Here is a 144179-nt window from a genome sequence, read left to right as displayed (position 1 = left end):
GGCGTGATGTTGACTGTGCACAAGCAGCTTTAGAATGAGCAAAGTCAACAGGCTGGAGGAGAAACCATGGGAAAGGCTTGGCCTCTCACTAACCCATGTGGTTGCAGCAGTGGTTTTTAGCAATAGTGTTAACAAGGTGATCTTAGAGCCAATGAACTTTTAACGCTTCCATGGGATGACTCTGCAAGCCATCACTTGGAGCATTTGGTGCATTTGTGATGCTTTGGTGCAGTTGTGTTGGGACCAGCTCTTCCCACACTAGACATCTCCATCCGAGCAACTTTAGTATGTCTCGTGCCAGTACCAGAGCTATGACTATCTGGCTTAGTGTTCTTCTGAACCCCACAAGAATTGATGCATCAGAAAGCAGACATTTCACTTTCCTGACGATGAAACTAGAATGCCTCTACATATGGCATAGCACTTACTACCCACAGTCAATCAGGAGAGAAATGCTGGGGTAGCAAACCTCCTTCAGGGACTACCAAGTACTGAGTACTGAGCTGCTTCAGATGGCAAACACATCCTCCCTAGCACTTAGTTAGCTCCCTAGTAGACATTAGAGACCAAAGGTGCCTCAGTTTTCACCTGATGTCCCCAGTCTGATCTTGCACCAAGTAGATTGGTGATACCTGATCAACTTCCAAATTGCAGTGGTAGTTACAGCTTGAATGTACACCTTTGCTCTGAGTGCCAGTGTTAGGGTGCTGTGGTTGAAGAGCTTCTCCCAGCTATATGACAGTCCTATGCTGATCTCTCATTAACACTGGCAGATCCTGGTTCTTTGCACTGCTTGGAGAACCCAGTAGAGCAAAACACCTACCATTTGTATTGGTGTCTTTTCCTTCATTGTATGTCAGTGGATAGAACTGTATTATCTGTATCTCTAGATACCTGAAAACCTGCTTTTTATATTGATTAGTGGAAATCTTAGAAATCTGTGTTACAGATTCACGATATTGATGTCATGGGAATATAGGCTATAGAAGGACAAAACAGCCATGGAGCACACTACTAGTGTCCTGAATTACATCCTACATGGAGCTTTGATGGTATAGAGGCTACATAACTGGCATTTGGAGCAGGTATGGTGTTCAGCATGTATTTTAGGTGTGACAGGTCAGACTGTCAGCCTCTATCACAGTGCAATACTGAAAGACTAGATAATGCATGAGTCAGAATATGCATTGAGTCAGAGGAGAATAAGGTCCCGTGTTCTTGTACTTCAAAGCCAACAAGGGTTTTAACATTGAGCTTCAAACTTTCACTTCAATCCCCTGTGGTAGGATTTGTCTCACACAATTTTAGGAGCAGATCAGTTCTTTTACATCCATGAGTAATACAGTTTAAGACGCCCTGGAGCACCTATCTATCTATCTACAAGGGGCTCTACACACCTTCACAACACTGGGACATGAGATGGATTCTCTATGCCTTCTCAACAGGCATGAAACATCTATGTTTAGACAGTGAAATTGAATCCCAGCTTGCAAGAGATCTTAGCTCTGGCAAGGTCTACACAGCAAACAGAGAACAGAGAATGTCAGGTGAGACAAACTTTAAGACAATTGCAGTTCAGTGGAGTTGTACCTATGGAGAGGTCTCGTTTCATCTGAAATTACCTTGTTGACCCAAACCATGCACATGAGGTAAACATATGGAATTGTGCTTGCCTTTAGGAAGGCCCAGATCTTTCTTCTGCATCTTGAGGACAGTGGAGCTGCCTTGGGCTCCCTGGAATATCTCAGCTGGCACTGTGAATCTCCATGAGGGTAGCTTAGCTGAGATCTAGCTTTGTGTTGATTGTTTGCATTGGCCCTTAAGTGACAGGCACTGATCACTAATTATCTATGTCTGGAACGGAATCCTACTTCTTAATTTAGGTGAAATGAATCTTATCTGTGGAAATCAGTTGATAGGGTATAAGTTTAAGGAAATGATTCTTGAAATGATAACAGCATTTATTATTTAATTTTGAATATTATTTCAACATGTCTGCACGCACCTGACACAATGCTACACACATACTTCTTCATCACACATTTTAAGGCATTTTGCTTTTACCCTCTCTTTGATTTTTGCTGTTCTGTTCTCCTTTGTAAATTGTTGATAAATTTAGACTGTTTCCCAAAGAGGTGTACACATGTATGCAGCTGAGGTATGGTCAGACATCTCCTTACATTAATTGGGCATTTATTCAGAAATGCATACATTGCCCTACAGGAAGAACAATGTACATAAATAATCCAATAGAAAATAGCTGCTAAATTAAGTTCACAGTTTTATCATGCTTTGTAAACTCCAACTTATCCAATAAATGCTTGAGCCTCTTCCAGTTGCTTGCTGCAGCACAAATACTCTGAATTGTTCCATGTTAAAGATATAATTTGTTAAATAGTACTGATTGACTGCAAGGGTGAGGCACTGAGCAACAGCTTTGGAACAGGGCCTCATACAAAATTGTTTGAGGGATCCCAGATGATTGTAAAGTGCTTAGATACCATCATTGGCATAATAAAGACAATGACAAGGAAGTGGAGTTTATCTATGTCTAATTTGGTCAACACTGCATTCAACCACTTGTAAAGGACCAAAGGTGGGACATGACAGCACTTCTCAGATACCTGGCAGATGAATTAATTCATCTTTTTTATCTACTAGTGCATCACCACATACTGCAGCGATGAGCACAGTACAAACATATCGGTGATCTGGAAGAGGAGAGATTGACTGGGATGACCCTTTTGGATTTCTGGTGATGTGAGGATCAATCTCACTTCTTCTAAAGAAAAACAAGGAAAATAGGAAAAGACTTGGATGTCTCAGACCTTCATACAGAGAGGGAAGAGGAGATTGGAGGAGAGGGGAGAAAATGAGTGTACATCTCTGTGGGCTCTGACCAGACTTTGGCAATGACTCCAGATTTTGTCACATTTCTGTGGATTGGCAACCTTTCCAGGAAAATGGCATGCAACAGATGAAAGGCATCCTGAGGTTACTCAGACGTGATGCCCAGCAGAGCCACAGATACTCAAGCAGCAAACAGCATGGCTTACAGAAAAGGAACAAGAAGGTATCACAAACAAAACGGCCTTCTCCTTCCCCAGACCAGTTTTCTAATGAAACCACTAAGAGTGTGCTAGCCCTCTAGAAATGAGGGCAAGTAATTGCGACTTTACTCACAGGATTCAAGATCAAGTTTACCACATTTAACTCAGAAGAAAAGCCAATTATGATGGCTCCACTCACTGGAGATACTGCAATATGTAATCAAAATTTACTTTAAAAAAAAAAAGAAAGAAAAAAAGCAGTTTTTGATAAGCAGTTCTAGAAATCCAGGTCATCCTGGTCAATTTCATCAGAACCTTCTTTATTTTTAGAAGCCTGAACCTTATGTTTGTCTCCTTTCTGATCTGCACCTTCAGTATCTGGCTGTTCCTCATCTCCCAAAGGATCAATGCATGAAGATGCTTTGTCCTCTTCTTCTTCCTCACTATCAGGATACATCTTTGAAGGTTTGCTGCTCTCATCGCTTTGAGCCTCTCCACTGGGGTGCTCGCTTATGGAATTGTTATCTTGGCATTCCTCTTCACTTTCATCATCAGACCCCTTCTGGGACTGTTGTGAGAAGTTTCCCAGAGAAGAAGAACCAAAAATGGTAACTGCTTTCTTCAGAGTCTCTAGCCTTTTCCTGCTTCTTTTGCCTTTGGCCTTGGAGGCTCTTTCAGAAGACTTACTGTTGCCTTCCTGGTTTTTGTTTGCCAGGTCAGGGTCATCACTGGTGGGTTCCTCATCATTCTCTTCATATTTCTCACCACCTTCACTGTTGTTTTCTTCTTCATTTGAACATGCCTCATCTAACTCTACATTTCCATCTTCTGCTGCCTCATCCTCATCCTGCTTAGCTTCCTCACTTACTTCTACAGCATCTCCTTCAGGATTCTCATCTGCCTCTGAGCCATCAACATCTTTGCATTTGAATGTCTCCTCCTCCTCATCAGCTTCAATATCTTCATCCTCTGGCTCCTGTTTTTCTTCAGCTTCATCAGCAACTTCATTTTCAGCTTTGGATTCTACTTCAATTTCCTGCTCTTCATTTTGCTCTTCTTTTTCTTCTTCTTCCCCATTTGCTACTTCCTCCTCTTTCTTTGTTTCTTCTTCATCTTTTTCTCCTTCATTTTCCTCTTTTGCTTCTTCTCCTTCCTCTTTTGTGTTTTCTTCCTCTGCTTCCTCTTCATCCTCCTCCTTCTCTTTTACTCCTTCCTCAGCTTCTTCTGCTTCTTCTTCCTCCTCTCTTTCTACTTCCTCATCTTCTTTTGCTTCCTCATCCTTCTTTGTTGCTTTTTCCTCATCTTGCATTTCCTCGTCCTCTTTTGTTTCTTCTTCTTCCTCCTTCACATCTTCCTCTTCCTCATTTCCTTCTTCCTCTTCCTTGTTTACTTCTTCCTCTTTTGCTTCTTCCTCATCCTTCTCCATGTCTTCTTCCTCCTCCTTTGTTTCTTCCTCCTCCTCTTCCTCCTTTGCTTTTTCTGCCTCCTCTTCTCTCCCTTCTGTCTCCTCTTTTGTTTCTTCCTCTTCCTTCACTTCCCCTTCCTCCTCTTTTGTTTCTTCCTCCTCATTCACTTCCTCCTCCTCTTCCTTCACTTCTCCCTCCTCCTCTTTTGTTTCTTCCTCCTCATTCACTTCCTCCTCTTCTTCCTTCCCTTTCTCCTCCTCTTTCATTTCTTCTTCCTCCTCCTCCCCTTCCTCCTTCTCATCTTTTATTTCTTCTTCCTCCTCCTCTTCCTCCTCTTTTGTTTCTTCTTCTTCCTCCTTCCCTTCCTCCTCTTCCTCTTTCTCCTCCTCTTTTGTTTCTTGTTCCTCCTTTGTTTCTTCCTCTGCTTCCTCTTTTACTTCCTTATCGTCTTTCTCGTTTGTTTCTCCTTCAGCCTCCTCTTTTGTTTCTTCCTCTTCCTCTGCCTTCAATGTTATGTCTTTCACTTTTTCTTCCTCTTCTTCCTCCACTTCTTTTGTTTCTTCCTTTTCTTCTTTCTTGGTTTCTTCATCTGTAACCTCCTCCTCAATTGCACAGTTTTGACTCTCTAATATTGGTCCTTCTGCATCTTCTTTCGGCACTGAACCATCCATTTCATCTAATACTGACTTCTTTTCTTCATTTTCTTTCACTTCCTTTTGGCCTGACTGGAGGTCACTCTCATCATTCTCTTCATCTGGATTGGTGTTTTCTGCTGCTTCCTCCACATTACTGGGAGTTGCTTTGCTGTCCTGGGCTGCTTTTGAGACACAGGCTTCTTCATTTTCATCTTTCTTTCTCTTCAGGATCTGCTGTAAATCAAATGCTTTCACAACTGGGGCATTGGTAGCCATCACCGGGTTTTTTATGGGCTTGGAAGACATTTTTTTCCTCACACAAGTGTCACAAGGGCAGTATTCCTCCTCACTTGGTTGCTCACTGATACTTGCCTCAAAAGCTGTGCTAAATGCTGTATCATCATCTATATCTAAAGATAAATCTGATGTGTCCACAAGCCTACTGTGGGTTCCAGTGTTGTCACTGAAGAATGACTTTTTATGCATAGTCTGCAGCCGCCTTCTCCTCTGCTCAGTTTGGAGCGTTGACTCACGCTTGAGAGGTCCATCTGGAGGTCTTGGCATCTTGGTTCCTGCTCTGCTTTTGATCTTCTTCAGCTCCTTCTCTATGCTTCTTTGTATCCTTTTGCTCACTTCCTCCTTCAACTCCAAGATCATTTCGTCCATCTGCTGGTTGTTCTGCAGGTTCCACCTGACTTTTAACTCATTCATAGCATTGACATAGTGAGCCATGAATTCCTTCTCAATTTTCTTTAGTAGCCTCAGGACCCAGACTGGATCCGGATCCACTGAGTTTTGCTGGACAAGGGATGTGCCCACATTGGTGGCCATATCAACTTTGGGCTCTGGATCCTTTGTAGACCCTCTTTCAAGCTGCTCTTGAATGTCAGCTTTCAGTTCTGTCCCACAGTCAGCATCACTGACATTTGTCTCAATAGTAGTGGATAACTGCTCAGTTGCCTCTTCAAGATTTTCTTTTAGAAGTGCTTCATTTACAGCTTCATCTTCTTCTTGCTCTCCATTTTCAACTAATTTGCTATTTTCTGTGTTCTCATTTTCCTCCCCTTCCACCTGATCATTCTCACAGTTACTGCACTGATCCTGAATCAGAGATTCCTCTCTCGCAGAATTTGCTGTTTCCTCACCTTTTGATTTTGAGCAGGCTGTTGAAGGCCGGGATGAGCGCTCTTCCTGTTTACTCTGCTCCTCAGCCTCAGTCAGTTCAGTGGCAGTTTCTCCATCTTCCACTTGACCATCTGATTTGAATTCAACAGTTTTTTGTGCTAGTAAATTGCAGTCCTTGGAACCAGCAGCAATCTCTTCTCTTGAACCACCAGAACCACTGCTGACATCCACCCCAGAGGAGGACATTGGAGTGAAGTCACCATTTACAGATTTGGGGACTTTAAACCCAGAAGCTGACTTTTCCTGTCCACTTGCCTCTTGACCTGAGCTTGGACCACTTTTTTCAGCTGTTTGTCCAAACCACAGGGCTTGTAAAATATTTAACATTTCCATATATCTTGGTTTATTCAAACATTTTGATTTATCTGATGGATCTTCTGACTCTTCATCAAGAAGCTGCAGACTGGCAAGACAAGTAATCAGGACAGTGGCAGAATTACTCAGTTTTCTTCCCATTGTGGGAGACACTTCAGGCAAGCTGTTTGATCGGTCAAATTTTGCTTCATGTTTTGAACTGAGCAAGGCCTTCATAATTTGGACAGAAGTCTGGACAGATGTTGGCAGGTCTTTTTTGTTGTTATTTTGGCTAGACGTAACTGACTGACTGCATTCTGCTTGGTCAGCCTTGGCAGCTTCGGACAAGACTTCAGGGATTTGTTCCTGATTTGCGTACTCTTCAGCCTCTTCATTTACAGCAATGACTTCTACTGTCTCTTTCTCCACTTCATCCACTGTTTCATTTTCAGCTTCCTCAGCATTCTTCTTCTCAGCTTTTTCATCCTCTGGGATTTCCTCAGCATTTGTACAGCACGACATCTCAGTGGTTGCTTCTATACATTCCTCTTCTGCATTATCCTCCATTTCATATTTCATAAGCAGTGTTTCCGAAGGGATTTTACTTAGCCATTCTTGCACAACTTCTTCTGGAGATGTATTTGGTAAACTAGATGGCATTAAATTACTCCATTCCTCCTGCACTCCCGTGTCTTCTAACACCTCCTCCACTTTTCCTTCGCAAGAACCATTAAGCTTTGTATTTTTCTGGTCATTTGCCTCAGTTACAACTGATTTAGATCCAAAGGAAGTTGGTTTGGAGGAATCTACAACTTCTTTCTGCTGTCTTCCTGTAGTGAACACTGACTCAGTACCTATGCTGCTAATGGAGGAATTCTTCAAAATGGCTGACCGTGGTTTTCTGCTGCTTGGTTTCCCTTTTGGTGGGGCAGGGCAATGCTTGCTGCATATTGACATAGTCTCTGATGGTGATGCTCGACTGGAGTTTGACATCGCCACATGAAGATTTCTACTTTTAATCTGCCTTGATTTTGAAGACTGAGATATGTTTGATTGTGAACACCTACCATCACTTTCCTGGGATACCTGTGTCAACAAGTGTTTATCTTCCACTTCTGATTTTGAAGAGACTCTTGAACTGACACTTTCAGGATTCCCATTCCTAATCCCAGTCTCAGTTAAGTGGTCACCTTTTGAACACACACTCTCACTTATACTTCCATGTCTTGAAGAATGGACCTCTGAATTCATCTTGGAATGACCTTCTCCACCTTTTCTATTAGGGCTCGAAACGCTTGAGCAGAGAGATGATGGCTTGCTGTTTTCTTCTCTATGGCTTCCCCTCTTTGAGCCTTTTGAGGATGCACTGTAGCCTTTGGTGGTACTTTTTGAGCTTTTCTCCTCAGTAATAACAGCAATTGCCTCTGCTTCACTTGTAGATGAAATGTTTGACTGAAAAGATCCTGAGTTATGAGACATGGGGTCTCCAATAGATTTTTTCTTGATTTCACGTGAGCTTTTGGAGTAATTAGATGCTCTGCTGCATGATCTTAGATCATCTGCATGCAGGGAATTCTTCTTTTTATTCTGAGTGGATTCAAGTGAAGACACAGACATTTCAGACTGTGCATCCAAGTGAAGATGGCTGTGTTTGCTGTTTTTGGATACTCTGGAAGAGCAAGAGGCATTGCATGGAACAATCTCATCACTGTCACTTCTCCTGCTATTCCTGACACTAGCTAGGGACTGGGGTGTTCCTGGCGCAGAGCACTGCTCGCCTTCACTGCTCTCATCTTTATCTGATTGGTTGGGCTTTGTTTTTGTTGAAACAGAGCTGATTTCATTGATTTCATTTTCTTCTTCTTCAATCTCTTCAGCCTCTTTCTTAGGGCAAGACTCGCTGGAGAAGGAGGAGACTACTGCATTGTTTTCTGAGTGGTCATCGTGTTCACTCTTTGCTCTAGGTGTGCTACAGTTACTAGACCTGCTGTGCACACTGTTGGCAGGAGTGGAACACACAGTGTTATCTCCTTCATTTGCTTTCTGAAGGCTGGAGGAGGACACGGTCCTACCCACACTGCTTGTTTCCTCACATATATTCTTGCTCTGTCTGGACTGCACTGATGACCTTGATACGACGCTTCCAACTCTGCTGCTTTCAACCTCCTCTGCATCATCCTTTAAGCACTTGACAGAGGAAATTTCAAAACCATTTTCATCTTCCTTTTGTGAATTGGTTTTACTGGCCTCATAGTCTTCAGGGGCTTCTTGAGTATCCAGGTTATTTTCACAACTTGAATGTGACATTAATCCCAAGGAAGAAGGCCTCTGACTGTTACTCGTGCTCGTCCGGGTGTATTCTTGCTGATCTTCTCCATTGGAAGCACCTGTAGACAAATCACTTCTACAAGTACACTTTTTAATAGATCGATATGCCACCCTATTCTCTATAGTCTCTGAGTAGGATGAGGATTCTTGCACAATGTGCTCAGAGAATTCCTCACTGGATGTGGTGCGGAGACTATCCACAGAAGCCTTTTTTTTGTGGATTACTCTCCTCCTGGAAGATGTGCTCGAGCACGATGACCGTGTGTGCCATGTGCTCCGTACGCTGGGCTCTTCTCTTTGGGATGTGTGCATGGGGTTTTTCCAGATATCATAGTCCTGGTGTTTCTTGCCACAGCTATGACAGTGAGCCTCATCACACTCAGATTCCTCAAGTTTAGACATGTAAGAATCAATATCACATGGGTATAATGAATCATCTGCCTCTGAGCTGGCTTCTGGGTTCATTTTCTGTATGGGGTCTACTCCACTGTCCTCCTCTAGACCTGATTCTTCACAAGGCATCTGGTTCATCAAATTTGACTTTTTGATTTGGGTGGACCATTGCAAAGTCTCGTCATTCAGCAAGCGGAAGCGGACTTTCATTTCAACAGACAAGCTGCCATCCTTGTTCACATGCACTCGCTTCTCTATGTCGTCATTGACCAAGGAATGGACCAGGTCTCCAGGCTTTGGATGTGAACAATTGTTTGAGAAAGGTGCACCATTATCTGGTGAGGCAGCAAGACCATTTGGATATGACTTCTCCGATGATAAGGAAAATCTCATTGATCTGTTGCTTGATGCTGACCGTGGATGGATAATGCTTTTTTTGGCTTTCAATCCAAAGTTCACTGCAGTTTGAAAGAAGTCAAGAAAAGAAAGATGGAGATAGATGTTAACTATACGAGGCTGACAAAAAAATATATGGATCAAATCTTCAAATTAGCAAATATCGATAATCCATTCAAGATATGCCAGTTCACATTGTTTGAAAATTTAGCTTTGACTAAGTGATGACTGTAAACGTTGAGTTAAAATAGAGCAGAATGTTTTGTTTGGACAATCTATATTAAAAACTTCTGTACCTAAACTTCATTTTTTGAATCTAAATTAGAAGAAAAAGGACATATAGAGCAAGTTAGTATCAGAACTTGTCTATTTATCACAGAATTACACTACAAATACTCCTTGTGAATGTTTACATCCTTATTTGAGAGAGAGAACTTAAATGGAGAAGTGACTTTTTTCCTTTGCTAGTAGTGAAGTGTCAAGCATTTATTCTGAATTGTCTACTTTTCCATTCATATGCTTGTAAACACAGGTAGGGCCATGTAGATCAGAGCAGTGCTCAATACACACAGGGATGTGACACTGTGAATAATTACAGTATTTATTAAAATATGAAGAACAAATGGAAAAGAAAGTATAAATTGGTGGAGTTGGAAAGAGAAACAGAGTAATCATGGAAAGAAACAATAGTAGTAAGGAAATTTTAAGAATTTTAATCCAAACACCTTTATGACCCAATGCAGTGATCTGCACAGATTTCTTGAGGTGCTGGACCCTTCAGTACAAGCAGAGCATATTGCTGTCATGGTGTCTTGAAAAATATGTATCTATAGCATTTCTTATACATACATTGTCTTGTTGAGAGGTTACTTGTTTGTACATAAACAACTAAATGGCTCCATGGGCATGTAGATATGCAGCTGAATGGAAGGCATATTAGGAAGGCTCTGTGTCAAAGGGAACACACCAACCAAGACACATGAGATGTGAAATAGCTCCTATCTAACCATCTTCATGCATTTGAACTAGCATGTCTGTTCAATCTCTTGATGGACAAAGAGCTTCTGTTTATTCTCTTTGCTCTCTATATTTTTTTTTTCTATCTCAGAGTGTGAGTGTAGAAGTTGCAACAGCTAGTTGTCAACATGTAAGTGAATATTTCCTGGTTCCTATTGTTGGCAATGGAGAGAGGAACAGCCGCCTCAGAGCACACTTCATTTCATCCAAAACCAAATTCCTAATACAGATATTACCCTTTGGAAATGGGCAGCTCCTTCCCATTGGCTACTAAGGGTAGCTGGGGTGATTACCTGTGACCTCAGGCAATCCATGATGAGGTTTTGAATAACCTATAGCATACTACTCCTTTAACCTAACCTTTCTATAAAAGCATGTTTTATTTCCAAAGGTAGCTCCTTTAACTACAGGTAGCTCCATTGTTTGAAATGACTTTCACACCCTGAAAAGTTGTCTGTTATTTAGAAAAAGTATAACAGAGTCTGAGAAACTGAGTCTTCTGCAAACAAATACAGAGCATCCTCTGGTCCTGGTGCAGAAGTGCTAGCATTATACGAGCAACAGACAAGGAGACAGAAGATTCGTGGGAAATCTCAAGGGTTTGGGGAGTCTCAGAGGCAGACACAGGAAAGGAGGGAGTTCTGGAAGGAAAAGGAGACACAGAGATATGAAAGAGGAAGGGAAGTCAGCCAGACATGGGGAGCATGTAAAAGAAAGACTAGAGGGTGTAGGGAGGAAATCCTAGAAGGAAACCAGAGAAAAAGAAGGAGAGGATGGAAATGCCTGGGAGGCAGAGAGAGGGAAGTGCATTTTGCAAGTGAAGCAGCACACATGAAATCTGCACATTGGGGTAGTACAATAGGTGCCTATAATCTCCAAGTTGTAGGACACAGGCCTGGAGACGACTGTGCAACGTGCCCCAGAGTTTTTCTTACTTTCATTTTTTTCGTTGGCATTGTTGCCATTGGAACGGGGAGCCAGGTCAGGCAGCTTCTCCACAGAGTGTTTCCTCAAATTCTCCATCGATACAGGTTTAAACGGCTCACGGCCGACACACACCAGCACGTTGGGGCAGTGCAGCAAAGCCTGCATGCTGTCAATCTGGAAAGATAAGAGAAAGAGGATCGCCATTAGGTGACTGATGAGACCTATGTTTTTCCTCCTGGAGCTGCAGTCAGTTGGCTTTTAGATGTCCCTTAAAATAAACATGTTAACATTACGAAGAGTAGAGAACTTCAGGGTCTGTCAGAGGCTGCTGGAAGGCTCTCTTGCAGTTCTCTTCTATTGAAGAAAACTTCAAGATTGGATGTAAGGAAAACATTTTTTACAACAAAGGTAGTGAAGAACTGGCACAGGTTGCACAGAGAGGCGGTGGTTCCCCAACCCTGCAGACAGCCAAGGTCAGGCTGGATGGACTCTGAGCACTGATGGAGCTGTGGGTGTCCCTGCTCAGTGCAGGGAGTGGGACAGATGGCCTTTAAATTTAAACGATTGAACAATTCTAAAATTCTGTGGTTCTATGAAGAAGCTCTGTTATGCTTTAATCAGATTTCACAAAACAGGGAAGAGTTGGGAGAGATTGCATAATGGTGAGGATATCTCATTTATTGGAAAGTTTTACATCTTCTGGGAAAGAATTTAGCATGATACATATTCATTGAGAAAGACATTGGATCTGCTGACTTCTGAATTTCTCTTATAGAGGATTACATTCTGTAATTCCTCTAAATCCTGCACAGGACAGTAATTATGATCTGGTAGATGGTGTATTCCAGATTGATCATTAGTTTTCTTCCTTCCTCTGCTCAGGAAAGTATCTAAACTGATTTTCTTACTACTACCTCAAGCACTGTCTCAGTGATGGACAGTGTGGGACACTGTCTCTCAATGGGGATCATCCATGTGAAGGATTCCATTCCTCCATGAGAACCCAAGCTTACAGCCTGCATCATCATCTCCACTTAGTGACCTGTTGGTAGATTATGCACAGAGTCTTTCATGCCATCTGCAGTTGGTAACCAATAGCAGGGCTAGAAGTGGAAGAAAGCCACTTTTACTCAAGCACAACATTTGTTTAGGAAGTAAAGGAGCAGGACTTTTATTTTCACAGTCTGCTGATGAGCACTGGCTGAACAAAGCCTAAAACTCCTCGTCTCTCTTGCTTCTGCAGTCTGTTATTTGTAAGACTGGATTTGAGCTCCCAAGTAAATCACCTGATGGCTTTGAAGAGGATTGAGAGATCTTTCTCACTGTCTGAGAGGACTTCACAGTGGCCAACATTTGTCTGGGACCTTCACAGATGTGCTAGAATGCTCTTAGCTTCTCAGGCTGCTACAACAGGAGAGCATCTCTGGAGCATGTGAGTGCTTATTACTAAAAAGCAGCCATGCATTGGGCTATCAAGAGCTAGCACTGCTGGTGAGCTGAGCACCATTTCAGCCATGAGATGCATCCTGACCCAACTGTGTCACTCAATCATCAGCTCTTTAACCAGCAACTGAGGATGAAATAGAAAAATCTCACAGGCAGTGTGATGACACATGTGCCTGGCACAATGCAGCAAGAAGAAAAACCTCATCTTCTAAATTCCACATAGCAAAGGAATGCGGGATCAGCACCCATTAGATTTCAAGTCTGTGAAATGCTTCTGAGGCTTTCTGAGATTTGTTAAACTGTATGACCAGCTTTGAGAGGTACTGGGATACCAGTGCTGGATCTTGTGCTACTCAGAGAATGGATGCATGAGTACAGGGTGAAAAAACAAGGCACACAGAGTCACACTGACAATCCTATTAAACACATCAGATAGATTTCCTTACATTAAGGCACACGGCATTTATTTATTTGTCTGCTTATTTGTTTACTTACCATGAATATACTTATATCCCATCATCCTCCTGTTAATTTTTGTTTAGTGTTTGCACTATAACAACACTTGCAACATGAGTCCCATCCTGTTCAGTGCTCTGAAAACCTGTGGTAAGAGTGTCTCAGCTTTCTGATGTTGCATGAAGCACAACTGCGTGTAAAGCAACAAAACTGAGTCTGTATGGTTAGTATAGCAAGGCAGAAACACAAATCCCAGTCTATGTCTATTGCTTGCCATTTGTAAATAAACCCAATTGCTCTCTGCACATTTCTAAAGGAAACACTTCTTTAGCTCACATGGAAAGTGCATAGAAAGCCCATAATCTAATAAATGACAATATTTGGAGTATTTTAACTGCCTGTACATTTCATTCCCACTCTTTTCTGATTTATTCTGTTAGTGAGATCCTTCGGTGTGTATTAGTACAAGTAGGAAAAAGGAGGTGGGGAGGAAGAGGAAAATAAAAGAATGGACAGAAGGAAGAAAATCAGAAATGAAACCCCTTCTGACCTTGATTTTGAACAATCTGTCTGTAAAACCCCACCATAGGAAATATTTGTATGATTTTTGCCCAGGTCATTTCCTTCCCTGGTGCCGTGCTTCAGTCACACACATCACCACGGTGTTACGTGTGCAGAAAATGGATTGTGCCAATGACACCACTTCAGCAGTCAACAGAGCAGAGCCAGCTGAGTTACTGCATTTATATGCATGCATATGAATTCTCTTGTGTTGTGTGATTTCGAAGAAGGGCTCTGTCATGTAGCATTTCTGGCATCATCAGCTCTTTAGCAGTAGTCTTCCTATAAGGCAGATCTTCTGCCTGATATCTTGCAGGATTAATCTCTTTAAATTAACGATTGTATAAATTCACTTCTGTTTGGAAATCAGCATTTCACAATGTTTGTTGCTCCTCAGCTTTGCCTCTCTTGGAGGCATACATAAAAACAATTCTTAACATGAATGGTTCAGCTCCTGATCCTGTAAGCATGCCAAGGTCTGCTGTTGAGACTCATAATGCAGAATTTCTGGCTTTTCTGTAGACTGCATCTTACTGCTGGCATAAAAACTATGGGTTTTATTTTGCCATTCCAAAGAGGAGCAATCCTGTTCTGCTTGGACAAAACAGCCACCTGATCAAGAGCTATTATAACTCTCTGAAATTGTGTTTTCTGTGCATTTTCTGTCACTGATTTCCATGCTAGGAAAGGAGACAGGATGTCAAACAAAAAATTGGTGAAGTGGCATGAGAGATTGGAGTATAAGATTTGTCAGTAGCACCATGGCTAAAAGCAGATGCAGCAGCTTATTCTTATTTTGGAAGCATGTGATTCCAGAGAAAGAGATGGAATAATGGATCTGATTATTGAAATTATGGAAAAATAATCTGATGTTGAATCTCTGTTCAGGACGTGTATGAGGTGGGAATGGTCTTACCATTCCCAAGGATATACCAAGGATAGTATGAATGCCACCATGTGGCATCTTGTTGTCCAAGGATGAAACGTGCCTTCCTGAGCATGATCCTTGTCTAACTCTTAGGAACTCTGTTACTCTACAATCACCACTTCTGGACTCGGGCTTTGTACAGTAATAGAACAAGATAGGCCAAAAGTTATAGACCTGGGATGAAGAAGAGAAACTACCACTGCCGTAAGAATTAAAAGATTTTAAAGGGCTCATTGACTTCATTGCAACCAGTTAAAACACAGGACCCTAGAGTCTGCTGTTGTCTGACCTGTACTGGATTGGATAATTCATTTATACAGGAAATTCCACTTAAGCATAAGGAAAAAAATCATCATGAGAGTGATTAAACACTGGAACAGGTTGCTCAGGCATGCATAGTTGCCATCCTGTGAGATATTCAGCTGGACACGGTCCTGAGCAACCTGCTCTAGCTGTGGTTTGAATAGAGGAGTTGGACAAGATGACCTCCAGAGGTCTCATCTCACCTCAGCATTCCTGCGATTCTGTAATTTGTTGCAGGTTATGTTGTTGTTGCTGTCATGTAGGCGCCAACCTGATAAGCAGTATGGTGTCTTATCTGCTTTAGTAATCACAATTAGTGGAGAAAAAATAAATGCCAGCGAGGTAGGATGTGCTTCATTCTAAAAAAGTCACTTAATAAAACCTTAAATTGTTGATGTTTTCTTTTAATACAGAGGAGAAAGTGGGAGGTCAGACAATGACCCAATAAATTAAAATGGCAGCTACCGATTGGACTCCACAGATTTCTTCCAACATTCATCTTCTCTTTGCTCAGAGATGCTATTATCTTTTCTGAGCAGGAACCTGTAAGGAAATCCTACTGGCAAGCAGATTTCCCACTTCCTTTGGGCTGCCATAGCAAGATTCTTGAATACCCATGCCAGGATACTCTATTACGTGAAAACAGTATTGCATCTCAGTTCAACACAGTCTTTTAAAACAAAGACAGCCGACAGCAAACTTTCAAAATCTGGTCATCACCTGAAAGAAGTGTGATGGAGAAGAGAATGCTCTTCCCTCTAGTTTCGCCATGAACTTGGTGATAAGAGTCATTTTATACTGTTCAGATTTCTTGCATACTTGGTGGAGAGCAGTTAGTATTTCTGGAGGGTAGGTTGTTGGCCTCAGGAAAGCCACCTGATACAGGTGATATATTCCCCTCTAGGCATGCTTATCTCTAGAGAAAAAAATCAACTAGTTAAATGCAGTTATGTTAATGTAGAAGCCTAGAGCAGTTTGAGATGGTATCTCAAGGGTATCTCTATGACAAGATGGCAGAGAGGATTCAAGATAAATACGAGACCTGTGTCTCATCAGACTACCACCTGAAACCCAAGGATGCATCTAGTACATTTACATAGTGACAATTAGAGAACTGTCTTCACGTGCAAGCTTAATCCGTTACCATGGCATCTGCAAGCATACTCTGTGATAATGAAGAGTTAGGAATAAATTAGAAGAAAACAAAAGGCTTATAATGAAGTTCTTTGAGGGGTTAGGAAGGAGTTCCTTTGGATCGCTCTGTTCCAAGCCCTTCTGTGACTTCCCTCAATGTAGTTACCCTATCATATGACCTCAAGGTAAGGACTACTAACAGTTCAAGGCACTTGAAATGCAGATATAAACTGCTCTGAACAAAATTTAAAGGGAATGTCTAGCAGTTTTCTCTCAGTGGGCTGAAACTGACTCTCACTGAAGTTCCATTGTGTAACTCATAGGAATGAAATGATGTCTCCCAGTCCCACAGCAGGGCCAGATCCAAATCCCACTGGAATAAATCAAGACCTCTTTATTGACCTCTACATCAATCAAGAACAAAGTGAATTCTGGAGGTTGTGAGGGAAGTTCTGGGCCAGAAAGCAAAAATCTTGATGCTAATACTTATTTCTGTTGAATGATCTTTGCTCTGACCAGTCAACTTCTGGTCCAGAAACCACGGTGGTGTCCTAAAGATCAGGTATTGGGTTCAGGGCACATGAAAAAAATACAAAACCTTAGTTTGCTGCGCTTTAAACCTACATGCAAAGGATCTTCCAGGGAAGTTTTGGCAATGTTCATTGCTTTTGTTGAATTCTTTTAACTTCCGATGATATAACTGTGATTTTGCAAAGCAGTAGAAGTTTTGTTTTCTTCTTCATTATGCATAGCACAAGAAATTCATGTCACTGTGGGCTGTATCGATTGGTTCAAAACACCTAGGTGTTATTTAAAGAAATAAATTAATAGACATTAACTTCAACCTCATTGGGAAGGCAACTACTGTGTGAGGCAGAAATGTAGAGACATCATTTCTTCTGAACTACATCTCTTTCCTCAGTCTAGTTTTGATCCATTGGAGAATGAATTGTCTCCATAAATACACCAGGAACTGAACAGTAACAAAGGGGCTGTGATCTCAGCAAGCACCTCTAGGTGCTACTGCAACACAATTAATAATGCAACAGTCATCAATACTGAAAACAGAAGAACAAGCAAAATAGCTCTAATTTAAAGATTTCTCTGCGTAGAGAACATGCTGTCCTCTGCTTTATACCAGAGAAGAAAGAACTCATGGAAACTGTACTCATCTCAGAAGCTGAATAAAAATATCAGTTCCTGATGAAGGTAAACAGCAGGATGTACACTTTGCATTCCCTTTACTGGCGGCCAGCCAACCATAGGCATGTGAAGGAGTCAGGGAGAGAAAGTCCAAATGGGGAAATAATGCAAGATATGGATGAGATCACAAGTCCATAAGATGGTCAATTTTCCAAAGTACTGAGATGTGAGAGAGAAACAGGAAAAACTTGTAACAGGCATGATGAAGAAGAGGCTAACGGGCTGAGTTCATTGCTTCTCATGCTGACTCACTGCCCCATTTCCTTGAGTTCTTTCATCTGTTCCTTTTTGTTTTTCATTCAGATTTACAAGATAACCTTTCTGTTTTGTAGTCGTACTGTATGTAATGCAGGGCAATATAGGATCTGGGTTGGAGTTTAGTAGTAATAAATTTTATATTTTATTAATTTGAAGAACCCATTTTCTCTTCTCCAGTATTGCACTGGAGGAATGAGAGAGGTGCTTCTGGGGAGTGGTTTTTTAAAGCTATGCTAATCTGTTGGTCAGAATGTGAGTAATGGGGCGTTGCCACCCCATGCCCACATTCATATTAGCAAATTAGCGGAAGAAAGAAAGGTGGAAGGTACAGGAAAGTGCATTACTTGACCTCGCTTTCACTGACATCAGCATGGCCAACCCTCTGCACGCCCTGCTGCCATAGAACGCCCCATTTGCCAACTGGGAAAAGGCTGGTGGGCCTCTTGGACGTGGCAGGGTGTGTATCTGACGAGCAGCCAGAAGGCTCTCCTGTCACATGAGGAGAGAGGCAGAGCAAAAGCTAATATTGAATTCAAAATAGGGAACTGAAGCATAGAAATGTATCTAATCCTGTGCAAATGGTAGCATTCACCAGATTAGTCCAGAAAACACTACACATTAGCTCTTTCTTTTCCATGGCACATCAATACTGTGATCTCCTAGGGGCTATATGAAATCTAGAATCTCAAAATCCACATGCAGGAAACGGGAGAGATGCCAGTATCCTAGGCTCCTGCAGCAGCAGATGATCTTCTAAGCATATTATGCTACTACCTTTATTTGCTAATTATATCTGGAGAGTGTGGGCCTGTCCATTAGTTCAGATGCCAAAGAGATTCACTAATAGGAGATGATTGGTCATAGTAACACTTCTCAAAACGTCAGCCTACGAGAATTGCCCAGACATGGGCTGCAGGAAGACTTTCCCATGTGCTCTCTAGGTTTTACTTTTGACCATTGTGTAGAACTGCATGAAAAGTGACATCTTTGGGAGTTGTGATCTGGAAATCAGGCCATGAAGCGCTCAACCAGTCAGAGTAAAATATTTGAAATCTGGAGAAATAATGCACTTCTCTGCTTCCTCCCTCAACAAGGTAAAGACCATGTTTACCTGGCAGCTTGCTCCTGAGGACTCAAAGATGCATTTTGCCTGCATCTGGCACTTTGAGCAGGCATAAAGAAGATGCTCTGAGTTTGGTTCTGGAAATACCTTGGATGAACAAGTTCCTCAGCAGTCCAGGAGAAATACTGCAATCAGTTCGGTGGCCGTTGGAAATTGTTTGGGAATCAGAAGGAAAAAAAAATACCGCAAAGAATAAGGGAAAGGAAGAGGAAAGGAATGTTCTTGAGAAACAGGTGAAGAAAGGGGAAGAAAACTGATTTATGGTCTGGTTCATCTGGTAGGACAAGCTGCTAGGATCAGATGAAAAATGCTGTGGTTACTACCTCTGCAGAAGAAGAGAAAGCTGCTGATGAAGACTGTGAATGTCTTTCCTAGGACTTCCTTTGGGTTCTGGATGGAGTCATGAGATCTCCACATCAAACCAAAGTCACACACAAGCTTGTTATGGCCTTTCCCTTACCCAGCCACTCCATCAGCTCAAAACAAGGTCTGACACTGAAGAATTTACTTACCGTGAATCAGCCAGAGAAACAGATGAAATTTCTGTTAAGAGGGCAAACTTCAGCATACAAGAGACCAAATATTTCTTGAAAAGTTTCTCCTGCAGATATTTTCCACTTTCTGATATACTGATATACTGATATACTTACAGGACCATCAGTTTGCCACCTGCTTCTTTGACACCAGGTTCATTAAATAGCTACAACCAACATTTAAAACTAATAGGACAAACTTTACAAAGTGCCTGACCGCATGCTTTCCAAGGATAGGCTTAGCTTAAAAATTGACAAATGTTGAAAAATAATAAGCTTTTTGTTCTTATGATTAGCCTTTTTATGACTGATTCTGTGGGGATTCATGAGTTTGAGTTTTTCCCTGTGACCAGAAGTTCTCAAAGCTTTTTCTCTCTACATAAGAAATGTACACAGCTGGAAACTGAAGGAATAAGGGAGCACAATATAGATGTGCTCCAACTAGCTGTACAGAGAAACACTGGGACTGAGTATATAGACCTATTGCTTCTAGATCAAGCCCATAGAGTGCCCACAGAGCCCAGTATGGCACCACTCCATGGTCTTACCATCCTGAGCACTTCTTACATAAAGCATTTTTCTTCACTGAGCACTAAGAATACTGAGAATACTAAGAACTTCATTGAAAACTAAGAATACAGCCTATGATGGTCAATTTCTGGAGTAAAAAGGGCAAAAAAGAAAAAAAAAATCTAGCTGGAAACTTTGTTTTAATTGGACAGGAGTATTATTTTTATCCAGGCCAGACTATTAACCCCAGTTTGCTAAGCTTCTACTACAGATTTGAAATTGGCAGCACAGTAGAATTATCTTCCTGATATTAGGCAGATTTATCTCAGAAAAGATGCCCATCAAAAGAGAACTAGACCTTGCTGAGTTGAAGTAGAATCCTTTGGATTCTCTGCTCATAGTCCAAAGGAAGAAACAAATTAATGAAAACGTGAAAGACGTTCTGTTTTCTTTGTCAGATTTGCCAAAAACTGCTAAATCTGTATTTGGAAAACTAGATATATTTTAAAAAAACTGCTTTTCTTGCAAAAAATTATTTCCAGAATCAGTGATCTCTACTTAAATTGCTAAAAGAATATTCACAGTTTTTCCAGGAGAGGGTAGAATTCTGCTATTCTTTGCACTCTAGGTAAATAAATAAATAGAAGCATAATGCTAACAAATATTATTGCATGTACTCAACAGTAGTATCGGATTAAATTCAAAAGAATTAGAAAGTAATTACACTTTGCTACATTATTATTGAAAGAACAAAATCTCCTCAGGCTAAGGGAATCATTTGCATTTGGTAAGTGATAGATAAGAGAGCATTAGATTTGGTACATGTTAGATAAGAAAGAGGCTAGCACACGGAGTCCATTTAACTGCATCTTGTAAGGCAATGGGCCAAATGAATTCAGGGCATCTCAAAGGTTCATAAAACACACCTGGATACGTGTCTTCTTATGGATCAGGTTCATGGAAAGTTTTGATGAGGTTTACAGATCGCTTGTGTAAATCTCATTGGAGTGTTTGTGGTTTTGGCATGGAATCAGAGAATATTGAACCTGAAACCTGTGGTTTGTTTTCAGACCATGAGTCACCCACATGGTGGGTGGAAAATGGTACAGTTCACTTGATAACAATGGTTTGCACCAGATGAGGGTCTGAAATTGATTGCAATCATTCATATCTGAACACAGCACAAAAACAAGTGTCACAGAGAATATGGCAACACGGAATGAGAAAATTAACTATTCCAAGAAGGGAAACAATCACCTTTCTTCTCTCATTTAAACCTTTAAGCTTGCTCATTTGCCTTCATGTATCACATTTCCCTCTTCCATCAGGGTCTCGATGACACCTATCTTTAAGATAGATGAGCTTGGTAGACAAATGTGAGCAGCCTTGAGGATGCCTGCAGATATCCTAGAAATGGCTATAAGGATGTGTAGGAAATATGTCAGGAGTCAGGAAATATGTCAGACAAGCCTGTTTCCTTGCCCTATACCCTAAGGTCACTGCAGATACAGTCATTATTACCAAGAATGATTTAGTAATAGAAGTCAGGATAATACCTTTACTAATAACAACTAAAAATAAAGCTTCTGTCTTTGGTAGTAAATTAAACAGCTTTGGATCCAGAGCACTGTGATATAGTTGCCAGTACTATTACATTACTAGAATAGCCCATATGTGTTTAAAGCCTGGATGAACCACCTGCACTCTCACGCAGTTCCCGTGAAGATATGGGATTCAGCACATGACAAGGAGCTTTCCACAGAATCACAAAATTGAAGAATGGCTGAGGTTGGAAGGGACCTCTAGGTCCACCTGGTCCCATCCTGCTCCAGCAGAGCCACCCAGAGCAGGTTGCTCAAGACCAGATGGATTTTGAAGATCTCCAAGGAGGGAGACTCCAGAGCCTCTTTGGGCAACCTGTTGCAGTGCTCCATATAGGTTGCTTGGATGTAGGCATCTAGTTTTGCAGGTAAGGGGATATTTTGGAAGACCCACCAAATGGGTATGGTTAGATAGTTCCATGCGGTCTCAGGATCAGAGTAGGTGCTCTGACCTAGTTCTTCAGGCTGCCTAAGGCTGGGATGATACATGAAGGAAAGAATCACTTATATGTGCCTTTCTGCTACGATTGTCTACTGCCAAAGCTTGCTTGATTTGTTTGAGAATGGTTAGTTTTGACACAGCTCCTTTTGTCTCTCATTCCTAACTCTACACAAACACCGAAGAAAAATGAAGGTCCCTACCTCCAAGGAGTTTCTAATGGCTAATCCTTTACATTCTCCAGTGAGTGATGCCTAGGGAAGCATTCCTTCAGTCAGGACTGTCTCTGATTAACTTGCACAGTAATTCTCTCATCCCTCAAGGAAACTTTCTTGTGTTCCATAATGCTTTCTCTTTTAGAGAAATACAGTCTTTCTGGTCATCAAATATAATAACTTACAGTCAGTCTTGAGTGTGCCTAAGAAAAAACATATCCAAGTCTTGGCTGGACTCCAGCAAACACAAAGCTGGCCACATCCCTTGGAAAACTCTTCTGATGGCTGATAAGTCCCATTGGAGCAGCTCATGGTAATTGCCACCAGTAGCCATAAACTATGTGAACTATTTGCCATAACACAATGTGGTTTCAAATGCCATGCAAGAAAGAGTATTGGATTTTAAGGAAGAATTTGTTTGGGTTTTGTTTTTATATAAAGACAGCCAGTAAAAGGATGGCCTAATGATTCAAGTAAGTCCAGAAGTCACGAGATCTGCAGCTAGAGACACAGCTGTGTTTCTGGCTTCCTGTGGCTTAAACAAGTTCTAATGAGCATTCAGCTGGTGGTTCCTGGAGGACTCACATTTGCAAGGGAAATCCTCTAGTAGTGTGCAGTTGCTGTCACATAATCCTACACGTTACTTCTTTATTTTAAATGTCTGTGAGGATTTCTGGTATTTCTGTGATCTCCATCTCTTTGCCCCCAAGACACTTTCTTCCCTCTCTAGAGGCAGGCAGTGGGAATATGCACATAGGGTTCACTCTTCTGTGGTCTGACCCAAGGAGAAAGGCTGTACAATGGTTTGCATGATAACTTCCCTTAACAGAGATGAAAATATGTCTGATGGAGACAGAAACCTACATGTTTTTTGTTCTATGTTTTGTTACTGAGATGCCTATTCTTAGTAGCATAACAGATTCTTTTTAGAGCTAATATCCCTAGCAAAAATGAGCTAAGCTGCAATTTTCAACTGGCTCACCAAGTAAGAGATTGTCAGATGTAGTATCCCATGTCTTGTGTTTGCTAATCTTCAAATATTCTCAGGACTTTAAAGCAAGTGTATGAATAATTGTTCCTAGGTCAATCTCTCCTAATTTTAGGTGACTGGGCTGAGAAAGTCTTCTCATCTTTCTCTATTGAGAAATAAAACAAAAGAGACAATTACTTCCAACAGGCAAAATGATCCCCGTCCTGTATGCCTACTAAGGTGACAAGATTTAGAAGAAATAAGCCTAGGCCTATCTCCTTCTTAGTGCACAAACTCACACAAAGTTTAACTGGCAAGTTAATGACATGTTAATGATAACCTAATTAACAGATTTCTCTATTTGGGTATTAAAAACCAATGCTGGTCCAGTTAGTCACCTTGAAAACAACAACTAGAACTGAAAGGAGCTATATTATTTACCCTTGCAGGAAAATTAACTTTTTTGCTAGGCTAAAAGCAAAATAAATTTTGTTCCAACACCACAGTCATCAATTTATTATGATTTAGAAACTGATAAGAGGAACAACTGCCAGCTCAAGAAGAGAGTGTTCAGACTCCGTTGAAATCAGTGCACAGACCCTTAAACATCTATTCAGTTCAGCAGGGGTAGCTCATTTTTCCAGCAGGCACAAAATCCAATCTACTGTCAATACACAAAATATTGGTTTCACCCAATTCAAAGCTTCGGGAAACAGAACAAAAATTCAACTGTGCAAATTCCAACAGAATCCCTTTGTAATTATGCTGACACTGGAATCAGTCTCTTTCAATTAGTTTTTCTACTGACCTGAGGATTTTTTTGTGATTATCAAAAGTTAATTATGAATTTATAGCTCTGGAAGAATTTTCAAACCTAGCAGCAATTAAAGCCCCATAATTCAGGCTACAGAAGAAACAACTGGCAAAGAGTCCGGCCTTCCCCAAAAGCTTGTAAAGTACTACCTTCAAAATGTGAGAGGTAAGAAAACAACTGGCATCAAAAGGAAAAGGGAAAATAACAGCAAAATAATCTGATCCTGAAAGTAAGATCTCTGCTGGCTTCCAATGGATCTTGAATCTACACTACCACCTTTAGACATAGGATTGTGCATAACCCATGACCTTCTGCTGACTTTTTTCAATAGGGGAAAAAAGTGGTACAATATTTAGCCCATTGGCTTCATGAACTCACTAGCATTTTTCCCTTCCCAACTGAAACTTCAGACTACAGAGAATTTTGGAAAGAAAGAGAAAAAAAAGAAAAAAAAAAAGATAAAAGGCAGAATGAAAGTCATAAAAATAAATGAGACAAGTTGAGAAAAAGTACTGATGTACAAAAGCTAGTGAAATTTGCTGCTCGAAATTGTTATTTCCTTGAGTTACAATTGAATTAAATGCTGCATGAAAAGAACACAAAACAAGCCCAACAAGCCTTTTCCGTGTTCATATCCACATAAAGACATAGAAGGAAAATAAAATGTGTAATTTTGAAGCGTTCCATGTTTACTCAGGATGGTAAAGAAATTAAAACAGAGGCACTGGGATAATATAAGCTAACCATGCATTCTGTTCCAGAGATGATTTCACTTAAGATTTTAATTTAGATCTGGAGTTCCAGTAGTAGAAGAAAACAAAAGCAGACTGAAGGGGCAATGCTCTTAGGTCTACAAGCAGTGCTTTCATTGATAGAAAAATACACTGATTCATCTGCAGGACAGGGTTCATCTCTTTGATTTTCAATACATTAAGGAAAAAATGTTAGCAAAAAAGACTCCGAATCTGCTATTAGATGCTATGAATAATATTACTGTAAGCCAGACAAATACAAAGTCAATCAAGCAGCATTCCAGATTCATTGCTCAGAAATAAATCTCACTGTTATTAAGCTCATCTGTCATATCACAGGAATGCATGTCAAGAGTTATAAGGGCTGCTCTGATGTGCCTCCTATTTTATTATGTTGGCCTGTGACATCAGATGGTGGTAAATAGGAAGCAGTGCCTTCTGAGCAACCTTTATCCCCTCTCTCCCCTTTGCAGGAAATAGGGGTCTCTGTAAAAAGGCTTTCAAAATTGTGCATAGGCACACAGTAAAAGAAGCTAAAAGAAGCAAACAAAATTATTAAAAGAGAATTTTAATTATTATATGAAGAGAACATAGAGAGCAGCAAAAATAACTACCCAAGAACTATGAGGCATATGTACATCTTTGAATAGTCATGGAAGAATGAAGGCATGATTCACTGTCACTAGAAGAGAACGTAAACAGAAGTATAAAGGTAAGACACATAGTCAAAATTAATCTTCAGCAGGAGCTGAAGGAGATAATTTGAGGAAAATTGCCCCAAAAGGTATGATAAATTTGTCATTTTCACTCTTCAAGGAAACTCTTAGTATCTAGTGAAAACTTGGGGACAGCCCAAGACTGAATGATTTTTTTCTGTTGTTGTTGTTCAAAAATGCTTTGCACTCCAGTCTAGGCTATAAACTCCATTAAGTACTTGTGTTAAGTACTAACATGAATGAATAAGCAGTAAGAACTGCTGGAAAGCAAAAGGTAAATGATTAAAATGAAGAATGATAAAACAAAAACTTTAAAATCTTTCTCATTAAAGACTGCAATAATCACATTTCCTAGAGAGAAAGCTTCTTTATTTCGAGGATGGAAGAGCACTGGCACAGTTGCACACAGCAGGTTGTGGAGTCTTCTCAGGAGATATTCAAGATCTGCCTGGCTGCTTTCCTGTGTGATCTGCTCTAAGAAACATGCTTAGCAGGGGGATGGACTAGATGATCTCCAAAGGAAAGAATAAGAATAGGTATAATAATAATAAAGATGAAGTGTTTACTAGGTGTATGCTACTTCTAAAGTCCAGCTAACATACTATTTTTTATAACAAACAGGAATGAAAGAAGTTATATTGACTGGAGAGAAAAGGTTTCTTTACAAAAAAAAAAAAAAAAAAAAGTGAAAATTCTCAAAAATTGAAGATGAAAAAGTTACTACCACTACACAAGATTACTATCTTCACACAGACTGAACAGGAACCCAAGTCTTGAAAACTGGAAAGGTGGACGGCAAAGTATAATGCTCTAGATGGTTACACATCTTAGAAGCAGCATTGATTGTTTTTTTCCTAATTCAAATTGGCTGTAATCATAAATCAAGCAGTGCCAGACCCTATTCTACACCATGGGAGCCAACAGAAACAGCCCAGCTGCTCTCACACTAACTTGGGCTGACCATATCCAAACTTCTCACAGTGAATGGTCACGAGCTCTAACCCTTAAGCTTTTCCCAGAATTTATCTGGTAGATGGTTATTCTGAGCCAATATCAAACCAGGAAGGATGCCAAGAGTTTAGCAGCATGGATGAAGTAGTGAACTGACACTTTTAAAATTTAGTAATACAGTTGTAGCTGTGAGATGTGATAAACTTGCAAACAGTTCATGGAAGCTAGAAACAAAGAATCTAACCAATTTTGAAGGCTTGTGAAGTAGGCACCTATCTTTGGCCAGCTTCAAGTTCATTTGATTGTCAGCTTAGTTTCAAAAGCTGCATGGGAGCTTAGCTACTTACCTCACCTATGGACACATTTAGACACTGACATTAAAGTAGCTAAGTCTGAAACAAAGCCATCTCCAGATACCTGCAGTCATTTAGACTATTGCTTATGAAGTTGCAATTGAAAGTGCCTATTTCTATTGGCAGTTGAAGTACTGTAAAGCATCAGCTTCCTCTCCTCCATGATGAAGGTGCCTTCTCTGCAGAATATCAAGCTTCTGGATGTGTCAGAAGTTGCCTGCTATTAACCCGAGCCAGCATGCGATATATGAAATTATTAGACGACCGAACCAGATTGTTCTCCATCACACCTACATAAAACTCATGGGGAAGTAACTAATGTGACAGTCACAAGTCCAAAGGCCTACGACAGTGTGGGTAAATAATTGGCATCATAGGATATAGGATTTGCATCATGTGGAATGATATGAAAACACCTCATAAATTAACAGCATCAGAGCATCGGGTACCAGAGACACTTGCCTTCTTCCCATCAACAGTGAAGAGCTTTTTCACTGGAAATTGCAGAATCTCTGAAATCTCATCAAGGAGTGTTTTGAAACTCCTAGCATTTCTGCGGTTCAAGATAATTGAGCGCCGAAAGCTAGTTTCTCCATTCTTAACAAGAGTGATTTTCTTGGGTATTCTGGGGCCATGCTGAGTGAAAGATGCGGAATAGTCATCTAGTCTGCCCTCCTGGGCTGCTCTTCTCAAGGTACTGGAAGGACGACCATTTCGTGGAGGACCTGGCCTATGTCCAGCAGAAGCAATGTTAATAGGCTTGACGTATTTCTTGTCGGAGCAAAGGTAGCATCCTCCATCCTCCAGCTGGTCCAGCTCACTAATGCAGTGTATTCCTCGCGGGGTGGTGATGGTCCGTACTCCAAATGGCAGTGGGACCCTATGAGAAAGGTCATCCATGAGTGCATTGAAGCTCTTGAAACTTCGCTGGTTGATGGCCATCTTCACTCCCCCAAACTGAGGATCCCCGCTCTTGAAGAAGGTTATTTTTTTGGCCGGGGGTACCTGGGTGACAGTGCTTGTCCGACCCGCGGAGGGAAGGGGCTGATCATAATTGTAGGAGCTGGTGGTGGACAGGTAGTCAGCAGGCACCTGAGTCATTCCTCTTGCTTAAAGGTAGCTACAAAAAAAGCAAAATTAGATTAGTTTGTTTGAGTCATGCAGAATCACAGCCCAACTCGCATGGGATTGAAGTTCATTTTCCTTCATAACCGTTTTACCATCTGAGGTTCAGGAAGGGCAGATTCTGATATATGGAGTTGTGTCTAGGTAAATATGAGGAAACAAAGCAGCAAGAGTAGCCATAACACTGCTCTTCACACTTAAACTATCCATGTCCTGCAGAAGCCAATGAGAACTCAGTCAGTGTCAGTAGCCCCCGAGACACAAAACCACAAGTCAGACCCCAGGCAAAACCCACAGAAACAGATATTCGTATTCTGTTGTCCTTCTGAGCTTTGTGTCCTCCTTGCTGATATCTTTGAGGTTTTTTTTTCTGAAACCATCAGAACTGGAGATTACTTTGGTTTTCTTCTCACAAACAGAACTGAAATTCTCATGTAACCCATCAAGCCTAAGAACTGGCACCAAAAAATAAAAAAATACTGAACTTGGTCACAGAATCCTAGAGTAACCCAGGTTGGATGAGACCCCCAAGGATCCTCAGGTCCAACTCCTGGTTCACATAGTGAGCGCACACTGTAGCATACGCCGTTTCTGATTGTATCACGAGTAGCCTGGATTCAGAATAATTCCACATGGCCATGCCACAGTGTGCTAAGACAAGATCTAGATGAAAATTCAGACCAGTTATACAAACAAAAACAGTATGGCATATCTCAAGACCTCAAATAGAGCTACAGATTTGGTTCTGCTGAAAAAAGGGAAAACTTGAATTCAGCCTAGTAGGGACTGATGGGAGGATAATATCTGCCCAGTTTGTATGGTAGCTCCTGGTGCCTTCCACCTTTAAAGCTAAGTTCATTTTAGAGGTAGAGTCTGAAAGCTTTGGAACCTGTTTTTAAACTATTTGCTGCAATGGAGGCAAGCTGAGAAGACACTGGGCTCTACTCTTTCTTGCTTCTCCCTGTCAAATAAATTGTTTTGGAAGCCAATAACTAAAAGATTCTGACCCTCACATGGAATGAAACTATTATGCTAGAAAAAGTCGTTTTCCTTTTAATATGGAGAAAGCAAACAAACAAACAAAAACAATTAAAAAAAATCAACATTGGTTATAATGAATACGATGAATGACGATTTATGAACATACAGAGTGATTCCAAGGAGTAATTTAATCACTCAGATTTAAGTAGAAAATCTCACAGTATCATTTTTGGTGGTGGTCTCTGGCTGCTCCTGAGCCCTGTTAACTTTACAGATTACATTCTCAGTTGATAGCATTTTCTATGGCTACTTCAAAAAAAATCTCACAAGAAATAATTTTCTTAGTGTTCAAAAATGAGTTAGAAAGCAATCAATACATTTTTAATGACATACTTCCTTTATTATTTTTTTTTTCCAGGCTGCTTTCGGCACTTGAATAAAGTTCTAGTTTCAAGAAAATAGTCATCCTACTAACAAGGCATTCATCAGAGAACCAGTTCTGTGAAAACTTTAAATAATGGGAATTCTGTCAGTGATTTTCAGAGGTGCAGCATTCAACAACATGCAAACACTAATTTTCACTACGTTTTGGAGCGAAACCATTGCTTTCTAACTGTGCTACTCTGAAGTGAAATACTTGTGCGCTTTGCACTACAGCAAATTCATTTCTGCAGTAATTGAAAATTTAACCTGGGGAGGTAAGAAAAGACATTAGGCATCATTTGAAAGATTATCATTTGGAGAGTTCTTTTCCTTCCGATGTCTTTGCATACTGAAAGATTTCAGCGTGATTTATTCTTCCTATTGATGTATTTCACCAAGCAATTATTCAGTTCTTTATTTTCCAGTTAAAGGTCAATGCATCACCCTATCTTGCAGACAATAAATATCTCTTTTCTCTGTTTTTCAACAGTTTTCAGAAAGCTGACCCTAATTTTTTCCCCTGTGAGACCGACACCAGAGCTTCCAGACACCCGCAGTGTAATTTCCAAACAAACTCATAATCCAGACAAATTGTGGTCTCTAGACCAACAGTAGCCCACAATACTCTGGCAGCATTCCTAGACATGTAGCAGCTTCCCAGTGATTTATTCTACTATCTCAAACTGCTGGACCATGTTGAAAGAACTAGAAACAAGTAAAATATGGAACAAACAAATTAAAGAGTTTTCAAACACCGGCTTTATTGGGGGATATTTTCACAGGGCTCTTTTGGGATCACCTGTGTGAAGGAATTCTGTCCCATGTGTTTGGGGTGATAATAGTTTGTTACCCACCCAAACTTTAAAGGTCTGTCAGACAGTATCTTATGAAGCAGCACGCAATATGAAGAAAGATAATTCCATAAAAACATCACATGAAATATAATCAGTGGCCACAGGGAGAAGTATTTTATTCTCAGTTTCTTACAGAATTGGAAGGGGATTCTACTGAATATCTGGCAAAACATCAAAAACGGTGATCTTGCCAAAATACACCTTCTTATACATACGTAACAGAGAAGTCTCAGTGCATACTTACATCGAAATACTTCATGTTGCTTGCTCAAGATGACTTTCTCTTCATTGAATATCCAGGAGTTTTAAAATAATAAAATTAAAAGACAAAAGCCAACAAAACCATTCAACCAGGACCGAATGCATTGGACAACGCAGGGAAAAGTGTTACCAGGCTACATGCTGTCAATCAAACTGTCCTCAAAATGACTGATCACAGCTTGGAGGGTTAATCAGGACTGCAGCGCTAAAGATAGAAAGAAAAGCTACCTAATCTACTGGAGAAGGCTCTCAAATCCACTGGGGTTTAGGCATAGTTTGCCCAATCCTTTTCTTGCTTGTGTCCATGTCACTAGGATGCAAATCTGACTCAGTGACACTCCTCTCAATCATGCCAGTATAAATGAGGATGCAATCAAAACCAGAGGCAATTCCTTCCTCTTGCATAAAGGACTAGAGGAAACTTTACTGAGCCACCACAACGACCAACTCACCAACCCATCCACTCATCAGCCATGATTTGGAATCAGATTAATCCAGTTCAGATAAATCCAGGAAAATCAGTAGAGTCACAGTAAAGATGAACATTGTTCTTGAGAAATGTTTAGATCTTAATTACTTCTGAGCTGATAGATGGCAGAAATTTGAAGAAAATTTCAGTGCAGTGCTGTCTTAATGGGAAAATTCAGTGGATCCTAGCCCAGTTGTTTTCAGATTCAGTGCAGATGTCAAACTCATGTTCTCACATGAACGTTGAACAGCTGGATCACTGAGATTTGGGCAAAAGCTAAAGACAGATAAGTAACCTGTGAATAAGTGTCAAAAAGTGATGCTCTCTTTTCTAATTCACATACAAGAGACTTTCTCTTCTTGCACTTCCTCTTTGCTAAGAAAGCATACACAAAAAAAACCCAAATGAACAAAAAAAGAGTCATTTAATCAGTTGGATTCAAATATATAATAAGTGGAAAACCTTACTTTTGTACGAACTGGAATTCTTGTTTTGTTCCTTATTTATGTAGCCACTGCCTCCCTTCACTGATGTCCCTTATAGCACTAAACATCTTCTGCAGAAAGCAATTACTTTCAGAGAGAACAGAATATGAAGTGCTCTTACTGGAAGTGCAGGGGTTTTAGGGTCCTACAAGAGCATGTTCAGCAAGTTTTACACCTCAGATCCTTAACACGAGTTTCTCACATGTGAAGATACGTCTTGAGACACTATGCAGTCCCCCTCATCCAGCACTGCTGTTCTACCTGTGGACAGCATACCTTTCAGGTAGAGACCATTGCTGTGGGGTCCTTGATTCAGAGGAGCATGGTCATCTCTCTGTTGGCCTGTATTTTCTGCAAGATTTCAAGAGCTCTACAGGAAAATCTGTAGGAATCCATCCTTGAGAAAGACAGAACACCTTCTGGAGACCATTTCAACTTCTCAGGAACTCACCAGCTCCAGAGTCACTCCAACTTTTCTGTTTCCAACCATAGATTAAATGACATCACAAAAACACTAAACCATAGCACTCAGACAGACAAGCCATGCACTTCTAAACCCTATCAGATCTCTGCTTGATTTCAACTGACCTCCTATCCTTCCTTCCTCCATTTGAGATATAAGAAAACTTTTATTTGACCATTCAGACTTCAACATTTTAAGTTATTTAGAATCTACCTCACCAAAAAGCAGAGTTCCAATAGTTAATCTCTCTTTACAGCTAACCGTCTGTGCCTTCTGTCTAACCTGAATGTGTCCACTGGGTTTTTTGTTTCTTTTTTTTCTTAATGTTGATAAATTAATGTTCAACATTTTACTGGAAGTTTCTCTTTCCACTCAAGTAATTTTAGCTGCCATTTTTAAAAAGTCATTTCTTCAGACTGAAGAGCAATTTGTAGGTCACCAATAATATTTGAAATGCGGCTGGCTGAAAAATCTAGATATGTATTATTGGAAAATCATAAACGAGATTATTTCATTTGAAAATTTTCTCAGAAAAGGTGGATTTCTGTCAAAAAAAAAAAAAAAAAAAAAGGGCAATTTATCTTCTTGTAAGATGTAACCATGTTTCTCTAGAAATGTTCACTTCATTTTGCTCCTATATAGTAGCTTAGAGTCATAGAATGGCTTGGGTTGGAAAGGACCTCGAGGATCATCAAGCTCCAACACCCATCTATGAGAAAGAAAAAATATTTTCTAATGGCAAAATGATCTTATCAACAATCAGTATTCATGGACAGACCAAGTGGAAGCATTGTGTGGAAGAAAACAGAAGTGATAATAAAATGATTCTCTGCAAATAAAGCAGTTTATTGTTTAAAATTACTTGAAAAGGATTGTCAAACCTTGTGTTGGACTTGAAATATTTATTTGCTTGGAAAAGAGGTTTCTGATAGCTGACATTGTCATTCTGTGCTCTGACTGAACGGGTTTAGAACACACTGACCATCACCCAGGTCCTCAGCAATTTTACCTGTGACACCCAGCTATGGGGAGCAGCCCATGTGTCGGAGAGCAAGGCTGCCATTTGGAAGGACCTTAAAAGGCTAGAGAAATCAATTGACATGACTCTCAGAAAACACGCAGCACATATCAGGGACGGAAAACCCCTCAGGCTGGTGGGTAGTAACCTTGCAGGAGTGGTTATGAAGGTCCTCTTGGTGACCAGGTGTCAGTGTCGAGCCCTTCTGGGAAGAGATGCCTTCCAGTTACTGCACTGTGTTAGTAAGGATCTCATATGTAGACCAAGAGAAATCCTAATTCCCTTCTGCTTTGCACATCTGGATACTGTGTCAAGTTTGTGTTCCATAGCACAAGAAAGACACTGGCATACTGGAATGAGTTCAGCAAAAGCCACCACGAGGATAAGAGGTGACAGACGTGCACGATGTGCCAATGGAGGGCAAATCACTGGAAGTGTATGATCTGGGGAAGAGACAACTGTCTCTAACTACCTAGAACATGGTTTTAGTCAGACTCTTCCCAGATGTGCCTAATGAAGTAGTAGGGTGAAGTGGATAGAAATAGCAACAAGGAAATACATACCATTTAGATAGTACAAAGATTTCCCTTTTTGTTTTTTTTTTTTTAATGAAAGAATGCATTACTTCTTATTTACTCATATCCACTTCAGTTTGAAGCAATTTGGTCTTTAAAGTGCAGCAGTACAAATTTTATTTCCAGGTACAAGCTTCCATGCAGAGGATTACATTGTTCTTAACCTAGGTAATCAAGAAGACCAGCTTTCTGGAGGATAAGAATTAGTCTCGGGGATCAGATTCACCTACTGTAAATCTCCCTCTTGTTCTGGATACATTATCTAATGAGTTTCTCAGCAATAAATCAGGAGCGTGAAGAAAGAAAACCTTCTAAACTTATTATTTTCAATTCTCCTTACACTTAAAAATATTAATTCTGTAGAAAATATCTCTGGAGTAGTCTTCGATTTAAGACATTATCTTAAACTATGAACCTGTGTTCTTCCTGCATGGAATGAAATCCGTTTGAGATGCATTATGATTGTGCCAGCAGTTACCTTCACCATTGCAACTAACAGGTGAATTTGTGAAGCTAAGACAAAAGCTCGTAATGTTTGCATTTCAGAGTAAAGGGCTTGGGTCAGAGATCTGGTGCCAGGTCTGGATAGACCTTATCAAGGCTGCTTCCCCAGCAATTTAGGAGGGCTTGGTTCAAATTCCTGAGTTATGGGATTTGTTTTCTGTTTGGGAGGGGAGGCAAATGAGTGCAATATAATAAAACAAGATGATAGACTGCTCTTTGAGAGCAGAAAGAGAGAGGGGCATGTTGGTGCCCCGTTCATTATCCTTTTCCCTGCACATCCTGTTGTCTGCAATCATTTCCCCAAGCTCCTCAATCCAACTGTACAATAACAGCTCCTATGGGATGCTGATAATCACAGCCCAACGTGGACAAAACTAAAGCATTCCACTGAAAGAGGAAGAGAAGAACCCCAGCACAGAGAACTGGTATTTCTAGTGCAAGAGCTTTCTGTTGTAGACATCTGGGTACTGGCAGAGAATGCGTAAAGACCTTTACTCACATGTCTAGCAATACTGGGGAAAATAACTTTACATCTCCCTTTGAAGGAAGGCTTCATGTTTCACATTCAAGATTATAGAATCATAGACTTACCAAGGTTGGAAAAGACTTACAAGATCATCCAGTCCAACCATCCACCGATCACCAACAGTTCTCACTGCACCATATTCCCCAACACAGCATCTAAATGTTCCTTGAACACCTCCAGGGTCGGTGACTCCACCACCTCCCAGGGCAGCCCATCCCAGCCCCTGACCACTCAGAGTATGCACATCTTTATGCCAGAAAACTGATTACAGATGCACTACGCATCCAATCAGATGGAGGTGACAGCATGGCAGGAGCTGAGCAGCTTACAAAATGCAGAAACCTAGAACTGGCACAACTGCCTACATGAAAGGAACATGAGCACACGAACAGATGCACCTCCCCAGGATGCTTGTGTAGCACCACACACACTGTATCCTGCTATTTTCATCATCCATAAGGCTCATTCCCAGTTCCATGTTTCTCAGTGAGTTTCCAAAACAATACTTACATTACTTGAGATTATTACTACCCTGCTATGTAACATTTACACTTTTTTTTCCAGCATGGATCTTGTTTTTCTAACTGTTTCTAGTTTTTCTCTTTAGACCCTTTCTCTTTCATTTCTGATACCTATGGTTCCTTATATTATTATCAGTTATGATTTTTTTAATGTTTTTTTTTTGCACTTTTACAGAACTATTTCAAAATATATTTAACAAATCAAATCACTCTACATTTTAACATGTATACTCTTTGTAGATAGACTTTTTCCAATATGTTTATTACTGAATCTGTGGACAGCTTTTACTCACCCAAAAATGAAACTTCTAAAATCCTTAGAAATATTTTTTTTCCAAGCCAAATTAGACATTATAAAAAATTGATAAGCAGTAGAAGCAGTCTTTTTCTTTTTTTCTTTTTTTTTTTTTTTTGGCATTGTGTATTTACTTGGCCTTTCATCTGTATTTCTTGTGCCATGCAGCTGTGTAGCTATTTCTGCCTTAACATTTGTCCCATTATACTAGAATTTCTCACCTGGAATGACTTTCTTCTTTTGGCTTTGGTTAGTAAGGCAAAAACAAAAAAACAACCCACCACCAACAACAAAAAACCCACAGATATTGTCCAAATCCTTTCTCCTTTATTCACCGCAGTTGGCATCAGTTGTCTCTGGGGAGCAATGCAGTTGGTTTCTCAATTCATTCTCTAACTTCCAATCTGCCATCACGATCCAGCTGATCCGTGTGCTTTCCAATTTTTTCAAAGATTCCTCCACTTTTTCTTTGTCAATGGGGTTTTTCAGTATAGGGACTTCCTTTCTAACTGAGAATCCCATCCAAATTATTTTCCTATGTGTTTGTTTCTGTTGTTTAGGAGAGAGAGTTGGATTTTTTAATGTTATTTTATTTTAAAGGAGTTCAGTAACTCAGACTGTTTTGAGTCGCTGTCCTTTTGCATTTATTCATGGGCTTGCTTAATCTGCTATCTCTGCTTTAACCCCAAGATTCACATCCTTCCAATTTTCCTTACTCTTGATTTTAATTCAAGTTAGTGGACTGTTATTAAAGGATAGCATTGCTAACAATGGCACCCTTGCCAAAGTCTAAATTTGGGGGTTTCTCTTCTCTTGTCTGCACTTTTAAAACAATAAACTATTCTTTCTTTTCCTCACATACTGAACCCAAGTGCCAGATTCTCAGATTAGATAAGCTAGCAGGGCTCTGTGGAGCTCCCGCGATCTCCTGGGATTAGCACTTGCTGAACATCTGCTCCTTTTGGGCATTGTGCAGGAGCAGAAGGGACAATGCCTTCTCTCCACCGCCAGCTGCCGTGCAATGATGGGCATTTCCTCCATGCAAGCTCTTTTCCAAATGTGCTGGGGCCGTTCTGAAGGAACAAAGCAGGGGCTAGGATCAGCCAAGGCCGTGGATAGGGGCAGCTCCCACCAGCCCAGTCTGCCCAGGGCCCAATCCATCCTGGCCTTGAACACCTTGGATGGGACACCCACAGCTTCTCTGGGCTCCCCACATTCAGCAACATGAAGAAAAGAAGCTGAAAGTGATGAATTCAGGTGGTGGAAATAAAGAGGTTTTATCAGGTGTATGTCATCCCTTGTGTCCTGACACTCAAGAGAATATTGGAAATGTTTAAATGGAAGGGGAACAATTGTCTTTGGCTGACTCCTGAAAAAGGATTTTTTGGAGCTTTTGGGGAAAAAAAAAATGTATGGTAAAGAATTATCAAAAAGTGAGTACATGAAATGCTGAGCAGAAAAAAAGGAAAAAAAATAATATTTTCTCATCTGCTAATCTTTCAAAATGGATTCAATATTTTTGAATAATGAGGATGGAAAAAAACCACAACATTGTCAGCTAAATAAAAATTTAACTTCACCTGACTTTTCATACAGTGTTTTAAGGCAGCTGGAAGAATTGGCAAAAAAAAAAAAAAAAAAAAAAAAAAATTAGAGAAAAAATTCATTGAAACAATCAAAACTTCGTGGACAGAAAGGTTCAGGTTAAATCCTAACCACAAAAATCTCCAAGAGGGAAATACTTTAAAAATTCCATGTTGAACTTGGTCTTAAAGAACAACCCAAAAGGTCCACCTCCCTTTTAGTTTGAGCTGTCCTTGGCATCCTCAGCAATGGACATCACCTTCAGTATCCTCCACCTCCCCCATCTCTGAATGTTCTTCTTCCCCATCCTCATTCTCTTCCTCGTGACACCGCGCTCCCTGTGATGCCACCATGCCTTCTAACATCATTCTTCTGATCCACTGCAGCAGGTGCAGCTCTCCACTGCTGGGCTTCTCCTCTCATCCCCTCCCTCCGAGCTCTTTCCCCGCCATGGGGCTGCCAACACTTTTATCACGGTTGAAAGAACACCTCCTTATCTCTCACCACAAACTCTTCCCTCTGCCAGCCTTCCTCGCTGTGCATAACCCACACTTAGCTCACAGTCTCCGCGTTGTATTCGACACCTACATCTCCTTCACACCAAACCCTCACACCTGGACGGTGGCCAAATACTACAGATTACTGGCTGTAATCTCCCCAAAATCTCCTGCTGCCCCTTCTTGCTACAACACCTACCTGTTTCTAAGCTTATCTCAACTTTCATAAACTTTTACCAGTTTTCAAAACGGTACAGAACCGTAGAATCATTAAGCTTGGAAAAGACCTCTAAGATCATCTAGTGCATTACCCCAGTGTATTCAAAATCCTCCCAGAAAGACTCCTTTCTTTTACAATAAGGAAGGTGATGCACTGGCACAGGTTGCACAGAGAGGCAGTGGTGCCCCATCCCTGCAGACAGCCAAGATCTGGCTGGATGGGCTCTGAGCACTGATGGAGCTGTGGGTGTCCCTGTTCAGTGCAGGGAGTGGGACAGATGGCCTTTAGGGGTCCCTTCCAACTCAAACCATTCTATGATTCTGCACCCTGGTGGTTTCCCTCTGGTTTTCCAAATTTTTGCGTTCACTCCTGCCACTACTGCAGCTCTGAACATTTTCATCTTCTCCATCCTTGCTTCTGCCTCTCCTGAAAATTTCTAGGGTTGGCCAATTCAGCTCACGCCTTGCAAACCACAGCAGGAAGCATTCAGATATTGCAGCTATTGGCATCTTGTCAAACTGTAGGGAGAAATGTACTTCTCCTGCTGCAATTCACCTCCTTTCTGGGGCCTCATACCCATCTTCAGATCTCCTAAAACTTGTAGGAGTAAATGCAAAGCTTATACAACACCACAATCATCACTCAGCTCCTTATCACCACCATTTCCCAGCTTACAGCTGATGCTGACCTGGATTCATGTGTGAACACTGTCCCATTTGTCCTGTCTCTCACTCAGAGGCAGATGTGATAAGAAATAGATTATTTATTAAGAAGCTTTGCAAGCCTTTGAGGAAGCTTAAAGAAATGGCATGCTCAAGTGAGTGAATGAACCCCAAACAAAAAGGGAATACTCTGGAAAAGTACTGCAAGATATACCTGGGAGTCTGCATGCTATCTTTTTCATGGATTGGCCAATTGCCATGTTTGTCCAACCTCAGTGTTTGCTTCACTTGAACTCCAATGGCAAGAACATCTGCCAGATGTGCTCATGGGCATGCTGGGGTACTCATGGAGGCAAGTCAGAACCATGTCCCTGCCAGGCCTCATGACCATATCTCAGGGCACGAGAGTGGTGCAGCCAAGAGACAGGGACATCAGGTGATGCAGATAACTAAGCCCAGACAGCGAATGCACAAAGAATGCAGAAAAACCAAGCTACAGAGCTAAAGAAATCAATTATCAGTTCATGTAGGATGATTCCAAATGAATTATGATGCAACAGTGACTGTTCCCTCAAGTAGAAAAAAAATCCCGCCACACTAATTTATTCAACCAACTGTAGGGTCTATCCCAGTACTTGAAGGTGTATCTTTAACATCAAAGGTCTCAGTAAGTACAAGTCTCTTTTCCTAGTAATTCTAGATGTAGAATATTCTGAATGTTTAAATCTGAACTGGGCTTGTTCAGTCTGGAGAAGAGAAGGCTGTGGGAAGACCCTCATTGTGGCCTTCCATTAGTTATTTCACAGAATCACAGAATTGTAGGGGTTGGAAGAGACCTCCAGAGATCACCGAGTCCAACCCCCCCTCCCAAAGCAGGTAATTTATTTATAAACATCAGGGAAATCAACTTTTTACATGAGCAGGTAGATACTGATAGAACAAGGAGGAATGGTTTTAAACTAAAGGGGGGGAGGGAGGGGGGGGAAGGTGGAAAGGGGAGATTTAGATTAGATGTCAGGGAAAAGTTTTTCACTGAGAAGGTGGTGAGGTGCTGGAACATGTTGCCCAGAGAGGCTGTGGATGCCCCGTCCCTCCAGGCATTCAAGGGTTGGATGAGGCCCTGGATGGGTTGGATGGGTAATCTGATCTAGTCTTGATTTGGCAGTTGGCAATTCTGCCTGTGGCCAGGGGTTGGAACCTGATGATCCTTGAAATCCTTTCCAATCCAAGCCATCCTACAATTCTATAAAATTTATTTTTATTACTTGACAAGGCCTTTTTTCACCTGGACTCAAGGTCATGTTCTGCTCATCTCTCACTCCCAGTCCCTAGCAACTGAACTAGACTAACCAGCACTTGAATGCATTTTTCCATACAGAAGCAAAGAATCCCGTTCCCACTCTCGCCACTTTGTGGACTGCAGCAGCATAGCAAAGTCTAAAAACACACTTAAGGAGCAGAATTGGCGCAATACACCTTTTAGATATGCACTGGATTGAGTAAGAAGGCAGAATATCTACAGGTTTACTGCTTCTTTAGATTCCAGCAGTGTTCTGAAGCCACCGCTGAGGTGACTGATGGTAAATGCACGTGTTAGGACATCTACACTGCCAGTCAGCACTGGCCCAAGCTTGCTGTCAGGAATGGGCTTGCCCAGCTCCACGCTGCAATCAGGCACGCGTACACAATGAGGTCACTGCGGCTCAGTGGATGCTGCGGTGGCAGCCAGGTTCTGCTTGCTGGGACAAGGTCGAGGTGGCCCAGCACATGCCATGAGAAAGCCATCAGCAGATATTACCTAATCTTGGCACCTTCCAAGTGGTTTGCGAATGCTGAGACACTGCCGAAGCCCAACACGTGGCACAGAGTGTGGGTATGAAGCAGGAAGTTCAGGGAACCTACAAGCGATTGGGGTCTCTGTTTCATGTTTATATACTCATCCACGAGCAATAGTTACAGTTCCTAGAGCAACAGTCAGAAAAGGCAGAGAAAAGCTGGAGTTGAACTCGATGGTCCTTGTTGGTCCCTTCCCACTTAAGGCTATTCTATGATAGAGAAACTGAATCCTACATCACGTATTAGGCTGTTGGAACATCACTAGGAAATATCTTTTCCAAAACAGTGATGATGTACTGGCACAGGCTGCCCAGGGAAGTGGTGGGTCACTGTCCCTGGAGGTGTTTGATGTGCAAGGGGGTTAGAGCTTGATGATCCTTGAGGTCCCTTCCAACCCAAGCCATTCTCTGATTCTGTGGAGATGTGGCACTGAGAGACATGGTCAGCATGCATGGTAGGGATAGGGATCTTAGTGGTCTTTTCCAGCCTTAATGATTCTATGGTTCTAACACATTTTTTGCCTTTTTGATCCTAGCACGGTGACTTACACTGCCTTACTAAATAAAGAAAGAGGAGATATGGCAAATTTCCCAACAAAATTGCATTTTGTCCCTGTGAACTGCTCTGATAGCAGCATGGGGGGATGTGCAAAGCCACTTCAGTAGCCCACCCCACCTGTTAATCCTTTAAGTCTGTATGAAGCTCCGCTCACACAATAGGCCACCAATATAAGCAGATATACCTTGGAAAGTAAGGCAACAAACTTAACCTCCACACCCTGCAGGAGGAGGAAGAAGGCTGAGGATAACATCAGACAGCCTGCGGGATACCGACAATTTGGAGAGGTTTTGGAGAAAGGCAGCAAAATGATTAAGGGGTTGGTTCGGGGGGGGGAAGGGAAAAAAGGGGAGGGAAAAAAAAAAAGATTGAAAGCACTAAATACACATTGCTTGGCCAACTAACGCCCAAGGGAAAATAGAAGAGCTGGCAGGCAGGAGGGAGCTGAGAGCCAAGGAAGAAGTAGGATCTCCATTGTTAGGAGCTCTCAGCATTTGTAGGCGAACAATGAGGAATGAGTGTGCTGCAAGCTAGGAGATAAGTTAGGGGAAGCTGACGACTGTAGGCACTACATAAATAGATGAAATCAAGACCCTTCTCAACCTATGTTCTGGCACTGGCTGCACCTGTGTCTTGATTTTCTCCTGTGCTTGTAATTCTCTGTGTGGTTGAAATGTTAAGGCACTGATTCTTCCCAGGCGTGCAGAGGAATTGCTCATCGTAGAGCAAGAAAGTATAAATGGATGTAATGGGATGGAACTGTGAAAAAGGGGAATTGAGGTCACTTAGGTTGGAATAATCCAGAAATGAAGAAGCAGAAAGCCCTTCTCACAGGTTATTTAAGATTAGATTGTAGGAATTTATTTATTCCTATACAGGAAAATAGACATTAAAGAAAAGAATTTTAATGTAAAGGGCAGAGAGGGTAGGATCCATTGTCTCTCTCCAAAGTATTTTATTTATATAATCATATATTTCATACAATATATTTTCAATACAAAAAACACTGTATAAGCCACAGAAGTCATATTTACACTTAAGCGTGCAGTTTTCCCCTTCTTTATATGTAATGGGATCAAATTAATAACAACATTAATTGGTAGCAATAAACCTCACCTATTTGGCCAAATGATTCGGGTTTCTCCAAGGCACAGTAAGAACACAATCATGATTACAAGGAAATAAATGAAAGAAATGAGAAGAATCTTATTAAAGCTCCAAAAGAGAGCCGAGGGAGATCCAGTGAAGGAAAGAAAAAAAAAAACAAGTGGAAAAAAATGCAGCAGGACATGGAATGACTATCTCACACCTTCACCTGCACTAAGAAGCAATTTAGGGAGCAGAAGATGTCCAGTGTTAAATACTAATCAGTTGCCATCACAACCAATAATTCACTGTGATTATAGGTAGACCAAGAACCTACTTTAGTCTTAGGTGTTCAAAGGCAAATACAAGTATCAATTCTGACCCTGCAGAAAAAGTCACAGAGATGCAGAAATCCCCAAATCAAGAGCACGTCCACCAGAAAATATTTGTCTGAAGTAGACAAATGAAACCAAATGGGTTTTGAGCAAAAGGCAAGTGAATGTTGCGAGATCTTCTAATCAAAGGCTCAATTATCTGCTAAAATAGAGACCTGTGGCAAACCTTTATCAGCACCCTTCCACTTATCTGTGTTAATTTAGCCCTTAAAGATGCGAAGTCTTGACATCACGACTTCCACAACATGACATACAAGGACTGCAAAAAGCGAAAGACCAATAACTATGGGATGAAATTCAGTGCCCTGCACTATTCAAGGGGTCAAATTCTGTGCTGAAGTGATCCTTATGTCATCATCTCTCTGAGTCTGTTCAGCTTCAAATGTGAATTCATTTCTTCATGCTATCTCACTCTTGAACAGCCAAGGGTTAACGACTTGAAGCCTTTATTAGCCAAAAACATTAGGCCTCCCTTTCGGCTTGTACAAGGCTGGGAGATTGCCAACAAAAGGGTAAAAAAAAGTCCTGTGGGCTACTCAGATCTTACTGAAGACAATCAGAGCAGAAATTCTGGTTGAGCCCCCAGCTGGGATTGTGGTAAAAGCCACCATCTCTGCTACCAGGGACCATGTTGGATCAGGCCTGTGCATGGCCTGGCTCCCTGCCTATGCAGCGCTGCTCGAAATGGACAGGAGTCCCTGATCTGCGTGCAGGAGCCCTGAGCTTCTTAAGGCTTGATCCACTCTTAATCTCCTGCTGTCCCTGAATAGCAAGGGAGATTTCAGGTAGCAAAAAGAAGTTATATCAGGAAAGCTGCCGTCCAGCTCAGTTCAAAAAGAGAGACTCATTTTCTTAGGAAATACCCCACTAAGGAGGGGACTCAGATCCCTGGGCAAAGGCTCCCAGAAGAACAAAACCACAGCCTGTGGAAATCTGCTGGATATTGCTTTGCATTGCTCCACAGAACAAAACACAGCCACCAGCTCTTGCTTGATCTCAGCAAGCTTCTGCCATAAGCACAGCTCTTATTTATCACGGGCAACTCATGTTGGGACCAAACAGTCTTAATGGCCTTTCCAACCTTAATGATTCTATGATTCAGCTAATTTTCTAACGGGGACATCAACTTATTTCCTAGTAGGAAACAAAGGATATGAAAGAAGACAACATACATTGGAAAAATGTTATCAATACTAACAACAAAGCCTCTATTTCTTGCAATTTTTCACTAGTGCAGTGCTTCTCTTGTTGGCTCCTTTCCCCTGCATCAATTCACACACGCACAGAACACAGAGAGAAGCAGGTTCAACTTACCACAGCAAAGGTAATCCAGATACATAGCTTTGCTCAGGTCAGTAATCCATCCCAGGTTGGGCCTCACGTGAGCACTCACAGAGGAGATGAAAAGCCAGAGAGAAACCTTTCCTCCTCACGTTGTTTATCCCTATAAATGTAAGATGGAGCACTTCTGCTCACCTGCTGCCTACATGGGGGGACAGACCCCCATCTCCCTTCTAAGGGTTTACATTGCTCCCTTTCTCATAGCTTTCCCCACAGCCACATGCTCAACCACTTCTCCTGATAAAGAAACAAATGGGCTGCTCTGCCCAGGGTAGCCACTGGGAACGGGATTAAGACCAGCAGAAAGGAGCTTACAGCTGGGCACCATCTGCAGTGACGATAATTAACTAATGAGGTTTAAAGATGTTTTTCCTTATTCCTTGCACAGACTTGTTGATTGAGGAATTTGCCCTGTTCTGTGACAAGCATGACTGAATACCTTCTTCTTTTTACACACAAGTCACGAGCCTGAATGCAGGGAAAGATTGATGGCCTCAAGTTGCAACAAGGGAGATTCAAGTTGGATGTTAGGAAAGATTTCTTCTCAGAAAGAGCAGCCAGGCACTGGAATGGGCTGCCCAGGGAGGTGGTGGAGTCACCATCTCTGGAGGTGTTCAAAAATGTTTGGATTTTGTGTTGAGGGTTATGGTTTAGTGAGAACTATTGCTGATAGGTGAATGGTTGCACTGGATGATCCTGAAGGTCGTTTCCAACCTTGGTGATTCTGTGATGTTTTAATGGGGAAATATTAGTGGTAGGTGGATGGTTGGACTGGTTGATCTTGGAGATCTTTTCCAACCTTGGAGATTCTATGAATCCTTTGCATGAAATGCCTGGTGGCAAGTGCTTTTCTGAACATTAAGCCCATGTTTTAGTTTCCAGCCTGCAATAAATCAGATGAGATGATTGCAAACTGAAGAATGAAGAGCACAAAGAAAAAAAATCAAAATCCAGGACAAACTTCCATATACTCCATCAAATGATGGAATATGTGAAAGCAAAGGATTATCTCTAAATACTAAGAAATGAAAAAATCACTACCCCAGAGGGGGTGAGTGAAAACATTATTCCTTGTTCACCAGTGGAAAAAGAGATGTTGTCAGATTCAGGGATGTCTCCCATGGTCAGGGCAGGTGCAGACCACAAATATTCTCAATCTCTTCACCCCAGATGAGATCCCATTCCTTACCAAAAGTATGCCCATAACGATTAATGATCATTAGCTCAACAATTTGCCAGATTACGCTGAAGCTCTATTCTAGGTTTCTTATAGAGGCTTCCATTGGGTTGCACCAACAGTGTGTGGAGAAGATATGGTGCATGGCTGGGTGTCATGGTAGTGGGTCACATAATGGGTGAAAATGACATACAGTGTCTACCCCACGAGTTAGCAGGCTATGGTTCCTGCTCATCACGCTCCTGGGGCACAATTCCTCTTATCCCATAGCAGATGTCAAAGGAAGGAGTGATGATTCACCTTCAAGAGCAGCTCCTCCTTTCCAGAGCATAAAGGAATATTGAGATGCTAGCTCAAATACCTGCTAGGCACCTAGAGTTAATTCAGATGGATGCCCAGTCATAAAATGCTCACGAGAATAAGCATTTTCCAAATACTTTCCTTATCCTGGAGTGAAAGCAATTAGCTCACTGCTCTTCTGGGTACTTATTATCCAGTAATTGCTACAAGTATTTTGTTAGCGATCAGGAGTTCTAATCATAAAAATGGCACCCATTATGCTTTACATACAAAAGCTTCAATTGTTCTTTTTTTTTTCTTTTCTTTATTTTGAGGTATTCTTTTATTTTAACAAGGTCAGATGCCTTCCCATCCCACCTTAGTTGCAGGTAAGCTTCAGCCCACCAGTGTGAGAGTAAATCTCCAGGTTCAGAACAGAACAGTGCCTGAAGGCAGCCTGTGGAAACCAGTAGAATAATTTAGATTTGAATTATAGGGTCATTGAGGTTGGAAAAGACCTCTAAGATCATCAAGTCCAACTGTCCACCTTCCACTGTATTGCCCTCTGGCCACATCCTTAAGTATTACATATCACATATCACATATCACATATGCTTCTTGAAATTTGTGCTGAAGAATTAGCACAGTTCCCCTCATAGGTTGATGAGGATTTTCCTTTTGGAAAGGTGGGCAATAAAACTGCAGCTGTTGGAATTTTACTTGGTAGAAGACAGACACCTCCATACTCTGTGCATTAGGGTCATCTGGGGGATTTTTCAGTCTCAACCATAGTTCCAACTGGCTGCTCAGAGAAACAACAACATCATACAAAAAATATCTAGAGCACAAGCATGAAGAGTATTCAGGATCTGAATTTACACACCCTTATTCCATGTGAGCTGCACTGCTAGGCAATCAGTCCTGGCAATTACCACCCAACTTCAGGTGCTTCTATTGCTTCTCCATTGCAGGGGAGATGGAGAGACCTCAGCCAGCTCTGAGCTACCCGAGCAGGTGAGTATTGCTCACCTACAGGGCAAAGGCTGCCTGGAACACATTATTCAAGAGACATAACTACAGCAGAATGTAATTCTGCATGATCTACCTAAAAAAAAAAAGAAGTATTATTTTATTATTATAATAAATAATAATAATAAAAAAGCAATGATTATGCAGTAAAAATGATTTTCCTTTGGTATGTTGTACTCCAGCCTCCCTTCTCATCCGTCCCTACCTGAAATTTAAATCACATCTGCATGACGTTCAGACTGGAACTGAAAGCAGGGCTGACTTCAGACATGTGTGAGGACTCCACATGCTGCAGTGTGCAACTTCAGGCAGTTGTAAAGTTGAATCTCTGGAGGGAGAACAAGGGGAATCTCTCAGGCATTAACGTATGAAATGGTATCACAGGTTAAAGCTATACAAGATCAGCTTGAGCTCATGCTGCAGTGGTTGACCTTTTGTCCTTCAAAAGAAGATTACATGCTGAGTTACTCAGAGTGAAGATTTCCAGCTCTTTTCTCCTCCAAGATTTTCTTAATAAATAATCATTAATTGCATTCTGGCAGTCTCTCTGGCATATTCTGCCTATAAATCTCTATGGAACTTCAAGGCATTAATGAAAAAGGATACATCACTGAGGATCGTTCAGGTGGAATTATGGGTGGGGTAAAGGGATTTCAGACAACTCTTCAGTTTTGGAAAAGTCTTGCTGGAAATGTTCCTCAAATTCAGAGCTGAACCCTGGTCAAATTATAGGGGAGAAGTAACACCCAGAATAGAATCATAGAATGGCTTCGATTGGAAGGGACCACAAAGATTACCCAGTTCAAGCCCTGCCATGGTAAATCAGGCCCTAGGAGCAGATAGCTATTAACCCAAATTTGAACCTTTTTTTTTCCTCCATGAATTAGGAATCACACTGGAGGCTATGGCTGCACATGACAGTGGTTGTTCTGACCTTGTTTCCTCTCCAGATTAAGAGTTTTATAAGGTCTTGAGAAAAAGCCATGGCATTTCTCTGCACTGAGAGCAAGAGAAAGGCAGATGCAGTAGTGCACGGAATGCAACACAGCAGCAGGTCACACAGCAAACCCCAGCATCTCCTTTTGCAGTCCCTATTTGCTCTTAATGGGCACTCGCTGCCTAACAGGGAATCAGGCTGGTTAGCAGAAGACAGGAGAAATTTGCTGACTGAGAGATGGAGGGAACCTAAGTTCTTTGACTCCCATAAACCCTTCCTTATGTTTGAATATTATTAGCACCTGTTTCTCATCCATTATTTAAAGGTTTTATGCTTAAGGGCTGAAATTGGCAAGGGTGTTAGGTCTCAGAAAAAAAAAAACAACTGTGTATAGTACAGTTGTGATTACTTTAGGCAAATCACCTGCTCCCTGTTGACAAGGGAATATATCCACTACCTCATTTCCAGCAGGTGCTTTTAGGTTCTCTTCCTCTGAACAGGGCCTTGGTTTTTTTGTATGGCCCTATTTTCCATATACTGAAAGGATATCAGTCCCAGCCTCCCTGAGGTATTCATCAGGAGATAATTGTGCTGCCTGGTCTTTACAGCACAAGAGAATGATCATAGACCTCCCTGTTTGCCTCAGCATTTATTGCTCTTAACCAAAGTAATTTTATGAGCTAATAATGTTCCTCGGAGTCTCCATGTGTATGGTAATATATCAGTATTGTGCAATCTTAGGCCAATCTTAGACTTAAGGACTGGTTTGCTCAGACGAGCCCAACTGCAGATGATCTACACCATGAATCTAGGCACCATGAAGCCTAGGCATGATCAAGAGTATGTAAAGACCTCTGGGTAATACAGAGACATAGGAAACCCAGCTGCAGGCAGACCTCTGCACTGGGTGCAGGAAATCTCTTTTCTACTGACACTAAATTTACCTCTTTGTCAAATCATAGAATGGTTTGAATTGGAAGGGACCCCCTAAAGGCCATCTGTCCCACTCCCTGCACTGAGTAGGGACACCCACAGCTCCATCAGTGCCCATCCAGCCTGACCTTGGCTGTGTGCAGGGATGGGGCAACAACCACCTCTCTGGGCAACCTGTGCCAGTGCCTCACCACCCTTAGTGTAGAAAACTTCTTCCTTATATCCAATCTAAATCTCCCCTTCTTTAGTTTGAAACCTTTCTCACCAAACACGCATTTTACTTCAATATTTTAGGGTCATTAAAAAAAAAAAACCACCTTTTTATTGTTTCTTGTGCATTATAAAAATAGAAACAAAGGTGGTTCTACCACTAGGGTGGGAAGCAGAGAGAGGTCTGCACTTATCTAGCTGCTTTTGCTCTGCCTGACCACAGTCAATCTTCTGCTCCCCAACAGCACCAAAACAGAACGGCAAGGTGGGGAACAGAGAAGCCAAAACCACAAGCCTGAGAGCATTGATTGACTGGGAGATGTTCTACTCTCAGGACAATGAGATGACCTTGAGTTGATCCATTACAGAGATAAGAGCTGGTTGTGGGGTGCTCAAGCATCTCCCCAGCTCTCACCTTTGAGAGCATCTTGGAGGGGTGTTGACCACAGTGGGGGGTACCTGCAGGACTCTCCATCACCAGCAACATTTCTAGGTGACCCAAATGGGGAGCTTGAATTCCGCCAGCCTTTGCTGCACTTATCTCATCTGGAGCACAACTTCTGACTTATCTGTGCAGGTCCATCTCTGTGCTGCAACGCTAGCAGGAGAGCCCACCAGCAGATGCACGGGGTGATACTGCTGCCTCGGTCCAATGCCCCTGCACTCATCACGCTCTCTGAGATTAGGATCTCAGGTCACTGCTGGGAAGCAGCTGAAGGACCACAAGCTTTATTGCTGAGGTCAAGTCCTCTGGACTTATGACAGTTATACCTGCAGAGGGTAATCGTAAGGGTTTTCTGAGCTGGTGTTTTTTTCATCCCTCAAGATGCTGTTTCTTATGCTGGGATGGACTGTATGATGCACAGAGAGATGGGTGTGATGCAGAACACAAGGGCGAGAGATGATAGCCCCTCCCTACTAATCTCCTTGTACCCAAAATCTGTATAAGAGAGAGCTGCCTTATATGCTAAGGCATTAATGTATTAGTGCTAAGAGCATTAGGGGCTCAATTAGTACTGCAACCTCCACACCCCTACCCACCACGTGATCGAGTTTTAAAGAGCTCCATCCTTGCCTGGTCCTTGTGCCTTCCTGCAATTTCTTGTCATTTCTGCAGCTATACTAAAATACAACCACATGTCAGCAAGAGGCTTGATGTTCCTTTTCTAGATGGTGTGAGACCTTACCAGGAGTCAGCTGCTCCACGTGCAATTTTGGCTGATTCCTATAGCCACGCCATAATGTTTCTACTTTGAGAGCTTGCCTTCAGTTCAGAGGCATTTTCTGAAGAGCAGAGGTTTTCATGATGAGGTTGTGTTCACAGTTTCAGTTGCATAAGCCTGAATTCATCCAAGTTTCAGGCATTTATATAGTTGCGATGGGCATTCCTTAGGTATAGATCTTTGCTGGAAATAATTCAGGCCATAAAGAAGATGTAGGGGTGGGGCACATCTGATGTGGAAAGCTTCTGCATTCTGTGGAACGATGCATCTCAAATCCAAACCAGAAGATTTGGCCCCAGTTGTACCAGCTCATGGGGAGATCCCTTCCACTCATCCCGTGAGCTCTTTGTTATTACAAACACTTTGAACTCCTGAAAGCAACGACAGAAATGATAGTGCTAAACAAGGTACCAAAATATCTGGTTCTCTCCTGGCTGCGCGGCAGGCTCTGAATGCTTTAACATATGCTCTGCAACCAAGACATGGACTTCTACTTAACTCACCCGATCAGCGGCCACTGTTAACCAGAGAACATAGGACATGGAATCATAGAATCATTAAGGTTGGAAAAAATTACTTAGATCTTCTAGTCCAAATGTCGACACATCACCACCATGAACAGCACCATGCATTTAAGACCTTCCCGAGGTGTCTAAGGAAGAAATGTTGCAAACTGGGGGTTTTCCCCACCAAGGAAAGGAAACGATGCTTCTAGAGAGGATTTGTATACAGTGTGGGATGGTTAGCACAAAATCCTGGCCATAGCAGGAAGGTGTTGTTTCAGAGAGGGTGCACAAATTGCATTATGTGTTAAATAGGGGCAGAAAAGTCCACGGTGGACTGAGAGTTGCCCCAGGCTGGGATGAGGCCAGGAGGGAAGGGCTCATCAGAGCTGTGGTTACTGGGGACACCAGGAGTCACACTCTGCTTTGCTCTGAGCGAAATGTCTGGGAGTGCAGCCCAGCAGAACAAGTCTGGTAGGGTTGTTGGCATATGCATACCGGTGTGATTGGTATGAAATCATGCCCTCACCCTACCTCCCAGTGAGCTGCTGAAGAGCTTCCCTGTTTTGTAATATAGATGACAACATCCATCCATTCCCTGCCAAGTGGGGATGTGAGCGCGGCAGGTAAACACCCCTGGGGCCAGCAGGTAAGATGGGGTCCTGCCCACAGCTGCTCCTGGTGCTGGGCTCACCCCTCCATGAGCCTGACACTGTCATCAGGTTAGTTTTGTCCCCGCCTTTTCTCACTATACAGCAGCAGAAAGGAAAAGTCAGATGAAAAAAATGAGACTTTGCATGATGGTGAAAGGTACTGCTAGGGATTTTACTCATATCTTACGTCACTTCAGACTTATGTCCATTCATAGGTACCAGGTGAAGATACAGATTTTCCATTACAAAGGTGCAAATATGGAGTAAAGATATTAAAGTTGAAGGAGCTAGTATGGTTTTATATCATTGAAAATAATCCAGAATTCCATCCTCACTTGGTGTTGAGCATTATAACCATCTTGGGTGTGACAGTCTGCTTAAGAATGAGAAATTGGCTCCGCTGAAGGACTTCTGCAGATACCTGGTTTTGGCACTGCTGCAAAGTGCAGTGCAGATGGATCATCCCCAGTGAACAAGGATAGACTGTGCACTTATCTTCTTCTAAAATTACCAACTCTGTTTGCCACCCCCCTGTCCTTACTTCTGTAGGCAAGTCAACACCTTGCCCAGCTCTGACTTCACAGAGGTGACTCCATTTTCTCTTTCATGAGATGTGTGAAGATTCTTATTAGAATATGTTTTACTCTCTTTGGTAGTGGAGTTATCCAAGGATTCACTAGTAAAGCTAAGGAGTGAATTAGCCTGGAAGCATGTGTGAGCATGTGTGTGTGGATGGTCAGGCTGCTGGGAGCTGGTCAGGCTCACTGGGAACTCTGGCTACTCGTGGGTTAGTGAGAACTATTGGTGATAGGTGGACAGTTGGACTGGATGATCCTGAAGGTCTTTTCCAACCTTGGTGATTCTATGATTCTACACTTCTATAAATAAAGTCAACTCCATGGCATCATGCTCCACTCTCCCAAGAATCTTCCAGGCACGGTTCAGGAGTTAACACAAAACCACCCTGTTTCGCAGGCTGAATTTGCTACTGCCAACATGGCCAAAACTCATCAGGACTACCAAAGGTCAGAGAACAGGCCATTGTTTGGTTTACAGGCTTTGTAGTATCTTTTTATTATGCTGTCTCTGACAGCTGTGGCTTTGTTAGGCATGAATGTATTGGTATCCTCAGGGCTTTGCCCTGTAAGAGTCTCAGTTTGCATTGTTTTACAGGTTGCACAGAAAGTAAAAACCACCTGGGTACTTCAAAGTATCTGCATTGTTATGGCCATTTATAAATATCATCATGCAGCTTGTTTCTTTCTCATTCCTTCTTGCTGCCAAGAAGTAAATTAGGGTGAATATTTTCCTTGATTGCTTATGAGTTAACAGAATTGCTTCACACCACTGGGTGCCTCCCATTGCTTGGTAGCAATGGTAATGGGAGGATGGTTGGACTAGATGATCTTGTAGGTCCTTTCCAACCTTGTGATTCTATCATTCCACGAGCACTCAGCACAACTCTGAGCAGTGCTGGGCAGTCACCTCCCATTAGGGAGAATGGCTGCCCAACCTTCTGGCTTGCCCAGGCCTCACTGAGTGAAGAGGAATTGTCTTGGGTCACATATGCATAGGTCACTCCAAAAGTAATTCCTCCTATTTATTTCCATGGAAACTGCAACCTCTACAAAGAGTAACACTGATGGAGCAAATTCTCAGCTACAAAAGGCTATGTTTCAACACAGCTGTCACCATTAGCTCTGCATTTTTACCAGTGGTGAACAAGAGCATGCACGCTGCACTTGTTCAAAGCTGCATCAGCAGAGGATCTCTGCAGTGACCTTTAGGGGCAGAACACATCTATTTCCCTCAGACTCTACTTGTACGTTCTTTCTTTAGCCCTCTAACCATCTGCATGATCTCTGCCTCATTCTCTCCAGTTTGTCAGTCTCTTTTTCCATGAAAAAGCCTGAAACAGAAAAGTCCAAATCTAGATAAAGTATTCTGGATGCATCTCACAAAGTCCCAGACACTTCCATATAAAGGGGAATCAGTCCTCCCTATCATGCTCCAGAAGGTATAATAAGGCTTTTTCTCCTCTTGAGATGCTTTCCCTTCCATCTCCTTGGCATTTTTAAGTTCTTATATGAACAGATGCACATGGGGCAGGAATCAGACACAAGCTAAGCTAGGAGAGAGCTGGGGATGCTGGATCCTTCTCTCCTCATGGCCCCGCTGAAAATTACAAGTGATAAGAAAAACCAGAAGCAAAACTTCATGAAGAACTCAGCAGGAGTTCTTCCATCCAACTGACAGCTGCACTGGATGGAAAGAGAACAGGGAATGGCAGTATCTCTGGGCACCACGTTGTCTTGCATGGGTTGGCTTCCCACCTCACTCATCTTTTGGAGGTTGTCCATGTCCACCAATGGACAAAGAGAGATAGCAGGGTTTGGTGCACCTGCGAGATGATCTTAGTGGTCTCTTCCAATCTTAATGATTCTATGCAGTGAATCTGTTCTCTTTTTCACTGTGATTTTGAGGGTACCTATGAAATAAAACTAAGATGTAACCCCTCCAGGCCTTAAACTCCATATCAAAGGTGCAGAACCAAGTGTGGAGGGAGTGTGGTTATCTGCCCTGGATTAGACCCTGCACAGGGAAACCAGAGATATTAGGTATTCTGGTTCTTACAGAGATGTTTACTCTTAAGATAATGAGTAGCCTGTTCACACAAATTAGGGTGGGTCGTGTTTGCATAATGTTGATTTCAGAGGTGAAATTAATCTCACAGGCAACTTGTTTCCACTGCAGATAATCCATTCAGCACATTCGATAGAGGATCAGATCTCAGCCTGACGAAATTGCTGCAGGGTGGATTTTGAGGGAAAGGAAGGAGGAAAAGGAAAGCACAACCAGAAACGTAGCTGAACTTTCCCATACAGTTGCTAATGGATTGCTATGTCTAGGCAGAATTTAGCCAAGGTTTTATAATTTGTTTCTTGCTGACCTTCCTAACAAGAGGATGAGTTTTACTATAATTAATTCCTTACTCATTCTGTAAAAAAATACAGCCTCAGTCATGGAACATCTCCTTCAATCCTCCCATGCTTCTTAACCCACAGACCTTACAATTTTCACTCTCTTCTTTACAAAAACACATCCATTCATTACCACCCCAACACTGTATGGGATCAGAGCACCACTTTTCAAGCACTCACTTTGAAATAAAAAACAACTAATGACATTCTTTGTGTGTGTGTTTTTTTTTTAAATTAAATTTGAATTAAACAGTAAGAAATTAAATTTGTCTTTGCAGTCAGCTAGGTTGGGAAGGGCCATAGGGCATTATGACAAAGTTGCAGATTTTCTAAGCTTTCAGGGGGAAGGATCTATGCTGATTTACTTATAATCAGCTCACTGAATAATGCATTGGATACCAATGATGGACTGAAATCCTGAGAAAGAGCCAGCATACTTTCATAGTTCACTTTTTTTGGAGAGAAGAAGTGCAGAGGGGAATAAAAATAAATTTTACTTCATCCAAGTGTTGGAAGGAAGAAGTGAAGGTGTAAAGTCAGGGGCAGACTGAGCTCATCTTCATGCCTTATACTAACTTTGGTAGCAGCAAACTGAGATGGCAAAAAGCAATGGATCATTGGTGGTGGAGGGGCTCTAAGGTACTTAACACAGGTAAGCATGGAGGCCTGTGTCGTTTATGGTCACAACACAGAGCAAGAAGGAGGCTGTCCAAGACCTACAGAAGCTCATGGAGGCCACCTGTCTTGAGAGCAGAAGTCTAGGGATGGAGAAATAGGCCCAGATATTACGCACAAGTGGAATGTTCTTGTTGGAGAAATGGTGGAATGGTGGAGAACTTTGAGCATAGGAAGGGAAAGAGTGCTTTGATTGCCAGTAAGGGGGAACCTACACAGACCTCCTGAAATGAGTGCTCTTCTCAGTGTTACAAGGTGGCCAAAATCCTGGGCATGATTTTTGGTGTGAGCTGCTTAACACACCTCTGGTGCAGGTCACGAGCCAACACAGAGCAGGGATCATTCCCAAGAAATGGCTTGGGTGAGGCTACCGTATTTTGGAGACTGGTGTGTTTTGGTGACCACTGGCTGAAGGTGAAACCAATGGTGCCATTGCATTTTCATTTTATAGCGCAGATATAGCCAGAGGTGCATCCCAGTCTGAGACACATCCCTCAGAAGAGTGTCCACATTCCCAGAGGTGATTCCTACAGCCACCCTTTCCTCTCCTTCCTTTTGACCCATTGCTGAAATGAGAACATTGACGCTGGTTACCTCCACCCAGCTCTGACTCAATTTTGGGAGATACGTTCCTAATTTGAGTACAAATTGCCAATTCCCATCCATCCTCCAGCATGGTTTCAGCCTTGTTCCTCCAAGGCATCCAACAATTTCCCATCTACCCCAGAGCTTCCCCCTGCTATTGCTTTGCATGGGGCAAGTCCCCCAACCAGCCCATTCTGTATTATGTTACAACTGATGCCTGATAAAGATATCAGGCTTAGAATCATAGAACTAGAAAGGTCAGAAAAGACCTCCGAGATCATCCAGTCCAACCGTCCAGCTACTGTCAATACTTCCTTACTAAACCATGTCCTCTAGTACAACATCTAAATGTTTCTTGAACACCTCCAGGGATGCTGATCCCACTCCCTCCCTGGGCAGCCCATATCCAGCACCTGACCATTCTTTCTGAGAAGTTTTTTCCTTGCAAGAGATTGTATTAGAAATACATTAAAATGTATTAAAAGCCATTTCTTTATGCCCCAACAAATGGAACGTGCATCACAGAGAGCAGAATTCATACTTTAGGAGACCCATAGGATATGCTTTAACTTCTCAGCTCTTTTTGCAACATAGGAGAGCTCAGATCCCTTGCAGGCATCTACCAGCAGGTTGTGAGGCCACATCTCATATTGCCTAATCACTAAGTAACCTCAGGGAGGTTAGAGCTTAATGCTCTGGACTTTCAGCATAAGCTTGAGGTCTCTTTCCGCTACAGCTGTCCTTCAACACTGGGATGTTACGAGTTCTTGGTGCTGCAAATAACTTCCTCATGCAGCTGAACTTTGGTGTCCCCTCTGCCTGTTTCTTGTCTGCAGGCCTCAGGGAGGAAATCATAGCACCTCATTTCACGTTGCATGATGCTGCTATGAATTGAGAGCAACTCCTTGTGCTTTCATGGAGCTACCTCACATTGACGTGGGTGTGATTAAGTGCTAAGGGGGTGCAAGAAAAGAGTGGGGGAAGCTACAGCTGGTGGGCCAGAGCTTACAGGGAAGCAAATGAGAAGTAGTTACGCTGAACCTTAGGGGGTAGCATTCAATGAAACCAGCTTGTGGTTGAAATGAGTCCATATCCTAACATGATTAAGTCTGTGTCCATATCCTAACATGTTAACTCTGCATTTTGGCCTCCTAGATGCCCTGTCTGTAATGGGCTTGGGGTGAAGGATGTTGATACTGAGTATTGTTGCACACTGGCTGAAGTCCTCTGGCAGTTCAGTGATAACTCTGCTTACACAGGCAGTAAAACACCGGTGGTGAATCAGGAAAACTGGGTACTGTTGTCTAAGCTGCTCCAGGCTCTTCCTGTGGGGTTAGGATTTATCTTCCCAAGCTTAGCCACACAAAATGGAGCAGCTAAAGCCAACTTCACCTTTCTCACTCTCCTTTATACTTTATAGAGAAGATACTGAATAATGGAGCATGAACAAAGGGCACTTCTATAAAGGACAAGTTGTCTTATTTTTAAATAGATGTCAAAAGCTTCCTAGCCACCTCTCAGCTTTCCCCTTTGGCTAGAGGAAAGCTAAGGAAATTATCTTGGTCTTCAATTTTAGGCTGTGCTTCTACTAGCAAATTAGGGAGTCTCAGAACACTCTGGGTTAGGGTTAGGGTTAGGGTTAGGGTTAGGGTTAGGGTTAGGGTTAGGGTTGTCTACAGTCTACTCTGATAAATACTTAACATAGACCACAACATGGTTTTATATTGATCAGCTGGCACTGACACAGGCTATTTCTGTGCATACCTGGGGAGCTAGTACTGACTGGGGACATTTCCAAAGGCAGTGTATGAACATGATCCTAATAAAGAGATTAACGTTTTGGTTGAAGATTCACCACAGCAGTTTGGCCAGAGAACGGGCCTGATATTATTTAGATAACCAATGGAGATATAACCTCCAAGTGCCTGAATTAAGGTAGGATAAACAGCATCCTGGTTATTATATGTGATCCTATGACTGATGCTCAGTCTTCCACCACGCAAAGCTACAATGCGATAGAAAGTACAGCAATAACAACAGGGTGGCAAAGCCCTAGTGCAGCAGCCATGCACTCAGAAACAAAGGAAAGACTCTACATGTAGAGCCAGGAATCTCCAGCAAGACACCCACTGCCAACCCTTAAATGAGGTCTGGGAATGGGTGGATCCTGGCTCCATCCCTTCCAGTCACTCAGGTGCATTGAACCAATGCTGTGAATGCCAGTTCCACAGAAATAATATTACCAGTGATGATGATGATGATGATGATGATGATATGAAGTGGTTATGATTTTTTTTTCTTCTTACTTCCCTGGATGTAGTGCCAAGTTCAGTGCTCAGTGCTACAGATCTAGTGTTGAATAGGATTCTACTGCACTGCACACACTGAACAAAAGCTGTAGCCCAGCCTGCCTGACACTTGTGTATCACTGTAAAGTTGATAACACGTATTTGGTCTCTTCCTTGTTGTCCTGTTGAGGAAGGTGTGCAAAGTTATACGCTATTTATTTTACAGTTTCTCTTTTATAATTGCACAAAGGGTGTAGGCCTCGCTTCAGTGTTTGAACCAACATTTGCAAAGTCTGACAGTGTATTTAGGAAAATTTGCACAGTGATAACCCATTCCCATTTGTCCCATGGATCCTGAAGGAGTTGCATGTCTAGATAGGAAGAGGACGGGACTAGAGAATTCCTAGCCTTGTTCCTGTGAAACCACTCCTGAGACATGACTCATTTTTGGACATCAAGCTTGGAGAAAGTCTAGATGTGCCTCCAGGTGAGATCCCTGGCATCAGGCTCTCACATCCCCACGTAATTAAGATCTTTCGGATATTTCCCGTCAAAAAGAATCAGGGGAATGGAGCACTTAATAACCACATCAGTTTACTCAACACTGCTTTGCATCAGTTCCCCAGTGGGCTTGGCTGTGCTTTTGCCATGTGTTGCTGTAGATTTTCCTCACCAACCAAATATCTTCATTCCAACAGTCTCATCTCCCAGGAATCAACCTATTGCTACAGACATTTCTCCCAGAAGACACCCATCGCTCTCCAAGTCATTACTGTCACCTTGGAGCAAATTAACAGCAGCATCTGTTCATTAGGATTTTGCAGAGAATAATGGATGTTAGATAATTAAGCTTCCCAATTCCCTTCAGGGAGGAATTGCCATTTGTGTACAGCAGACAGGTTAGCCAGAGCTCACTGAGGGTAAGGGGCTTGGAAGAGGCTGTGTAATGATTTGATGGCAGAAGAAAGACTGTAATTGTGGAGTCCTGATTCACGCCATTTGTAATTGCCATCTGCCATTAACATCTCTCAGATTGCAGGATTAAGAAATAGTTCTCCATTCCCCTTCAGACTTAAAAACCCATGTAACCCTCACACCTGATTTTTAGAAGTATTCCCTGATTTTGTAGAGGACATTTTGTAATTTGGCAATCAGCAATAAGAAATTGAACAATCTGAATTGTTCTCTCTGTTCAGGTTTCTCATAACATTTTCTTCAACAAAAAGGCACGTTTCTGAAAGAAAAATATTGCCTCCAAGTCACTGCTTCGCTGACTGGAAGGGGATCATCTGATGGAAAACCCGTATCTTCCCACCTCTGTTACTGTGATACTGTGTCTTGAAACACCACTGAGTTTTAAAGTTAGGATATTATTATTATCATGAATTTCCTCCCACCACTCTCACATATTTCCCATTCTACACAGCACGTGGTAAGAGCATTATCCATTATTAGAAAATGGTCCCAGCAGAGATGTTGGGGTGGATTATTTCATCTCAAACAGTTCATGAGATAGATGAGGTAGATGTCCCAGTAATTCCTTTATCTCTGTTACCTACAGAGTTCATTTCTCAAGGCAGTGCCTGTGTTATAGACATTAGAGGTGAGATACAGCCCACCTACCTTTAGGTGTCTCCATTGAGATTCAGAGACACTTCCAAGTTTGTGGAGATAAATAAAGTACCTGAACTTTTGGACCTCCTTCACACCCTCACTGGGACTGAAACTGATCAAAGACTTGCATATAGTGGGGTAAGGAAAAATAGACTTGGATAAATGATGTGACTGCAAAATAACATTTCTGTAACACTTATGGTTTTATCTATTTTTAAGAACTGAGATTGTTTATTAAGCAAGAAAAGTTCAAGGTTGGACATTTGGTTTTTCATTATGTCGTCTTTAATCTACTAAAACTGCGTAAGCCTCCAAACTGTTAGAAATGCATCAGTAGTGTGAAACCTAACTTGACAAAGAAGGCCTTAATTTCAACTAATAAAAAAGAAATAAGCGTCGTGCATGAGGAAAAAAATCAGATTTTCTATTTTCTATGGATGTTCTGTGAGACAGTGGGTATTGCCATGAAAAATATTACTTAAAAAAATATATGCACCATTTCCTTTAATAAAACCAATTTCACTCTGGCAGGTCAGTTATCACTTTTCCTTTATATATGTGGTTCATTAAAGAGGAAAGAAGAGAGGAAATGTTGCGTAAGATGAATATTCTTTAAGTTTGTTTGAGGGAACCTAAGCCAACCCTTGAATTTTCGACAAGTTCTCTCTATTTTTCTTCAGAAGGAAGTTTTCTGCAAGGAAATCATCAATGGAAAATGTTTGGCCAGCTGTACTCTTATCTTTAGATCTGGAAACACATGCAATACATGGAAATCCCCACCTCACTTGAAGTTTCAAGGGGGTGATTGGATTTTGTGCTCATACTTCTTTCGGTATGAGTAAGTGTTTCAGCATTTACTTTTATTTGCTATCCATGCACTCCAGTTCAAAGAAAAACATGAAAATTTCCCCCTTTTCCATTACAGTGCATGATCACTGTGAAGGGAACCATGATGTTTGTGCCTGTTCTGTTGCAGTCCTCTGAAGAAGTCCTCCCTCGGTTCTTTCTTTTGTCGATAGGGAATTAAAAAAGGGAGATTGACTTCCAACCTGCAGGAAACAGCAGAGACCTTCTGGATATCCCTTGATACGGATTGCTCACCAGAGCTCAGGCATTTGCACTGTTGTTAACATAAGCATTCGTTTGGCTTTCACTTGAGTCTGCTGGCAGAGCCCCAAGTGATCCCCAGCTGTGGACCAGCAGTTAGCACAACCCAAGGGCCATTCCTGGTAGGTTGTTTCTATACAATCACTTTGTTCTGGAGAGACTTTAGCTCTAGGGACTTGACCACATCATGACCATCAAGGCAGGGTATGGGCCCTGCGACAGGTTAGTCTCTCTGAAAGCAATTAGTTCATTCATCAGAGTGGTTTGCTTTCCCTCAGGTTAGTGACAACTGCATCTTTGAACTGCAGAAGAAAATGCCAGGAAGGTATTGTCCTTTGATGAATGTTGTCTCATCAAAATGCTTGCTCGACCTCTTTATTGTCAAAATCCTCTAGGCAGAGCTTACTAGGTTACCTTGGAGGATTCTTGAGCAAGATCTGGTTAAACAGTTCTTTGGAAACAGCAGCCTCTCATCCTCTCTCCTGCTCAGGTAAAAAATGTGGGAAACAAAATAATTATAATAAAGGGAAAGAGGAGGCTAAGTTATGTTTTCCAACTGAACAGCAGCTCAACTCATCAAGGTCCTGAGTAATCTGCTATCACTGGTCCTGATTTGAGCAACTAAAAGGGAAGTACCAAAATAGTGCATGCAGATTGCTGCAGGAATCTTGCAGGCTTATCTGGGCTTGTGTTCACTCACTTTTGAGCACACAGTTAAAGATCCTAAATAGCTATTTTAGCTGAGAGGTCACCGTTTGTAGTTCATGGAAAGCCAACCATTTCTGGAGAGTTAGTAAGATGTCAAAGCAGGAGGATCACACTGAGGAGTGCCTGTCTCTTTTCACTGGCTGAATTCATAACTCTGGGGCCATTATAGTCTCTTTCCAAGTCTAAAATCTCCCAAGTTCTTCAAATCTTTTGGGAAGAAGTTGCAATCTATGAGCCAAGGCTGAAGCTGCTCGAGATGAACATCACATACAATCACTTTCTCAACATGTGCTTCCAATATTTCCACCTCTATCAAGTCATGCTGTGCCATGAAAGAGCAATGGCAGAGATGCTATGCCAGCCTGGGGGTCCTTATGTCCCCATTTCTGCTCCCACATGGATGTAGGTGTTCAATCAGCTCATTACTACCCTATGGGACAATGATACCCAAAAATACAGCACCTTGCTGCTTCTGTGAAGGACACTGAGGACGGAGAAGGATATCATCCTTAAGTGTACAAAGAAAGGAAAGTAGTCAGAAAGGTAAAAACCCCATATACTAAAAGATGTTAGTGGCACAGATATTGGAGTGGGCTAAGAGGTTGGAGACCAACGAATTCACTTTCTGATCTTTTGACCACCTCATTTTTCACCTGTGAGACTGAGGAGGAGGATAAGATATGAGACTTGCCTTGGATATACAGTCAGACCTGTCTTTGTTGTACAGAAATCTGTTTTTGTTTGCCATCCAAAGTCGTTGAGTTTGAATTTCCTCTATCCTCTATCCTGCTTATTTGTTTGTTGGCTTTTGCCAAACTTTGACAGAAGGAATTGATTTATCTAAGGGTGATTATTCCAATTCTTGGTCCAATTCTTCCCTATGTATCACGAAGTCACTGTTGTGCAAAATCCTGTTGTTCTTACAGGAGGAGAACATTCTTGGAGCCATGGGAGCAGAACGTTTGTAAGATCTGGCTTGTCTTCATACAGTTTGGATTGGATTCCCACTGCTGGTTTTATTCCACAGCACACCAATGAAGAGTTGATGAGACTTTGGAGAAAAAATCACCAGTGTAAATAAAAAAAAAAAAAAAGACACTCCTAAAACCATACATACACACATACACATGCAGACCTGCTTCAACTTGCATTACAGGTTTTCAGCCCGGGAGCAAATCACTTGGGAAATTTAATTAAACTTTAATGAGGTACTTTGATTGTTGGGCCGTATGCCTAGTGAAATTAATGTACAATGAAGGGGAGTCTCGTCATGCTGCTGGCAATAGCTGGCAAGTTCATGTAGAGCAGAGCATGTCATCCTAAATCACCTTTTGAACTCAGGAAGCAGGGAAGAATAACCAGGAAGCCCTAGTGGGTCATTTAATTACAGAAAGTCCACTGAAAATCAGTCCTAAGCACTGAAAAAAAAACTTAGGGTTGGTCATCTTGACTTTTTGGGGAGGGTGGGGAAGGAGGGCAGGCTGTGGAGGTATTTTGGTGGTGGTCTGGGTTGTAGGCTTCCTTCTCCTCCTTCCACTGAATGGGCAGGAGCCCTGATATGGGGAGCCCTGCAAGAGATGGGTGGTGAAGGGACACCTCCAGGGGTTCTCCACAGGACCTTGGCTCCCAGCTACCTGCTAGCCATAGAAGGGCATAGTTTGGTTGCTGGTAGAGATGCTGCTAGTGGAGGGTCTATGCAAGAGAAAGGCTGCTCTGTAATGTAACGGTGGTTCAGAGAGGGCCATTTGACCTCACAAGAATTATTCAACCACGTTCCATTTCCTTCTGCCTCAAAGCTAGGCCTTCAACCTGGAAAAGATCTGTCATAGATTCTGTCCTATCCCATATGGGATCTCCAGATATCTTTCCCAACCTCAAAGATTCTGTGAAGAGCCTCTGAACTAGGCTGGATCTGGGCGAGTTCCATGTTCTAGAAGAGGAAGGAGTTCCAAGATTTGCAGGAGAGAAACACAGGATTGTTCAAGTTGGAAGGAACCAAGAGCAAATTTCTAGTCTGTGCCCCTGCTCAAAGCAAAGCCAATTAGAACAGGTTATTCAAGAACTCAGTAAACTGAAATTTGAATACCTCCAAGAATAGACATCCCATGGATGTTCTGGACCTCATCCTCATGCTGAACTACTTTCAGAGCGTCACTGCTGCAACTTGTATCCTTTGAATTTATCCGTTTTCTGCACAGGTCTCACAAGAGACTGTCTGCTCTACAGCCTCCCATTAGGTAAATGAAAGCAGTAATAAGATCTTCCATGATCCTTGTCTTCTCCAACCTGAACAAGCCCAGCTCTCAACCTTTCCTCATACAATTACTAGAAAAAATAACCCTCCCCTGAGCTTGTTTGCCAGCAAGAAGCAACTTTGAAAGGTGAAGTCCCAACATTCCTCCATTTCTTTTTGCTGAAAGCAAAAAGAAGGAGGCCCTTATGAAAGACATAAACAGCATCAAGGTAGACACATCCATGACATCTTCCAGGTTGATATCCAGACTGTCTTTGACATCCTGGAGCTGAGACTCCAGAAGCCACCTCTTTCAACGCATCTCTAGATTCCTCAGTGTAGAAATATAGTCCTGCTCTATGCCTTTTCAAGTGTGCTGATGGGAGAGGCATTTTTGGCTCTGGGCCTGTTTTAGGATTCATCACCAAGGCAGGGAATAGCAACAGCTTCCATGAGGAAGGCTCCTGGAAGGACAGCTGGGTTTACTTGGAAGCCCAGGTATCAAGGGTTCACAATGGACTTGTTAATCCCAAGGAAGATCTAAGCATGCTCTAGTCAGGGATGTGGGACTGCACTGAAAATTCTGGCCTTTGGAAAGTCAGAAATGGGTTAGCATGTCTCCACCTGAGTTTGGGATACCAAAGGGACATAGAGATCCTGGCATGTCACAGGGTGATCAACCTGTAACAGAATGACCTGCTGAACCCCAGCACCACCAGGTCCTTATGTGCAATTATCTCAGATCAACCCTCCACAATGCCAAGAGATAAAGGTCCTTTACCTCCTCTGGTCCGTGCAAATGAATCGAAGCAGTGCTGGGAACACATCCCTGGAATGGGTGCTTAACTCAAAGCACAGCATAAGCTCTTGAAATCTGACTGAGCAAGCCAGACAGGGACAGAGCAGAAAGCTATGTCTGTACATGCCAAGTGATTATGTGCCGTGTTCTTGGAAATTTGGAGGCCACCTATCCGATAGCAGCATTTCTTGGCCTTTCTGTAAAACCATCCACCCACAGTCTTACAAAACCAAGCCGTCAGAGCACTGACGTGGTGTGGCTTGGAGGGACAAATCAGTTTGTGTTCTCCACTGATCTTTCAGCAAGACCTGTCCATTCCTGCTCCTCTTCTCAGCACCTAGAGACAAGCCAACTTCTCCACTCTCTGGGAAGTTAAAGATGTGCGGGTTTCTGTCATGCAGGGCACTGAATGAATGCAGAACTAAGAGCTCCTGCCCAACATCCATTTCTCCTCCTGGTGCCAGTGTTTTATGATTCAGCTTTCTATTCTATCTCAGGATTGCTCCATTAGATGGATCAGACGTGCAATGAAGAAAATGCTACTGCTGAGATCCCTTGGTCTTGCTGACTGACAACACAAGAAGGTATGAAGTGAATGAGGTAGGGATGTTGGACAGGCATGGACGTCCTTCCTCAGTGTTCACATGGACACATGTTGGTCTGAGAACCAGTTATCTCTTCACCTCTGCTGTTCAGACTGTCTATCAGGGTTGCAAGAAGATCAGCCTGCTGGAGTCACAGGCAGAAAGTCTTTTGTTTTCCAGATGCTTAACTTGTGAGCAGGAGCTGCTGTGCAGATGGGTTGGGTTGGTGCCCTTGCTGCAGGTAGGAGCCAGGCTGCTGAGTAGAAGTTGAGCGGGCATCCACCATCCATCTGCCTGATGGGAAGTTCCTTTCTCTCCCTGATATCTTGCCTCTCTGATGGCCAAGGAATTGGCTGAGCTTGTGAAGCACCGGAGTATTAGCAAGACAAACATCAAGAAAATCCAAATCCTCTGCTTTTGCCGCAGAGCGGAAAGACTAAACAGAAAATAAGTCCCAGATCTGGGCTATAGATGAAGAGTGAGTAAATCTATCATCCAGTCATTACCAAGATGCTGTGATCTACACTTAGCTATCTGAATGATGCCTCTGCTGGGGTGTTCAAGTTGGGAGCGCTGCTACTCTGGGATCTCACAGTGGAGATAGCTGGGCATGTCTGGGAAGTAAATCCCACCTTAAATAACTGATCAGACTTGCCCAAATCTGTGCAATCACCGGGGAGGGACCTGGCAGGCTCAGTAAAATGTTCAACATTGAGTGGATGCATCCAAATCCATCTGTGAGATGAAAGAGGCATAGATCCAAGGGGGGAAAAAAGAAGTGTGATCCTGTAATGTGATCATGTAAATAATGCCTCTAACTGCATGATCACATCACAGGGTCTCCTGTAACCTCAGGTCTCCTGCAATGCCTGGCACCTAGAAGGAGTTGCACAAACATGCTAGAGTCCAGTGTTTCCTAACACCGGAGCACTTGCCTGTGCAGTTGTTGCACACGTCTTCCACCAGATGAGACGGCTGTCTCTGAGAGCAGAGAATCAGTTTGTTGGTCTCAGTTCAGGGGTGGTGAGAAGCCTGTTTTAAATTAGTTTTTTTTTTTTTTTTTTCTGTGTTCCTCCAAGATATTGGCCAAGGCCAAAAAGGGCAGCATAGGACCCTTAATTTTCCAGAGAAGGAAGTCCAGCTATTTTCACTCAAGCTTCAGAAAAAAGAAAAAAAAAAAGAAAAGAAAAGAAAGAAGAAACAGTACTTGATTTCTCAAAGCTGGTGGCGTAGGGGAAGAATTTGGATGCTACAGATGCATTAAGTAATCAGCAGACACAGGTTTGGGCAGTCACTCAGGGCAGTCGTTCCCACCTCCTGCCCAGGCAGTGGGGATCAGGACCATCCATCCCCTTGGTGCCTCCCAGCTCCCTGGGATACTGGGAGGGAGCAGCAGGATCGTGACTCAGCCCCCACGTGAGTGGGTTTCCTTCCTGTACCGCCAGCCCAACCTTCTGATGTTTTGTTCGCTTGCGAAGCTCTGGGAGCCAGGATCTGTGACTGGTGCGGGAGCTCCTGGAAAATCAAAGGGAAAGAACAACATCTTGGGCTTGCTGAGGCCCTCCTCGCTCCCCTGCTGAGATGCATGGGCTTCCCAAGCTCTGAAGGAGGAAGGGAAGGGCCATTCCCTTTTCCCCCCACTCCTCTCTCTGCCCACAGGGTGGGAAATGGGACCCCAGCAGTCCTTCTTACACTGAAGTGGTAAACAGGGGTGGGGAAGAAGTTCGGCCCTATAAATCATCCTGGACAGGAGATTGCCAGGTTTTCTCTATTTTTGCACTTTTCTACCCTTATGCCAAAGACAAAACTCTCCATCAGAAATTGCTCAATGTTAGGTTAAAAAAAAAAAAAAGAAATAACAATTAAAAAAAGAACAATACAAGCCCATACAAGCTACCAAAAGCAACAAAAACTACAGATTGTGTGGTGGTGTCCAGACTCAAATTCTTGTCCCTAAAACCCCTTTGGATTACTCTCCATGATTCAAATCCTCTCTGTTGTTCCCACTACCCAAATCTTGCTGCAGGACAAGCTGGCCTAGGCACTGCTGTACTGAGAGCTGTTATAATTTTATAGAGTGGAAGTGCAAATCCATTGCAGGTTTCTTTCTGTCTCATCCTCTGTCCAGGGACAACCCTTAAAAAACATGCTGACTGTCAGGCAGTGCAGAGGTTTTGTCTTGAGCCTTATGGATGGTACTTGAAGGTCTACAATTATAAATGAAAGAGAAGGGTCTAGCCAGCACTAGGTTTTACTGATTGCTTACAAAAAGACAGAAATCTGTCCTTTGGAGAAGATTCCCATTTATCCCACTGCTTCCACATCAACTGCACAATCTCTCCCTTTTCCTTGGCCAACTTGACCCTGATGGGGTCTCAGATGTAATTCTTCCATCCTCTTTCCAATTTCCCTGTCTGCTTGACAGAGGTGGGCAGCAGCCAAGCCTAAGCCTTCAGCCTTAGAGACCTCAACTCCTGCCCTGAAGGGACTCTCCCACATACTGGGAGAGCTGAGCAAGGCCTCACTGGGGCTGAATCCCCTGTATGTGGTGGGATTCAGTAAGTGTAGGGGCAAGCAACATACTGGGTTTGATCAATCAGGTTGATGTGGAAATTGCTCTTGACTGATGCTGGGCCTGAGCCTGTAGGGTTGAGGTTGAACAACCCTACAGGCTGAGCCTGTAGGGCTGAGTCTCCAAAGAGGTGGTGGAAACTCCCTCCTTGATCTCCCACAGCCCCTGGCCATGGTGCTGGGCACCCTGCTCGAGAAGGACCTGCTGGGCAGGGAGGACCTACAGGTGCCTCCAGCTTCAACTATTTTGTCATTCTCTGGGTTGACCTGGCACCAGCCAGTCCCTGGCTTGTTTCCCCAGCAACCTCTGCTTTTGCCCTGTTACCCTCCTGTCCCAGTCCTGGTGAGGAGGAAAACCCCCCAGTCCTCCTTCCTTGAGGCCAACACTCTGCTCTGTGCCTCCAGCCCTGTTTTCCCATTCCCAGTGTTTATCCTCCTGCACGTAGCCCTGAGGGAGCCATAGGATTGCATGGAGGGAGAAGTTATTTTTCCTTGACATAAACAGCCAGGCCTTTCCTCAGCCTCCTCTCTTGAAACATGGAGGTAGGCCCTGGACTCATAACATCCGGCAGGAGGGGCTGGCCTTATCTGCCAGGAAACACTCAGCTCCGGATACATCCTCCCTGCTCCCGGCACCCGAAGCAGCTCCCATTGGCAGTGCTGGGCAGGAAACCACTCAGCAGCTTGTCTCAATCCCTCCTCTGGAGGGATGGGAGGGAGGGTCTGAACCTTCCCTCCCTGCTCCGAGGAGGAGCTGCAGTTCCATGGGGTGTGTGGACCAAGGGGTGGAAGGAGAAGGATATCATTCGTGAACTGGAATCTGGGGTAGTGGGTGGTTTCATGGATCTCCCTTAGACTCTGCCCCTGGTTTGCAGGGAGACCTCAGTGTGATCCCCTCAATCAGTTTTTGCCTCCATTTCGTTCCTGAGCTGCCTGCCTTCTGCTCTGGGAGCAATGGAAGGAAAAGAATAATCTCACATCTGATTTTGTAGCAGGGGGCAGATACCCCTTGTGCCAAGGACAACACCGAGACTTTGTCCTGTTCAGATTCTTGGTAAGAGGCAGCTCATGTTGCAATACCAGACAGAAAAAGGATGGGAGGGAATGAAGTGTTAGCTCCATTTTACAAACAGGGAAACTGAGTCACGGAGATGCTGCTTGTCACCAGGGTCTGTCCCTGCTCTGTGTCATAGGGGCAAGCCCTCTGTGCCACCCAGCTCACACCCAGCTCTTCCTGCCATTGGTGATGTTCTCTGAAGAGGGCAAACCCTGGGATCAAGCTGCCCCTTTCCAAAATACTCCCTCTTCATGAAGCTTTGTGACATGGGGGTCACCTCCCCCCATCAGAGGTCAGGACATGAAGTAGAGGAGTCACCACCTGCCCAAGGGACATGAAGGTCATCTCCCATCATGACAGAGCATGTCACATGCTACAGCCCTCAGCCAGTCCCCATCCATGCTATCCGGGAAGGTGACCTCATCCTGGCTCCCAATACCCAACCACCGAGAGTCAAGGGCAGCCTGGGGACAAGGGTTGGACTCATTCTCTGGCTACTTCTTGGCAAGGAGAGGGTCTTATTCTGGCCCTGCCTTGCCACCCCTGAGCTGCAGCCCGGTCTGAGGTCATTTTATCCCTTCCTGCAGCTCTGATTTGATTTTCCTGCTGGTTCCCAGCCCGGAGAAAGCAGACCACAAACCACAGGACTCTGGTGTGCACAGGAAGGGAGGGGAATCATGCCCAGGAGTGATGAGGAAAGAGTCCTTGGTGTGGAGATCTCCCCAGCATTTCTAAACCTCCATGACCATCACTCCTCTGCAGAAACATTCCCCTCCCAAGCCGATAAAAAGGTTCCTCTCCACCTCTATTAGCCTCTCATTCTCTACCCGCCCCCTGCAGCTGTGCCTGGGAGAGTGTTGAATCCCAACAGCTTGTTATGGGGTTGGGGTAGAACTCATATCATGCCTTCACCAGGCTGCCAGAGAATGGACAAACAGCTCTGCTCCCGAATTTCACCTCCACTGTCGGTGTGTGCAGCGAGGGAGACGGCGGCTGCTGCCGGCGCTGGGCGTGAGCCCAGATCCGGATGGCAAGACCTGGCTCCCAGGAGCCACACCTCACCTTGGCTGCAGCTCCCGGTGCCCTCGGGGGGCCCCCGGCTCCCAGCCTGGGCCTGCAGCTGCTCCCGGCGTTCTGAGCATGGGGTGACACACTGCTGCTGCTGCTGCTGCTGCTGCTGGTGCTGCTGCTACTGCTGCTGCTCCTCACGTGGCTCTGTGCTGGGCGAGTGGGGACAGGCTCATCTCATGGGAGTCACAAGGCTGGAGTGTGCAGAGAAACCCCTTTTCCCCCAGGAGACAGACTCTATCCATCACTGAGAGCTCTGAGCACGGGCTTTGCAATTTCCAACAACAAATATGTGAGAAGAAAGGCAGGGACGATGCTTTTGAGGTAGTTGAGTCAATCCCATGGCAATCAGGCCATGGTAACAAGGAGTAGGAACTGCCAGTGTCCCACAGAGAAGGTCCCATGAGAGGGGATGGATACACAGAGCTGACAAGAGCAGGAGTTAATCTTGTTTGTGGGCTCTCCTCACCAGCAGGATGTGTCCCACCTCACCCTATAGCAGAGCTGGCAGAAAGGACCCTTTGCAGTGTCCCTGTGGTGGGTGTGCCCTCCAGTGAGAGTTTTCTTGGAAGGAAGCAGCCATTCGAGTTCACTGGTTGAAAGGCAGAGCCGTGGCAGAACCATTACACACCATCAGTGCAGGTACCACTGGGCTTTTTGCCCTTGTGTCATGCCAGGGCAAGAGTCACAGCAGTGAGCGATGCCAGCGGGTCACCCCAAGTCATCCAGTTCACAGCAGGGTGCCCAGCTTCACGTGGCCAAGTGTGGGTTTGCATGTCTCAGCAATGGGCAAGGGAGAACACAGAACTATCTCCATGGGGACAGAGTTGGGCACGAAGGAGTACCACAGGACTAGGTGATCATTATGGTCCTTTCTAAACCAAATCATCCTATAAGCACAGGACAGGGGTATATTGGTGCCTCCCTGGACAGTCATCCACCTTCTGGGACTACAGGCTGCCTGAGACACAGGTCAAGGAAGTTTGGAAGGCAAGGCAGCCTGGTTGGGTTGGGTTGGGTTGTATTGCACTGGGCTAGGTGACCTCTGGAGCCCCTTCCAGCCAACATACACAGGCAGTCATCACAATGTGCATTAGGAAACATGCTCCTCTATCACCAGTGCACACTGACACGCCAGAGGCAGAGCCCTGCCTTAACCTCACTGTATCACCTACGTAGAACCCAGCTCTGAAAGGTCTACCCACAAGATGATGAAAGTGGGATCAAGGACGACGTGCTGCCCCGCCAACACACTGCAAGGAAAGGTATGCATAGGTCCTACCTCAAGGTGTTCCATCAGAAAACAATCCACAGTTTGTAAAGATAACCACAGATCTTTTTTATTAAAAACAAAAACAAAACAATAAAAAAACAGAAGTAGAAGAGTTTGGCTGAAACAAAAAACAACAAAAAAAACCCTTAAAAAAATAGCACTCGCACAGGAAATGTTTCTCCTTTGAAAACTTTGTCAATAGCTACAGCAATTTAAATCATAAAACAATCATTGTATAAAAACATATTTATTTAAATTAAATATTTTATGCAAACTCATATGTACACTCATTCAAAATGCATAGAGTCACACAAAAAAGATGGAATGTATTAGCTTAAAAACCTGTGAAGTTGTGTTTTTTAAGTATTATTTGCAATTATTATTAATACACGTCCGGGACTGAAAACCAGAAAATCATAGCCACGCTACTAACTAATCATTACCAAGTGCCATACAGTAAACACTAAGATTAATCATGTCATATAACTGATTTAAAATAAAGCTTCATCTTTATGAAAAGAAAGAGAACTCGAGCAATACAAAATCCGAGGGGAGGAATAATGGAAGGAATAAATCAATGTACAGCTTTATTACAAGCAATAACACGCGGAAGTTAGAGGAGACATTGGGCACTGCGGCTCGAAACATTAAGCGTTCGTCCTCAAAGGATGCTTGATACAAATGTGTCTGCTACATCATCATCTCTTTGCCAAAGTGCTCATCCGAAGGCTTTTTCCTGGCCTGGTGGGTGCGGAGCTCCTGCCGCTCCCACGTTGGGATCGCTCTTGTTGGAAGGCCAAGCAGGATCCATAGAGGGCCGGATCCTGCCACGCACCCCTGATCTCAGCCTCACCCGACATGCATGGAGGTTGCACCCCAAGCTGCCTCACCCAGGGCTGCTGCCTTGTCCTCTGGGGTGTCCCCAGGGATGAAGACATCACTTGGGACAACATGACATGTTTGGGGATGGGGGAAAGGCAATGTTTGACTCTGCTGGTGTGCTTGGCCTGGCTGGAAGGCAGCATCACCGACACCAAGAGCAGGGACACGGGGCAGCACTGCTTGCCTGGGCCCAAATCCCAGAGTAGGCTCTTGGGGTAAAGCACACTCACAGATCACGTGCTCATTTAGCAAAATCTTCCCTTTTTCCCCACTTCCTGACTTCTCCCCTTCAAAGGGGTTTCACCCATGCTGTCTGTGAGCCTCCGCTCCAGCCTCCAGACTCCAAAGCAGAATTGAGGGCACCCGAAAACAGGATGCAACCTTCCTGTGCACCCAGACCATCTCTGCTTTGGAAGAGGGGCTTTGACAGCAGGAACCCCCCCTTGGCCATTTTGGAGCACGACACCCAACGCTTTGCACCTGTGGCAAGCTGACAACCGAAATCCTTTACCTAAGCACCAAGGAGACTCCATGGCCCTCGTGGTTTGGATTCGGACACCCTAAGGGGAAACGAGCAGTGTCCCCTTGCAATGCTGTCAGGCCCTTCCTCAGCAGGCCTACGTGGCCACGGCTCTAAGAGACGCTGTAGTTGTTGTAGTAGGTGGCCGTGGCGTCGGCAAGGACGGAGATGAGGCTGGTCTCTGCAGCGTGGGAGCTGCCAGCTGTTGAGGCTGCAGGGACGTGTCCATTGGCCAAGCTTCCAGCATGGTGGTCGCTGTGGCCGGGGGTGTTGAGATATTGATCAAATTCATTACGGTCCATCTCCCCCAACAGCTCAGCTTGGCTCAGCTGGTCCAAGGTATCAAAGCCATGGTGGTCAGGCGGTGGAGAGAGCTGGCCCAGGTGGGCATGGAGGCTGGTGGGGTGCAGAGAGGGGAAAGCGGGTGTGTAGTAGCTTGGAGGAGGAGGAGGAGGAAGGGGAGGACAGCTGGAGGCCGGGGGGATCATGCAGGAATTTGGCTGCGGCATGGGGCTGAGAGGGTGGTGGTTGCACTGGAGGGAGCTGCCCGCATACTCCGGGGAGAAGGAAGCTCCGGCGAGGTGGGAGCGGTGATGATCCTCAGGGCAGGGTGAGGAGAAGAAGCTCTGTTCAGGGTCTATGGCATCCAACGGAGACATCTCGGGAGGGGTGGGCAGCCCATAGGGGTAGGCGTCCACGCTGGTGCTGCTGCCGCTGCCTGGGGGATCCCGGTAGCCCCGGATGGGCGGCAGCCCTGGGCGAGGGGGATACTCACCCGGCCCCTCTTTCTCACCCCCAGCCCGGCCACAGGTCCGCTTCTCAGGCACGGCGTTTTGGTCCCGTGCGAGGCTGCCCAGCAAAAAACCGGGGTCTACCCTCTTGCAGATCCTCTTGACTTGCTTCTTCCTCCGCGGCCGGTACTTGTAGTTGGGATAATCTTGCATGTGTTTGACCCGCAGCCGCTCGGCCTCCTCCACATAGGGTCGCTTCTGTGAGAGGCTCAGAGCCTTCCAGGATTTGCCTGCAAAGGAGAACAGAACTCCCCTTAGCACCCGCAGATGCCGTCTTCCCGGCTCCCAACCCATAGGAGGGTTGGGGTATCCCACTGCCACGTAGAAGACGGATCCTACAGACACCGTATGAGGACGAGACGGTGAGGAAAGGGATTTGAAGCCTGTTTGCCAACATCCTACCCCCATCCTGAGTCCTCAAGCAGGGTCACGCTGTGCTCAGTGTGTGCCGAGCCCCACTGCAAACAACCCAAGGCAAACAAACTCCCCCAGGGCTGGATCCTGCACTGCCTGGCTGGGACTCAGAGCCCTATGGGGAAGTGGTGCGGTGTAGGGCCATGCCCAGCTGAGCAGGGGTCAGGGCGAGGTGTCCCTGGATGCATCCCAGCCCTGGGCACTGCGACCTCACCACTCCCTGCACAGGACACTTCCACCCAAAACATGAGCTGCACCAGATATCCCCATAGTTGGGGGGGAAATGAGGAGATCAGAAAGGTTCAGTGCATTCTCATTCGCCAGAGAGAGAGCAGAAATGGCACTATAAGCAGAGATGCTGCCTGGAAAATCAGCAAGGAGAAAACCCAGAAACCCACCAAAGAAAACACCGCAGAACTGCCCAAGGAAACACAAAGTTTGGGTAAGAGGCTGGATGGAGGAGTGTTGCAATTCGGGCAGCTCGTTCTCAGGCTCTTTGGGCTGGTTGACTCTGTTTGCTCGCGGTGTGGCATGAGAAATGAGGATTTGGAAAGGGGGGCAATAGTGGATATGGAGTGTGTGTGTGGGGGGGGAATCTGAGTTTGAAATGGGGTGAGATCCCTGCAAAGAAACAGCAGAAACACCCCAAAATCACAAGTTGGGGGGGGGGAGGAGGGGGAAAGTGGGAAAGCAAAGACAGGCAGGAAAATTTGGGGGCCCCTCTGCATTCCGCATGCACACAGTGGGGTTTGTAGCTCCAGGGGCAGCGAGGAGCACACAGGGGTTCCTGTACTCAGGGTGCAGGACCCCATTTGTGAGATGGCCTAAGGGAGGTCACCCCACAGGCACTGTCCCGAGGCTCTGCCTCCCACAGGATGGATGTGTAGATGCCCACCCCGGGGTACGGGATCTGGGTGAGCTTTTCCTCCTCCCCCCAACACCACGGGATGCCCACACAGGTACCACCCGAGCTCTCCCTTTCCCCCCCACCCCCCCACCCCCACTCCTTCAACTCCCGACCTCCGCACCGCCCCGGCTCCTCACCGAGCATCTTGCTGAGCTCCGCGTTGTGCAGGTCGGGGTTCTGCACGGCCAACCTTTTCCTCTCGTCTTTCGCCCACACCATGAAAGCGTTCATGGGGCGGCGGATGCGACTCTCGCCTCCCTTCTCCCCCGGTGGGCACCTTGGGGGCGGCCCCGCTTGCAGCCCCTCGGCCTCCCCCCCCTCCAACCTCTCCGGCCACGGGTAGGTGCTCATTAACGCGGCCATGGCCCGGCCCCCCCCGCCCCCCGCAGCTCCTCCGCCCGCCGCGCTGCGCTGCGTTGCGCTGCCCTCGGGGTCCCCGCGCAGTCCCAGCCTCCCCACCCGACCTCCCCGTATTTATGAGCTCCTTGGAAAAAACCTCCTCCAATGACACCGAAGGGACGGGGCTGCTCCTCCTTGTTTGCAAACTCCTCACCCGGGCAGGAGAAAACTTCTCCCCACCCTCTGCCCCGGCACCCCCGGGGGAGGTTGGGGAGGGGGGAAAGGGAGAAGGGGGGCACACAGCACCTCGCTGCCCCCCCCCCCCCCCCCTCCTTCCACCGCCCCCTCCCCTTTATAGTAGAATTTTAGTTCTTTTTCTTTTCTTTTTTTTTCTTGTACTTTGCTTTGCACGGCGGGAGCTGGAGGGGAGCTGGGCTCCCACCTACACCTTCAAAGCGGTGGAAAAGTGAGGAGAAGGGATGGGGGCATGGGATATATCACAGGGAAGAGGGAAGGGGTGAAAGGGGGTTGGAAAAGGAAAACGAAAATGGCCCCAGAAGTGTCCCCCTCCTCTACCCCCCCCTCCCACCGCTGGCTCCTTCAAACCCCTCCTAATGTTTTGGTGAGCTGCAAGCTGAGTCCTCCTGCCCAAACCATACATCTGTGCTGTGGCATCTGTGCTGCGTGTTCTCACCCCATTACCACAAATTCCCACCTCCCTCCTATGGGAGGAAGCTGGGACCCGGCTGGGGAGTTTTGCGGGGTCACGCAGAGCTGAGGACAGCAGAGGGGCTGCAGCGTCCCCTTGAAGTCCTCACTGCTCACCTCTGGGACATCAGGAGGTGGAGGGCCAACATGACACTTTATGGTCTTCTCAACTGATGCGTGTCATGGTGCAGAGCCCAGATGGGATGGAAGCACCACCATCACATCGCCGTATACCCCATGAACAAATCCTAAATCCCATTTTGGTGCAGGAAAATCAACTCTGGGGAGCTCTGTTCCAGTTGGGACTTAGAACCGGCACGAAGAACGATGGCACCAAAGCAGACCCCTCGCCCAATTCAGCCCTGAGGAATATATTTCAGCCGCTTGATTCCTTTATGATTCTGACCCCCTGACATGGGCTTGGCTTTGACTGATGGTGGATTTCCTCCCCGAGCTGCCAGAAAGCTTTGGGGCCGGAGGGGAAGGCATTTCCTCGAGCTGCCCCCGATGCATAGAGAAGGGGAAAAATCCAAGGGCAGGGTGTTTGTGCAGGTAGATCCGCGTGCCTGGGTGTTCCTATTGACTCTGGGCAGGTTGCAGGGGATGGGAAGCGAGGTTTGTGATCCGTCTGGGTTTCCTGGTTTGTGGCATTGCTGCGGTGCTGCTCCCCAGGACCATCCAAAATCCTCACGGAAGCATTTTCCAAAGGAACTGATTAAATCTGTTAAGCTATTTACACGCAGGCTGGATCAGAGCTGTGTTATCTGGGAATACAACAGGAAGGCAAACTTCTCTTCGATTTAAAAGGAGCAGGAGATTTCCTGAGCTTGGGATAGGCTGACAAACCCTCGACACACGCGGAGCAGTCGCCTTTCATCTGGGTTTCGGAGTCATGCTGGCCCCATGTCACGGCTCAAAGTGCTGGGACTGAGCAGGGACGGGGGCTGCTGAGCCCTCAACCCACTCTTGTGTGTTTTGCAGTGGGGAATGATAGAATCCTAGAATCACTGAGGTTGGAAAAGACCTCCAAGACCTTCAGGTCCAACCATCAACCCATACCCACCATGCCCACTAACCGCATCCCTCACTGTCACATCTCCATGTTGCTTAACACCCCCAGAGATGATGACTCCACCACAAAATGCTGCACTGGTCCACGTCTCTCTACTCCCCTTTTTTTTCCATACAGTTTTCCATAGGGACCACATCTTCCAGTGGTTGGCTACGCAGGGCTGGGACTTGTTGCAAAGACCTGAAGAGCAAAGACCCAATGAGCAAAGACTCAATGAGGAAAGACCCGAAGAGTAAAAACCCAATGAGCAAAAACCCAGAGCAAAGACCCAAAGAATAAAAACCTGAAGGGCAAAGACCCAGTGAGCAAAAACCCAAAAAGCAAAAAACCCAGTGAGCAAAGACCAAAATAACAAAATGCCGAGAGCAAAGACACAAAGAGAAAACAATCCAATGAGCAAAAACACAAAGAATAAACACCCAAAGAGCAAAGACCCAAGCAAAGACCCAAAGAATAAAAACCCAAAGACTGAAGACCCTAAGAGCAAAAACCCAGTGAGCAAAGACCCAAAGAATAAAAACCCAAAGAGCAAAAACCCAATGAGCAAAGACTCAAAGAGCAAAAACCCAACAAAGACCCAAAGACCAAACTCTCCATCCTCTTGGAAAACTGAGGGAGAAAACCCTCCACATCATCTTTTTTAGGCTTCCCCTTGGTAGGAGTTAAAACACACTGAAACTCAGGCTGTTTTTCTTTTGAACACGTTACGCTGCTCAGCATTATTTTAAGCTCTTGGGATGCACGAGGCCTGGATACAGTCATTATGATAGCACCACCAGCTCTACACTCAAGGCCCTGGGGACAAGGAGATCTTTTTCACAGCAGTGCTGCAATAAATCCTGTCCAGGGAAAAGGAAAGGAATGGATGGATCCCATCGGAATCCATTGGCACAAGGTGGCTGAGGCCGTCCTGCATTGCAATTCCAGGACGAGAGGAAAGGAAAAAATCCACGGAGGCTCTCGGACCAATAAGAAGCACTTTTCTTATTTTCCCCCCCCCTTCTCCTTTCGCACCTGGCATTCTGATTGCATTAGTAAGATGGGTTTCATTCTGCGCCCTACTGAAAATGCAGGTTAAACCTGTCCCGTAGGCAGCGCCGCGTTACATAAAGGCAGCCAGGCCATGTGAAAATGCCACCTCTTCCCTGCGACAGCACCGGGTCATTAGCAGCAGTCAGTCGGGGAAAGCTCCCCTGGACTTTATTTTTCTGCTTACCTCCCGGATTGCAGCGCGACGCTCACCTGTATCTGGGGCACGGGAAGAGGCAGGAGCTCTCACAGGGATTTGATAGCAGGGAAATTGCCAAGCTAAATCAGAGCCAGCAGACAAAGCGGGGAAAGGAAGCTTTGTTCTCCCCACGTCCTGGGGAACGGTGGCAGCAGCTCCCATGGGGTGGCACAGAGAATCCCCACGGCCGAGGCCATAACCGCTCTCTTCGATCTCCCCTTTTGGTGTTTTAACCCCAACAGGAGATTCCCTTTTCATGAAGCAACCTGCCCACCCCCCACCTTGGAGAGAAGGAAAACGTGTGAGGAAGCACAAATCCTGAATTAGCTCCATATTCGCATCTTCCTTAATTACAGACAGAGCCCTCCTCCCCACGGGGGGTTGTGCAGAGGCTGCTTTGCCCCCAGCCTCCTTCCCATCCAGGCACTGTGCGGGTGCTGGGAGATGCCACAGAGCTCCCTTTGCAGAGAAAGATGTAAAATGTGAACGTTTCAGCACACAGTGATCAGTATTTCCACCAGCACCATCTCTGAAATGCAGCTTGAACGTCCTAAAGCACATTTGGGTTGGTTTGAAGCGGGCAGCAGAACCGCCTTACCTTTTAAAACTGATCAAAACGGGGGAGGGGGGAAAAATCCAACACAAAACCCAGAGTGACTCAGAAGCAGAATTTAAGTTCTGACTTGCTGAGAAATGGAGTTTCACTTTGGCATCGGGACAATTTTCCCACTGCTGCAACCACAACCCTTTTCTATTTTTTTTTTTCCCTTTTTCTTTTCATCATATTTACCAGCCCCACACCACCAAAAGTTTGCTTACAGAAAGACAAGTTTGCTTATCCCAGGTATAAGCAGAGGGACAACACCCTTATTGATGGCTGCCCGGCCTTCTGGCTCACCTGGGCTGCACTGAGTGCAGAGGAATTGTCTTGGTCTGCATATACATGGGCTTGCTCTGAAAGTAACGCCTCCTATTTATTTCCATGGAAATTAAGACCAATACAAAGTGCACTTCCATGTCAGACTGCCCTTCTGCTGCCATCTGTCACATGGCAACAACACATCATGGGACATTGGTGGGAAGGCTGAGTGTCTACTGCCATCCCACCTACACCCTCAACAAATGCACGCACTGCCATGAAGCGACGGCACCAATAAGGTGTGATGGTGAAGTGAAGGATCTTTCCCTCTGCTAAAAGAGGGCTTGTGGAAGCCTGGTCAAGAGACATCAGCAGCAGCCTTTTGAGTTGAATTGCCATGACCACATTGCCAGCCACGCAGCCATGGACAAGCTGGCCCTTACTGCCATCCAACCACTCTGCAAATGCTGTGGCTGAGATTCACAGCCCCATAGCAAACCCCCGTGCCCAGGAGCTAGACAGATGCGAGCAATCCTCACGCTGTTGGAGGACACGTTGCTGTCAGGTCTTTTTCTAAGGCTGGCACGATGCTATGCAGTGTTTCCAGTGACTTTGTGTGGTTTTCCTCTCTTCTTGCAGCTTCCTTCCTCCCCTCGGTGCTGGCAGGTCTGGAGGTTTCGTGACGTAAATGGTGCCTTTTGAAGGTACGTGCTTGAAGAATTTCAGTCTTGTGTGTTTAAACAAGAGAAATTGGTTAATTACATTGGTGCATTCAGCTAATTTTGCCAAGAGCTGCTTATTTGAAAGAAATGAGCACTGGAATGAGCACTGTCTCTTCCTTAAAGGAAAACTGCATTAATTTAACAAGATGCTGAACGGAATGGGTCCCTGAGTGCATTTCCCACATTTCACAAAGCAGCTGCATCTCAGCTGAAATTCACATAGACATAGGGATATGAAGTTCTAAATCCTAATTTTTGTTTTGAAACTTGTGCTTAATAGAGCCAACAATCAGTTCCTGGATAGAAATTGGAGGAGTGGTGCTCATACCAATCCTGCATCTCCAGAGCAGCAGAATCATAGAATGGTTTGAGTTGGAAGGGACCTTTAAAGTCCATCTGTCCCACTCCCTGCACTGAGCAGGGACACCCACAGCTCCATCAGTGCTCAGAGCCCATCCAGCCTGACCTTGGCTGTCTGCAGGGATGGGGCACCACTGCCTCTCTGTGCAACCTGTACTGGTGCCTCACTGAAGCAGATACCATCCAACCAAACCCTGTGTCCAGCTGCAGCTCGAGCAGACTTTGGTTTGGTTTGGTAACAAAGTACTTGGAGTGGTTTCTACTTTCCAGGCGATTACAAACACAAAAGTTAGCGTATTGCCGTTCACAGAGTTGCAACTGCAATTCATGTAGCTTGCCATGGAGCAGGCTTTGCACCAATAACTCATTTCACAGCTCAAAGTGAGGAACAACTCCATATCCACAAGGAACTCACGACAAAGTGTCATTTTCTTCTATGACTCTGCTGACCTGGGATCACCAACACGGAAAACTATTTAGTTAAAGACTGAAAATGATGTAGCATCACTGCCGTGTGTGCATCACTCTCAATCTGGAAGCAAAAGCAGACTGTGGCACTCATTTTGCTTGGCTTCTGGGTAACTTCACTTGGAGGTGCGTTAAATTCGTGCTGCAATGTGTGGGTATGACATATAACAGAAGACACCGCTATTTACAAGTCCAGCTTTTGTGGGAATAAACCCAAATCATTTCTTTGTGCTCAACACACTGCTAATTCCACCACCCAAGTAATGATGTAACTCTTACGCTTTCTAAAACGACTTTCTTGCCAAGCTGTTTGGTTAAAGCTGAACTCACAGCCCACTATAAACAAAAGCAATTATTTATTACTTTGAAACAAGTGGCGGCGTTGGTCATCCACTTCACAAGGCACCATCTGGATGTGGGAAGGCACCACTGCTGGATGTGGCTCTGGGCAGCCTGGGCTGCTGGTTGGTGACCTGCACACAGCAGGGGGTTGGAACTGGATGAGCACTGTGGGCCTTTGCAACCCAGGCCGTTCTGTGATTCTACGATCTGGCATGAAGAGCTTTCGGTTGCGTGATGCAGTTGGTGGATCACTAACATACAAAGAGAAGTGCAGCAACGTGAGTCACTTCTCTCAGATTTGAGTGTGTCGGGAAAGACTTTTTTTCCCCCGCCACCCATGTTCTGCCCAAGGCACATTAAAATAAAATCCCCCATTTCCCAGGAAAAAGTGAAATTCCCATTTGTTGTACAAACAGAGAATCTTCCGTTTGTAGCCCGTATTTCAATCTGAGGCAGACTGAAATCATAGGCAGACTGTGCTTAACAGCAGTAGCACCATAAATTTAAAGATTTATTCCTTTTTTTGTTCTTTCTGTAAGTAACACTGGAATCTGGCCAAATGCTTTCCGTAGGAATTAGCACGAAGAAACTCGTGGAAGATTAATAGAACAAGCAAACAAACCCAGCAGTACTGGGAGAAGGAAACCCTATTCATTTACTAGCAACTTTTAAACTTAAAATTCCAAAGAGACCACAAGGTTGAGCTCCTTAGGAGTTAAAAACAGCATTATGGGAAACATGGCGGGGCTCCTACTGACAAAAAAAACCCTCCAACTCATAGTGAGAAAGGAACTAGAAGAGCTGCTTTAACACAGAGATGCTTCAATACAATGTGAAACATTATTTTGGTGCTTCTCCCATTGAGAAGATCATTTTTTTTCACGTCCCAAGTGTAGCAATCTGATGGTGTTCATGGGAGCTGTCGTTGAAGGAAGGCAGGGGACAAGCTCAGCACAGCGGCATCGTGCTGGCTAATATCTGCATAGTGCTGAAAAGCAAATGCCATAAGGGTTAAAAACCAGCACCCCGGCAGGGAGCACAGGGAAAAGCAGCTTGCTCTTCCTGCCAGTACTGCACATCTTGCTGCAATGAATGAGAGTGTCCTCGGGGCAAGATAGGTGCACTTGCAAACCAACACAGCTTACAGAGTGAGAAGCCCAGTTCAGCTGCAACTAAAACAACCGAAGCCATGTGGGCCACGTGTTGTGGGCTGCATTTCCCCCGATGGACAATAAAAGCAGCTGAAGGAAATTCTTTCATATTACATCTGCGTCTTCTCAATGTTTTTCAAACCACATTCAGCTCCTCATTACTGCTTTCCAGGTTTACAATGAGGAACAGGCTCTCATTTGGTTATAAATGTAAACTGCAAGGTTTCAACGCCTAAATGCAATACTACTGCAGATAAAATCTATTTGATCTCCTAATTTCATACAAAACTTTGCTCAGCCAACACATCTTTGAATGGTAGGTGCATCATTGGGAGCACCATGAATATTGCCAGGGAACCAAAGATTTAGATATGGATCATAAAGGCACAGCTCCTGTAGCTCTGATTCAAAGTTAATATTACTTGACAATAGCTAACTACTGGATAGGGAACGAAGGGAGTAATTTTATTTCATTCTTTAGTACTGACACTTAAGCATAATCCTTTAATTGGACTCAAGTATTTTGGGAAGAAACAACATTCATTTTGTATGTAAACGGAGATCAATGAAAAAATTACACATAACTTTGCAAAAATCAGTGAAAAAAATACATCCAGTTTTGCAAAACCCATTCTGTTCCTAGGAGTTGAGCTTTCAGAAATGAAAACAATGGTGGCTTTACTAATAAAGGCAGTAGTAGGATGTCAGTCAGTGTGAAACAGCAGGTGGCCATTTACCACTGTCCTAAGTGCAGTGGTTAAAACCAGCCCTGACTTTGCTTACTGTTGCCTGAAATGGAGTCACACCAGCGTGAATCTGGGCTGAAGGAGGTACAGGTTCTGCCTGTGTAAAAACAGAGCTCCTACATCACCTCAAAGGTGAACCTTAGGTTTGTCTTTTTTATCAAGTCTTGCTTTGTAGCCAAGAGTGGTGAGGTGCTGGAACAGCTGCCCAGAGAGGCTGTGGATGCCCCTGGAGATGATGGAGGCCAGGTTGGATGGGGCGCTGGGCAGCCTGGTCTGGTATTAAATGGGGAGGATGGTGGCCCTGCATGTGGCAGGGGTTGGAGCTTCATGATCTTCGAGGTTCCTCCCAATCCAAGCCATTCTGTGATTCTATGATTTGTAGCCATGCAGTTCTTGGCCCCATACATGGATACATTTAAAATGGCACTGAAGCTCATGCTGGCCTGTCACAGTGTTCTCAGCCCCCTTGTAAGAGCTATATTTAAACACAATCTGTGGTTTTGGTAGGATGAAGAGCTCAGGTGTACTCAGGACTTAATTACAACTTGATGGCTGGCTGGTGCTTATGTAGGCTCCTCATCCAGCACGATAAAGTTCAAGTCACCTCACAGTCTCAGTTTGACTCACAGACAGTTAAACCTACTTGCAGCGCTTCTTTTTCTTTCTCTGCATCCCTTCAGTGCACTCCTCTTCCTCCTCTTTTTGCTTTTTGTGCTTCTTCTTACGGTGTTTCTTTTGCATTGCCTCAGAGTCCTCAACGCTGGGATCTTCCCCATCAGATACTCCCATATACATTTCTCCATCACCCATATTTTCATCGCAACTAATGCTTTCCCCATCATGCTGCCCTTTATGTTTCCTTTTCTTTTTCCTCGAGTGACATTCATTTAAAGGAGCATCCAGTTCCTTCCCATTCAAGCTACTTATCTTACACTTTTTCCCTCGTGGCTTCTCACAGTGCTCTGTACTCTCTGCCTCATCTCTCTTCTGCTTCTTCTTTTTCTTCTTGGCTTTAGTTTTCAGTCCTTCTGAAAGCTCCAAGGTAGCTTCTGCTGTAGGGCAGCAACCATCCAAACCATCCAACTTTGTTTCTGCTTCATTCTGGGATCCTTTCAGTTTTGCCATGCGCTTGGCAAAATATTCTTGGACAGTGAGAACACTCTTCACAATATTGGCACTGTCTGTAGACTCAGAGAGCCAGGAGCCTCTGTGCTTCTCTTCCTGAGACTCAGCATCAGTAGCCTCGTCCTGCAGGGGAACAAGGAGGAGCAGGAGTGAGAAAGAGAAACAAAGTGGCCTTAAACAAAGTTGAAAAACGAGAAGCACTTAAAACCATGTGCTGCTTTGAAAATTAATGGCAGCCTTTGGCAGAAGTGAGGCTGTTTGGCCACAAGTTGGACTCGATGATCCTCATGGGTCCCTTCCAACTACTCTATGATTCTCTGACCATCAGGTAGGGAAGGGGATATGAATTTCTGTTGTTTTTGTTTTCTTACTGTTTACCTACTCCTATGCAACTCATGCAGGTTACATATAACACTGTCACACACCGTGTGTTACACTCACTTTGTCTCATGTCTCTCCAAGATACAGAATAACATAAAAAACAATGCAGTATGACCAGTTAGCCTGTGGCATAAAGGAAACCCCATGCCCCAGGGTACCTCCTATAGCGAAGTGCAACAACTTATGATGTACAGAGTAATCCAGCACTGATGCACCTCTTCCATCTTATCTGATCTTTAGAAATGTTTGTTTCGTAGCTGGTTTACTGTCATTGTGTCCTAGACGTTGTTATTTAAACATGCTCCATTTGATCATATGTTATCAGATGGCAAAAACAACATTGCAGGTTAGATCTTACAAGGCTTTTGCATACACAAAATAAATAGCTACTGAACTCTAGCTGCAGGTGAGCAGCTATAAAAAGAACCTCGTGCCTTGCAAATAAACATAAAACAAAAAGCAAACTACAGCCATTGAGCTGGATGTTATGTGTGGCACGAGGAGAACTGACTCTGAAAAAGCAACAAACACAACAAGATGAAAAGATGAAATACATAACTTGTTATCTCTGACTTGCAAAACAAACATGCTAAAAAAGCAGATGAAATGCAGACCTGTTGACATGGATCATAGAATCATAGAATGAATCACAGAGTCATAGAATGCTCATCAATGCTCATCAATGCTCATCAATGCTCATCCAGTTCCAACCCCCTGCTGTGTGCAGGTCGCCAACCAGCAGCCCAGGCTGCCCAGAGCCACATCCAGCCTGGCCTTGAATGCCTGCAGGGATGGGGCATCCACAGCCTCCTTGGGCAACCTGTTCCAGTGCCTCACCACCCTCTGGGGGAAAAACTTCCTCCTCATATCCAGCCTAAACCTCCCCCGTCTCAGTTTCAAACCATTCCCCTTGTCCTGTCACCATCCACCCTCACAAACAGCCGTTCCCCCTCCTGCTTATACGCTCCCTTCAAATACTGGAAGGCCACAATGAGGTCTCCCTGGAGCCTCATCGATACCCAAGCACTCAGAACTGACCCTTTGTGGCATGGCCTTCTTCTCTGCAAAAGCCACAGATCACCTTTAGAAAACCCCACATTTTGCACTGACTGAGATACTACACTGTTTTTTCCATTCATAAATGCACATACAGATGGGAGCACCCATTCTACCCACGCATCCTGTACACGGACTGATATAAAATGCAAGCCAATCAGAGCAGGTGTATTTCACAGTGCATATACCAGTGCACGGGGTGAAGGCCAGCAGCTAACAGGGAGAAATGAAAGCACTTATCACAGCGCTTTATAGCTATCGCATGATGGTGCAGATCTGCCATCTGCTTCTCTTCAGAGCTTCACCTGCAAGCTGACACGCGTTTGGTGAGGGTTTGTAAGTAAGGTTTTTGCAGGTCTGACTCTTTATACATCCATAACCTTTACTCACACGAGCAGGAATGCACAACTCTGTGTCATTAGTGATGCATTACGAGCAGCGATTTCCTCATACGTTGGCTTTCAAGAGAGCTATTCCAGTGGAACGAAAGCAACGCCACACTTGAGATTCCAGTAATGTTTGTGTGGACACTTATCAAAACGATTTACTTTTCTTGCAGGAGTGCCATCAGGTAAGTTTATGAAGAAGTCCACAAAGAGCTGTTTCACATCAAGGAAAAAAGCACATGTAGCTACACACATAAGGTAACTACACACATAAATACAGCGTGCATAGAGCATAAATAGAGCTGCAGCAGAAGCTTGACAAGACACAATCCACAGAATCAGTGGACCAGGCTACACTTGTAGTCACTGTCTTATTTAACGATACACATCCCAGCCCCAACGCAGATCAAAAAATAGATGCCCTGCTAAAGCAAAGTGAACCAGGTCACTTTCTTTCCCTTTCCCTTCTACCCACAGAAGGATTTTGACATCTTGCACTGCAAAATGACAAAGTCTCCCAGGTTTTCTTCTGCCAGCCAGAACGTTTCCCTCCCCACCCCAAGATGTGAAATGCACTGGCCACCAGAACACCAATTATTCCCTGGCCAACCAGGAAAGGATTTTCTCATTCCCTTGGTGACTTTGAGTCCTGACAACTTAATTACTGTAATTGAAGGCAAATATTACTTGAACTCCACACATTTCTTTTTATAAGATACATTAGGCATATTAAAAAAAAAAAAAGAAAAAAAAAAGAATAGCATTGCTTTGGTTAAGCTCAGTTCAGTAGGTACGCATGATCACAGAAAATCAGAACCTTGCTCAGAAACTCCTTTATTGATAAGAATTTTAATAACCACGGGTCACCGAACACAGAACTAACAGGGCATGGAGACAAACGAGGAGGTGCCAACTCTAGAAAACCTCTCTGTTTAGGAAAAGCTTGTGTAAAGCCATAAATCATCCACAAGGGCTGTTACATGCCAGCAGTGCTCCCCTTCCTGCCCAAGTAGCCATGGGAGCACTGCTGGAACTCTAAACATGGCTCTTCTCCCACCTCTCGATAGAAGAGTTGCAGCTTATGCAATTCCAAAAATAAGATGCACTTAAATGAATACTGCATTTCTGCAACCTCCTACGAGCAACTGTACGAGAGAAGAGAGGGAAGATTCCTGCTCCAAAGACTGAAGGACATGTAAAAGGAAAAGAGCAATTCTGCTGTAGCTGCTGGGAGGCCTGCAGGCTTTGGAAGAGCTTTGTGTCCTTCAACTGCCAACAAAATCAGGCTGAGGAGTTGGGAACAGCAGTCTGCAGGGAGTTGGTAGGATGGTCCCAAGCAGCAGCAAAGCACTGCTTAAAACAGTGTTAAGTGTGGAGTGATTAAGAGGAAACAATAGGAAAATTCGAGGAGAGGCTGGGAAGTGCACAGGAAAAGATGAGGGTCAATTATAGCCAGAAGTCCCCAGTAAACATCATCTGTTTATGCAATTGGTTGAACGTATGGAAAATAAAGCACTTTAAGTACTAGCAGGGTTGGTTTTTTTCTGCCTGCTTTCTTCACTTTATACACACAGTGCTGATTTAATCATTAAGCTAGCACACCAAACTTGTGGAGTGAAATCCTGGCTCTCTTGATTCGTGCAGGATCAGGACTGCATGTCCCAGGCACTGTACTCTCAGAGCATCTTTCAGCCATAGCTATTTAGGGAAGGAAAAAATATGGCATGATGGCAAATTACATGCTGAAAAGGATTCACATCACAAGGAGAAGAAAGTTGGGCAGCAATAGAATGGTCTGCAGATACCTCGTGAAATCAGATGAGCTTCAAAGCCAAACATATTTGGAGTTTTGAGATCTTGGGCTGAAGAATTAACACCCAAAAATCCAACAACATAAAAAGCAAACTGGAGCAGAGCAGGGTGCCAGTACACACACACCAGGAGCAGGCTGCAGCGTGGACTGATTCAACAAAACGTTCCTCCTCTTCAGATTGCAGGCATTTCTTAGCACTTAAAGCTTAAAATAGGTGAATTGAAAAAAAAAATTATCTACTACACAGTCTAAGATCTGCCAGATACGAACTACAATTACTGGAGTCAAGAGATTTCACATGCCTTTGCTTCCTTGTTTGCAAATGAGGGTGCACTACTTCACAAGTCATTTTGTTAGCCCAAATTGACAAAAATGACACAAAAAGGAAAAGTGCAGAAGAGCCAAGAATAAAGGCAGAATACAGCTAAACTGTAATTTCAGTAGATTCTCGCTTAAGTTACAGAAAATGGGTAGATGAAGGAAGCAGAAGCTAAAGCTCCAGCCTGAGATGCAAGGCGATCACATGACGCTCCATGGCTTTACACTGCCACCCCCACTCCACAGCCTGAGTGAATCACAGTGATTAATTACTTTCTTGTTGAGAAACCATACCAACACGATTAATTTAATCCAGCTCTATTCCTGCTCTTCCAGCTCCTCAGTGCTGGTAGGACCCCCATGCAGCGTGCAGAACTTGATAGGCAACAACAACCCAGGGCATCCCTGTATCTTTCCAACCCAGTCTAGCTGTAATGCAGGGAAGCACGGCAGATTATTAACAGAGAATCACTCTGCAGTTCTGCAGACATGAAGGATGACAGTCTTGCTTTAAGGAGCTGACAACTTAAAATTAAGTATAAGCACAAACATTTGGATTGGGATCAAACAGGCAAGAGAGTGAACAAAGACTTGCAGCATGATGAGTTTAAGCAGGATTAAAACAAATGCATGCATAAATAAGGCCATGAACCATCAGTTCTGAAGTCGATTCTGGCGTAAGAATGGGTACCCAGGAGGCTCCCACTTTTTCAGTTCACATGATTAAGACTGGTATACTACAGACAGCATCTTAGGAAGAGCCAATGATACCAGGTTTCTAATACAGGAAGAGCTGCTGCCAAGAAAAGGGGAGAATTTCCCCTGTGCTTACGATGGAGAAGACAAGTGACAAGATATAAACCACAGATTTTTGCTAGCAGGATGAAGCTGTCAGTATATACATGAAACCTCAATCACCAGGAGCCTCAACCACCAAAAGCAACTCTGAAAACTAGCAGGAAAGCATTAGGTGGAGTTAATCCTAGTTTGGCCCCAAGCTGCTGGAGTTGATGCACCACTCTCAGCCACAGGGTTTGGGTGGCATTGCGTGGAGCTGGGGGTTGGACTCAATGATCCTTGTGGGTCCCTTCCAAATGGGGGTATTCTATGGTTCTACAGAATGGAATATAGGCTATCTGGGCTCTAGAAGCATTTTATAGTCCTCTAATACCATAAGAAGAATAATAATTAAAAATACAACAACAAAGGAGATGTAATTTGATTTCTTGCAATCATACTTCTTATACTGAGTGCCAATAAAGCAAGGTATCTACCCTATGGGAAACAAAATGTAAGTCCTACAAGTCTAACAGCTGTCTGGGCCACACAGCATGACAGCACTTCTTCAGTGGACTTCTGTTCAGAAAAACTCTCCTCTTCAGCTCCATTAAAACAAATTCCGTGCTAGAGGACAGGGAAACCAGTGGAGATCTTTCAGTTGGATATTAACTACTGTACTTCACACGAACCATCAATTCTGCCTGTTAATCAGTAAAGACAAGGAGTGAGGTTAGGAAGCAACTAATGAAAAAAAGAGACAAGGAAAAACCCTTTTAAGAAAACCTGTTTTTTCTGAGGCATTAGGATCCATGCTTGCTACAACTGCCTGCATCCACAAGGAATGAGCAGGCAGACTGCTCTTGCTGCAACTAAGGGTAAGGAATTTTGTAGCACATGCTCAGAACAATTTTGGGGTTGTTCTTAGAATCACTGGTTGGAAGTGACCTCAAGCCAACGGCCAACAAAGAACAGGGCAGCTGTGGCTGCTTCCATCTGAGTTGTGAGAACCTCCAAGGGCAGAGGCTCCTCAATGCTCCCAGATACCTGTTTTTATCATCACATAGCAGCAATCACTGCAATCTACTACATAAATCCAGAGGTGCTTGGTGTTCAAGTACACTTGTGCTGCATCTGCTGACTCCATTTTTTATTTCAATATTGAACTCAGTGGTGATGTGTTTCCGTTCTGATAGCATCCAAATTCTCCCAGACCTTCTTGTAATTCTATTTTTATTATTCTATTACATGTTTTGCTGCAGGTTCACCCTCTACCTCAGCAAGTGGCCAATTTCAGCGTTTGCATTTCTTTGTATAACTCACGCTTTACTATCACTGAAACAGAAAGCTGCTATTTCACTCACTGAACGCCATCTCTTGGCATCCAAAATGCCACTTGCTTGTCATATCAACAATGCACTTCTACTGCCTGTACAACGTACTGGATTCCAGCCTGTTTCCATCACTGAAACAGGAGCCATCCAAGAAGCTGTAACACTCAGCCAGGTTTTGCCTTCAGCCTGAGAACAACAGCGTAAGAGGAAGCAACAGGGTTGCAAAAGTGCAAGGGATTAAATTTTGGCCAGGGACTTGATTACAATGATAGCCATGGGGATTCATTCCAGCTGTCATTATCAGATCCTGGTCATTCGTACAGCACTAGCAGTCACAATGCTGGCAGTTACAACACCTGGACTTCCAACGTCAGCTCGAGAGCCCTGACACCGTGTTGTGCAGAGAGCACCCACTTCCTCCTACTGTTCTCACACTTTTCAGGAAAAAAAGCTTTCATTTACGTCTCAGCAAAGAACCACAGTGTGTGAAGTCCATGGGCAGAACACAGCCTGCGATGGGCTTGGAGGTGACACACAAGAAGGGTGGAAGGCAGGCGGGGAAAGAGTTAAAAAGAAGTCAGCACACCGCAGAGCAGAAAAATCCTTTTTGTTTCTTGAAAGAGAGACACTTAGATATCCTTGTGACATCTCATTTCACTCTAGCTACACTGCTGAGGCCAGCAAAACCTCTCTTCCTTTGCATTTCCTTGCAAATTACATCTGTGTGTTAGACTGAATATAAACAAAACTAAAGGAAGAGATTTCCCTTAGGATCTCTCTGCTGGCACGGTACAGAGATCCAAACACAGTGACTTCATCTTCCCAGAAGCATCTCAATCAATTCTAACTGTTCTGTTCTCACCTTGAACAACAGAGGAAGCTCGGTCCAGAAGAACAAGCACAGCACTGGGAAGGTCACGTTTCCCAAGTTCTCTTCCCAGCTATAAACAGAGCTGATGCAAAACCACAGACAAGTTATGTGCTACGGCCCAGGCTACCAAAAAAAGGCTAAGTACAGAATCACAGAATCATAGAATGGCCTGGGTTAAAAGGGACCACAATGATCATTTAGTTTCAACCCCCTGCTATGTGCAGGGGTGTCAACCACCAGACCAGGCTGCCTAGAGCCACAGCTTGGCCTTGAATGTCTCCAAACATGCCTTAGCACCTATGTGGAACTTGCAGCAGAGCTACAAGTTTCATTAAGTGTTTATAAAGTGCTCTGAGATCCTTGAAAGAGGCAACACAGATGCGCAAGGATGTTGCTTTCCCATTTCCCTGTGTTATGCAGCTATGACACTTAGCAGTGAATAGATACATTGCAATTTTTGTCTGTTCTGCAACATGCCCATATACACTCTCAGATAGAGGATTTTGAAGGAGTGGGCAGGACTGCAATGAAATCAGTACAGTCTGGTCTTTTTATCCCACAGCCACACTGTAATGTCAATGCCAGTGGCCAGGGCAGCTATTGTAAGTGGCATCCAGAAGATAGCAGCACTGTAAGGAACTCTTAGAAGTAATCAAAGACTTCTTCACACGGTTGTTTTACTACTATCATGTCATTCCCTAGGCACTCTTCATTAGCCTTTTGTAATAAGTGGCACGGGCAGCTGCTTTTAATCCTTTCTAATCAGGTTTCAGAAGACCAAACCCTTTTCAATTACCTAATGAAGGATTCCTTCCTATACCCCACAGATACAAGAGTCTGAATGGAACAGATGGAACTAACAAGTGGGCTTGGCTAGCCACACTGTGAATATAAACAAAGGTACAAGCAAGGAGAATGTAAAATGCAGACTAAGATGCTGAGAGAAAAGATACCATTAAAATCATTGGAAACACCCAGAGAATAAAAGTAGTAAGAGTAAGCACAGTTAGCATCCAGCTTGGCTTCTGCTAAACATATTCTGAAGTCTGAAGATGATATCTAAGCAAAACTTCTATTCTCTTTCTAATAACAAACCCAGAAAGGACTGCTTGTGTGTAAGCAGAGTTTTTCCACGAGCCTTCAAAGCAGATAGTTCAAATGGCCATACCTTCAATCCTTTCCCCTTCCCCTTAGAAAATGCTTCTCAAAAGGAACATACACACTTGAAACTCTTCCGCTTCTTTGCTCTGAGGGGGGCAATATGCTGGAGAGCTGATCCACGTATCAACATCAAGTCAGACCTTCGTGCAAGGGTACAGATATTACAGATATTTCCTGTTTTTCTGCACAAGTAGTGGCAGAGGAGCTGCTGAGAATACCTCCTTGTGTCACTTTTTAGTCAGTTGTTTGTTAAGCGTGCCTTCATCGGGACTTGGTTCCTTTTCTTTAAGCAGGTGTGAAGAAGTATTTGCAGCACAGGAAAATGAATCAGAACATTACGACTCAGAGCAGCATAGACCATAAATACCAGCAAAGCCCTCCTGCCTGAAAGCAGGCAGGCTAAAAGACAGATGCAGAAAAAGAATAGGAATATCACGAATAAGAGAGCTGAAATCAGAAATACAATCCCACAGATGTGCATGCATTTTTTTCTTCTCTCCCATCTATTAAGGACCGGAGAAAACAGTGGCTGTGAGGAAAGGGTTTTATTTTTCCAAGGAACATCACTCATGCAGCCCTACAGTTCATACAGATCCTGTTCTTGCTGTCAAGAATGGACTAGATGATCTTACAGGTCGTTTCCAACCTTGTGATTCTAGGATTCTATGAACTGTCAGGGTACAGCTCTGCATTCCACCTCCTCTTTCCAAGCCCAAGTTGGATGGGGCCCTGGGCAACCTGGTCTAAGTTGGAGGTTAGTGGCCATGCCTGCAGCAGGGGGTTGGAACTTGATGATCCTTGGGATCCCTTCTAGCCCAAGCCATTCTACGATTCTATGATTTTCTGCAAATAAGCTCTATTCAACCTCCTTGTAGTCTTCTCCCATACATTTTTGCATTTTTCTTCACTGCTGCCTTTAGTTTTGGCTCTTTCTTACACAAAAATTCCTACCAGTCAGCTGCTCAGATCAATTCAAATTAGCACCCATGCTTTCCCCCCACAAACCCAACTCTCCCACAGCATGCTTCACAGTGGTACTGTGTTTTAAACACAGACCTAAGGGCTTAACTATCCATACTGCCTGTGTGTCCTACCTTACCCTTTTACTTTCTGGTATGTGTAACATCCTGCCCCTGTTCTGTCCATCATTTCATTGGAAGTTCCCTGGGGAAGCAATTAGCCCACATGTGAGCACTATATAACATAATTAACAAATAATAACTACTGAGAAATGTAGGCCAAAAAAGCAAAGTTATCAGAGCAACATTTCTGCAGAGACTTGTATTGTTCTGTACTCACTTGCAACACTAGCTTCCAAGGTCCTGGAGGCACATATTATACCCCAAAGCAGCATAAAAGCAAAGGTGAAGACTGTGCTTTAAAGAAGACATAAGATGTTCTGACTTTATTTGGATTTACAGGCTTTGCTATTTTTTCCACATTCATTAATGTTACCAGTAGTAAGTATTTACACAGCAGCCTACAGTTAATAAGCTTCAGAATTCGAGGTGAAAAGCTTATAATTTGGATCTAAATTAACTTTGGCAACAAGAGTATCAAAGGAAGGAAAGACAGGATGACTGTAACCATGAGCAAGATGCAACACAAACTTCAGATGTGACATCACTTACTGTGGAAAAACAGCTTGAGGAGACAAGGACACAACCTTTGCTCCTGGGTGTTCCTTCCCACAGCAGCTAGAAGGGACTGGCACTGACCGTTGCTGTCCTAACAAGGGAAGCTTTATATTTCAGCAAGAAATATAAATAAATATAAATAATCCCAGTCCTGAGGTATACCAGCACTGTACCTGAGGTATCACAGGATGGGTATTGCACACTTGCTAGAAGTTGTAAAGATCATTACATCATTATCTCTTCAGTGCAATCTCTGTCCCCTTGTACTGAAAAAGAAGTCTGGCTATTAGTTGCTGAAATCAATAGATGTGGGTTTCTTATAAACCTGAAAGAAGGAAGCAAAAAAAATAAAAAATAAAAAAATAAAAAAGATGAACAAAAGGAAAAAGAAAAGGAAGAGTCAGTTTGGCTTTGTTATTGGGAAGAATAAAGGCAGCTCTTGAGATGTACAGAGGAAGAACAGCCTTCAGGAAAGAGGATGAATAAATCTCCTCACATCTCCTTTTAGACTACATCAGTAACGGTGACCATACTCTGAAATGCTGCTTTTAGTTCCAGCAATAGCTGACCTTGTCTTGAAATACTACATCAAGATGGTCCCTCTGGGGAACATGACAGTAAACAGCCAGATTATTTCAGCCACAAAGCAGGTGGAAAGCTTGCCAAGAAGCAGTTGATGCTACTTCATGGGTAATCCATGGAAACTACAAGTGCCAGCATGCAGCCTCATAGCTGGAGCAAGACAGAGCATGTCTGCTGTGACCTGTACCAAAGACGGGGGATTTTCATGGTGAGTTTGTGAAATGTGAAGACTTTAGACCCCATCGACCTACAGAACAACTCATCTATTTTAACCTATGTAGGCAAGCAATTAAAGGAGAGAATAGCTTAGATCAGCACATACAGTGTCCACACTACCAAGGCCTCCTTCAATGCCAAAGAAAATCCTAGCCATCTAAGAAGCCAAGTCCTGTGCTTTGATATGGACACACAACCATATGATGTAAAGATGTACTCTCATGGATGACTTTATCTCAGCTTCACTGCAGCAAGAGCTCATGGGCCCTACAGCTCTATCTCCCAACTATTTGAGGTGCAAGCATTTAGTTTATTTTTATTTCACATCTGTACCTATCCAGACTGCTCTTGGGCTTACATCACCTTCCTCTTCTGGGAGTGAAGAGCCTCACTCTCCACCTTCAAATTCCTCATCAGGCTTCACTTCCTTTGGCTCGCTTTCCATGGCTGACCTTTGCTCTTCTGCTTTGCTTTTCCTGCTTGCCTCCCACTTCTGCACCTTGCAAGCTACAGCCTTTATTTCACACCCTTCTTTGCTCTTCCTCCTTACCTTCTATCTATTTTGGTGATTACTTATAAAACTCAGGTCAAAACTATATACACACATCTTTCATTACGCTAAGGATTAACTTCATAGTGCTGCATAAAGATTTAGCAGTAATGTTAAAAATGACAATGAGAAAATCCCTGCTCCTGTAATTCCGAATAGATTTCCTAGGATTTTCTTATTAATGCTTCATGTAATGCCTGAAGGGAAGCATAGTGCTCTGTGGTTGCCCAGTGAACCACACAAAACACAAAACCTGTGCCTCAAGGGACCTGCAGGGTAAAGCCATGAGTGGGTACAAAACAATACAAATAATTAACAGGTAGGCAGTCCCGCAGGGAGCGTGTGTGCTCCAAGCTGGAACGTCTCCTGGCACATGAGCTTTGAAAAAGGAGTGGGAATGGGATGCTTAGCACAGCTTAATACAAAACCGCTCCAGGAACAAGCAGCAAAATGAAGAGAAGATTTGGGAGGAAATGCCAGATTAAAGGAAAGATCCAATTGTTCCCAGTGTCTCATTTGTTCCTAATGTTCTGCTGTCTACTAATAAGAGGAGATGCAAAGGCAAAAAGAGCTGCCTCCAGCCCCTCAGCCACATCCCACAGAGCTGTTAAGAGCGATGTGATGTTGGTCAGGATCTCGAATCCTGGTTGGAAGACTCGAAGTACTTCACCTGGATGTCCTGAGCATGCTGAAGCAGATGGCAACCAGACAGCCCTAAAATTCTCACTTCCTTATGCCGAGAACTGAAAAGATGTAGAAAAAGGAGGAAAAAAGATTCCTGCCCAACAGACCTGAGCAGCCTAGCATTTAGCAAGTGCAGAAGCTTTCAAAGATTTAATTTCCCTAGTTAGACTCTGTAACAATCCACCCTTAAAAGCTACTTTCTGCTTGGGATTTACTTCCTTTCAGTCAATCATCCTACCACTAGCTCTCCTTTCATTATGAGAGCCCTCTGTAATCCCTCCTGCTACCTGCAGAAGCTGGGTGGTCCCCCTATCCAGAACTCCACCAAGTCAGCCAGCCTCAAAGCTCAGTGGTGACTCAGCAATGCCAGCTCAGTTTTATTCCTTCCCTTCATTACCCCACACTTAATGCCCAAAGAAAAGCTGCGGGAGGAGCCAAGAGTTTTTAAAGAAGTCATTCCAAGCACAGACAGAGGTCACAGCTACCCCAAGATCCGAGCTATGTGTTTCACTTTAAAGAGTATTCTGGTAGGAGCTCTGAGCAAAGCAACGAGGCTTTCTGTGGCTTTGCAACTTGTGGCTGGATGACCCCATATCTACTGAAGTGCAAGTCCTGATTGAAGCTGTTCCTGTGGTTACGACATTCGTAACAGCTTCCCTCTGCGTGGATTCTCTGATGTCTAATAATACAGTCAAGCCCAGCTGGGAAAACAATTTGTCTTTCCTCTTTATGTGACCATTTATTTTCACAAGGAGTAGGAATGTAGCATTTGTAAGGCTGCTGTCTCCTTCTGTAACATGGCTGAATCTGTAGGAGGAGGGAACAGATGAACTGAATAATCATATATATTTAATTTTCCTGGAAATCAGGCTGAAAATGAGGGAGCAGTGCAGGTAGTTGACATGGCAGCAAAAGGGTGAAAGATAACCTAACATGAGCTAACATAAAAATTAGAAGTCAGTACATATTTCAGCAGTTCATCCAGCCTGCTAATGCCACTGATAGTTCTGTGCACTGAAAGCCTACAGCAATGAACTAAAATGTGCCAGCACTGCTTACCCTTAATGCACGTGCACACCATCCTTCAGCTGTTTTCTCAGGCATACCCCATCTTCATGAGAATGTGGTTTGTGCCAACAGGTAGGTTTGGATTTTACATGGAAGTGAGGCTCAAGGAGAAACAAGAAAACAGTAACAGCAGCATAAAGCATCACTGATAACAATTTAAACAAACTGGCTGATTTTGTGCAGGAGAAGATGAAAAGTCTGTTCTACCACCTCTGCTGCAGAGCAAATCACCTCTGGAAAGGAGGCAGTAATACACAGATCAAAGTGGTGAGGGTAAAACACGGATGGCAACCATCAACGTGGCCTTTTTTGCAGCAGTCAACACCTCTTAAATTAAAAAAAAAAATCCACACAAATTGGCAGGTACTAAGAAGCCAACACATCCCTAAAAAGGAGCAATTGTTCAACTACATTGCAGATGTAGGCACTAACATCCATGTTGCAACCTGTTACCGACCGCAGTATGTTGAAGGGATTAAAAGCCAACGACGCACCACTGTTCCTCTTACAATCCTGTGTCAGGCCAGGGTCTTCCAATTTTTGAGCTTTAATATCCATACAGTTGCAACACCAGACCAACTGTGTTTGCTCCTAATGAAAGCGGTGATTCACTTCCCTTCCAGGAGCTGCACCGTCAAATGTTGATTAGAGTGCAAACTGCCCCCAAAACTTAAAACAGAGGGAAAAAGAAAACAAAGTGAGGTGTAAAAGAAGATGGGAGTCGAGGGGAAAATCAAAGCTGAGAATTCACTAGGAGGTAGAGATTTTATCAAAGCGATTGGTTCATTAGGCAGAAAATTTGACTGTGCATTAACACTGTACAGTCGTGTTTTTCGTTAGTGAGTTCTTCAGGGCAGACACCTTTGTCTTTATACTTATAAAATCCCAATTAATATCTTGGGCAGACTACAAACAAATCAACGTTAAAACAAAGCAGTGAAAGAGAACCATTTGTATATCCTGTTATGCCTGGAGTCAGTAGGACAGATTCAACTCTCTGGAGAGAGACCATATTCTCTTCTCTTTAATAGCCTCGCCCATGTGTTCTGCTCATCTATAGCAGTTAAAAAATACAAACCTTGATCTATATGCTTGCTGAGGTTCAGGAGGAGTTCACCATAGGATGCTGCTCTGGGAATTCTTGTTACACTTCTTGTGTCTGTGTATTCAAGCTAGCTTTAAAGTAGTAACAGAACAACTTCAGGAGCAGAGCCCTCTGCAGCAAAGCCCACTCAACACACTGCTAAACACTGCACATCCAGCCCCATCGTATCCCTCCTTCAGCAATGTGAAAGCAAGGCTGTCCATCCTCTGATAGGTTATGGGCATGTCTGGGAGATGAAAGACCACTGGAATGGTATTAGAGGACTATAAGTGGTGGAGGGAGCCAAGTCTTACTTGGTCTTGTCTGTACTGTAGGAACGGAAAGGGTTCCTCTCCAAAAATGCACAAAGAGGATGTACTGGAAAGAAATAGCTTGTTCATGTCAAAGCAGAGCTTTGGATAGAATTTATTGATGTGGGTGACTTGTCACTCGGACCCAGGAGGGAAAAGGAGGAACGAGTTATATCAGCACAGGCATACCCAATAACTCAACAGAAATTTATAACTCAAAGCCACAGCAAGCTTCCTTTCTAGCCGCCTCTACTCAATACAGCATCATCCCCCACCCTGCACACACACACTTTCTAAACTGGAAAAGCCATTTAATACTGTTTTAGCTGCCTAAAATACGTCCAGAGGAAAGGCCAGACACAGCAAAATACTGCTGGTTTTGGGTCATGGCAGTGGTTAAGATGCCATGCCATGGATTCAGAGTCTGAGCTTTCCTCTGGTTCACACTAAGGGCTGGCCACATCGAAGTTGCCCTAAGAAAGCTAGCAATTTAGGCTCATGATTGAAAAAAGCTGCAAATATGCCAGCCACATCTCTCTGTTTGGTATGCCAGAAGCTATTAAACACTAACCAAGACTACAAGTAAGAATGTACGACTTAGGGTTTATGATTCCCAGAGAAGCTTTAATGTCAAAGGTTGGAAGAAAAGAGCAACATTACCTCTGCGTTTGCTCCCCTTGGTATAATAATGATCTTAAATAGTAGCAACAAAGATGCAGTTTAAGAGTTGGAAAAGTCTTCCCATGTTTGGTTGAGCACATAAATTGTGCAGTTTGTGGAGTTCTCGTAAGACAGGCTTTCTTATACATCATTGCTTTCTTATACACATCAATCCAGAATGATACAGAGCTGATCCCACCTACAAAAAAAGGGATTTGATGGGTCCCTTCACACTTACCTCCTATAGAAGGAAACCGAATGCAGAGAAACACAGAAGAGAAGGATTAATAGCTACATCCTTCAAATGAATAGCAGTTCCAGATCAACTTGAAGGGGGAATGATTTTAAACTGAGACAGGGAAGGTTTAGGTTGGATATGAGGAGGAAGTTTTTCCCCCAGAGGGTGATGAGGCACTGGAACAGGTTGCCCAAGGAGGCTGTGGATGCCCCATTCCTGCAGGCATTCAAGGCCAGGCTGGATGTGGCTCTGGGCAGCCTGGGCTGCTGGTTGGTGACCCTGTACACAGCAGGGGGTTGGAACTGATGAGTGTTGTGGTCCTTTTCAACCCAGGCCATTCTACGCTTCTATGAACTTGTATCTTCTCCTTAGAAGATGTTGATTCCAACAAATTGGAAACAGAACAGGGTGAGATTCAGAGATCTCATGAAAGAGTTAAACATCCAAGCAGGTAATATCTGAATTTTGAAAGAATTTGGCCACCACAGCTACTTCCCCGCAATAGTTACAAGAAGCTGCTGCCAAGGTTAACATCAGAAGGCAGATACTGACAGGCTTTTTTTTGCCCAGTCAGATGCTGGTATTGACACTCATTCAGACAAGCCGGTACAAACACGCAGAAAAGGACATTTTCTATAGCAACAGCTTCTCAGGTAACTAAGGAATTTACCAACAGTCATGAAATCTCTGGCAAGCGAGTAGAAGATGGTGGGGATAGCTTCCCAAATGTCCCGGGGCACGGAAAAGCTGATGTGCCTCACGTAACAACAGCTCCTACCACACTGCTTCAATCTGGGCACTTGGAGATGAGTGACGGCCTCCCCACGCTGTGCATCAGAACTGGGTAACTGTGGCCAAGTGATGTGGAGGAAGGGTGATAAACTGCAGCTGCAGGTCAGGCTCCTGAGAAAAGGACAGTTTTGTTGAACCAACAGCTCCTTGACTTTCGGTTAGGCTAAAAAACCAATGGGAAGTTTCTTTACCCAATGGTTCTTGACTGGTTTAATGGACACGGTGGAGACGCACTGATGGTTGGACAGGATGATCTGAGTGGTCCTTCCCAACCTTAATGGTTCTGCGTTGCGAATGAGGGAAACTTTCTCAGAAGTACAACAAGGAAGAGTGGCTAGAACCATGGCCCAAATTTCTGCCTCTGTATTTTCTGCCCCAGTTCCCTGCACATCACCTAACCAGACACAGTGAGGTTCTGCTAATGCAGAAGGTAAGACTGATTCACAGAGAGGAAGCTGATCTCATTTTGCAAAGTCTAGGGGAAGGGTGAGCTGTGCAGAAGGTGTGCGACGCTCCCTGCAGCCTGAGCACTGGGTGTGGAGATACCAAATCAAAACTATCACGATTTGCACCTTTGGTCCATCACTAGTTTGAAGACAGAAGAAAAGCCTTACTCTCAGCAAATTCAATCTGGTCTCAGATTTGCAGTGCTTCAGGAAAAGATTTTGTAATTTTCACCAGCAGTTGCGCTTTTGTCTTTAAAATAATATGATTCCTGGAGAGTTGGTATCAGTGCAAGGAAGATAGGTACATGAACGGTTGTGAGATGATTTTTTAAATACTAGAGGAGAATAAGGCCTGGATAGGTATTGTCAGTGTGCTAGAGATGACAGATTAGCCAACTCTGCAGGGTACAATTTGCATCTGATTCATGGGGACTAGAAGGGAACTAGAAAGTTGAGATTGTAATGAGGTTAATCATACTACTCTTGGGACCCCATTCATCCTGCCTCTGAAGGGGTCTACATCCACTTTGTACTATCTGATCTGCATTTAGGAAGCTATTTGGGGCTTGCTGGGATGGAAGCATAGTTGACTGGAAGGAGGGTAGAGATAAAAGTTTGCTGGTTTTCCAATCACGCTGGTCTGTATCAAAGTTATGTGACTAAGAGCTGAGATGAAGGAATGTAGCAAACCTCACTCAAATTCCAGACTGAAGCTGAAAAGCTTTGAGATTTAATGCTTGTAATTCATACAGCTCTTGCATTTACCAGGAGTGGCTGTTAAAAAAAAGAAATCAAAAATCAATCAATCCGGAGGAACCGTTCTGCATCCTGAAACAAAGGGAAAGGATGAGATCATACCTATTTCTTCAGCCTTGGTGAGGTCTGAAAGCTAACGTATGAAACAGATGAGGAGACTTGCTCTTAGCAGAGCATGCTGATGTTGTAGCAATGAAGAAGTGTTTAAATAACAAGGCAGCACCTTGTTATTTACAGCTGATGTGGCAGCATATTCCACTGGGCAAGTTGCACGAGTCCCAAAATCCTTGGGTAACTGAAGACATAGCATAACACCTAAGTAGACTTCAGAGCACAGCCACTGTGTAAATGCTGGGTTAACAGGCAGTTCTAAAGACTTTCACTGAGATCTTCTGTGTTGAATTTGGCACCACCATGGAGTACTCGGACTGTTCTACCAATGGGGGCACAGAGGCCCAGAAAGCAGTGAAGCGCTTTGCCCCAAATTGTACAGCATCAATATTTGATGTGGGACTGCTGGTTTTGTTCCTGGATTTCCAGTCCTGGGCATTGGCTAAATGTGCCGAGCAGAAGAGCTGCAAGCTGGGATTTCTTCTGTGCAACTTAATGAAGAACAGTAACAGATTGAAACCTCACTACTAAGTATAACAAAAGTAAGCTGGTCGAACCAATTCGCAACTGCATGAATACTTTTCCCTGAATCAGTGACTAACCCAGGGCTGCAGCACAGACTCTGGCCATGATCCCGAGGTCTGGTCTCACAAATCTCAGGCAGTCCTGGTGGAAGGTTCTCTTTGCTCCAGTTCCCATCCCTTTTTACTCAGACCCTTCATTTCTAGGTCAAATAAAGACAATGCATAAAAGAAAACTTCTGATGTATAAAGACACTCGCTGTCCAAGTAACCCTTTCTTTGAGGACAATTTTTATATGACCTCAGTTCCAAATTTGATAGCATAATAATACTGCTAGGAAAATGAATTAAATGCATTTTTACTTAATTCACCTTCTGCAAAAGTCTAAACAAACAACCAAGAGTCAACGCTGAATTTACGCTCTTTGGAAACAAAACAAAACAGTACAATGTCTACAGAGCTGTCTATTGACCTAGCAGTTATCAGAATTTTTTCCCTTTGTTGGCACAAAAGTAGCTTTCTAAACAGCCAGTGACCCACTTTCACCTAGCTGGCCTCTGAAGTTAAGAGAAGATTCATACACTCTAGACGTTAGAGGCTCTGTTTGAAGTCACTGCTGTCAGGAGATGGTCAGTTTACGTCTCTTGTCCTAGGACAGGAAAAGGATGCACTCTCAGCTCCATGTGCTGCAGCGAGATAAGCACAAAGATTTCTGTCCTATGCCCTTATCAGCTTTTCCTGCTACTCTCCAGAACAGACACCACCAAGACTGGCAGTAAAAATTAAACTTGCTTAAGGAAAAAAAAAAAAAAAAAAAAAAAAAAATAGCTCAAGTATTTCTCATAACTGTTTGTAATACAAAAGGTTGGAGTTTGGGGAAAAAAATAATCATGATAGGATTTTTGGGAGCTCTAATTCTACTTAAAATTTTCTCTGCTGTTCGTATAAAATGATCTCTTTCTTAGACACACCCAGGATGCCTCACATTTTAAAACATCTCAGTGGTTAAATAGCAGCCTTTACTAAATTAAAGACAGAAATAACTCCCCTTGCAAACAAAACTACTCAGAAGGCAAAAGGACGTGCTTTGCGTATGGAAATTATGTTGTTTATTAACATTTTCCTTTGCTTTTCATTCTCTCTTTACTGCTCTTTCCTTCTCTTTATGTTGCTTCTGTCACTGCAGCCTGGTTTCTTAAGTGCGCAGAGCTAAAGACTAAACAGACTCCAAGGATCTCAGCTTATCTCCTATCTTTCCATCGCCTGCCCACAGATGATTTCATGTATGGGTGCCTCAATCTCCACCCAGCACAAAAGTGGTGCTACGCCTTGGTAAAACATTGCCATCCAAAAGTGAGATGGACTCGAGAGCACAGCAGTGCGTCGGTCCAGCAAAAGGGATTTTACAGACTTCAAGGTGTTTTCTTGTTTGCTTTTGGGTTGTTTTTCCTAATCTTGTTGAAGATACACTTGTGCTTCTCAAATCCTCCTGTTCATTTCTCTTCAAACTACACCCTGGTGGGTGGGCAGCACCACCATGATCACAGCTCCATAAGCAGTTATGGACGGTGTGTTTTTGACATTTATTGCCATAGTTTTACTGCTCCGTGTGGGTGACACAAAGGCACCCTGCAGGAAAGCTCTTGGGAAGTTCAAGATGCCCGACTTCTAGACTGTAATCTGCTACTGATTTCTTCTACGATCAGGTATTTCTGGCAAAGTTTAAAAGAACAGTCCAGATTTTTTACATGATTTATTAGTGATAGGAAAAGTTTTCAAAGAAGATATTGGTATATTTCTCCGAGTCACCCTTTGGTTTCTGTAATTTCCCTTTAAATTCTACTACAATGAAAAAAACTTACTTGCTCCAACTACAGAATCGTAGCATGACTTGGCTTGGAAGGGACTTAAACAGCTTAGAGGGAATGGCCCCAAGTTGTGTCAGGAGAGGTTCAGCTGGGTATTGGGACAAATTTCTTCTCTGAAAGAGTGGAAATGCACTGCAATGGGCTGACAATGGGGTGACCATCCCTGGAAGTGTTCAAGGAAAGCTTAGATGTTGTACTAAGGGAAAGGGTTTAGTGGGAAATATTGGTGGGAGGTGGAGAGTTGGACTGGATAACCTTGGAGGTCTTTTCCAGGCTTGGACATTCTATGATTCTACCATGCAGCTCCAAGGCCCTGCCATGAACGAGGTTGCTACTCACTAGACCACACCACCAAGGGCCCTAATCTTCTGTTACAACATAAAAGTACAGAAAAACCTGTACATAAAATCAAATTAATTGTTTTGTTGAAATGTTTGCCAGAAAGCAAAACCTGGATAGATTTTTTTTTAGTTCTAGGTAACTTCACTGTTTTAGTTTATGGCAAGAAAAGAGCAAGGGGATGCTAAGAGGAGAAACACGTCCCTATAATCAGATGTTAAAAACTTCACGAGACATAAAACAAGGCATTTCACGTGCAGACTCTTAGCCATAGACACGCAAGTTCAGAATTGGAAATGATTGCTGAGTGAGACAAGAACTATGGCTAATGGCAGCAAAAATGTCAAATATTTCTTCAAAACCAATCTGGAAGGAGACAATTATTTTACGAAAATAGATGACAGCATTATGCACAGTGCTCTGGATAAAGCTGTATGTGAGTGCATGTGTCCGGGTGTGTTTATCCCTAGATATCAGACAGAACAGGAAAGGAAGAGCTGAAACACTTGTCCAGCAAATCCTCAAAAAGAAAACACAGCCAGGCCAAATTTAGAAGCTTTACTTTGCTGAAATATCAAAGGCAGGGCTGACTGTAAAAGCAACCACCTCTCAAGAATGGCAAAATAAACCTCTCTAAGTCTCGGGAGGAAAACACTGATCAGAGACTGGATATTGTTCACTGCTGCTGTTTTGGTTAAGGGAGGCCTTCTTGACACTGCCACGATAGCCCTGTCAGCAAACAGCAAAAATGAAAAGCAGAAAGAAGTAAAAAGCAGCCAGGCGACAGTCATTCTAGGGCAGCGCGTTTGCAAAGTCGGGCTTCACAGAACCATAGAACGGCCTGGGTTGAAAAGAATCACAATGATCATCTAGTTTTAAGCCCCCTACTATGTGCAGGGTCACCAATCACCAGATCAGGCTGCCCAGAGCCACATCCAGCCTGTGACACCAGCTTTGAGCTGGCGTCAGAAGAAACACAACTCTGAATGAACTTGGGAAAATACTTTCTTCCTCCTTTGGAAAGGCAGTATAAGGCCTTTTGCAGATTTCAATAAGCTGATTGGCAACTTGTTTTTTGATCAAAGTGGAAGTCTAAAGCATCTGAAAAAGATCTTTTGACAAGCTCAACTCAGAGGAAAGTTTCCCTAGCAGAAACTAGGCTATTAACAAGCACCCATCAGATAAAAAGAGCCAAAAGCCACACATTTTAATAACCTCTACCTTACAAGAGATAACCTTTACCTAAATTGTTACCCACTGCATGCATAGGATACCAGTGCACCCAAATTGGTTTGAAGCTGTATGAGTCTGTGCATCTCTGAGAACCATTCAGGTCTCTTCCCTTATCACAATCACAAATTTCAAGAAGAGGGAAAGAGAAAATGCTGAACTCGGTCAGCACTGCCTTGAAATGGCTGCTACTTCACCTGGGGAAGTCTGCCTTGAGGATTTAGTACAAGCAGTGAGGCATGTGTGTCAACATGATCTATACCATCCGATGGATAAACCTGGCTTCAGAACACACCCTCGCAGTGCCAAACTCCCCTTGTCTAGATAGTCAGAAACTTAAGTGATGTCAAGCAATTTCCCTTGGCTCAAAGTAATGCCAGTAGACAGACACTCTGACGCCAAGAGAGGATGATGGTGAGATAGTGCGTCCCTCTCATTTTCACAAGAACTCGAGGGAACTGCTCCATATCTTTTGCAGAATTAATCAAGATAAGTTAATGTGTGATAACACGCATCTGAAGCGCTCTGAAGGGAAGAAGACTCGAGCAGCTTCTAGCTCTCCAGGATTAACTTGAATGGCTCTCCAAGAAACACAGAGCTTCCCTTTTCTATCCCTCATCCATCCCAAAACAGTGAGAAATACCATAAATACTGAACATGGAATACACGGTATGTTGCAGAAACTCAAGGTGATGCAGTAGCATTTTGTAATACAAAATCATTGACATAATACTGATGTTGTTGCACCCTGGAACAAAGATTTTAAACTAAACACACTTCTCTCTATTACTCTTAAAACCCTCCACAGTAACAAAACCTAAGGTTTTTTTTTTTGCATGCACATGCATGGAGACTTTTTAAGTTCCTTGTTATGAGTGGTGAGGAGCTGGAACAGCTGCCCAGAGAGGCTGTGGATGCCCCATCCATCCCTGGAGGTGTTCAAGGCCAGGTTGGATGGGGCCCTGGGCAGCCTGGGCTGGTATTACATGTGAGGTTGGTGGCTCTGCATGTGGCAGGGGGCTGGGGCTTCATAATCCTTGAGGTCCCTTCCAACCCTGGGCAGTGTTATTCTGCGTGATTTTAAGATGTTTCAGAGAGGTCTAAACTCTATGCTGTTGCTACATGACAAATGTGAAGCGTTTCGTATTAAATGCAAAAGCCAGAAACTATTGTAACATCTGGCTTCCAGGGAAGGTAAGAAACTGGAGCAAAGCTTTTGTCACAAATGTTTGGTGCTAGCACGTAAACTGGAGTTACCAAGAGACAATCACCCCTGTACAAATGCAGACCTGCATTCTATCTGTAACTCAAATGTTCCAAGCAAGCTGTTGCCTTCCCAACCAGCCTTGCCTCTTGTGTAATATTCTTTTTTACATCTTCTAAATGCTCCTTTCATAAAACAGAAGGAACAGCTTGACTTCCACCTCCTTTTGTAACCAAGACGTGAGCATGCTGGCTTACAAGATGCCAGAAGGGGCCATGGGATGATTGCAAAACCCCATTACTACCTGTTCCCACTCAGCTGATGGGGACGAGTCCTTACATGCAGGCAGACGTAGGCAAGAACCTATTCCCCACAGCAGTCAGTGCCTAATTAAAAAGCTAACTGAAACAGTAAAGTGAGGGTTTTGTAAGAGAACGTGGTTTTGCTTACTCCAATATAAACTACTTCAGCACCTCTCTCAGAAGTCTGCAGGATGTTTCTCCCAGGGGGGTGAAGGTCCTTTGATTCTATGCTCGAGAAGCACTGCTCTCCCCAGTATAACATGGCAATTAACACAGTTCTTAGCCAGCTATCAGTGTCTAAAGGCTCCCGTGTCTGCGCTGCTTTATTCATCACAAATGAGGCACTTTGCAGATGCAAGAAGTCTTCCAGCCACATGACAGTAACAAACACACCAGGAATCACATGCTAGCAAGGAAAAATCTGCAGTGAATGCTTTGAAGTGTTCACAGGGAATTCCCAATGAGTGCGGCAAATTAGATCTAATTAATAAACCATGCTAGCAAGAAGCAGACTGTGTGTTTGTAATCACTTCTAGGCACATCCAGGCACTGACATGGCAGCTGGCGAGCACCAGGCACGTGCATGTTGTACACAGGGACATCACAGAGTTAGATAGCCAAAGGTGTCTAAGAATATCAATCAGTGTTTTTACAGAAAACACGCTTTGAATGGAAAGCTTTCATGCTCCATTTTCTCACCTGCGCCGTTCACCATGTGACACAGATAAGACACATCCCTGATGGCATGGATTAATGGAGTAACTTCAGAGGATGAGTTCCTACCCAGGTATTTATATCATCTCCCATTGCGAGTGAGCTGCCTGCACTTAGACAAGAAACTGCAACCCAAAAAAGGCAGAAGTGTCACTGCATCAAAAATGAAGTTGAATAGAAAAAAGCAGTCAAATTTGCCTGTTTTTTTTTGCAGACAGACCTGGTAGATGTGAAATAGCTCTCTAAGGAAAAGGTGATTTGACCAGCGTGTTTCCCTCTCTAGCACAACACCACTTCTATTGAGCAGCAATGAATAGCATCACCTGCAAAAATGCATGTTTCTTTACTCAGAGACTACATGGAAAGATGAAAAAAAAATAACTGTAAGTAGACCCATCGAACAATTAGCTGGGCTAATCAAAAACACTTAGAATTACACAATCATAGAATGGCCTGGGTTGCAAAGGACCACAGTGCTCATCCAGTTCCAACCCCCTGCTGTGTGCAGGGTTGCCAACCAGCAGCCCAGGCTGCCCAGAGCCACATCCAGCCTGGCCTTGAATGCCTGCAGGGATGGGGCATCCACAGCCTCCTTGGGCAATACTTCAGTTATACCTGCCAAGACTAGGAGTGAAAACACTGAAACCTTTGGGATGCAGGTGTGTGAACCAGGGTATTTAGGCACCTAACTCTTTCAGCACCCCAGTGCTTTTGCAGACTGATACAATTTTAACCACATAACTTTGTGTTGTTCTGAACAGGACCTCCCTTCATGCAGTGAGCAGGGCAGACTTGTTCAGGGATGAATCAGAGGGTTGCACTGAAGGAGACAGAGCACTACAGGACCCCATTGCATCCGGTACAAAACGCACAAAGCCACAAGAGTTTTCTGCTTAAACTACCTGAATACTGACTTCAGACTTTCAATCCTAGCTTGGCCTTGGCCACAGAGCACACAGGGATTAAGCCAAGCCCTTCACTGCCTGGAGGAGGCTCCAGAGAGACCTGAGAGGAGCCTTTCAGATATCTAACAGGGCACTACAAGAAGGAAGGAGATAAGACTCTTCAGCAGGGTCTGCTATGACAGGACAAGGGAAAATAGTTCCAAACAAGAAGAGAGGAGATTTAGACTGGATATAGGGAAATAGTTTTTACACTAAGGGTGGTGAGGCACTGGCACGGGTTGCCCCATCCCTGCAGACAGCCAAGGCCAGGCTTGATGTGCTCTGAACATTGATGGAGCTGTGTGTGTCCCTGTTCAGTGCAGGAGTGGGACCAGATCATCTATGAAGGCCCCTTCCACCTCAGATGATTTCATCATTCTACTGCTTCTGGTGGATTTTGGTTTTTGTTTTTTTTTTAATAAGCACCTGTCAAAAACCTTAAATCTGAATAACACTCAGTGTTTTTCTCAACATCAGTAGTAGTGTGAACACGTGCAACACTGATGTGAAGCAACAGGGAAACAAAACAGCTGAGGTTCCAGGCGTCTCAAATTGCAAACCTAGAATCAGCAGACATCTGCACTGCATTATACAAAACAGCATGCCCAAATTTTGACACAGGCTGATTTCCTAAAACAGGCCAAGGCAATTTACAGCCCATGCTTCCAGTTCAACAACATGGACAACTGGAGACCACTGACCAAGGAAGTAGCCTGGCTTCTCGAGTTTACTACTAATAAATATGCTTTTTGAGCTTAACTGCTCAACAAAAGGTTAGGATTGTATCCTCTCCTTTTCACAGCAACATCATGGGGACTGGGACAAGCAAGAAGGAAATTCTCTTTGCTTGGACTCTATTAGATTATAGATCATCCTGCATCTTCAGGATACAACAAACTGTCTTCTACAAGTACTTCATTTCTTCCCCAGACTGCAGAGGAAATGCCGAAAAGGAAAGAATTCAGATACACTGCAGCAAACAATTTAGAAATCCAGCAAGAATATTCATAATTAGCTCTTCTGAGTAGAGCTTGAATTGAATGTAGTAAACAAAGACCTAGGTCACACCCTCAATGAAAACAAAGTACTGAATAGTTGTTCACTGAGTGCTATTTCCAGAGAATTGAACAGTGTATAATTATGTAAATAACAATTACAATTGTTTAAATAATCTTATTGCAGAATTGAAGGGAGTCAATTTCATGATCATTTTCAGATTCAGCACTTACTCCTTTTTCAGTGCTTGAACTAAGACTAGGTTCAGTATAATACATTCTAGACTGAGAACAGCACTGAACTCAGAACTGCAGAAGCCATTATGTGAAGGTCTCTAGGAGACACACGTCAATCCACTCCAACCACACACGGTATGGGCACAGCCAACGTGCAGCCAGCCCAACTCCATCTGCAACAGCACGGAACCACAGAATCACCAAGGAAAAGACCTCCAAGATCATCCAGTCCAACCGCCCACCTACCACCAATGTTTCCCCACTAAACCACGTCCCTTACATCTCAACTTCATGCAAGTATGGTATTTGGCTGGCAACCTATTTAAAACACAAAAGCTGTGTGTTCTGTTAAACATCAATATAAACAATGTAGACCGCACCAGGATTTAAGAAGTCACCATATGTGTGTTACAGCTTACAATTGTTTGTGTAAGCAAGTATTTCAGATTGTTTGCTTTATGAATGGATTCTTTTCGTAGAATGCCCTTTCAAGACTCTTCTGAAAACAATGACATTTTAAAATTTTACCATTTCCAGTTCAGAATGGACGAAACCCAACGTTTCTTTCAAATAAAGCCAGCTCTGCCTCTGGACATTGACATTACCACTGAACCACGCAGACAGGTGCTGAAATCAATTCTGCAGAGCTTGCAGAACAGAAAGCCATGTCCCACTCTGTTTGCTGCCTGGAGTTCCTTGTCAAACTCCTCAGAGCAACTGAAAGCTCCAACAGTCTTGGCAGTACACATTGCCATTTTGACTGGGTTAGCCAGAGCAAGACTAGACCACATTCCTGTTAGCTGATCCTGGCTGTGGTGATCTGCACTTGTGTAAGCTTAGGTACGCAGGCAGCAGTTTATATCCACAAAGCTCGCTTTACAAACACACGTGCAGAGGAAAGAACAGCTCAGGAAACTGATATCCAGGAGACTGGAAGTCTACTAATCACAGAACTAGGGGGAAAGACCCCCAAGATCCCCAAGCCCAAGACACCCCCACCATACCCACTGATAGTCAATGCCAGATCCCCACGGTTCTGGAACACCTCCAGGGATGGTGACCCCACCAACTCCCTGGTAGCTGTGCCGATGTATTACCACTACTTTAGAGATGTTTTTCCTAATATTAAACCTGACCAGAGAGCTCCAGGTCACTAGTTTGATACTCCTTAGCTTTCCTTAGGATCCGCTTAAAATACAAGGACTGCTCTGAAAGTAATGCCTCCTATTCTCTGATGCTGGCCTAGGACACAAGAGGTGGATGCTGGTGGGATGGCAGGAGAGGTTGAACCTTTCCACCAGTATCCCATTTCATGTTGTTGCTGAGAGACAGATGGCAGCAGAGGGGCAGTCTGACAAAATGACATGGCATGGGAATGTGAATGAAGCAAAGGTGTGTCAATTAATTCCTCTATGTGAAAAAAACTGGACTCAGTGATGTTCATCAATACTCGCTGAACTCTTACTGTTGACAAGACACAGGGTCAGTAATAACAGCCAGAGTCAAAATGGCAGTCCACAAAGTGGTGACGTGAATTTCCATTTGAAGAAGATGTTCAAGATGAAGACCTCAGCAGGTAAAGTGATCTGCACTGTGTTTTGGGATCAGAAAGGGGTGATTTCCTGGAACAGGGACAAACCATCAACTCTGACTGTTACATCTTTACACAGACCAAGAAAGGCTGGAAATTCCAATGTCAGGCAGAATCATGCCAAAGACAGCCTTTCTCCTGCAATACAGTAATGCCAGGCCCCATACCAGTTCAGAAACCTGTAACATTCTATTACAAAAGCACAGAATGGCCCGGGTTGGAAGAGACCTCAAGGATCATGAAGCCCCAATTCCCTACCACATGCAGGGCCACCAACCTCCACATTCCATAGCAGCCCAGGCTGCCCAGGGCCCCATCCAACCTGGCCTTGAACACCTCCAGGGATGGACGGGGCATCCACAGCCTCTCTGGGCAGCTGTTCCAGCACCTCACCACTCTCACGGTAAAGAACTTCCCCTGACATCCAACCATAACCTTCCCTCCTTCAACTTAAAACCATTTTTCCTTCCTTGTCCTGCTGTTACCTACCCTTTCAAAGAGTTGACTCCCCTCTTGATCATAGGCTCCCTTCTTGTTTGGATTATACCCACCATACAGTCTGGATTTGGTACATTCTGACTTCTATCAGTTCAGGCCAATGAAAGACGAACTGCATGGACAACATGTTCCTAGCAACGATGCCGTCACAGCAGCTGTGAAACAGTGGGTCACTTCTGCTGGTGCAGATTTTTATGAGCGTGGTGTGTAGGTTCTTGTTCATTGCTGGCAAAAATGTAAAGCTAATGATGGTGAAAAACAATGTTCTGCAACTGAGAATTTACTCTGTCAAACAGTGTTGTTATTCTTTTTGTACCTGTCGTAGTTTTCATGGAAATAAGTAGGAGGCATTACTTTTGGAGCAACCTACATACCTTAGGGATGACTTCCACTAACAGTTTTTCATGACAGCTAATTTCTACAGTGTCTGAGAAACTCATGGCTGCTGGAAGGGAGTTTGTGAGAGAAACAAGGTCTTACTGCAGTAAGATTCTGGGGCTGAAATCTATTCGTCCAGGAAAATGCAACTGGTTACGACTGCAAGGGAATCACTGACACCTTTTTAAACAGCTCAGTAGTTGGCATGCACATCACCAGAAAAAAAAACAGAAGTTAATGAATAAATTATTGCTCTTTACTTAAAGAGAAATAAAAGTTAAAGCTCTATTGAGATGTTTTAAAAAGGTTAAGAAATTGTTTTAATAAGAGCTAGGGGAAGTTCTTCAACACTTGGAAATTGATCATAGACCATAACATACCATAGAACCATAGAATGGTTTGGGTTAGAAGGGATCCTTAAGATCATCCAGTTCCACCCCCCTGCTACAGGCAGGGACACCTCCCACTACACCAGGTTGCTCAACATCCTGAGTTGGATTTGCCTTCCAACCAGAGAACAGGTGCCTGGGAGGTATGAAACATAACACTCTCTTCAACAGAAGGTTAACCAACAGTACTGTAATAAAATACAACAAATGTTATTACTGCTTTTAAACAGTACATGGAACAGCATGGCTTTGTGCTTGTGCACTTTGAAAGATGACTGAGGAGCCTGCATACTTTCTTGCTGGTTATAAGGTAGGGGTAGAATACACAGCTCTGAACATCACAAACCTACATCACCAGCAATTTCCAAACATAACAGGGGGAAAATATTTTGATTCTAATTAAAACAAGAACCACCATGTTTCAAAAGAGTTACTTTAAATGAAGTTTTATTTGTTTTGAAGCCACAGTCCAGAGATAAGGGCTCTGGACCACTCTGTTGCTGCTAAGGACAGCCTTGGTTCATCCACATAGACAAAGGAAAATCCAACTTGGGATATTGAACAACCTGGTGTAGAGGTAGGTATCCCTGCTATAGCAGGGAACTGGAAGTGGGTGATCTTAAGGGTCCCTTCCAAACCAAACCATTCTATGGTTCTGTAATTAGAACTGCATTCCTTCACTGCTCAAAATCAACAAATACATTAGAGGGATATTAAAGAGTTAACAGGCACTGCTCCATGCTTCACAGCTTCACTGTTTCAGCAAGTTTCTAGTAACACCTAATTAACAAGTCTCTGATGAGCTGTTTCTTAGAGAGCTCAGCCTTGGTGCTCCATGCAAACCTTGGTCAACTCGCCAGCCGTGCAGCCACGCCACCCTGCTGCTCCTGGATGAGAGAATGCTGTGTTTCTTATGGACAGCTCGGAGAGGTCATTCACAGCCCCCCTGCTCAATAAAAAAGTTTATTTACTAAACTTGGGAGCATTTAGTACAAAGCAAAACACAGCAAGCTACATCAAAGCCTCCCCATTATCACTCCCTAGTGAACTGTGAAAATATAAATTCAAAGCTGACAAGCTGGTTAGACTTTTAACTAAAATCTGACTGCAATTAACTTTAACCATGCCACTCTGCTACTGTACTTCTGGCACCAACTTTGAGAAGTGGCCCAAATTCTTCAGAGGAACAGAAAGACCATTTATCTACTACATTTATTCAGGGCAAACCTCCTTCGTGTCAAGCAGGGAATGTAGTGTTGCTGATGGAGACTGGCAGTGATAAAGGAGCCAGTATGATTTTCAAATGAGTAGCATGCCCTGCTTTCCCAAAAGCTGGAGAAAAGTGAATAATATGCCCTCCTAAATAACAACTGGGTACCAATTCTGAGACACACACACAGTGGGAAAAGGTGCCTATAAATTACTGGGCATAAAAAGCTACTGCTTTAACAAGGCTTCCTGCTTGGATCTCCTACAGAAATGGATTTTTACTTGTAAAGGTTGATTTAGGAAAGTTATTCACAAAGAGGGAGAGAGAAGAATCATCTATGTATAATAATGTTAAGAAATGACATTCATTTACACAATAATTTGTGCTCCTGGGGTCCCTCCCAAGGCTCCTTGAAGTCCTATGCACACTTTGTGTACTGATTCATTTTCACAGTACCAAACCTGTAAGACAGAGCCCGACACAAACGTAACTCATTACCTAAGGCTCCATATAGAAATGAAAATAGCACCTATCGTTTATGTATTTGCAATACATAAATCAAGAGCTGTACCCAAAGCACAATCCATTCCAAATATTTATATTTAGTGGAGGCTTTAAATCTGGAGGCCAAAATCATCATATTCAATGGAGAGAGGTGACCCTCAAATGCACAGGTCATACCTTAAGTGAGTTAAATGGCCCTTCACTGGTGCTGTGCTCTTCTGATTCTTAGACGTTGCATCACTAAGTTTAACCTCTCAGCTAGGATTAATCTCCCTCCTCTTCAGGCCTCCAGCTTAACTCTGAAACAACTGGAGAACACAGTCTTGACTCCATCATTATCTGCAAATCTCCACAGCAACAAGATAACTTGAAGGACAAAACAAGAAAGCTAAGTGGGTACCTCTCAAATGACAACCTGAAGATGATTGTGTGTCAGGACCCTGAAGTGGTATTAAACACCACAGCTCTCCCTTGAGAGCAACGTCGTGTTTTCTTTCAAGGACTTCAGACCCAGGAAGACAGAATTCTCCTACCAGAATGACAATACAGGTTCCAGAGGAACTGGATACTGATTAGGACAAAACAGTTTTGCAGCTTACAGTTCAAAATTCTGAACCATAGAAAGGAAAACTTCCTGGAAACCTAAGTACAAAAAGTACTTCTGAGATGCTATGGCAGAGTTCTAATATTCTGTTACCTGACATTAGCTCCAAACGCATTTTCCTCGCTTCCAACCCTGCAGTCTCCCCCAGAATGCTGCCAGTTCCCATTCCTTTAGCCATCCTTCCCCCTCTCTTTCTTTCAGGAATATCACCTGTATCTTTCCAGACTTTGTCCCACAGTGGCCTGGCTCAGTGCTTGTCCAAGAGCTCTGGCAGGTGAACCCTGGTGAATCTTGCTGCAGCAGCTGAAGATGTCAGCAGATCCAGCTGTCTGCACACCACTTTGCTGAAGGTTACTGTCATCACCATACAGCAAAATCAGCATAGAGCATCTACCTGTAAATTAGTCATTCCAATGCAAAGCCACCCTGCTGACAGGCTATAAGCCAAAGTGCCATGTTGTGTACTAGAATGGATAAGGTACACGTATGCAATTCTTCTTCAGCTGACTCTGCAGAAGGAAACATGTCTAGGAACAGAAAGATCTTACAGCCCCATAGATATACCTAAGCCCTTCTGTCCTTGGGTGAAGAGCATTCAGTTCTAATACAAGAAAGAATGAAGGTTCAAAATCAAACTGTAATTCTAGACTGTGATTTGAACAATATTTGCAACAGACCTGCAAGGCTTCTGTGTTGTATGCTTTAAATATTACCAAATGAGTGGAGGTGCCACACTCTTGAGGTACAAAAGACATTTGGGACTCTATAAACCATGCAGTGAGTTCTGCATCCAGAGACAGCTCTGCGGATAAAAGCGAGGGGACAGCATCACCACTAGACTGGAAGATTCCCAGAAAGCAAGCACAAACCAGGACTGGGCACGAAGCCCTTTATTGTTATCAGTGTTTTTGTAAAGTCAGTTGCCAGGAGTGACAAACCTCTGTTTTCTAGTAGCAAGTGTTAAAAATCAGAACACCCAGACTTTTGTTGCTGAAGAGCAAGGGCTATACTGATGGGCGTCTCTTGGAGACACCCATTTCCCTACGACAATGGAGGAAAAAGGAACAGGCCATATTTTCTGCCTTTGGATGCGATCCATCGCAGTTGCTACACACAGCATTCCTTTGCCATTTGGTAACTGAGAAACACTAGGCTTATTAAAAAGGAGGAAAAAAATCTCTGCGGTGCTTTGGTTGGTAAGCACTGGTCAGAGGAGGTCTGCTGTAATGAATGGATGTCAGAGAATCAGCAGCCCAAGTGATACATTAAGTACTAGCTGTCAAAACAAGGGCTGCTACTTCACTTTACCAGAAGCAACCATTTATACAAACACTCCTGCAGGTAGATACCTCTTCACTTCTTGCTTGACCTCAGCTTTCCAAGATGCACAGACCTGCAGGGTTACATACCCTCACCCTCAGATGTGTACATAATGTGGTGCTCTGGAGCACTTCTCCCTCCCATCCTGGTTTTATGTAAGCAGCCTTGCTTTTGCAGGGATTTCAGAAAAGCTGGAGACAGTCACGCTTCAGGAATCTCTCGAAGTTTAATTAAGTAACGATGTCCTAAAACCACAACACAGCTTCACTAGGCACTGTGGCTGTAAAGTTCAAAAGGTAAACAGGCAAGCACATACACTACACTTCAAAAGGCTCTACTGGTTCTCCAGCAATAGCCACCAGCAGAAAATGAACGTGTGTGATATGCTCTGCACTTCAACATTCTTACTTATCATCTAAATATTCCAATGCACTTCATGAAGAAGTGCATGCTTAACATGAATTAGACTAATACCACCTACATGGCATACATGAATCATCCCCAGATTTAGGGATTGTGCAACAGGGATGCAGAGAAGTGACTTGACCCAAGGCTGCACAGCATGTGGGTGGAAGCAAAGCAAAGAGCCCTGACTGCAAGCTCACTGTGCCTCACCTGAATCACATTCCTGGGATCCACTGCAGGGTGATGTCCTCTATAGACAAATCACATGCTTAAATCCATCTTGGCATGAAAATGCCAAGGGTCTAGGAGAGAGGCGTTTAGAAACAGAGATTAATAGAAGGCTTAACGAAGCATAAGTTAAAATGGGGACAACCTGCCTTCCAACTTGTTAGTGTGCAAGTCACAACAAAAAGCTTCCTTTTCCACTTGCCTGCTGACGTATAGGATTACACAATTTTCTCTCATCACCTTGAAGTTTGGCCGAGCATTCTCCCTGCTTTTAAGATGAAATGTAAATGAATGCCTAAGCTCCCAGCATTAGCACAGTCACAGATAGTAAGTGGCTGAAATTAGGTCACTTTGGCCAATGCTGTATCACTCCCCACAGAACATTCATTCTTCAGCTCAGGAGAAACATTTTTAGACAGAAGCAAACTTGAGAACTGCATAACCTGACATTCACGTGTTTCATTATATCACTGCCCCAGATACAAGCTGAGCAGCACCACAAGGTTTATATAAGCAAACTATTACGGTGGTCTTCACGGAACAATCTGAATTTTGAACCGATGCCATTACTGCAAAGACTGATAACACAGAAAAGGAAAGTACTTAGAAAGCTCTGTAACCCACTGGACTAAATGTGTTGTTTACTGATCAAGGACCCAATTCTGGGACAAGCTGAGTCACAAAGATTTGAAGCCCTCAGACAATCCAAAGATTGTTGGAGGAAATAGCTTTCATTTGACCACGACAAGCAGCCAGTGGCATACAGACTTAATAGCTCCTGATTTACTACACATTAAACATAAGAAATACATGAAACACTGCACAGGGCACTGGTGAGACCACAGCTTGAATGCTGTGTTCAGTTTTGGGTTACTTACTGCAAGGAGGAAGCTGGGTTGCTTGTGTGCAACAAAGGTGGTGAAGGGACCAGAAAACAAGATGTATGAAGAGCAACTGAGAGCACTGGAGTTATTTAGTTGGAAAAAGGAGGCTTAGGGGAAATCTCATTGTTCCCTACAACCACCAGAAGAAATGCTGCAGCAAGGAGGGTGTTGGCTTCTTTGGTTGTGCAAAGAAGTGGTGGAGTTCTCATCCTTGGAGGTATCAAAGAGATGTGTGGACCAGGAGACATGGTTTAGTGATGGGACTTGGTAGGTCAGTCTGATGGCTGGATTTTCATCTTGAAGGTCTTTTCCAACCTAAGTGATTCCATTCAGATTAGTGAGACATCAAACAAATACGTATACACAAAGGATTACCTGGAATAACACATTCCTAGAATTAGATGACTTTTTTCACATCAGCTGTTTTTCCTCCATTAGGGGATATATTGGTCTTATTAATAGTAATAATTCTAAAAATGCAGCACCTCCAAGAAATCTGAAAATGAAAACAACGTTCCTACTAATTCTTATTTCTACTTGAAAATATTTGCTGTAAAATATGAAAGTTGCCTATTTTAAATGAACATAAACTTTTTTTTTTTTCCCCAAAGAAAATGATCTTATTTTCGCAAACTGGAAAGCATTTCCTAATTAGCATTAGCCTCTGACTAAGCCAATGTGCAAGAGGAGCTTTTTCTTCTTCCTGGCTTACAGAAATTTCTTTGTAAAAACTACTGAGAATAAATAATTTTCTTTCAAGTACTGAAGAACTAAGTGACATTTAAATTCTTCAACACTCTGGAAAATAGGATTTTAGGGCAGACAGGATTTTTGATCTTCCCTTCACACAGGTGACACAGGATCCAGTTAGCCTGAGTTCGATTCCGCTGTCAACACGTTCCAGGATTCGAAGGAAATCATCATGATGAGAAAAGAGATGACTTAAGAAGAGAGCAAAACAGAAATAATCACCTCAGAAATAAGCACCTCAGAGACAGATGTACTTCCCATGCGCTGGACTCTCTATCATCTGTGGGGTCTAATCATAACTGGCCTCGTCCATTACACAGGAGCTCAGAGCTCAGTGTAAGGGACATCCAACTAAGTATCACGCTTACCTTCAGCTGAGTTAAGTGACAGATGGTCACAAAACGGACTTCATGAGTCTTGATGCAGGCTGGATGGGGCCCTGGGCAGCCTGGGCTGGTATTAAATGCGGAGGTTGGTGGCCCTGCCTGTGGCAGGAGGTTGGGGCTTCATGATCCTTGAGGTCCCTTCCAACTCTGGCCATTCTGTGATTCTACACACAAGGATTTCCTACCAGAAGGTTTACACTCATCTGTGCAGAACTTTCTGGAGGTCCCTCACGGACTGTGCAACAAAATTCCACAGGAGCTTATTACCATAACCAGCAACATTTTCTGCTCCAAAGCCAGAGCACACTTCATCTTGTCTTCACTACTCCCCACCGGGTTCATATTACTTAAGAGTCCACCAAATCAAAATGCTTGGATGTATAAGCCATTTCCCTCACAGAGAGGAAGAACAAACCACACACAAAAGACAGATGTCACATCACTTAATCCAGTGTAAGGAAGAGTTCAGACAAAGTTATGTGCCAAGAAACATTGGAATCTGTACAGTACGGTAGTCAATCATTTGAGTACTCAACCAGCTGAGCAAAACTCAGGTTTGCTTGAGCTCCTCTCAATCTTTATTCTGCAGCTTACTTCAGCTGCTTGACCCTTGCTTCTTTGCTTCTCCTCTGTATGTCCCCTCCCTGCGACCATTCCAGGCCAGGCTGGATGGGGCTTTGAGCAACCTGGTCTAGAGGGAGGTGTCCCTACCTGTAGCAGGGGGTTGGAACTGAGTGATCTTAAGGGTTCCTTCCAACCCAAGCCATTCTATGATTCCTTTTAGCAGTAACATGACTTAGTATTCAAAGCTGGGCAGCACTCATCCTTAGTGCCAAATGCTACTTTCTTCCCAAAAAGCATTTTGGAACAACACAACAAGTCATCAGCAAGATGCTGGTAATTGACATCATTTTAAAGCTAATGATAAAGCAAACAGAAGTTGGAAGTTACTTACTATCCCACTGCACCATCTTCTCCATCACATTGTTTTCTTAATTTCTAGATATGCATTCATTAGTGGATAACCTAATTAGCAATACTAGTCAGCTGGTCATATCTGCCTTTCAATATGGCAGCAGCAACACAATTCAAAGGAAAACACTGGAACTGATGACAGCTTGCAAAGTCAGAATATAGGGAAAAGAAACCACAGATAAGGGATTTCTTCACCTTGCCCTATTATTTTGACAAAACTAAAATAAGCCCAAATTGACAACATTTTAAAACTAATCAGGCAGTTGAGGCAGGTCAGAGAGGAGGAATTCCACTCACAAAGCTGCCCTGAAGAAGAAAATATTTTTCCAGATTGGAAAGCAAAAAAAGCTCATCAGAGAAGTCAAAATACTGGATTAGAAGTGGAAAAGCTCATTTCCTTGATTTCACATACATTCTCAGGTTGAATAATCTATTCTGCTCCAACTTCTGATCCAGTTATGCCATCTGAACCAACCCAGCAGCTCCATGATGGGTTTTGTAACCCAAAAATCAGAAGAAACCCTCACTGAGAGGTCAGACACCTGTTTATAATTAAAGTCAGAAAAAATAAGACCACGTTATGAAAATCCATTCCTTCTGCATGCTGTCTGTGGATGATAATATAATTCTTTTTTCTGCTTTCCAATGGAGAATACATACTGCTATTTTCCTATCATTTGCTCTGTTGCTACACTCCCATAGGATCCCAATCCCAATCACTCAGAAACAAGCTCCTTTGTGCCAAGGCCCGTTGTCTTGGCTCTGTGCTATGGCAGCAGAAGGAAAGAGCACACAACATACTCTCACACCAGGACATCAAGGAAAGGAGGGCAGACAGCAGCCTGCAAAATCAACTCGCTGTCAAGAACTTGCCCACCTGCCTTTCAAATCAACAGGAAGCCACCTGCTTAGTTCACACTTCCATCCACAAATCCTGTTGTGATAGGATCAAAAAAGTGTACTTTTCCTTGTTTTGAACTACGGCACTGGAATTTTTATTTTATTGTTATTTTGTTAAAGAAAGCTCTTTGATCAGATAAATATTTTTAAAAAGAAAAACACAACAAAGTCATCCTATAAAAGCGCAGGCCCACAATGGCTGTTTGGAAGGAAGAGATTACTCATGATGGAAATAAAGTTGACTTCATTCCCCAGTACCTGTGCTCACATTCTTAGGCACTAGTGTGCTACTTGCTCAAAGTTGATTCAAAAAAACCAACCAAACATCCAAGCAAACCAAGAAACCCAAGGCAAAGCGCAACAGCATGGCAAGGATTTCTTTTGTGCACCCAGTTAAGAAGCTGTGCCTTTTCTAACAGCATTTCATGGTTCCTTATACAACCCTATTCGTGCACCCCATGTAGAAGAGCGATTCCAGATCTCATTTGTATGCTACTTCATGTAGAGCTGGGTTCTTCCTCTCCCCTCTCCCACATTCATCCTTTAAAACAAACAAACAAAAAAAAACCATCAAATGTACAACTCACAGTGGAGAAATCCACTAAAAGACCATTTTTCCAGGACAAGGTGTTATATTCCATCCAGATGGCTTCAGACGTACCCAACCTGGTTCGGACAATATGAAATCTGCCACCAACAAAGGCTTCTCCATGCATTTCCCCAGTTATTTCTCTAGGCTCAATTATGGATGTGAGCTGCATCCATTTAATGTCTGAGGAATCTCATTTTCTTAATTATTGTTATTATTTTTTTTAAGAGGTGGAGAGAGGTGATTCACAAGAGAGAAGAACTACAATTTTCACTCTGTTTGGACTTTTCTTCTTAAAAACGTTTACAATCTAAAAACACCCACAATGCAAAAAGCAAGGGCAGCAAAAAAACACCTCCAAAAATGCAGTGCAGCTTTCACACAAAGTGCAGTTAAAAAATGACTAAGTTTTCTTGATATATGAATTTGCGGGTAAACCATTTATCAATGACCTGTTTACCTGTGCAGCAGAGTCCCTCAAGCCGAGGGCCATGTCATTCCCCTTTGACTGATTAATTAGCCAATCAAGGGATATTTTTCACTGTGAGGCATGATGGTTTATTCCAGCTAATGCATGGTCTCTAATGGTAACACATTAAAGCCAACTCGGCTGTTTATGCCTATCGAAGTGACCAAAAGGGAAGGAGAGAAGATAAATCAAAAGAGCCTCCCCCAGTTTTGTTTCAGTTCCTAACAACCCCCCCAAGGAACTAATGCTAGAAGCAAGGCTCTCCTCCAATGAAAAGAGAAGAAAAGAAGAAAAAGCACCATTTCTTCCAGACTGGGAGATGTCTCTTTCCTCTCCCTCTCTCTGCTGATATCTCAATGGCACTAATTTATCCTCAGTTGATTAACAAGGTGTTTATAGAATAGGCAACGAGGACACCACGCAGGCTAAAGTCATTTTTACCAGTTCTCCTGGAGCAATCTTGTCTGCATGGAGGAGTATTAACAACATGGCCCCAGTTAACACCTTGAGCCTAATTCAACTTCATTCTGACTTATACAGTATTACAAGTTATCAACTTAGAATAATATTTTAAACCCACTTAGAATCACAGAATCACAAGAGGTTGGAAGAAACCTCCAAGAGCATCCAGTCTAACCACCCACCTACTCCCAGTACTTCCCCACAAACCCATGTCTCTTAGTACAAGAAGTATCATTTCAAGCTACTACGTGTTGTCAGATGCTCTATCTGCATCACCTGCATTTAGCCCCTTAGCTGTATTGTCACGCTGTTCTTGTGAGTTTGCCCATGTTTGAAACACAACCAGTGCATGTTAATGATACAAACCTGTGCTTACTACCTTGAGAATCTGTTTTATTTCCAGGCTGGATGTGGCTCTGGGCAGCCTGATCTGGTGGTTGGTGACCCTGCACATAGCAGAAGGGTTGAAACTAGATGATCATTATGGCCCCTTTCAACCCAGGACAGTCTATGATTCTATTTTGCTGCATTTTTTTGTTTGGCTTTTAAAGGAAATCCTCATCTCTTGCTGTTAAGAATCAGCTAGAGATGCTGGTAAGTATGCTGCATAAATATGCAGTAGAACAAAACTGGAAGACCAAAGAAGCAACTGAAGTATTACAGTAGTATTAAAATTACCATTAGCAAGGGCTTTTTATATTTCATTAAAAAAGTCAGAAACAGCAATGATAAAAAAACAGAAACAGGTGAACACACAAATCTAATGATACTCCCAAGCGTTTTTGCTGCAGAATACAGCAAAGGCACCTACTGAATTCAAGAAAACTAAGCTACTGCAAGCTGGCACTTACAATTCCTTCTGTCATGAAACTCTGTAGGACCAGCAAGGCTTGCTCACACGTAGCTCTGAGCTAGGGGCTTGCAACCTTCTCCTAATTAAGCAGGCTCCTGGGGATTCCAAGTCTGTGAAGGCACCATTGGGTTGTGCAGACTGGGCCACTCTACTGCTAGCTTTGTTCCACAATCCAAGAAAGAATACAACGTAGCCTTCACAAGAACTGGATAGATTAAGCATGGAGCAGTAGCCATTCTCAGAAGAACACAGACAGCTTCACCGCAGGATACACTGAGAATATAAATTCGGGGATAAATAGCATGCACCTCATTATTAGCTCTCTGCTTAGACCAGTAAAGAAAGAGGTGAACATCTCTAGGAATGCTTTGGCTTCACGGAATATGTACCATCTTTGGAACAAGTGAACGCTTGGGCACCTGTGTCTCAGCACAACTAAGGGGGCCTGGAGAAGATGCCCAGTAATGCCCATTTCAGTATTTTCCTACCATCTTCCTCCAGAACCCAACGACAGCAATTACATTTTTACTGCAGTTTCTTAAGGAAGCAAATCTTCCACAGTCTCTCTGCCCCGATATCTGCGTACATCACACGCTCTTGTTTCTCAAGCAACATTTTAATCCAACCTAACAGCAGCTCAGCTATTTCAAAGATACTAAAGCACTCAAGCTATTTCTAAAGATACTAAAGCACTCAAGTATCTGATGCAGATGGGCAGCTGGACAGAGAAGGCCAATAGATCAGCGTGCACATGGAGAGGGATTTCAGCATGAGCTCATCTCCTTTACGCCACAGAATCCAAGCACGGCACAACTACAGGAAACCAAGCTTCATTACTGGAGCTGCACAAAGAATAACTCGTTGGGAGATGTTTTACTTACATCTTTCCCCATTCCAATGGGTCTAAAAGTGTTAAATTCATCTTTTTTTCTTGGCATCGCTTACTGAGGAGCTGGGATTTCCCTTAGGGGACTTTTCCACTGCCCTGCTGACATCACTGTGAGGAAGCCTGCTCAAGAGTAAGGTTGTGTCTTCCTTTTTCTAATTGAAGGTTCTCACCCCCATCACCATTCTTGGCTTTTGCCTACCCTGATTACTATCCCTTCCCGTCCTCTGTTCCTCCCTCCCCCTGACCCTCAGATATTTATAGGCAGAGAGGTCACCTTTTTCTGCCTCTCTTCTCAGATGAACGCATCCAGTTCCTCCACTCTCTCCTTCTAGGACTTGCCCTCTAACCCTGTCACCCATTTTACTAAAACCTTTTGGACTCTCTCCAGGTTTTTGATGTCCTCTTTCTGTTCTGCTTCTCGGTTCCAAATCTCTCACGCTAGCTACAGTCTCCAAAGCAGAACAGTAAAAAGGTGGAGTTAATTTTTAACTAATTTTCCTCTCCTGCAGGTTTTTGTTCCCTGAAAGCACAAAATCAGAGCCTTTTGTCACAGGTAAGAAACTCACACAGAATCACACAGAATCACAGAATCACCCGGGTTGGAAGGGACCTCAAGGATCACGTAGTTCCAAGCCCCCTGCCTAGCAGGGCCACCAAACATACACATTCAGATCAGGTAAAAAGAAACTAAAGTTGTCACATGCCTATAAGACACTGTTAAACCCCACCAAGATCAGCATCGTGACTGGCATTTTGCAGAAAGTTCAGCTGTAGGGAATTGCATCAATTTACCCGTAGCTCCAGTGGGCCAGTGACAGGGCCTGGCTCTAATGGATTTTCAGTTACATCCCTGAAGATTAGCCAACAAGGTTTTCTGATAAGTGCTGGGAAACGTTAAGTCGGTTGAGGAAGTTCTGCAAAATGTGTCAGAAGATAATTTCCTGATTTAAAAAAAAAAGAAAAAAAAAAGAAGAAGGCAACAAGGGCAGATAGTTACATTTCTAATGACTAACACAGAAGAAATCACCACGAACTCGAGACTTTCGGGCTGCTCAGATCAGGTTGTCAGAGGGAACTTACGCAGGTTTACATTCAAGCTCCAGAAATTCGGAGGAAGCAGATTACTCATCAAATGGCCTGAGACATGGAAGTGAGATGGATGCAAAACATTCAGTTTTGTACTCATCTCAAATGGAGTTCTTACAAATGTGCCAGCAAATCACAACCAGTCCCCCGGCCCCCAGAGTGAAACCAGTGCCAGAATTATGTTGTTCAGCAACCAAGTTGGGACTGTCTGTAACTCATTCCCAAATCCTCAGTCTCACTCAGGAGTATTTTCTCCAGTGATAAGGCTTCATCAGGAAACACAGCTGGATGGAGGAAGGAAATTCTGAGAAGCAAAAAAAAAAAAAAATAGTGGGGGTTCGAGGAAGTTCAACCAGATAGGAACTAATGGAATTTGTTTTTCTGTCTCACCGGCTCCCAGTGTACCTAAGCAAGCGAGAAAACCAGAGGGAAAGTGGGGGCAAAAGAAAAAAAATCAGCCTGGCAGATCTCACCCTGCAAAACAGGTCCTCACTGCACGTCCCCAGAGAGCATCGTAATTACAATTCAATATTTTCGATCACTTGCTCACCCTGGGAAAAACTACAGACGTTTCCAATTTAATTCCACTCTGAAACCCAGCCATTGTCTTCTTCCCCCCATTTTTATTTAATTTATAAAAAAAAAAAAAAAAGGAGTCCCTGTGTAGTTTATTAAGGAAGTTTTAGTTGGACACACGATTTATCAAAATCTTTATAAAGTGTCTTTGTGTGTAACATTCAGGAGAATGAAAGGTGGTGCCTAACATGAGTAAGGCCTATCCCGATGCCATCCAAACAGCTTTCACTGGGATCCTGGTTTTATTACTTCTAGAGAAACTCCTTTCAACCCTTTGAGGCAAATTGAATTTCCTTCCATATCCTTTGCGATTCCACTCTTTTGCAATCTTTACTGTCCTCTCGCCAATTCCCCTTCAGTTTGACAACACAGATAACCCAAATTTCAACATCCTTACTTGCTGCAGCGGTGTCAGTGTGACACAAGAGTAAAGATCCATTTGCCAGATCAGTCACTGGCTACTGAGACAGTTAAGAGCGAGCCTGAAATCTGCTCTTCAATTAGGACATCATAAACCAAAGTAGCACAAAATGTCTCCTGCCAAAGACACACAGGTCAAGATCATAAAATGACTGCTAATAAGCATACAGCTAAGACTGAATATGACTAACTGGGACAACATCTCTCAAACATACTTGATCTGCTGAGACACCAGCAGCTCAGAGGGGGGCATGTTTTTGAGAAGGACTTCAGAGAAGGCAGGGTTATTCTGTAGGGTCCTCACCACGTCACTTAGCCTTAAGTCCTTCCATTGGTTTCCACTTGACTGTGGGCACAGATGGATTTTACTGGGTATCACTTTCTTTTCCCCCTCCTTCTCCTAATCTTTAACAATAGTCTGGTATAACACAAACCAGCTGTGTAGCACAGGACCACAGTGCTGAAGTTTCTCATTGCAACACCACTGCCAGGATCTACAGCACTACAAGCCACTGCTGGATACCAAAAAGCTCAAAGGCTGAAAGTGTAGCATCTCAAAGGAGTGAGAGAAGATCTGCAACTCACAGATGAAAAACTTGGCCATAATGCCACCAGACAATGGAATACAACTTTAATTCACTCTGTACACTTCAGTGTCCCTGATCCCTATGGAATGGTCGTGGAGTCTCCTTCTCTGGAGATGTTCAAGACCTGCCTGGATGCCGACCTGTGCGACCTGCTGTAGGGAACCTGCTTTGGCAGGGGGTTGGACTCGATGATCTCTGGAGGTCCCTTCCAACCCCTACGATTCTGTGACTCTGTGAATAACAAATGCTCATCCAGCTGAGCCTGTTTTTAGCACAAGAACTTCATTATTCCAAGTTATTCCTTATCTCCCACTCTATAAGTGATCCATTTATGGAATTCTGTTATAAATTTGAATTGGAGGTTTTAAGGGAGAGAAATGGTCAAAATCTAACCTAGCAAAGTCTGAATGAACTTGCTACAGTTGACCCTACAACTGAACTAGAGAGCTCCAGAGGTCTCCTCCAGTCTGCGATTGTATGAAAAGCAATTCTTGCATGAAATCATGAAATCATACCCAAAATAGTCCTGATCTCAGTTCGAAATAACTAGAAATCTGGGCAACAGAATTATTATATCTTGGTCAGAAAGTCAAGAGTTGAGAGCTGAGGACAGATCATCCATTCCAAATTTGATTTGGACTGAATGCTTCTCTAACCAAATCTTGAAGGGGGGGGGTGCGGGGGGCAAAACAAGGGGAGAAGAGGGGAAAGAATCTAAATACCTTAGAAGAGGATTTAAAAATACAATGTCATGCTACAGGAACAATTTTTATACATCATCTCGGTTGCACATACAGCATGGAACATGTAATTGGATTTACAGTTCTAGAACCTATGAAGTATGGAAGCTGTCCTCATATTCTCTGAACAGGGACAGCAGTGTACAGCATTTATCAGCTGTCACAGGGGCTGCAATTATAGGGAACCACAACCTACCACAGCCTGAAGGCATACCTCAGGGCTCTGATGGACACCAGAACTCTCCCTACCTTATCTCTGTACAGGAACAGATAGGAACGGCTTGCATCCAAGAGAATGACAGCACTTTCCTGCTCCTGTAGTGCTTTCTCTGCCACATTTAGGCAGTAGCCAGAGTACAGGGATTTCAAGAACAGAATGCAAACATACACAGGGAACAGCACTGCACATCCTCAAGAGGCAGCTCCATTTCTGCCACCTTAAGGACCAGGCTCTAGAACATAATGGGAAGGGCAGAGAGAGTTCACGGGTGCAATGAAATGGAATTGCTCAGAGCTGGAGGGCCTGAGCAACACATTTTTGTTCTGTGAAAACTCCACAGATCTCTGACCCATGAAGGGAGGGAAAAAAAAAAGCAATTGTGCTCTCCCAGTGGCTGCTTAGCAGCAGACGGTAGCCAGAAGACAACAATGCAGCCCCAAATCATATTACCTCCTGCCTACATTTGCATGTGGAAATCTGGCCACTGAACAGGGAACAACCTGTGACTTCTTGCCAGAACCATGAAACGCGAGCTTAGCTTTCAGCAAGGTTAAAAAGGAAATGTGCACAACAGTGGCCATCACCTTCTGCTGGCTATAACATCACTATATTGGTCAAGGAATTTGCACCAACTTGCACACCCCTCACAAGCTGCCACAAATGCATGCACTCAACAACAGCAACAACAAAAAGATGAGGAGCATAAAGAGGAAACAAAATAAACTACTTGGAAAAATGGCTGCTGCCTTAGCCATAGCAACTGTCTTCTTCCACTGATTTGCACTAAAACCCTGTTTTTCCTCATTTCATAGTGATTTTACTGCAATGGATCTAAGGCGTATTTACCCAATCAGCAGTGGTGTCAATTGAGAGAGTTCTGTTGGTGCATATGTACTTACAGCATTTGAGGCCTCTAACAGCTCTCATGAATTTGAAGTGCCAAAATGCTGGTATCAAGACAATAATAAGTTAACACTGGTTCTGTGAACAGAAGTTAGAGTGAAGTGACAGAACAGTTTTCAAGAGTACTGCAGAATGAGCAAGGGGATATTTCAGAAACTGCCATTCTAATTTTCCAGGTGCCATCTTTCCCTCTGGCTGCATGAGACTTCAGAGACCTCTGAATCAACAGTGCAATCCTCACAGCATACTCATCTGTGCTTTTCCAGGTGTTATCTTTTCCAAAAAACACTTCTGGACACATCAGTAGCATCCCAGTGTAAGCCTGTTTTTCATACACTAATCCAGCAGGCCTATCTCTACAAGTGCAAAGTGCTAACAGATAGAAGAAAAAGAATAGTAGTAAAAACCTTGACCTCATCACAACAAAGTTGGGGAAGTCTTGGCACTAACTGCAAAGACATGACATCATCACAATTCCTACAAATATTTATACACACATTCATAGCCTCTAATGGTTCAGAGTACAGCCCTCCACCTGTAACCTTCACAAAGAAACAAGAGTGATTCTACTTACACAGAAGCCCTTGCTTTTGATAAACGTGTGGTAACCTCATGAACAGAAAATTACATATTCTTGTGTTAAAAAATAAGCAAAGAAACAAAAGAAAGGTGAAGCCTCTTGTTTACCTGTGTCTTCACACTCTTCTGTCGCTTCCCAAAGATGCAGGACAGGTCATCCTCACTGCGCAATGAGAGATCCTTACCTGGAAGGGATAAGGGGGAAAAAAAAAGCACAGTCTTCTCATCTGGTGATGATAGGCACATTTTGATAACCAGCTGTAACCTACAGACAGAGAGAAATTACTTTTGGAGGTACAAAAACCAAGAGTAGTATGTTACAGACACTAAATGAAAGCTGCCCACGGCTCACACATACTGCAGGATGTGCACATGTGGGTAGGAAAAGGCTGGTGAGGAGACAACCACAGCCTGCTAGTGAAAATCTGTGGGAAAACATCTGTAACATTAATTTGTTTTCTCCCACCTGACATTGTAATTGGCATAGCAGAATGAGGGAAGCAGCCTGTTCTACTCTAAAGGGAAAGGAGAGTTGTATTCTCCTGCACACAAGAAAGTAGAAGGTGAAACTGAATATCTTGAGATCTTAAAGAGAATTTCCTGTTTCTGTCTGAATTCAGGGATTACACCCTTATACTGAAAAAAATTGCCCATCTTTACTCTCTTAATCTCATATTAATGTAGATTTCCCAGATGCAAGTGTGGCAGTTAGGACTATGAGCAGTGCCTGTGCTCCTCTAGCAGCAAGACTACAGAACAGCACCAGGAACTTTTGATGGCTGCTGCTCCCTTCTCCTGCTTTTGTGTAAGCTTGTCTTGTTTAGTCTGAAAGGAAGCAGGATTGGACTTCAACAACAAGGGCCACAACAACATCAACCTTTTTCAAATAACTTCTCCGCTTTCCCTGAAAAGGAGGAATTTCCCTGTTTTAGACCACTGAGGGTACAGTCAAACAAGGGCCTACCTTATTTAAGCACTGCAGCCAAACAAATAAGGGCTATTGTTAATATAAAAGCCTTGCTATGTGTTTTACAGGCTCTGAAGACACTTCTTTTTTTCTTCTATATTTAGCAAAAGGTTAAATCCAAATCAAAATAAATCCTCTTTGCAACTACCTCAAGCAGGCCATGGTCTCTGTACTTGGAGACCTGAACTACTTTAATTGTTTAATGTCATAAAGTGGCACGGTCATGTTAGAACACTTGACTTCCAGGCTGAATTCTTTCAGCACACAAAAAAATTTCCAATATCAGAATTTGGCCTCCATTCAGAAGTCAATTACCTGTTTTAGCAGAGGCATTTGTTAACAAAAAAACATCATGTACAGAGTTTTAAGTTTAATAAATTAGCCATTAGTGGAAACTGAGCCTAGCCATACAGTGAACCACATCTATACACACGGGTGTGTGAAAGGGGAACGCTACCAACAGAGAAATACAGCAAGTGATTGAACAGTGGCCAGGAGCAGAGGACAAGTTTGGCTGAAATCATGCCATTGCTCTAACATAGAAAGAAGCTACCAAACCCCACAAGCTTTTCATACAAGATTTTCTGGCCTCCAATCGCTGTCCTAATTTACCCAATAAAGTATATAATAGATCTAAGAGGGCTTTCCTCTTCCTGCGTTCAGGTTTAATCTGATCACTGATCTTATCCACATGATCTCTTAGCAAGGGTTACTGCAGATTGCAGAGGATAGTGCAGCACAGATAACGCAGTTACTTGGCCACCACCTTTGCCTCTCGGTCCAGCCCTCCTCCCATAAACACAGCTGAGAATATTCATTGTTCCTTAGTCAGCTGATGGCTCCTACAGATAGGAATTGATTTATTCAGCAATATCACCCTACAGCCATCTAGAAAAGTCCAACAGAAAGAGGAATAGTATACTCCAGGATGCTGCAAGGGGTGTTTCTAAACCATCATTCTACTTGTTGTATATGGACTACAGAAGGGAAGTGATCAGTTGGACATGTTTTACACATCTTGGCTACAGATTAAGAAATAAAATTTCCTCTTACCTTTTGCAAACTTCATGTAGTGGACACGCTTCCTAGAGGATTTTGATTTTTCCTCAAGATTAAATGTCTTCTTCTGATTAGTCACTGAGGATTCTTAAAGAGAAAAAAAAGCAGGTTCAAACCCTACTAGAAAAACATTAACAACCAAATTCAAACAACACTGTATTTAACTTTCTCTTTCAAAACAACTTCTCACTGAAGGAAGCACAGTAACCTCTCTCAGAGACATGTTAGTGCCTGACTTTTTGCCACATCCCCTTCCATTCCCATTTCCAATCTAGTGTAATTTGAATAGGCAGATAGAGGTACTGCAGATCAAAGGCAAAGACTAATTTAACACCATTTCTAGGGTAAGAAGAGACTAGTAGATCAGGGTCAACTGTTGATTATTACAAAATATTTCCAGCCCTTGAGTCTGAGAAAGCACTAAGAAACTGGAAAAAATAAAACACTGAATCTAAATGGACAAAAATGGACACAGACCCACAAAAAAGAAACATAGCACCAAACAGGCTTTTCAACCCTACTTAATGTGCCTTGATACTGCCATGTAAGGAAATCAAACAGCAGCAGCCCTTTTTCATCCCTAAGACCAGCAAAAGCTGCCACGTGTGTATTATTTAATTCTGTTAGCTTTCAGAAGAGGGGCTGCATCTAAACTACCCACTGGGAATGGTCTCTGGGGTCAGTTCCAAATTCATTAGGAGGTGTTTAAAACAGAGTGTTGGCTTGCACAGGTCAAAAGCATGTGAAGAATTAGTCTAACTATTTAACAGTGCAAAGTTCCTGTGCCTGAGAGGTTATTCTGCTGCTACAGACACACTCTTTGTATCCACAGAGCATGTTAATTTACAGAACTACCTCGGGAGGAGGTAACCTGCAATCCTGTAACAACCACTTTATTGGTGCTGTCCTGAAGGGAAATAGGCACTGCAGGATTCCATGCTCCATCACTACAGAAAAGGCTACTCAAGGTGAGGTGGTTTTTTTTTCTGCCAGTGGCAACTGGGATGGGTAGATAAATCAACCCATACCCTGAGGGTCACGTTGAGTCATTGTTTTCATACCATCCCACCCCTGACAGCTCTGCAGCCCAAGCTTTTCTGACACCGGAATTTCAGCACTTCATGGTTTGCTTAGTAATGCCACCTGATGATAGATTCATTGACCTAAAAATGAAATCCATGGCTTGCAGTGGGAGAGTTTACTACCACAAAGCAGCCTCAGATCTATTCTTGAATTTACACATAAACATTAATGAGAGAAGTAAAGACTGGAAAACTCAATTTCAAACAGAATTCACAGTCAATTTGCAAATCCTCTATAAAAGGCTCTATGGGGAAAGTGAGTATGACAATTAAGATATCCTGACCATAGATGAGGCATTTTGAGTCTGCTCTCTGATTCACTTGTACTAAAAGGAACATTATGCACCAAAGGATTTCCATAGGAGCTTCCTCCAGCACTTCATCCTTACAGCAGAAGGGGCAGCAGCACCTCCTTGTGCCTTCCAGAAGGAATTTCACTACTGAACTTAAAAACGTGCTGGCACTGACAACAGAGTAGGTACATCCCTGTGTCCTGCTGTGCTTTACAAAGCAATTTAGTCACAGTAATAAAGTCGTGGCATTTCTAGAGCAAATCTCATACAGATGAATATTCCAGAGCACAACAGACATGGCCTGCACGCTTCCTCTACTGATGGGAAAGGGAGTCAGCCATCATCACTCAGTAATTCTTGGCTCTTCTGTTGGGTTAAGAACTCCTTCCTCACTGGGCACTCAGTTAGAAAAAGAAGAAAGCTGAAACTATGTAGATAAAGGGTATTTGAATGTTGGCATACTAACCACCAAAGAGCCCTTCCCTCCCAGCGTCTAATTGCAATCCAGCTCTGGCAACTATACCAGTTATTTAAGAACAATGAAGGTTTTCAGCTGACTTTTAATGCAATTTGAAACTGGATGATGGCCAGCAATGTAACATTTGATCCTGAAGCACAGCTGCGGGCAGAGTTATCTGGATGAGTTTTGCCAGCTTAAACAATTGCCAAAAAAACAAGTTTCTGAGCAATGTTTACAGTCTGCAAATCACCAAATGTGACTCTGACCAGGACTTTTCAACTTGTACCCAAGTTTGTGCTCAGTGATTGAAATCTCGTGTCCAAGAAGACCAAGGAAAAACAGCAGTAGAACAGAGAGAAACATGGTTTGGGGACCATTTTGCATTGGTACAGATGACCCATGGTACACAGCACAGAATTAGGAACGAGACAGCCTTGCTCAATGAACCTGCCTCTCTGCTGACTCACTGTGTCCCTGGGCAAGTCATTTCAGCTCTCTGCTCATCAGTTTGCAGGTTTCCCACCAGTTACACCTAAATGATCTTCTCACGTCTCAAGTTGGAACTTGGGTAGGATTCAGATACAAAGGAAGACAGGAACTTTTGGAATTTCACTCTGATACTCTGTTCTAATCTCTCGAGGACTTCCACTACAGCAGCTAGCCCTGTGGCCTTAGACCAGTGTACAAGGACAACTTACACAGCAATTCAAATTTTAGAGCATTAGGTTCAGGATTTTCACCTTCATTCTCAAGGATTAGAAACCAAGTTTAAGCCTTTTTAACTGATCTTCCTGCTCTTCATCTTATCTTTCCTCTTGTGGAACTCCTGTTCACAAATGCTATTAAGCTTGCAGCACGTGGACAGGCTGCTGCATCCAAACAGAATCCCTTGGTTTAACAACACTCCACAGAGTTGCTCAGATGTATGATCAGTTTGAGACAGGCCAGTCCAAAGGAGAGATGAGACACCTGCCTGAATTCCTTCTGTAAGCTCACACCTGCTGGCTTAGCACTGCTTCATTTCTAGAAGCCAAGGTCTAACTGTACAAAGCTTTACAAAATTAAAGCAACTTGCTAAATAACCCTTTGGGGAAAGTTATGTATTTTTCCCATTTGCTTGCTCTATATTAAGGCTACAAAAATCACATCATATGACACTCAAAACAGAAATGCATAACTCTGAGTTAAAAGCTGAGAAGCAGCTCTTTGAAGACAGGAAAAGTGGGTATTTAAGAAACCACCAGAGCATGGAAGCCAGATTGACAGTTAATTAGCAAATGAAGACATTGCAATGGTGGATGATTCTGCTGTGAACCTTCTGGCTCTGGTTACTTTACAAAGAAACAAAGGCTGGCGTAGTGCATCCCAGCAAAAGGTTCCTCCATACTGTAGCCTTGGGTAAAATACCCAAGTTTTATGCTTTCTTTCCCCATCAAAAAGTCTTTAACTGTGATTAAACCAATGAGATCTACACATCCAAAGTTGAGCACAGCCACGGATAGCAGCATGTCCTTCAATTCCCATTGATTTGGGGAGAGGAGGAGGAGAAGCTGTGTGCCTCAGCATGGATACTATTAGTAGCTCAAAGGATTGGGCCTCAGCTACCCTTATAAGACAGATCATGGAAACTCTGCTAAGCTTCCAGCACCTGACTGAGCAAAGCATGAACCTACCTGTTTCGCCCTGTCCATGGCAATCATTCAGTTCAGCCAGGAGCTGGTTGAAGTCATCCTGATGAGCAATCCAGTTGTCCTGTAAATATCACCCACATGAACACAAAGCAACAGTTTTCAGACGGAACAGAAGTTTCACTAAAGCAGGCATTAAAAAAAACAATGCTTTCCAAGAAGTAACTTAATTACATATACTGGATTCTTGGTGGGAGGGACCCCCTGAAGCTCCACAGGTGGCAAATACTAACAACAGCTTGCTATAGTTACTCAAAAGTGCAGAACTGATAAGGGTTGTGTTTGTAAGCTTTTAAACAATGCTGAGGTGCTGTTGGCTCCGCATGTCCCAGACTGCATGAGATGTTTTCAACAGTAGGCAGGAAATACTAGTGTGATTTTCCAGCAGTTACTTAAGTTGTTGATTTTGTTGATTCTGAGACAAGCACCTTTTTAGAAGCACATTCTGCTCTCCCCACATGTACCTGAACTCTAGTCAGCAAGGTGACTGCATCAGGAAGAGGGAAAGAAAACATAAAACTAGGCTAGGTGAAAGATATATGGAGGAAGCAAGTATTTTGTAGAACGGCCTGGGTTGCAAAGGCCCACAATGCTCATCCAGTTCCAACCCCCTGCTGTGTGCAGGTCACCAACCAGCAGCCCAGGCTGCCCACAGCCACATCCAGCCTGGCCTTGAATGCCTGCAGGGATGGGGCATCCACAGCCTCCTTGGGCAACCTGTGCCAGTGATTTAGAGCAAGAACTCTCTGAACAGCTCTGATAATTCACTTTAACTTTCCCAAACAGATATTTATTCCCCAACCACTGAACAGAGCCTAAATAAATTTTAGGTCAAGAGTCTCTGCAGAGAAGTTCATATAGGTGCATGCTGCCACTAGGTGTGACAACAGATTTCACTAACATCCCATTACAAAAATCATGCCTTACCTAAAAAAGAAGCCACATCTCCTTACCTGGGTTTAGCACTCACCTCATACTTGATGGATGCTCCTAACCCCAGCATGTTGTTTTTCACCTGGACCTTGATATGTTCTGTATTTCCTTGCTCCTGAGCTCCAAGACCCTAATGAGGATTGAAGAATAAAAACATAAGGGTTTTCCAGCAGTGACTAAGCAACTAGAGCTGCTGTACTGAAGACATTTTGCAATGAAATATAGCAAGAAACCACAAGTTACTATTTATTCGCTTGCCTGCAACTGAATTCATTCACGGGCATCAGCATACATGAGATATTAAGTATTTTTAATTTATTACTTAAGCCTCCAGCAAAATACCATAAACACTAAAATAACATCATTAAGCAGTAGGTGATTAATCAGGAAGCCACCTGACATTCCTAGGCAAGTCCAAAGTGTTTACAATTTTAAAACAAGACACTACATAAAAAGAACATGCCTCTCATCAAAACCACCTCCGCCATTGCGAAGGCAGTTGTGTAACAGCTACAAGACAGCTGCCTCACAGAACTTAAAAAGCAGAATTAATTTATATTAAAGTGGGTGAGAGGAAGTGGAAGGATCAGACTGGAGCTAGCAGGTCATTAGCAACTTTCTCCATCCTGTGTACACTCGTAATTTGGTGAAGATATTGGAGCAAACAAATGATGGTTTTGTCTATCCTAAATAAATGCAAGCATTCCAACCTGGGAAACAGTCTCCAGACCCAGTATTATGTTTCTTAATTGTACAACCAGGAAAAAAAACAAGATGAGGCAGTATTCCTGCTATCTGCTTTTCTCTCATTAAGATATAACAAATATACACGCATGGGTCTGATGGAATGGTGGAATGAAGTCCTGTGGATAAAGCATGTACCCATGCAGTATGTGAAGCAACAAGTAATGTTTGAATAAGGCTGCAGTCTTTTTTAGTCAGAGGGGTAGAAGACCTACCCTGAAGCTTCTGCTAACAAAAAAGTATGGAAACAAGCAGAGCACTTGGCTACACATCTCACCCTGACCCAATTCCAATACAACTAATAACAGGACTAACATAATCAGCTTAATTTCAGAGCGCAGACGGGCTTTTACCCCTTACCTCGATCAAGCTATGGCTCCATTTGTCTGAGTTTGCAGCAGAACAGGGTCATAAATCCCTCTAGTACAACTATAAGTGTTGTAGAAGAAGATTTAGTAGCTCATGCAGGAAACTTATTGTCAAAAAGGTGGGGGGGGAATGACAGAGAACACCACAAGGCCCTCCTTCCATACCCTGACACAATGTGTTCATATCAGTAAAGGCATTAACTATGTTGAGAGGAACTGGCAGCCTGAATAATAATCAGTACTTTTTCTACTCTGGTTCATATACCTATTTTAGTCTTGCACACAAAACAGCCACGCATACAAGCTGATGTAACAGTGCTCAGTCCCACACTTTGTTAACAATTCATTCTAATGCCTACAGACAGGCAGGCAGAAGCCAGATCTATACTATGTCAGCTATGCTGCTAACTGAGGCAACACTGAGAAATTCAAGGGTAGCCTTATTTTTCCTTACTCTTAATTTTTAATACATTCACAGTATGGAAAACAGCCCTAACTTTGTTCATTTTAAAAGGGAACGGAGGAGATGTAGAAGAAGAATTAAATAAACAGCATGGGAGAGGTTCTATGTGTTTGTTTCACTAAGCGTGCTTGATTCACAGGCCCAAATCTCAGCTTTGCTGAGGCACCTTTGTGGAAGTTAAACTGCTTTTAAGTGGCAGCAGAAATGTCTGCAGCTGTCTACGCTGACCTGGAGATTATTCTTAGCACCAGCAACCAGTCACCTCATACCACAGGTACATGCTGGATCTGGGAGGGAATACAGCTCATGTAACATTGCATTTTGTACAAAGATCAGAAGTAACCTTTAAAAACACATGAAGGACTACAGCAGAACTTGTTTCTTCTTTCACAAGTAGAAACAGCCAGGGAGAGAACTGAGGGCATGAAAGCAACTTAAAGCCTTCTCTAAAATTACTTGATTTAACATTATCTTGTCAAAGAGAGGGGAGAACTCTTTATAAGGGCAGATAATGGCAGGACAAGGGGAAATGGTTTTAAGCTGAAGGAGGGAAGATTTAGGTTGGATGTCAGGGGGAAGTTCTTTATCATGAGAGTGGTGAGGTGCTGGAAGAGCTGCCCAGAGAGGCTGTGGATGCCCCGTCCATCCCTGGAGGTGTTCAAGGCCAGGTTGGATGGGGCCCTGGGCAGCCTGATCTGTTATTAGTTAGATATGGAGGTTGAGGCCTCCAGCAGGGGGGTTGGAGTTTGATGATCCTTGGAGATCACTTCCAACCTAAACCATTCTGTAGTTCTATGAGAAAAGCTGATTCTATAAGAGAAGTAAGACAGGCACAAGCTAGCAAATATCTTTGTAAGAAATTATAGAAATCTAACATTGCTCAGATTCTCTGTGTTCTTAGCAGGCTTACGAGAATAAACTAAATAAGAATCATAGAATCATAGAATGGCCTGTGTTGAAAAGGACTACAATGATCTTCAAGTTTCAACCCCCCTGTCATGGACAGGGTCACCAACCACCAGACCAGGCTGCCCAGAGCCACATCCAGCCTGGTACACCAGAATACCACAGCTGTTTTAAACACTGGGACCAACATACCCCAGTAGCCCTCTACCCCTTATTATTTTTGTTTCCTTTCTTAAAAAAATTTTTAGTTCAGGAACAACAGACACAACCCTTCAGCCACAGAGCTCTCCTGACCATACCTTTCCTTTGGACCAGCCCATCTTTTCCAGCATCTTCTGTCCAAATTTAGATTCATCTTTACTCCAAGCACTGTTTCGTGGATCCACAGACCACTTTTGTCTTCTACGGGCTAAGACAGAAAGGAAAAAAAAAATCATATGGGCTCTGTCTACATTTCCACAGTGTTCCAAGAATTTAGTCAACTCAAGAAAAGCCTTCAATCCAAAGAAACAACTTATGCCACACCAATCATACATTTTTGGAGTTTAGTTTTACTGAATGAGATACTAAAAAAAAAAAAAAAGTCCAGTGAAAGCTTTTAATACAAAGAATGCCTAAATAAAACATCATAGATTCATACCATAGAATAGTTTGGGTTCGAGGGACCCCTAAAGATCACCCAGTTCCAGCCCTCTGCTATAGGCAGAGGCACCTCCTTCTAGCCCAGGTTGCTCACAGCCTCATTCAGCCTGGCCTGGAATGCTTCCAGGAAGGGGGCATCCACAGCCTTGCTGGGCAACCTGTTCAGTGTCCTCAGGGTAAAGAATGGGACTTCAGTGCAAGCTTTCCCAGTACTGGACAAGTGTCCATTGCCCATCCTTTATTTTCTCCAGGAGTTTTAAGATTGGGTATCATTTACAAAAGCGAAGTTGAAAAATCAAACTGAAGTGACTGGAGAAACTGAACCGCAGGACACAAATTAGAGGGGTTTCATCTGCCACAAAATGGCTTATTCAGAAACTGAAGAGTCACCGGAAACTCCCACAGGTGTTAAGAGATGCAACTTAGAATCAAGGCTCCTTTTTCCTATGTATACCATTAATGAAACTACAGTCCCTCAGGCCCACGTGCGTGAGCTTGTCTGTATCATCAGGAATAGCTTCTTTGAAACCGAGGAAGAAAAAAGTTAGCACAGTTAACCAGTCACTAAGCGTGCACCTAAACACATGCAGGAAGAGAACAGAAATAAACAAGGCAAAGAATGGGAGACAGGAAGATTACAAACTTCATTAAACACGATGGGAAACGGTGGATCAAAAATGACCGATTAACCCAAGGCCGCTGCGAGTCAGCAAGAAGCCAAGTCCACAGGGGCACTTCCAACATAATCAGGAAATCATCTCTTCCTAAAGTGCAACGCTTGGGATTTAGGCCAGAGGGAGAAAATATTACAGGTATATTCAACTCGTTGGCTGCTCGGTCTTGGTTCAGAACTAAAACTGGCAGAATGTAGGATGGCGGTGCTTTTTTAACATACTTTTGAAGCTCAAAATAAGTACTGCAAGGCAGACCCACAAAAAATAACGGTCTGATAAAGAATTTCATAAAAGCTCTAATGGTTCATAAAAAGATTTTATGGTGTGTTAAATGACTTAGTGCTGTGAGAGGAATCCAAAAGCACTTAATTAGTTCATTTCTCTAAGGGAAAACGATGACCAGAACCATCCAATACATGCCCTGTCTGCAGAGGAGCCACTGGGGACTGTGATTTTAAACAGACCCAAGCAAATCCAGGTTCCCTGCTGTGTCTCCGAGGCCAAACATTCTGGTTTCCTCAGGCAGAGTTTGCTCATGTGTTGCTGTGTTTGAAATACTGAGTTAGAAATTGGGGACAATTAACATGTTCTGTCATCTTCCTTCACCCAAGAAGCATATTAAGGACTCCAGTTTCCACTCATTTATGGGGAAGAACATTGTTTTGTTTTGTTTTTTAAATCTAGTTTAACATTTTCAGCCTGCTTATCTTCTGTTGTGCTGTCCATAACTTGGCTCCCAGGTGGTGACTCTGCAAAACCCAGAACATTCAATTCAATGCAGTCCTTACCATTACAAAGCCACTCTGTGTATCTCAGGACTTGTCTGCACAGCAGAGCTAATCTGTGTCAACCGAATGCATGAATTTAAACTAAATTTCAAACTGAATTGTTTTATGCAGTTCATCTCATCCACTTTACATACTAATCTCTATTAATTCTCCTGAATATCCCTCTGCAGAGAAATCCTAAGATGTTTTACTCCCAGGAGGACCCTGGCAACAAAACACAGCAGCACCTAACACTGAGATTTCTCAAGTTTGAAATGTTCACCAGATCCTCCTTTTCTCAACAGTTTCAATCTGTGAATTTCTAATCCCATGGCTACTGTTCTAGGATTCATCCTCACAATTCTGCCAGGTCAACACGCTCATTTTCATATGTGCTAAGCTACATGTAAGCAGCTTCCTTTACTTTCCTACATCTTCAAAATATATTTAAGAAAACTAGAACCACCTTCATGCCACACACAGCAACCATCAGATTTCATGAGAAATGTTTGTTCACCAATTACTTTTAAGAGCATGGAAGGAAACAGTCTAATAGCTTCCAGCCAGAAAATTCAGAATTTAGCACAGATGTCCTGAGCTGCTCTCAGAGTGATGCTTGAGATGGTATTGCAACTGTGGGTGAGCAGCACCATCCAGTGGAGAAACGCGACATTTCTTCGGATGCATTGCTCAGATACCCAGCTCTTACCAGTTAATAAACCCTTCCACCAAAACTAATTCTGTGCCAAGAGCATTAAAAACTATTTCTGAAAGTTTCCTAGCAGCTCTGATCTAAACCACAGGAGGTGAACAACTGTTTACATGGGTTGATGGAGACAGGACAAGGGAGAATGGTTTTAAACTGAGGCAAGGCAGAGGGTGGTGAGGCACTGGAACAGGATGCCCAAGGAGGCTGTGGATGCCCCATCCCTGCAGGCATTCAAGGCCAGGCTGGATGTGGCTCTGGGCAGCCTGGGCTGCTGGTTGGTGACCTGCACACAGCAGGGGGTTGGAACTGGATGAGCATTGTGGGCCTTTGCAACCCATGCTGTTCTATGATTCAAAGAAAAACAACTCCACAAAGGTGACTCTCAGCAACAAGATTTGTTTTTTGCAGCAACTGATTTTAGAATTCATTAAATACAGAAGCAATCCTGACTACAGAATTACTACTGAAACTGGAATCACTTGAGTTGGAAGGGACCCTTTTAAAGGCCATCTGTTCGACTCTGCACTGAACAGGGTCACCCACAGCTCCATCAGTGCTCAGAGCCCCTCCAGCCTGACTTTGGCTGTCTGCAGGGATGGGGCACCACCGCCTCTCTTGAGTAACCTGCATCAGTGCATAAATGCCCAAATAAAATTTTGAAAAAAACTTACCAACAAAGTTTACAACTAAAACAACCCAAAAACTACGTGTAGTTTTATTTCCCTCCATTCACATCTGCGCTTTCTAGTGGGATTGGTTCTTGTGGCTTCACATTAAGGGTGTCCCGACACCACAAAGCTTACTGAAAACTCTCAAGGATAGAGAATTATAGATTGATAGAATGGTTGGGTTGGAAAAAAACTTAAAGCCCATCCATTCCCAACCCCTGCCATGGGCTGGGTGCCTCCAGCTCAGGCTGCCCAGTGCCCATCCACGGCCTCGGGCACCTCCAGGGATGAGGCACCCACAGCTCTGTGGTCTGTTTGAAGAGAAGGCAGTAAAAGCAATTGAATTCTTCTTGGGGCTGCTCAGCCCACAGCTAGGGGGGGCTCAGGGAGTCCCACCGTGCCCATAAATCCCCAAGGGAGATACAAGGGGGCAGGGAGCAGAGAGTGATGGGGCTGCCCCCTAGGGACCCCCCTTTCGAGCCTACAACTTAGCCTCGATATTGGCAGCAAGAAGCTGAGCGAAGCTGAGCAAATCCTGCCTGCCTCCCGCCCAACACCCCACAGGACTGCCGCCCTCCCGCCACCATCGCAGCGCTGCCGCACTCACGCTCTGCCAGCATCGCCATCTTGGGGGCTTTCCTCTGCGCGGCGCGTGTGACGAGACGCCATCCCGTCCGCTCCAACCTCCTACTTGCCACCTTTTTATTTTATTTTTTTTTTTTTTGAAGCGTTCTAACATCCTGTGGAAGATATAAACGTATATCTTTGATTCGTTCCCGAGCTGCTTTTCCGCGTTTCCTCTTCGCGTGCAGGCACTGACTCGGACAGCTGGCGGGGCAGCAGCCATGGCCGCCTGCGCGCAGCCCCGTGTGAGGGCTTGGTCCTTCTGCGCTTCTTGGTTGAAGTGCAGCACCTAAAACAAGACACGCACATGGCTGCTGAGTTCTTCAGAGCTCTCAGCAGAAGTGGCCTCTGTCCCTGGCTGCGTTTTGTACCTGAATGTCACCTTAGGTGCTCTAAGCCCTTTCACTCTGGAAAAGATTCCGAGGTCCAGCCCCAGCCCACCCCGCCATGCCCACTGCATCCCTCAGTTCTGGAACACCTCCAGGGATGATGACCCCACCTGCAGCTGTGCCACTGCATCATCGCTCTTTAGGAGAAGAAATTCTTCCTAATATCGAAACAGAACCGCACCGACACAACTGAAAGCCCCTACATCTCATCCTATTAAAGCATCTGCCCCAGTTCCTCCTTTTGGAAAAGGGTATCAAGTTAATCCTTTGATAGTTTTCTAGGCCCACATTAAGCCTTCAGAAATTCTCTCAGCATGTGCTCTCACCAGACTTTCCTATCAGTTTTCTAAATAGTTTCAGGTCATGTTTGTCAGGCTTGACGGGTGGGAAAAACAAATAAATGCTTTCCAGTCCTTCACTACTTGAGACAGAGATCTTTTGCCTCCCTTGTTAATTTCGTTAGCCACTTGATTGCATCTAATCAATGCAGTGAATTCAGTGGATGAATCACCTTCTGAGTTCCCTTTCTGCTGCATGGGGGATTAACCTTGCCTTTGGCCTTTCTCTTACACCTGCTGTGTTAAAGTTATGCCCCTGCTGTTTATATCTCATTCAGTGCCTTAAATTATCTCACTTTGTCTCTTATGCTCATATGATATAAGCTTAAAAAAAGTTGGCCTAATGTTTTGTTGTGTCCTTCTGGTTTGCAGGTGGGTGTTATGCACTTGAGTACTTATTAGTGTCATGTTAATGAATAACTGTCTTTAATTGATAGACCAGGCTTCTAAGAGTCTGTCTGCTAATTTTGAGCTTACTGGGTTTTATCTCAAATCTATCCATTTGATTTGGCTCCTCTACTGTGCAGTCTTGGGAAGAAGAATCCTCATTCACACCTGAAAAAACAAAACAAAACAGGTTTGTAGCACCTCTCACTTATAATTTTCCTGTTGTAGGAAATTCCTGGTAAACGAATCAATGCTGGAAAGCCCCCCTTCCTTTTTTTCTCCTGTCCTAACAAAATTTATGTGCACCAGAGATCTGTCCACAGCATGGACAACCTCACTTCCCTGAACTTCTTACTTTAAGCAAACTGGACATTCGTAAGTCTGTCCATAATCGGATGCATCCACAAGTGTTGAGGGAATGGGCAGATAGAGATTGCAAGGCCACTCTGTAATCTTTGGTTGATCACGGCAAATGGGAGAAATGCCCAAAGATTGGAGGAAACTCCTTCCTGTCTTCAAGAAGGAGGATGTGGGGAACTACAAGCTGGTCAGCCTCAGCTGGGAAGCTGATGGAACAGCTCATCCTGGAAGCCATTCCCAAGCACAGGAAGAGGAACATAATGAGGAGGGGAAGGCATGCGTAGCAAACCTGATAAGCTTCCATAATGAAATGACCAGCCTGACAGATGAGGAGGGAGCAGTGGATATTGCCTTCCTTGGCAAGGCCTTTGATGCTGTCCCTCATAAAAACCTTATAGATGATCTGTTGTCACCCGTGACCATAAATACCTGAAGGGAGGTTGCAAAGTGAGTGGGCTCTGCTCAGTGGTGCCCAGTGCCAGGCCCAGGGACACTGGGCACAGGCTGGAGCCTAACAGCTCCCCCTGCTCAGTGGAAGCACTGCTGTGTTGGGTGGGTGCTGGAGCTCTGGCACAGGGACCAGGGAGGTGTGAGGGCTCCTCCTTGGTCTCCCAAAGCTCCTGGCAGTGCATCTGCTCACTCTGCTCTGAGTGGCCCTGCTGGGGCAGGAGGAGACCAGAGGTGTCTTCAGCTTTACCCATTTAGTGATTCTATGTGATTCTGTACAAAGCAGTCCTGTAACCTGAAGTGCTGAAGGTGCTCATCTATCTTCTAACACAGAGGGAATTTAGATATCCAGGTGATTTTCTGGTTAGTACAAGCTGAATCCCATCAACCTTGCTCTTTTCTGAATTGCTTGTCACCATGAGTTGGGATTCTGCTACTTCTCAGAAGTCATCTGCCCCCGTGGCTGCTTTCTAGTGCTCTAGAAATGCACCTAGGTCGTGCATCAGGATCTTCCTCTGTCTTTATCACTGCCCAGGATCTCTCTGTGCTTATCATCTGTATCTTAGATGTGTGACGTATCCTCACCTCCATTGTCCTCCTACCTGTGTTTCCCAAAAAAAGTATTCCTCTCCACAGCAATAGCCATTTCTAAGTATTATGGCTCTAATGTCTCTTTTAAACCAATTAAATAGTGATGTCATCCATGAGTTTAGTGTCCAATTAGTCATCAGATCGCATGAGCTATTTCACACCAGCCAAATTCTGCTTGCTTTTTTTTTTTATTTTATTCTGGAGAGGTGTAAGTCTCTTAAGTGAGAGGATTGGTGTAATATTTGATCACTCCAATAGATAGCAGCATTACACACATTTGAGTGAGCTTCATTGTGCTCTAAAGGCATTGCTCGCAGTGCAAGATTGGAAGTAATTTCTATTAAAGGATGACTTCAATGTTGAGCTTTATTGCTCATTTGTTTTTGAAACAATATTTGACTGCATCAGAGTATGTTTGCTTCCAAAACTGTTATTCCCCTGCTTGCTATGAATCAAAGCTAAACAAATATATGAGACCTGCTATAATTGTTGCTGCCTGTATTTAAGTTGCAGTAGGCTCAAGGTCAAGATCCAGATTGTTCTGTACAGATGTACACAGGTATCACAAATCACAGGCTTGATGTTCTGATCCTGAAAATATTTAAGTACATTCAAACACGTAAAAGGACATTGAAATTAGGTACAAAAGAGGAAGGTTTAATCTGAAAGTGATTACTGCAATTCACAATGAATAAAAGCTGGCTTCACAAAATGGGAAAATATATGTATTTATGTATATATACTACCTTCTAAGAGAAAGAGCAGCTGATATGGATGGTTATAGCCCTCTATAATACGTAAATATCCCAAAGTCCTATTTTCTGTGTGCTTGGAGTGGTTAAAGTGTAGCTCTTCACTGAAAAAGTGATAAAGATTCCTGGTGGGCATTACATTCAGAATTCTCCATTGATTCCTCCCAAGGGTCCTACTTGAAAAGAGGT

General features: G+C 43.6%; 2 protein-coding genes across 2 annotated transcripts; both read right to left on the bottom strand.

Moving 5' to 3' along the window:
* Window positions 1–70163: 70163 nt before the first annotated feature.
* Window positions 70164–73940, bottom strand: SOX7 (SRY-box transcription factor 7). Its single transcript, XM_042832633.1, has 2 exons — window positions 73715–73940; window positions 70164–72486 (listed from the first exon to the last, which is right to left on the bottom strand). The coding sequence occupies exons 1-2, from the start codon at window positions 73938–73940 to the stop codon at window positions 71579–71581; spliced, it is 1134 nt and encodes a 377-aa protein (XP_042688567.1). The 3' UTR covers window positions 70164–71578.
* A 7936-nt stretch (window positions 73941–81876) lies between these two features.
* Window positions 81877–140790, bottom strand: PINX1 (PIN2 (TERF1) interacting telomerase inhibitor 1). Its single transcript, XM_042832623.1, has 7 exons — window positions 140710–140790; window positions 136942–137051; window positions 134199–134291; window positions 133214–133292; window positions 129700–129792; window positions 127788–127864; window positions 81877–82820 (listed from the first exon to the last, which is right to left on the bottom strand). Exons 1-7 carry the CDS (start codon window positions 140726–140728, stop codon window positions 82212–82214), a joined length of 1080 nt encoding a protein of 359 aa, XP_042688557.1. The 5' UTR covers window positions 140729–140790; the 3' UTR covers window positions 81877–82211.
* Between the last annotated feature and the right edge of the window lie 3389 nt (window positions 140791–144179).

This window comes from Centrocercus urophasianus, unplaced genomic scaffold (genome assembly GCF_019232065.1).
Source record: "Centrocercus urophasianus isolate 14NV4802_14NV808 unplaced genomic scaffold, USGS_Curo_1.0 seq_39, whole genome shotgun sequence".
Classification (NCBI taxonomy): domain Eukaryota; kingdom Metazoa; phylum Chordata; class Aves; order Galliformes; family Phasianidae; genus Centrocercus; species Centrocercus urophasianus.
This window is presented reverse-complemented; position numbering and strand designations above follow the sequence as displayed.

What these genes read in the sequence shown, in the direction of transcription:
- SOX7 (XM_042832633.1), bottom strand. Translation starts at nt 73,940, where the DNA reads ATGGCCGCGTTAATGAGCACCTACCCGTGGCCGGAGAGGTTGGAGGGG. An exon ending in GGAGCTCAGCAAGATGCTCG is followed by an intron (nt 72,487 to 73,714) that starts GTGAGGAGCCGG and finishes TCTCCTTTGCAG; the next exon opens with GCAAATCCTGGAAGGCTCTG.
- PINX1 (XM_042832623.1), bottom strand. An exon ending in TGGGCTGGTCCAAAGGAAAG is followed by an intron (nt 134,292 to 136,941) that starts GTATGGTCAGGA and finishes AATCCTCATTAG; the next exon opens with GGTCTTGGAGCTCAGGAGCA. An exon ending in GAGCATCCATCAAGTATGAG is followed by an intron (nt 133,293 to 134,198) that starts GTGAGTGCTAAA and finishes TGATATTTACAG; the next exon opens with GACAACTGGATTGCTCATCA.